The following is a 114,872-nucleotide window of genomic DNA, read 5'->3' as shown; positions in this document are numbered from 1 at the left end:
AACTAGAAAAACCAAACCAAATCAAAGCGCAGGGTTTAAATAGATACTTCAAGATTTTCACATTTGTTTTGTTTTCTTTTGTTTTTCTTTCTTTTTTTTATCAAGAGCCATGTTTACAGAGCTGTGATCTTGGAGAAAGAGTAAACACATAAAGTGATATTGATATTTCTTTTGTTAATATGACATTAACAATACCAGAGAAAGGATAAGGTGAGTTGTACGTTGGCCAAACACTATCATAATGTAAAGATCATTATTATCCTTCAAATTATTTTAATTCTATGACTGAGTTACTTATTAATACAGAAATGCTCATTTTATTATTTGCAGGAAATATAAAATAACCATAAATTATGAAGACAAAAAGACATTCACCATCCACAACTATCAGGTCATCAACTATTCTACTATAAGAATTGTACACTTTTTACAATTCCAAGAAGCATGAACATCAGTATTTGGTATGAGAAACTTAAATGTTTCACTGGCTTAAGCCAAGCTTTCTTGTTTCTTTACATGGTCTTCGGGAATGGTTCTGCAGGTTTTTTGAAGGGCATTCAAAGCTCTTCTTTGGATGTTTCTGCCTTTTGTTCTATTCTCTGTCAAGTTGATTCCACACTGCTTCAGTAAAGTCAAAGTCCAGGTTCTGGGGAGTCTAATCCATGGCTGACAGTGTTCCACTTTGTGCTTTTCTATCCAGGTATGCCTTTAGTTCACTGGCGGTGTGTTTAGGATCATTGGGAAACTGATAAATGAAGATATTGCCAATCAGATGCTTTCCAGGTGGTACTGCATAATGAATGAAAACCCCACTGGCTGAAATGCACCACCATTTCTTATGGATGACTGCAGACACTCACTGTTTACCTCTCTCCTGACTTCCTCTGTCTATATTGAGGATGGTCAAAGGAGTTTGCAAAGAAAAGCGTCTGGACTTCTTTAAGTTGCTTGAAAACATTTCACCTCTCATCCGAGAAGCTTCTTCAGTTCTAAGGTCAAATGGCCGAGAGTCCCAGATTTAAACCCAGTGGGAGAATCCCCCCAAGGAGGGGTAAAGGACCCCCTGGTGATCCTATGTAGCCGGTGTATCAGAGAAACTCAGGAGAGTTTTCTCCAAGCACGACATCCCAGTGTACTTCAGACCCAGCAATACACTCAGACACAAACTGGTTCACCCGAAAGACAAAACTCCGAAACACAGACTTAACAACGTGGTGTATGCTGTACAGTGCAGCGAGGAATGCCCGGACCTCTACATTGGAGAGACCAAACAGCCACTTCACAAGCGTATGGCACAACATAGAAGAGCCACCTCCACAGGACAAGACTCAGCAGTCCATCTGCATCTAAAGGATAAAGGACACTCTTTCGAGGATGCCAATGTTCACATATTGGACAGAGAGGACAGATGGTTTGAAAGAGGAGTGAAAGAGGCCATCTATGTCCACTGTGAGCGACCATCTTTGAACAGAGGCGGTGGTTTCACGACACCAACTGTCTGCCATCTATAATCCAGTTTTGAGTTCCCTCCCCAGACGCCTTAACGCCCACTCACATCCTGGGCCATCTGACCTCAGGAAATCACATGACAAGGTGGGGCCAGGTTTCACAATGAGCTCACCCGAAACCCTGGCTGATTAGGTCCCACACCGCTTTCACACCTTGGCGCATGTGATTAGAGGATCACCAGGGGTCCTTTGTCCCTCCTTGGGGGATTCTCCCACTGGGTTTAAATCTGGGACTCTCGGCCATTTGACCTTAGAACTGAAGAAGCTTCTCGGATGAGAGGTGAAACGTCTTCAAGCAACTTAAAGAAGTCCAGACGCTTTTCTTTGCAAACTCCTTTGACTACGATGACCTGGATGACTGAGAACCTTCACAGATATATTGAGGATGATTTAAATGAAGATTTCAAATTTGGATTCATGACTCCATCAGACTTGTTCCCACTGATATCAGTGACATTTGGTCCTTAGATGGACTGCTTAATCTTGTCTCAGCTTATTGAATTGACAAGAAATAGGAAACAGTAAATTTGGATTTTAGGTTATCTATGTCATGTGGCAATCACAGATATGCTGAAGAATGTTTCCGTTCCAGAATGTTTTCAGTTTTTGATGCTGAAATGACCATCTCCATCTTGTTGCAAATTTTCTTTCTAAAATCTGTTTGTTGTATTCAGAGCACCGCTTATTTGGTGTTTGTGGGCAGCGTTGTCCTGGTTTCATGCTTCATCCAAAAGAAATTTTCAACCCAATTTCAGTATGGTATTAACCCTCATGTTGTGTTCATTTCACATTAAACAGTTTTGTGTTCCCAGTCAAAAATTACCATGCCATTAAGACTCACCATAAACACTAAAAATACACTACAAACTAAACTAATATGTAAGACTGCTTTCTTCCATTTGCGCAATATCTCTAAAGTTAGAAATATCCTGTCTCTTAGTGACGCTGAAAAACTAGTTCATGCATTTATTACTTCCAGGCTGGACTACTGTAATTCATTATTATCAGGATGTCCTAAAAACTCGCTGAAAAGCCTTCAGCTAATCCAAAATGCTGCAGCAAGGGTACTGACAGGGACTAGAAAGAGGGAGCATATTTCTCCTGTTTTGGCTTCCCTTCATTGGCTTCCTGTTAAATCCAGAATTGAATTCAAAATCCTGCTCCTCACATACAAGGTCTTAAATATCCATCTTATCTTAATGACCTTGTAGTACCATATCACCCTATTAGAGCACTTCGCTCTCGCACTGCAGGCTTACTTGTTGTTCTTAGAGTATTTAAAAGTAGAATGGGAGGCAGAGCCTTCAGTTTTCAGGCCCCTCTTCTGTGGAACCAGCTTCCAGTTTGGATTCGGGAGACAGACACTATCTCTACTTTCAAGATTAGGCTTCAAACTTTCCTTTTTGCTAAAGTATATAGTTAGGGCTGGACCAGGTGACCCTGAATCCTCCCTTAGTTATGCTGCAATAGGCATAGGGAGTTTTTCCTTTCCAGTCACCTTTCTCACTCACTATGTGTTAACAGACCTCTCTGCATCGAATCATATCTGTTATTAATCTCTGTCTCTCTTCCACAGCATGTCTTTATCCTGTCTTCCTTCTCTCACCCCAACCGTCGCAGCAGATGGCCCCGCCCTCCCTGAGCCTGGTTCTGCCGGAGGTTTCTTCCTGTTAAAAGGGAGTTTTTCCTTCCCACTGTCGCCAAAGTGCTTGCTCGTAGGGGGTCATATGATTGTTGGGTTTTTTCTCTGTATGTATTATAGTAGGGTCTACCTTACAATATAAAACGCCTTGAGGCGACTGTTGTTGTGATTTGGCGCTATATAAATAAAATTGAATTGAATTGAATTGAATAATAGATATATTTCACTAATTGTTGTGTTTGATGTTTTTATCAAATGAAGCTCTTGTGAACATGACAATTGTTGAACTTCTGTTTGTTATTTATGGTCTGTATGTGTCATTGGTCTGAGTTTGGATTATTTTGACTACAAGAATTAATCAGATGAAACATAGTATACTTTTTTTTACAAACTACTTTGGGTCAAAGTTGCTAAAGTTACTATAGAGGCTCTAGTAGGCAAAAGTTTCCATAGTAGTTGCCAGGGAATTAAAGGTGTGTGTGTGTGTGTGTGTGTGTGTGTGTGTGTGTGTGTGTGTGTGTGTTTGTGCGTGTGTGTATGTATGTTTGTGTATATATGTTTATGTGTGAGGCCACAAGCATGCATGATTGCATGCGAGCGTATGTCCATCTGACAAAAGGTGATGTGCCTAAACTGAGTTATTTCTTTTTTTTCTAAAACCAGGTTTCCTGTTTTCTATTTGATGTAATCAGAGGTCTACCCATTTGGTGGTTGTGGGCAGCATTTTCTGGTTTCTTGTTTTGTGCTAAAAAGAACTTCAACACAATTCCAATATCAACTGAAACTTTAAATCCTTAAAGTGTGGGTCATGCACAGTAGCTATCTTGAGCCACTGATGGTTGAGTGTAGCTACACATTGGGATAGGTCCTTTGTGAAGGCAGTCTTAAATTTCACCATGTAGTTTGAGTCATCATCGGAGACCTCCATGGCGTGATGCAGGTGGCAGGAAGCAGGAAAACCACTGAACATGAGAGATATGTCTCACCTCCAAGAAGCTCAGTCACAAATCTGTAGTAGACAGTTCAAGAAAGGAATTATTAATCTACACAATAACTTTCAACTATAGAGCTTTTTGAAGAAACAGTAAAATTGTTTTATTTACCTGCACGGCTAAAGGACAGTTGCCAGCTTTTGGAGTTTTACCAGCTCTGATGGAGTTAAAATGACTTGCTTGTGCTTTTGTTTGTCTAAAGCAGCAAAAACAGCTCCTTCTGTTGCCCCAGTCTTGTTTGCTCTTGGTGTGGTTCCTCCATATTAGCAGGGCTGACTGTAATGCATCTAATTTTGCTTGCTTTTCAGTGTCATAAAGCTGAATTTTACTTGAAATAGTCTTTCGGCACAGCAGTTGGAAAGCTGAATCACCTGACTCTAACTGTAGCAGATTTTCTAACCCCCTATCTTCTACCAGTGATAGTGGTCTACAGTCCAGAGCAATCCATTTTTCACGAGAATTTGTAAGTTTGTCCAATGTTGACTTACAAATTTCCCTCTCTCCCCTGCGGCCGGTTTATCCTCCAAGCTCGGGTCCTCTACCAGAGGCCTGGGAGCTTGAGGGTCCTGCGCAGTATCTTAGCTGTTCCTAGGACTGCGCTTTTCTGGACAGAGATCTCCGATGTTGTTCCCGGGATCTGCTGGAGCCACTCGTCTAGCTTAGGAGTCACCGCACCTAGTGGTCCGATTACCACGGGGACCACTGTTACCTTCACCCTCCACATCTTCTCCAGCTCTTCTCTGAGCCCTTGGTATTTCTCCAGCTTCTCGTGTTCCTTCTTTCTGATGTTGCTGTCATTTGGAACCTCTACATCGATCACTACGGCCGTCTTCTTCTGTTTGTCTACCACCACTATGTCCGGTTGGTTAGCCACCACCATTTTGTCCGTCTGTATCTGGAAGTCCCACAGGATCTTAGCTCGGTCATTCTCCACCACCCTTGGGGGCGTCTCCCATTTTGACCTCAGGACTTCCAGGTTATACTCGGCACAGATGTTCCTGTACACTATGCCGGCCACTTGGTTATGGCGTTCCATGTATGCCCTGCCTGCTAGCATTTTGCACCCTGCTGTTATGTGCTGGATTGTCTCAGGGGCATCTTTACACAGCCTGCACCTGGGGTCTTGCCTGGTGTGATAGACCCCAGCCTCTATGGATCTTGTGCTCAGAGCTTGTTCCTGTGCTGCCATGATTAGTGCCTCTGTGCTGTCTTTCAGTCCAGCTTTGTCCAACCACTGGTAGGATTTCTGGATGTCAGCCACCTCCTCTATCTGCCGGTGGTACATACCGTGCAGGAGCCTGTCCTTCCTTCCTTTCTTCTCTTTCTTGGGTTTGTGCTGACTGGTCGGTTGGGCCATCTTCCTGATGTATTCATGGATGTTGCCTCACACGCTGCTACTCTCTTTTATTCAATTGCACAATGCTATGTCACTTCACCTGCACTAGTGTGACCAACCGTCCTCTTTTCCCCGGACATGTCCACTTTTCATGTTCTGTCCGGGGCGTCCGGGGGGATTTTCGAGATTGATAAAAATGTCCGGGTTTTCCTATATTCCGACAGAGGACCCGTGTGTGTGACGTCATCCCCGAACTGCAGCTTTGTGAGCGCTTGTTCTGCGCTCACAGACAGGACAGACAGCACGCAGCAACGCACCTAATGATGTTTAAAAGATCTCAAAGCGCAAGTGCATCTTTTCAGGTGAACTCCAAAAGAAATTTCCCTACGTACTGACCATAGCTGGACAGGCCATCGGGCAAACCGGGCATTTGCCCGGCGGGCCGATGGTGATTTTTCATTTTTACAGGCCGATGGTTTTGTTGTTGTTGTTTTTGTAACGGTATAAACAATGAAAGGTGGTGGAGGATTGGCCAGATGCTGGCCGATGTGTAAAAATAACTCAGTTGTTTGGTGCTGGCTATGGCGGACCTTCCACAGAGGCCAGCAGGTGAATGAGGGAAAGGGGAGGCAGGAGGAGGAGAGACCCGAGGCGGCCGCCGGTCCGAGTGTCAGGTGAACTGAACTTCAGGTAAGAAGTTATGACCTTTGGAAAGACAAACCCCCACGTATCAGCTTAAAAACATTACAAAGGACCAAGGATAAAGGAGGATTAGATCTGCCTAACTTTAATCACTATTTTTTAGCCAACAGGCTTCAGTTCATCTCTAGATGGTTTAAACACAGCTTCTTAGATGAGCCCTGGCTAGATGTAGAACAGGCACTATGTAATAATCTAGAAATTTCAGACCTACTATTTATCAGCTCAAACATCAAAAGACATGAATGCTTTAAAAGCATCAACATCAGCTCTTCTCTGACAGCATGGTGGGAGTTTCTAAAAATGACAGCGTCCTCATTAATCCCATGCAAGCGTACACCTATCTGGAATAACCCTGACATATCACAAAACAATAATATGATTAATTTTCCAGAATGGAGTTGTAAAGGAATTAAATACTTAGAACATATATTAGAGGGAACAGAATTTATTCCATTTGACAGACTAGTTACACAATATGGGATCAACAAGAAAAGATTTTTAGAATATCAACAAATTAAATCCATAGTAAAAAGAGATTTAACCTCAGTCAAGCTGAATTACAAACACCACCAAGTGCGGTACACTTTCTTACTCTTAAATCCCCAAATTATTATCTAAAATATACAGAACACTTTCTAAAATAGATGAATCAATATCCCTTCCTATTGCAAAGTGGGAAGCAGATTTATCAGTAAGCTTAGACCAAAACTTCTGGTCTCAGGTATGCTTAAAAACCTTTAAATTGATTAAAAATCCCAGTCTGCAATTAATACAATACAAAATACTACATAGAGTGCACTATACAGGTCATCGGATGTTCAAGATGGGCTTTACATCTTCCAACAACTGCTCACACTGTCAAGGCAATACACCAGACAATTACATCCACGCCCTTTAGTTCTGTCCACCAGTGCAGAAGTTTTGGCGTGAGATATGTGAACTTATCAAAGTGTCTGAAATGTAACATTCCAGCCTCCCCTTTAGTATGCTTGCTGAGCAACTTGGATGAGGTCACTGCAGAAATAAACACAGCCCACATTGTTTTTACAGCCCTATGCATTGCCAAGAAAACGGTCCTCCTTAACTGGAAAAATAAAAATAATCTTAATTCTAATCAATATAAAAACCATCTAATAGATCACATTAGTCTTGATACAGCCTCTGCCACCACATTTGATCAATCCCTTTGGGCTCCTTTGATCGGCTTCATCACCTAGTGGGGTGGGGGTCATGGTTTGGTCCTGCCTTCGCTATTGTGGTTGATGTGGAGGTTGGGATGGGCTTAGGGCGCCAGGAGAACCCCTAGAGACGTTATCCCTGGAGGCACAACCCGGGGTTGTGGTCATAACCTGGTGAGTGGCTCTGGTCGCTCTTAGAGGGTGTTCTCCTCGTGGCTGCGTGCAGCGGGCTGGGGATGGTCTGTACTGGCGGACGTGGGTTACTGGCCTGGTAGCCTGGCTGCCCCTGAGTGGATCCGGGGCAGGCGGGGGCTTGGGGTTCGGGGTGCTTGTCTCCGTGATGGGGCTCTGGCTGGGCCTTGGGGGCTTCGGTCCTCGTCGGTGTGTCGCCGAGGTTGTGGGCGGTGGGTGCAGGGGCTCAGCCCTGGCGCAGGGGCCTCTGGTGCATCGACCTAACTGGGGACTCTTCAACTGGCAGGAGGTTGTTCCATCCTTGCAGAAGTCCACTCTGCAGGTGGGGAGAGACACAGGAGAGGTGGAGAATAAACCTAACCTGGGTGTCTGTTGTCTTGTGTAGTCTGGAGATGATTGAATGTTGGGGTGGGTATAGTTTCCTCTGCGGTGGGGTGGGGTGGGCTTCCCAGGTCCTGTGGGGCTTAGCGGTGCTGCTGCCATGGGCCCCGATCGGGATGGGCCTGGGCTCCCTTGCCTTGGTGGGTACTAGAGGACGGGGGTGCCTACTGGGGTCAGCCGGGAGCTGGCCCTAAGGAGGGCATCTTGCCCCTCCCTTCTTTCCTCCCCATCCCGGCTGCCTCCCTCTTCCCGCTCCACCACACCCACCCACACAGGTAGGGCCTTGGGGTGCGGGTGTGTCACCAGGGTGCAGGGAGGCATTCCCCCCCTCTGTCCCCTTCTGGCCACCTGTGCCTCAATTTTATTTCACAACTTAGACATCCACATTATTCACACTCTCATAACACACACACATATATATATATATATATATATATATATATATATATATATATATATATATATGTAGGGCCTTGAGGGTGATCACGTTAACGGCGTCCAGAGGGCGGTCTGTGTATTCAACCCTACCTCTGGCGCCGGTACCCACCTCTCAATTTCAAATCCATGTAGACATTGAGGGTTCTCGGGAGGGGCAGTGCTAACACCTGCTGCTCTCTGGCAGCAGCACCATGCCCTCCCTTGTTTTAAATGCACTTTAGAACAACACGCAGCAACACTACACATGAGCGGGAGGAGGGAGGTATGGGGTCTTCACACACCCCGTTCTCTACTAGCCATCGGGCGGGGGCTGGGAGGAGGTGTTGGCTGTCCGATTGGCCTCCCTGCTGCTGCGGAGCCTGGGCGGTCTGCTTGCCTCCACCCGGGGAAAGGGTCACATCTCTTGGGTCTGGTGCCGTTTCCCCTCTGGGGCGAGGGTACCTGGACCCAGGGCATAGAGTATGTTTGGGGAGTATGATTGTGTGTACATGTCTATATATGTCTATCCCTACGTTGGGTGAGTGCTGAGTGTTTGTATATGTGTGCATGAGGGTGGGAAAGCATGTTTATGTCTGTATGTGCCTGTTTGTCTGTGTCTATATGTCAGGTCTGGTCTTAGACTCCACCTCCTGGGTACTCCCAGGCCCTCCAAGTGTGGAGGCTATCTCCCCTCACCACACTCCCTGCTGGTAGCTGATGCCCTCAGGGGTTGGTGCATTGGTGGTTCTTGGTGTCCGGGGCTGGGCGCTCAGGTATGCACCGGCTCACTCCCGGTGGCTACTTGGCGGGGCCCGATGCCTGTCGCTCGGTCAGGCCTCTTCCGGGGCAAAGGGGGCCCTCGGGCCTCCGGCCTCGGGGCCTGCAACTCGGTTCACTCTGGCACAGCTGGCTGCCGGCAGAGCCGGCGGGCACGCCCGGTGCAGCCCCTCTGGCTTCTGCTCCGTGGCTACTGGGTGACCCCTCGTCTGGGGATCTCCTCAGCCCTTCCCAGGAAGGTGGCACGGATGCCCCTCCGGTGGTACTCCTTGGGCTCTCGCACTCTGGGTCCTCTGGATGTCTGGAGCCTGGATCTCCTCCATGCCTGCTTCATGCCCTGGGGGACGGGGCTATGGGCCTCCACACCCTCTAGCAGACCGTTACATGGGAAAACCTTTTGTATACAAGCGTTGATCCACACAGGTGTGCACACGGGTGTTCACTGTTCGTGAGACATAAACTACACCTTTCTTAGCTGCTACTTCAAAGCACATTGTGCGCTGTCTGTCCTGCGTGCTGCACAACAACTTTCAATATTTAGTATTTACTGCTGTTCACACTCAGCTAGATTAACGTGATGGTGTTGTGTTTAGTATGTTGCTTTGTTTTTGTTTGGTTTTTTTTGCTTGTCTTCTCTTTTTTTTCTCTCAACAGGTGATCCAGGAGATTTTTTTTTTTTTCTTTCTCTTTGTCTTTGTAAGTGCCCTTTCTCACTGTCCCTTTTCCTTCTGTTTTCTTTTCCTTCCTCTCTTTCTTTCTCCCTTTCCTATCCCCCAGTCATGTCTGTCCCATCTGTAACAACTGAAAATAAAATAAATAATAACAACAAAGTTTGATCAAATGGACCAATACGGCAATGCCATGATGATCCATTTGGCAAAATAAATCCATTTGGTATCCTTGTTGGTCTTCAGACAACAATTCTGACTAAAAGAACCAAATGGGACAGACACAAAAAAAAAAAAAAAAAAAAGAAGTTATGACCTGCAGTCTATCTGGGTCAGATATAAACCAAGTTTAGGTGGAGTTTATTTTCGTTGTGCTGACATTTTACAGTCAGTTACATTAACTCGTACTGCGTACTAGCTAGCATGACGGACTTTCTATACAGCTGGGTGGGTGCTATGAAGTTACTGATATTGATATGATATCGGTTTGGATGTGTGGTGAGAGGGAAACATGAAGATGCAACCAGGAGATGTCCTTACTGAATCATCAGAGCTGAACAGGTGATGGAGAAACAGGGTTACCTTTAAGGTGGCATGAATGAGTTGAAAGGAAGTTATGAACTGTTTCTGAGAGACAAATAACACCAGGATCCTTTTCTATGTAGCTAACAGCTGGTTACTGTGCAGGGGCGGGTCTAGCAAAGTTCTGCCAGGGGGCCAGGTAGGGCATTAACAGGGAAAGGGGGGCACAAAGAAATATTTTTCTTTCTTATTGTCATTTAAAATATCTAGCTTTAATAAATGATTATCTGAATCTTACAACCAAAGTTTTCATCTGATCTAAAATGTATAGAAATCATACATATACCAATAAGACAGTGTACATCACTGTCACAAGAGCATTTGTTTTCATTCAAAGGCTTTATGGCTTTTCCTATAATACCTGGTGGGACGGTCTCTAGTCAAAATGCCCTGGTCAATTTTTTGTGCCAGTCCAGCCTTCATACCGACCCAGTACTGGTAATTTTTTTTTTTTATGCAGATGAGGCATTATTTCTGTACCATTATTTAATTCCAGAGGTTTTTAAGTTTTGGGGTTTTTTTGCACTTGTTGACTTGTAAAAGCCTATATGACATATTTTATTTCACAATTCATTAACCGCACAGAGAAGGCATCATTTAAATATGTTTCTTTAAGCAAGTTCTTCATGACTGAGCTAAGTGTCCTCTTTTTTGGAAATCAAAATATGGTCACCCTACCTGCACTGCTAGTCATAGGCCTTCTTCTAATCAATCCAGGGAGTGCACAGGTTGGCCACCCTAGCCTTGCAGTCTCAAGCAACTGCTTGGCCTACCAGTAGCTGGTGTTTTGCTCCTCTGGTATTCTTGCCAATTCCTTTTTGTGTCCTGCTCATGTATTGAGCCATGTGCCTAATTATCTTAGCCGCTTTGATGCCCGACAGGAGCTTCCATGTGGTACTGAGGCAGTTTTTGGCCGGTAGTTGGATGTGACCGGTCCCTTCTGGGGTCCACTAGCCACCAAGCGTTGCTGTTATGGATTGTGTCCTTCTCCCACATGCTCTTCCAGTATTGCTCCGTCTCCAGCCTTGGTGGTGCTGTTCTCATATTGTTCCTTTGCCACTGAGAGTACACCTTTGCTGGTTCTGTGAAGAACAGCTGGTTAATTCTCCTCCTGCCTCCTCTACCTCTTCAAGCGGCTGGCCAAGGCTGTGAGTCTTTGCTTTGCAGTTTCCAGGCCTCAGGTATGGACAGATTGCTGTACTTCTTAGGCACCTTCTCCATTGCACCTTTCTGCAGCTCCAATAGTTGGCTAATCTGCCTCCGTGCATGGAGGGTACTGCTCCTTGTGGCAGTTCAACTTGTAGCCAAGCATCTCACTGATCACACTTTTTTGCTTACTACATCATTCAATATGTGTTCAGTCATAGTGATACCTTCCATGAGAATCTACAAAATAAGTAAATAAAGTATATAAATAGTAAATAAATAGTAAATAAAGCAAATAAAAGTAAATAAAGAGTTACCATTAAATAGGAGGGTGTGTCCAATCTATTGACTTTTGGTAGTGTATATATTTGTTTGTGTGTGTGTGTGTGTGTGTGTGTGTGTGTGTGTGTGTGTGTGTGTGTGTGTTCTTATTTCCCCTTCTAGATATCACAATACAAAGGCACCTCAAAAGCTGATATATCCTTCTCTCAGCTTTCACCTTCCTGCTCTGATGTTTGGCCTTCTCATTACAGCGGGATGCAAAAGTTTGGGCAACCTTGTTAAAAGTCATTATTTCCCTGTATAAATCGTTGGTTGTTACAATAAAAAATGTCAGTTAAATATATCATATAGGAGACACACACAGTGATATTTGAGAAGTGAAATGAAGTTTATTGGATTTACAGAAACTGTGCAATAATTGTTTAAACAAAATCAGGCAGGTGCATAAATTTGGGCACCACAAAAAAAGAAATGAAATCAATATTTAGTAGATCCGCCTTTTGCAGAAATTACAGCCTCTAAATGCTTCCTGTAGCTTCCAATGAGAGTCTGGATTGTGGTTGAAGGTATTTTGGACCATTCCTCTTTACAAAACATCTCTAGTTCATTCAGGTTTGATGACTTCCGAGCATGGACAGCTCTCTTTAACTCACACCACAGATTTTCAATAATATTCAGGTCTGGAGACTGAGATGGCCATTCCAGAACGTTGTACTTGTTCCTCTGCATGAATGCCTTAGTGGATTTTGAGCAGTGTTTCGGGTCGTTGTCTTGTTGAAAGATCCAGCCCCGGCGCAGCTTTAGCTTTGTCACTGATTCCTGGACATTGGTCTCCAGAATCTGCTGATACTGAGTGGAATCCATGTGTCCCTCAACTTTGACAAGATTCCCAGTCTCTGCACTGGCCACACAGCCCCACAGCATGATGGAACCACCACCATATTTTACTGTAGGTAGCAGGTGTTTTTCTTGGAATACTGTGTTCTTTTTCCTCCATGCATAACGCCCCTTGTTATGCCCAAATAACTCAATTTTAGTTTCATCAATCCACGGCACCTTATTCCAGAATGAAGCTGGCTTGTCCAAATGTGCTTTAGCGGCTCTGTTTGTGCTGTGGGCGGAGAAAAACTTCCTTTGCATCACTCTACGCATACAGCATCTCCTTGTGTAAAGTGCGCCCGAATGGTTGAACGATGCACAGTGACTCCATCTGCTGCAAGATGATGTTGTAGGTCTTTGGTGCTGGTCTGTGGGTTGACTCTGACTGTTCTCAACATTCGTCGCTTCTGTCTATCCGAGATTTTTCTTGGTCTGCCACTTCGAGCCTTAACTTGAACTGAGCCTGTGGTCTTCCATTGTCTCAATATGTTCCTAACTGTGGAAACAGACAGCTTAAACCTCTGAGACACCTTTCTGTATCCTTCCCCTAAACCAGGGGTGGCCAACCCGCGGCTCTCGAGCCGCATGCGGCTCTTTGCCTGGTTTCATGCAGCTCTTACGCTCATATCAAAGTTTGTGTTTGTGTTTTGGGTTTTTTTGTGTTGTTGTTTTAAAATTTATGCGTTAAGCTTCGCTTGAGTTCAATACGGTATTTTCATCAAATGCGCATGTGTGTGAGATGAAAATACATAAAGTTTCCCAGTAGGAGCAAGTTCGCCCTTAAAATGGCAGGGAAAATGCACAGCAAAAAAAAAAATATGAAGATGAACACAGGACGTTTTTAACAGAGTGGGAGAGTTATATTTTTTGTTGAACGCAATGGCAAGCCATTCTGCCTTATATGTCAGACGTCATTAGCGCATTTCAAAGCTTCAAATCTTCAGCGCCACTTCAGCTCACTCCATGCTAACATCGACCACGAATTTCCAAAAGGGACTGAACTTCGCAAGCACGAGTTGGCCACTTTGAAAAGTCAGGCAGAAAAGCAGACACAGTTTTTCCAAAAATTTATGAAGCGGTCAGAGACCATAACGCTCGCATCCTATCAGCTGGCTTGGAACATTGCACGGGCTAAAAAGCCATACAATGAAGGGGAGTTCGTTAAAAAATGCCTCAGTGACGTTGTTCAAATCTTGTCTCCTGAAAACGACAAATTAAATCGCATGGTATCAGACGTCCAACTGTCCCGCCACACTGTTGAACACAGAATATCGGACATTAACACGGCTATTGAATCACAGTTGCACTCTGACCTTCAAGCATGTGAGTATTTTAGTGTCGCATTGGATGAGAGACAAGCCTCAGATGGCAATATTTGCACGGTCTGTGTCAAACGATTGTGTGATCAAAGAAGAACTCCTGGATATTGTGCCATTAAAAGACAGAACCCGTGGCATAGATGTGAAAGAAACCATGATGGCTGCATTTGAAAAAGCAAATCTGCCCATAACGAAATTAACTGCAATAGCCACGGATGGAGCACCAGCCATGATGGGATCTGTGAACGGGCTTGTGGGGCTGTGCAAAGCTGACCAAACTATTCCTGACTTTTGGAATTTCCACTGCATCATCCACATGGAGCAACTCGTGTCTAAATCATTGAATTTAGATAACGTCATGAAGCCTGTGATGGAAATCGTCAACTATATCCGCACACATGCGCTTAACCACAGGCTGGACCAAGGGCTTCTAGGTGACCTGCCGCTGCACTGCACTGTGAAGTGGCTGTCAAAAGGCCAGGTACTCTCTCGCTTCTTTGAGCTTTTGGATGCCGTGAAACTGTTTATGGAAGAGAAGGACAAGGACTATCCCGAGCTCTCGGACCTCAAGTGGATTATGGATCTGGCCTTTTTGGTCGACATCCTGTGACAGACTGAACCTGACCCTGCGATCTGTTCTGACTGACACTCATGTGAAAGAATTGCTTCGAGTGGCAACAACGGAATACAAACCAGATTTGAAGAGGATTGTTCAAGGCAAGGAATGCCAGAAGTCCCACTAAACAACATGGTAAATGGCCTGTATTTATATATAGCGCTTTTACTAGTCCCTAAGGACCCCAAAGCGCTTTACAGGGTAAAGTGTCTTGCCCAAGGACACAACGACCGAGACTGTCCAAGCCGGGGCTCGAACCGGCAACCTTCCGATTACAAGGCGAACTCCCAACTCTTGAGCCACGATCGCCCTATACATGCATTGCAAAAGAAAAATGCTATTGTAGATTATTATATTTTTGTTTGTGGACTTGGTTGAACTGAGGGTTTGTGTGTGTGAGACAGTGCACACAATGTTCATTGTTGAAAATGACTGGCCTGTGGTTTTAGTACTGTAGGAGTCCATTTCTGTCATTATCATGTTGGTGTGTGACATTTACAATAAATCTGGCTGAGCAGAGATGTGTATATTTTTTTTGTGTGTGTGTGTGAGAGAGAGAGAGAGGGAGGAAAGGATGGGTGATGTTCATGTGTGCCCATGCGTATGATGTGGCTCTTTGCGGTAACACAGTAAAAAAAAAGTGGCTCTTGGTCTCTGACTGGTTGGCCACCCCTGCCCTAAACCATGATGGTGAACAATCTTTGTCTTCAGGTCATTTGAGAGTTGTTTTGAGACACCCATGTTGCTACTCTTCAGAGAATATTAAAAGAGGAGGGAAACTTACAATTGACCCCCTTAAATACTCTTTCTCATTATTGGATTCACCTGTGTATGTAGGTCAGGGGTCACTGAGCTTACCAAGCCAATTTGAGTTCCAATAATTAGTTCTAAAGGTTTTGGAATCAATAAAATGACAACAGTGCCCAAATTTATGCACCTGTCTGATTTTGTTTAAACAATTATTGCACACTTTCTGTAAATCCAATAAACTTCATTTCACTTCTCAAATATCACTGTGTGTGTCTCCTATATGATATATTTAATTGGAGATTATGTATCGGAATTTCAGGAGCAGGACCACGCCTCCAAACACGCTCATTCCGGCTGTCATCTATATAGGGTCCCCTAGTTCTGCAAGCTGATCATTCTCGTTTATGTGCCCCACCCTCCCTCCCTCCTTCTTCTCCATTTTTCAACTTCTTCACTTCTATTTAGTACATGGGGCTCTGCCAGGCCCGGGACCATCACCAGTCCCCTTCGAGGCCTTCCCCAAACCGCAGCTCAATTCACGTCAAAGCATTCACTTTTACCTACTAAAACGCTGTCAAACTTAAATGAGGACGTGGGCCGAGCGAGTGAACTGACATTTTTTATTGTAACAACCAACGATTTATACAGGGAAATAATGACTATTAACAAGGTTGCCCAAACTTTTGCATCCCACTGTACAGCAGACTGACTTCCCTAATCCAACAAAATAAAAGTTAAGAGTCTCAAATTGTTTTTTTTTGTTGTTGTTTTGTTTTTGTTTGTTTGTTTGTTTTTTAAATTATGTATTCATTTTTCAGTTCTGTTATGGAAGTTTAAAATGAAATAAAAAATTGTTGATGACAAAAGAGTCTCAAATTAAAGAGAAAATGTGTTTCTCTTTTGAGTTTAAGCGCCAGAATTGCAATTTGTAGAATTTCTGAGAATTGAGGTTGCCTCGAAGCACTTTATATTGTAAGGTAGACCCTACAATAATATATATATAGAAAAACCCAACAATCATGGGACTCCATATGAGCAAGCACTTTGGCGACGATTGGAAGGAAAAACTCCCTTTTAACAGTAACAAACCTCCAGCAGAACCAGACTCAGGGAGGGCCAGCTATCCTCAATGACTGGCTGGTGTGAGGGGAGGAAGACATGACAAAGACCAGCCGTGGAAGAGAGCCAGAGATTAATAACAAGTGATGATTCAATGCAAAATGGTGTTTAAACATATAGTGAGTGAGAAAGGTGACTGAAGAAGAAAAACTCAGTGCATCATGGGAATCCCCCAGCAGCCTACACCTATTGCAGCATAACTAAAGGAGGATTCAGGGTCACCTGATCCAGCCCTAACTATATGCTTTAGCAAAAAGGAAAGTTTGAAGCCTAATCTTAAAAGTAGAGTCTGTCTGTGTCTGTCTGAATACAAATTGGAAGCTGGTTATTATTGTAGGGTCTACCTTACAATATAAAGTGCCTTGAGATGACTGTTGATGTGACTTGTTGCTGTTTAAATAAAATATAATTGAATTGAACTGGTTCCATAGAAGAGGGGCCTGAAAGTTGAAGACTTCCTCCCATTGAAGAACTTGTTGTTCTTAAATACTTTAAGAACAACAAGTAAGCCCGCAGGTTGAGAGCGAAGTGCTCTAATAGGGTGATATGGTACTACAAGGTCATTAAGATAAGATGGGGCCTGATTATTTAAGACCTTGTATGTGAGGAGCAGGATTTTGAATTCAATTCTGGATTTAACAGGAAGCCAATGAAGGGAAGCCAAAACAGGAGAAATCTGCTCTCTCTTTCTAGTCCCTGTCAGGACTCTTGCTGCAGCATTTTGGATTAACTGAAGACTTTTCAGCGAGTTTTTAGGACATCCTGATAATAATGAATTACAGTAGTCCAGCCTAGAAGTAATAAATGCATGAACTAGTTTTTCAGCGTCACTCTGAGACAGGATATTTCTAACTTTAGAGATGTTACGCAAATGGAAAAAAGCATATTTCTTTAATATGTGCATCGAAGGACATATCCTCGTCAGAAATGTCATCCAGAGTAAGAATCTGGTTAGATACCATATTTCTAAGATTTTTAGAGACGATTACAATAACCTCAGTTTTATCTGAATTTAAAAGCAGAAAATTAGAGGTCATCCAGGCTGTTATATATTTAAGACATTTCTGCAGTTTAACCAATTGGTGTGCGTTACCTGGCTTCATGCGTAGATAAAGTTGGGTGTCATCTGCATAGCAGTAAAATTGTATGCTAAGCTTGAAGGCCTGTGGTACATAGCCGATTATTAGAGATAGGTTGATCAAGACTAAAGCATTAATTAATGGCAGGACTCCTTTGAGCAGTCTTGTAGGAATGGGGTCTAAAAGAAAGTAAAGAGAAAGTAATTACTGAAGTTTACTCAGAAAGATCAAAAAAGACTAAATAAAATAAATAATGGTACTGCTATTCGCTGTAAATAATGTTACATCTGTGTGATGATTATGAGTAATTTTTTCTCTAATGGTTAAAATGGTTAAAAAAAACCATTTCAAAACTGATTTCTCATGATTACTTAACTTTCACTCCACAAATCTTCCACAATAATGATCACAGTTGTTCTGCACTGATGCTATATAATATGATACTATATAACCATATTTTGTTTTCTGTGTCCATTTCCCCACCTATCATTTTACTTTTGAGTGCTAAAGGCATGCTAGGGCAACACATTCATATGATGCAACATACCACTGTGAGTTTAATGTAGTTTAAACAGTTTGCTTGCTCAATAGCTATTAATTTTATGCTGAGTATTATATAAAATAAGTTACACGTAATTTTAACTTACTGTGGTTTGAATTTCAGACTTTCGCTAATTTTCAGAAGCGATGTCAGATTGTTTTCCTGTTAAATTTAGTCATCGTTCGTAGACCACAAGCAGCAACATCCGTCAGCCTTATCACCAGATCACCACATCCTAGATATATTGATATTTGCTTGACTCTTAATCTCTTCCTGGTTTGTCTATCTTTCTGTGCTAGGGTCTGTGACCACATTCTCTAGTGCATTTCTTTAGTCTATATGCAGATAGTAATATCTACTTTTCTTTGCTGATAGATAATATTTAGATAAATCAAATGAATGTAAGGTGAAAGTCAAATTGGTCATAGTTACCAAATATTTTAGAAAATTGTAGGATGCAATGCAGTAACTTTGTCTTTAACTTGTAATCTGTGATTTTTACTCATATTAGCTTCTTAACAAAGAAGAAGATGAAGATTCTCACATACACATTTACACATACAGCCTCAAGTTGATGAGTGTTTTAAACTGATAAATCATCAGCTTTGTGATCAGCACTTTCAAGTTTGTAATAAAACTGGTCATAAAGATAACAGATACATTCCCGTTACTAGTGCTTCATAAATTCTGTATAGGAGAAAATTAAAAAAAAACAAAAGAAAGAAAGAAAGAAAAGAGATTGATGACTTGACTGCTGTTATCTATTGCACTGCTAATTGCTGCCTGTCTAGTAGAACTGTTAAATGAAAGCTGTTTCTTTTAAGTCAGTGTGAATAAAGTTTTGCTTTTACCCCTCACAACCACTGTGGATGCACTGAGGCACAGATAAATTAGAACAGATGTAGGTGATAAACTAGGTGGGTGAGACATTCAAAGTAAAGTAAAATTTTTATTTAAGTAGCACCTATCAAGATAAATATCACAAATGCTTCACAACCAAAATGTTAAAACATTCAAACTAGTGCTGGCAGTGTTAATCTCGTTAAATTACGTTAACGCCATAACCGCATTAACGCGGCAAATCTCCGTTAGCGAGTTACTGCGGATCGCCCGGTGCGTGGGGCTGCACGGCGTCAACGCGTTAGCCCGGTAGCTCTTCAACAAGCAAATCGTTCAAACAAATAGTTACTAAAAGCAAGTTTTAAAAGAGGCGTTTTTAGCTGCTTTTTGAAAGAGACCACCAATTTCACAGATCTCAGGCGCAGAGACAGAGACTTCCAGAGTCTCTGTCTCCTTTAGTTTTCAGCCAGCAGGCCCTGATTACATGACCTCAGGGACCTGCTGTGGTCAGATGGATGTAAAGGTTCTTCGATGTAAGCTGCTTCTTCTCCATGCAGAGCTCTAAAAGTTAAAACTAGACTAGACAGGTTAGACACACATTAGATAACTGTGGCCAGTTTTCTGGTCCCACCTTTGATTCATCAGCATGCTATTCTGAACTCATTTGAAATCATATAGCAAATTTAAAGCTAATTTATACAGGTGAATGCCTCTCTATTATTTTAAACCCACCATGTATTAGTGTTGCTCTGCCACCAACACAAGGCTCTCATTGCTGTAACCCGGAGTTACATTTGTCATATCTGATGGATTTTGTGGTATCGCTCATTTTTGACAAATACTATATCAGATTTGAAATTGAAAATATAAAACTAAACTATTTTTGATCAAAGCTTTTTAAAAAGAACTGTTTATTTTCTGAACTTTTTTGGATCTCTCTCTCTGGCTATAGTTAAACCACAGGAACCACAGTTTCCAGTGTTCTCACAGTCACAGTGAAATGAATGTTTTACTATTTTTTTTTTCTTAATTTAAAACATTAAACGCCCAAGGATTTAACAGACATTTGTCATATTCTGTCCACCACACATGAAAAAGAGACTTTTGGTCTAACAGGATCAGTCCATCCATCCATTTTCTTTACTGCGTATGCAAGCAGGGTTTCAGCAGCCTGGAGCATTTCTCACATAATATTGTGTGAGAGGCAGAGGTACACCCTCAACAGGCTGCCAGTGCATCAAAACATGATGTGTTTCTGTGGTGTAGGGTCTGTAACTTACAATATAAAGGGTCTTGAGGCAACTGTTGTTGTAATTTGGTGCTGTGTGAATAAAATTTAATTGAACTGAATTGAATGATGCACTGGTAACCAGTGAAAAGTCTCTCACAGAGGTAAAACAGGGAGACCACAAGCCACATGAGAGTGGCCAGTTTACAGTCACAAATTACTCGACGTGCATGTCTTAAAATTAAAAGTAGGTGAAATAAAACTTAGCACAGAAAAGCCCCAGAAGATTCTCACGGTGACATGACTATGTTAACCACTGCAGCACCGGCTCACAGGACATTTCTGTGCAAACCAAACATCAGATATGAATGTGCTACAAAAACAAGTTGGGTTTTTTATCACTAAAAAACATCAGTGAAACCAAACTAACTGAAAAAATGACACATGATTTGAAAGTAGCTTCAATATTTTTTACTTCTAATTTAAGAGCAAGCAGGAATATCTTTGCAATACAGGAGAGATATCTGAAGCTATTTTACATTTATCCTGCAGTTCACATACAGTATTATAATGCCAGATATTGCAGATTGCACATTGTTACAGTGTATACTTAGCATTGCTTTTTATTCAGAATGTTTTTGATCCAGGAAAGGTGCTTTGATATATCTGTATAGACGTTGGGCCAATTTGGGTATTTACAGTTTCCATTTATGTTGAAAGACACAACACCGACTGCTGTTCCATTGCACACCAGAGGGCCACCAGAATCACCCTGTAAGGGAGAAGAAGCTTGTTTTATTTATCTTTTATTTAATACTAGAAGTGAAGTGATACTTTCTTCAAAAGAACTGAGGACATACCTGGCAGAATCCATTCTTTGTGTCAGATCCTCCTGCACACACAACACCTTTTGGAAGAGTAACTTTGGCTTTCAGTTTTCTCTTACAGACATTAAGGTCAATAAGAGGCACATCTACCCATCTCAGCACATCAACAGCTTTGCCATTGGTTTCTGTGAAACCCCATCCAGCCACCTGACACTTTACATTGTCTTTTGCTTTAATCTCCTTCCTTGCCAGTTGTATCGGTTTCACTTTCTTGTCCAGTTGAAGTTTCCTCGAGAGCTAGAAGAAGCAAAAAAGGAAAAAAATAAAAGGACTGATAGAAACCAACTCTGTACATTTCTGATCTTATATCAAGTCTTTGGTGAAGTACGAAGTGGAGTTGTTGAAAGCAGTGATGCAGTTGATCTGTTTTTGATTGTGACTGTAATGATTCACATTCAAAGATATTTACTTACTTTGAGGAGCATGATGTCATTACCAGACTCAGCTTTGTCATATCGTGGGTGCTTGCATGTCTTTACACTGTATCTCATTTTGTTGTTATTAACCTTCTTCAGATTGTGGGTTCCAATTACAACCTCCATAGGAGAACTGAGCGAGTGAATATTAAGTAGGTGTTAGCTGGGGTTTTGAGAAAACAAATAAAAGTACACAGCTTGTTCACTTACTTTTTGTAACAATGTGCAGCCGTGAGCACAAAGTCTTCACTGACAAGAAATCCTCCACATTCGTGTTTTCCATCGATCTGCACAGAGGCCATATACTGCATTGAGTTCTGTGGGACATTTTTGCCATTTATGATTTCACTTCCATGCCCTGCAAGAGTGAGAGGAAAAAAGTTAATGTGGGATTTTTTCAATAGATAAGTAATTACATTTTGCAATCTTACCATTTTGTCCAAGACATGTTAGAAGATAGACAAACATAAGATCGTGCACAGCATGCATCATCTTTTCAGCCTGTCGTCTTTGAGGTGTTGAGTCAGACCCTTATATTCAGACTGTGGTTTTCATCTGCTTGCCCTTGACTTCTTACTTATATCGTTTCTGCATGAGTGCAACCTTTAAAAGGATCGCTATGATGAGCCTGTGCGGTCAGTCAAACTGTGAGGTATCACAGACCATACCAATGTTTCAGTAAATACAACGCCTGTGGTTGTGCTACCTGGAAAGAGCATGTTATGAGGCGCTTGTGACATTTTTTTCCTCCTGCATCTATTGAGTGTTTTTTGTTTAAATGCCTCTCCAGGCTTTCAAAATGAAAAACTTACATTTTTAGCCTGTTTGTGAGATGCTGATAAACCCAATGCTAGATGAGTAGATGATGAGTAAGAAAAACCACACATACAAGCTTTAGGTTTGACTCTTTGTCCTCTTGCTGTTTCTTGCAGCTTCTGTTATGATAAAACGCTTAAAGTCATTGAATCAGTCAACAATATAAACAAACAGCAATGCTTATTTATTTCAGTAAGTAATCTGCATGTTGAAAAGTGGAATGAGGCAGTGATCTTATTGGCTGTTGGTTCGAAGACTTTCTTGTTTATGAAATGTGAAAATGAAGTCGGGTATTTGTAAATAATTTTCAGATAATAAGAACACATAAGGAAGTTGGAATACTGTGGAATAGAGTAATATATGATGCATGAAAGTAGCATTTACCAAAATAATTGCAAAAGAATTGCAGTCAAACGTTCTTAACCAGTCTGTTATTAATATGTACATTTGGACATTTTTTATGTTTATAGGGATTTTTTAAAATCAGTGTAACTATCTACATGTTCAATAAGCTCATTTGTCTTTTAAAGCAATGTAAAAAAGAAAAAATCTGCAATGGTCTTTTGTTTTTTGTTTTTGCATGCTTTTTGGACAAAACATGGGAAACAAAAGCTAAATTAATAAGGGTGTAACTGGAAACATTACAAAAGGTGAGAGCAGCATTTAAAATGAAACTCTGAACAAACACGTGGTTGTGCCACAAAATGACTCAGCATGATCATAATCAGATCACAATCTGATTGGTGTCTTCTGATAAGTGAGGCTGTGGAAATAAGAACTTTTGCTGTCAAAGGGGGTGGGCATGTAGAGGTTTTGCTGTTGACGGTTCTCTCTTGTTTTCTCTGTTCATGCATACCAGATATGTAGCCACATCAAATGAATTTAAGGTGGCTGTGAAGGATGTTTAAAAAAAACAGAACAAAGAAATGTTCTTTGGTGCAGAGCGCCGTGATGCAACACTTAAACCAAATCTAAACCACAGTTTCCAGCAGCAGAGTTAAGGGTTTGTCATGAGCATGCCTGTATCCTCTCAACACAGCCTGGAGCTTGTCAAGCTTAGAGTCTAACATTTTTTAGGGGTTTTGCACAGATGCATTGTGGAAACACCTCTGGCCTGATGAAAAACTAACAGGAAACCATGGTGCTAAACACAGACAGCATTAAAAGCAGATGTAACTATCACAAGTTTCTGAAATCTTGTTTTGACATTTCAAGATTATACTGTCAGAAAAAAATAGGTCTGCTCAACTTGTCAGTCACAAGTCCTTAGCCAATGAGCTTAACACTGACAATCCTCCTTTCTTAAACATCGCATGACGAAATTTATAAAATAAACTTAATGTTTTATTCAGTGTGACCACAGAGAAGTGACCGAGCCTATCAGCTCAACAGGAAAGTGTCAGGTACATCTGTGTGGCAGGCACAGGAGGACCCAAGGCATTAACTAAAGGACTGAGCTTTATGGCTCAAAAATCGATCCAGGATGCTCACCTGCAGAGGCCAACAGTGAGATCAAGTAATCCGGAAGCTAACCAGCTTGCCAGTGACTGAAATAGAGGAACTCTGGAGGCTGGCGTTGGGAGAAGAAACAGGACTCTTCTGGAGACTGGCGAAGAAGTGGGAGGAGACAATGGTTTGACAGAGGGCTGGCATCAGCAGTAACGGTGACCTTCTGGAGGCAAGCTGGAGGTGAACGAAGCCTCACAGGTGGCAGGATGCGACACCAGCCGTGGTGACAGTGACTGAATCACTCTGGAGAGACAAACTGACAGGGTTGGCCAGCAACTAAGCAGAAGGCCGGCAACGTTGGGGGTTGGGGCAACCTCCTGGAAGTCAGCAGCAACAGCAAAATCGATGGGACTTAATTTTTTTCCAGCCTGTTAGCTGCTTAGATCATAATAAGCTATGTTTAGCTTACAAACTGTTACAGATGTTTTATTTATTCTATCTGTGAGGCCAGAGGGCTGAACAAGATGCCGCTGGTTCTGCCTCACTGCTTTGAAATCAGTTAAAATCTGGGCATTTGTGGAAACAGAGCTAGCATTAGCAAGTATCCAAGTAACCTTATGTAACTTCTGTGATCATGTTAACAAATAAGGTTTTTCTTACCAACCACTTTGGCCAAAATGTGTGACACAGAGGAGTTAGAGTGGCATATGAAAAGGTCAGCTGGTCGTCCTGTGCTTCCTTTTCTCTTTCTTCTCATCTCTCAGCTGCCCACAGTAAATGGTTGGCCCTCCCTGATCCAGGATCTGCTGCAGGTTTCTTCTTGTTCCCACTGTCACCAGGTGCTTGCTGACAGAGGATTGTTTCATTGTTTTGGTGTCTTTTCTTATAAGGGTTCAGGGCTTTTATGTTCCAATATCCTGTTTTTGTGATTTGGTACTACATAAAAAGTGAATGGAAATGAATTCCAGGCTCCACTATTTTCAGGTTAATATCTATGAGAAAACCTGGTTGACCAAACATACAAACTTTACCCAGTTGTTCTGCCAACTCGCCACGTTAATTTTTCCATTGATATTTTAATTTCACTTTCAGATACTACAAACCTTTTTCTGTGAATTTTTTCTTCATGTAGTATTTCTGCTTTCACAAAAGGTGCAGTTCCAAAAACATTCCTCCAGCACTGCTGACTGTCTGCTAATAGTATATACTTTGATAATAAGTACTGATGTAATAATGTTATAGAGGTCCTCAGCCAGGAAGTTTCGCAGCAAGGTGAAGATGCCCATGCAGGGTGCAGCAAGATGCATGAGGCTACCATCCTTTCTGCTTGTCTTTCTGTAAAAGTCACCACGTGTCGCTTATACTGAGCAGGTTTAGAAGACCACAGAACACAGCAATGTACTTCAGTGTTGCTCTATGTTCCAACCGATGACCTCTTTCTATGTCTGAAATGTGACTTGACAAACCACTGACACCACAGTTTCAACAGCCGAGTTAACGTTCCCACCAGTTATGAAACTAGAACAAACAGCTGTCTAAATTATTTTCAATAAATCTCATAATTGACCCAAATTATATATTTCATTTGAAGTAGTAAGTCAAAGAAGAAAACTACATTAGACATCAACACTTTAACACGTACAACTGACAACATTAGCAATGTTCGGGCCACTGAAACTATAGAAACACCAACATGTTCTCAGGTCAGTTAACCTTCCCGAGGCAATAAAGTGAGAAAAAAAAAGGAGGAAAACTGACACAAAAACAAGAAGATTGACATTTGGTCTTCAGTGTATCACATCAGCAAAAATGGAAGTTCACACTTTGTCCCAAGTCTCCACTTTAGATTGTTAAAATGCTGTAAACTAAGAGTTTTTTGGCCTAAAATTGTAAACACTGGATATATTACACCACAGCTCTGTTAAGTCCCTGCTTCTCCCCTCCTCTTCTGACTCCACCCTGAGGAGGTTTAAATGGTCATGAGACACCTGAGACACCTTACTGTGTGCAGACATCCTGCACTCACCTGTTTCACTTCTCTTTCTGCTTCTGTTGTCCATTTTCTGCTCAGTCCAATTCAAATTTCATCATCTCTCTCTGCCATCTCCTGCCAATCCAATCATTTATCAGCTGTTTTTCATCTAATCCTCCATCTCGCTTCATCATGAGTCTGAGTCGTACCAAGCGAATTAGCTCCAGTAACTCAGTTCGGAGCAGCAGCGGCTCGAGGAGGCTGAGTGGTTTCGGTCCGGTTCAGGGAGGTTTCAGTGGCATCTCCCTCAGCAGCAGTTCTCTGTATGCGGGCACCAACGGGCATCACCACGGCCTGGGGGCTCCGCTGGCATCCCTGTCCGTCAACAAGAGCCTGCTGGCTCCTCTCAACCTGGAGATCGATCCAAACCTGTCCATGAGTCGAGCCCACGAGAAGGAGCAGATCAAGAGTCTCAACAACCGCTTTGCAACCTTCATAGATAAGGTAAAGGGACCACTGCTGAGGCTGGTTCAGAAATTATTACTAAGTATTTTGATAGTTTATGAGTAAAATATACATTATAGTTTTCAAAGCTTTATCATTCCTCTTATCTAAACATCACACAAAAATGAAAAAATGCATCTTTAGGTTTAGATTACTTCAGAGTGGTACTACTACAGGTACTAAAAAGCTCGAGCAGCTTCAGCTGTAACTTCTTCAGTTCGAATGAAAAACTGAATCAATGTAAAAGGAAATTAAGCTGCTGTTTTCTTACAATTTCAAACTAATTATCTACACCAAGTTCAGTTTACGCTTGTTTTTCATGCAGCAGAGGAACATAACACTTTCCAGCTCAAAGAACTGTTATAAAGGTATAAAGTGTTCAGCCAGGTTCCACATTAGTTGTGTATATTTTAAAATTTTACATTTCATTCAAGTTTTTAAATGACATTTATTTTTCATATTGTGTATTTGTGACTCATCCCTTTTCTCACCATCAATATTGTGCATTTATTTCCATTCATTTGTAGTATTAGAATTTTTTTAAGCCTTTTTTTATTTATTGTGTTCAATCTAAAGTCAGATCAGTCTCTGACTGAACATTTATAGGAGATGGTTAAACATTATTGGGCTGGCAGCAGTAATCACTTACACATTTTAAAAAAAAAATACATTTGTGGAAAAGCTGTTTTCTTTCAATATTTTTATTGCTTTTTGCAACAGCATACAAAGGTTTGTTTTCCCCGTAATATGCTGCAGTAATAGAAACCCTTTCCCCCACCCTCACCTCCCACCCTGCTCTCTACCAAACCTACATCAAACAAAAAAAAGAAAAAAAAGAAAAAAAAAAAAGCACATAGAATATATATACATTTGTACAATATGTGGTATTTATACAACTTCAAGACATGAACAATAAAAAAAAAATAGATAGCATATACTAAACCATTTTCTCCTCATCCACATTCCTGCAGGAGTTGTCCGATGTTTACTTCTTTTATAAAGTTTTTAAATGGCTTCCAAATTTCATCGAAATATGTTAACTTGTCTTTTAGAAAATACGTTATCCTTTCCATTGCCATACACTGTGCCAAAGAATTTATCCAAGCACCAATAGCAGGAGGATCTAATTTTTTCCAATTTAATGCAATCATACGTTTTGCCTGTAATATACAATAATCCATAAATACAATTTGATGGGTTCTTAGTTTAAGATTTTTAGAATACACATGTAATAACAACATTTCTACATCTAAAACAATCCTTTTATTCAAAATTTGGTTTATTTTGTTCATCACCTCCTGCCAAAATGCACGGACAATTCTGCATTCCCATATACAGTGAAAGAATGTTCCACGGGCTTCTCCACATTTAAAACATGTATCTGGAATTCTATTATTATATTTGTTCAATTTCACCGGTGTTATATATAATTGCATGATCCAATTGTATTGTAATAACTTTAAGTTACTATTAATCGATAGTTTTTGTGATTTTAAGCAAATTAACTTCCATGTCTCCTCAGAAATATTGATATTTAGGTCCTTTCTCCAAGCTACCAACTTAGAAACTGATGTTTCTAGAGAGGCAGATACAATCCAGTTGTAGAATGTTGAAATTAAACCTTTATTACCACCTTTTTTCACCATTAACTCCTCTAACTTACTTAACTGGGGAATGTTGAGAGACTGATTTTGCATGGAAGAAATGAAGCTTCTAATTTGTAAATACTTAAAAAAAGTGTTTTTGGGGAATTTGAAATTTAGAAACTAAATCCTCAAATGAAACCATTACTCCATCACAAAAAAGATCACCCACTTTCTTAACACCTTTTTCTGCCCAACCCTGGAACCCTACGTCCAGGTTTCCTGGTACAAATAAGGCATTTCCCCAAATAGGACTAAACTGAGAGAGATTATTCTTAATATTCATCATTTCTTTTATTGTAAACCAAACTTCAATCATATTTTGGACTATAGGATTATTTGTTTCTTTCTTTAACTGTTTTGGCTGTGCAGAGTATAAATACAAATTTAATGGCATTTTAAGAGAATTTGCTTCCATCCCCACCCAAGACGGGGTATTTTGGGATGAAAAATAAAACATTATTGTCCTTAGTTGAATAGCCAGATAGTACCAGTGAAAATTGGGACATTTCAACCCCCCTGAATCAAAGGGTGTTTTAAAGTTGCATCATCGTGGCTATTGCAGCTATTTTTAAACCTCTTGTTTATGAACAATGCAGATGAACTTCGACATGCCCAGGATATCAAGATTGTGCATTTATGATTCTGTGGATTTATTAGACATGTTATGAAAAAGCTGCAGCCTTGTTGGCTAATTGAAGGTATTCTAAGTGTTATGAAAAAGCAAATAGGGGAGTAAATGTGAATGAGAAGATGCCTTGTTGAAGTTCCTGAAGGACACAGTCTGCACACATTTCCCACCGAAGGAGCAATCGGCCCTGAGATAACACTGGACATCGATACCCTACTTAGGGAACATCTCTGCTTTCTCACGGAGCAGGTAACACTTTCACAATAGAGGCTTTGTTGGCTTCTCACATCAGCGGAGATTCACTTCAGGTATACAGAAACAGAGAGCTGAGCTGGACGGAAGCCCGTTTGTCCAAATGTGCAAATTAAACCTCCTGTTTTTTTAAGCTATGAGAATGCTGACATAGTTTCCCAAAGATAATGTTTATCAGAAAGTTTGTTAAAGATCTTTGATATTCTCTGATGTCCTGTACCTCTATTACTTTTGTGCACATTTAAAGAAATGTACGCAGAACTTTATGCCAAAAAATATGCAAATATTTTTGTGAAAATTCAATTAGTAAATAAAACATATTAATAATAAGAATTTTTACTCAGTTCATTGAAGACATCAATAACAATGACATCAATAACAATGCTAAGGTAATGATTTAATATCTCTTGAAGCAGCTAAAAGTGTATAAATTGTAGCTAAAAAACTAAAAGATCACCAAAACATCTTCATTTTAAATGCTTTTGGGGTTTATTTGATATTTTGTGTGTGCAGCTCTGCAGAGCTGTAAAATAAAACCAGACAGTCTATTTACCGAATAAGACAAAATATTGTGAATGTTCATAGAAAACATTTGGAAACACTGTCCATTTGTCTCCGTAAATGAGATGGCTTATGTGACTTCCCCCACACAAAGAGTCCTTGTCCTTAGAGACCTTCAGATGCAGAAACTCATGAGAGTCAACCTGGCTTTTAAAAAATGTCTAGCCCAGTTTTCCCCCTCTTTGTTCATTTATCCAAGATTGGATTTCTGCTTAACCTGGGATTAAAATCTGGAGGCCTAAAAATGACCCCCTTACTGATTATGACAATTACTAAAATGCAAAGTTGAGTGAATTGATAAATAAACTGACCTTGCAGTTACGACTATAATCCAATCCTACTTGGGAGGAACTCTTTAAATTAAACATTAGCGAGCTGCTTCTTTCATGCAGAGAAGTAATTAGTGAAATGCATCAGGAAGACAACGTTTCACTTGTTGTAAGACGATGACTCCAGTTAAAGCTGCACGTCAGTGAACATCAAAGTTGGAGTTAAACATCTGGGATTAAATGGTCATTTACTGCATGAGTGTATGGCACTGGGATGCTGGATATTCAAGCTATCTGTCCCATTTCCGTCCCATTGAGTTCAATCTGTAACCTGATAGATCAGGCTAGACACGGTATGGTTGTGTCTCAGAGGGAGGTTATTCTGTCATGAACAGAACACAGGCTTTGTGTTGGAAGGTATAATAGGCGCTGGATGTACCTGGCTGCAGGCAGGAAACACGAGCCGGGCAAGTACAGGGCTGGAATATATTCAGGTGTTGACACTGAGCTCGAGCTGGTTATCTGCTGGAGTGATGGCATTCCTCTGTGCATTATTCTGGAGCTGCTGCTGATGATTGCAGTCTTTATTGGTTAAACTGCTGGTTATTTTTTTTAATAACAATAAGCAGTTAGTTGAAAATCTAAAGAGATTCAATGTAGAAGCAGAAATTATTTAAGAAAAAAGCAATAACTCTATTTATTAACTGAAAGCATTTTCCTGAAGATTGTGAAAAACAAGGTTGAGAATTAACTGTCAGCAACAACAACAGTGTCGTAATACAGCAGGGAGGCAATACATTACAAAAGAGCAATGACCCATACAATCCACCTCTGTGCTGTAATAGCCATTTTCCAAATGTTAAGAAACACTGGGGGTAATAGTGCCTTAATTCATTCCGCAGAATGATCAGTGCAGAGTTCTGCTATCTATGAAGAAAGGTGGCTTACGTATGAACATAGAAGTTGTAGCAGTTGTAGCTTGGCCAATGCACCAAAATTAACTAGACTAAAAGTTGTCTAAGGAGCTTGAAGGAGTGAAACCTAGCCCCACCCTATCATGTGAGTGGGGGTGGGGCTAGGTTTCACAGTGGTTTTCACAGGTTTCACAATGAGCTCACCCGAAACCCTGGCTGATTGTGACCCACACCTGTTTTCACACCTTGGCTCATGTGATTAGGTAGAGGATCATCAGGGGGTCCTTTTGTCCCTCTTTGGGGGGTTACTCCCACGGGGTTTAAATCTGGGACGCTCCACCATGTGACCCTAAAACTGAAGAAGCTTCTCGGATGAGAGGTGAAGCATCTTCAAGCAACTTAAAGAAGTCCAGACGCTTTTCTTTCCAAGCTCCTTAGACTACGATGACCTGGATGACTGTGAACCTTCGCAGACATACACTAAAAGTTGGATTTTGGAGGAGAAGCAACCAATGTTTTCTGGACTGTTGGCTGCTGCCATGCTGTTTTGTTTTTTGTTTGGGGGGGGGGGGGATGACCCAAACTGGTCGAGAGGGTGGAGTGCTAATGGTCTATTTAACCAAAAGGAATCAATGGCACAGACATAGTGTAGGTCCAGTTCAGAGACTGTAATGAGAGGGGGGATAGCTGGTGCCCGTGTTGGAATAATGAAAGCTCCACTAATAAGATGCCCACTGGAAGACCTGACTGTATCGTCCCAAATGACATAGCTCTAGACTTTCCAAGAGTTGTTATGTTGATAAACATCTTATAATAGAGTCACTATTGTTTTCTAGCTGTTCCTTCAATCCTGATGATCAGAAACGAAAAGTGATTCTGACAAACCTTCATTGTGTGTTTAGAAAATCCTAAATGATCTGTGTCCTCTTCCCTCACCAGGTACGGTATCTGGAGCAGCAGAATAAGATGCTTGAGACAAAACTGGAGCTGCTGCAGGGTCAGGGGGTCAGCCGATCTAATGTGGAACCCCTGTTTGAGGCCTACATGGCAGGTCTGAGGCGCCAGATGGACCTGGTCAACAATGACAAGACTAAGCTGGATGGGGAGCTGAGAAACATGCAGGGTCTGGTAGAGGACTACAAGCACAAGTAAAAAATGACACTTTAGAGTTTTCAACTACCCAGGTGTATGACCTGCATGGCTGAGAACCTACACAGACATACACAGGTGTATGTTTTATTGTAATAAAATACCCCGTTCTCTCCCTGTCACAGATATGAAGATGAAATTAACAAGAGAAACAACCTGGAGAACGACTTTGTTATCTTAAAAAAGGTTGGCATATAGACACATCCATTCATGTTTATTCATACAGGTGTGGCGAGTAATACAAGCCCCTCTATTGTCCTTTTTCATTGTCCAGATTTTCTCCCCTGTATTCTCACATGCAGAATCCATGAATAATTTTGCAACTTTCCCGTGAAGCTGTGCGAGCAGCATCTTGTGTCATTTCTTAGACATTACAGTAATCTCAGCAAAGATTTCTGACTGCATACTATAAGTTTCCAAACTTCTCTGGCTCCAACTTTGGGTCTCAAATTGCTCTTTAAAAGAAGTCAAATATGTTATTTTGGTGTCTGCACACCAGTTTTCTTAATCTGAATAAACAAAATCCTGCTCATTGTTCTTCCTGATGACTCAAACAGGAGTATTTCCTCCAAGTGCAGACGATTTTTGAACACAAAAATCAGTGTCTTCTAATCAGTTGTTTGTTTCCCTGTGTGTTTTTAGGATGTAGATTCAGCCTATTTGGTCAAGGCTGATCTGGAGGATAAGGTCGGAGCTTTGACTGATGAAATAAACTTCCTGCGTAACGTGTATGAGGAGGTAAACAAAGGTCCTCATGCTTCGCGTATTTCTGTATTTGCACAATCTTCCTTGCACAATCTTCCTCCTGCCACAAGTGCAGGAAGATGCATGAGACAATAGTTGATCTTGCGGGTTTTTATACTGTCATTGACTGCTTCCCTTTGATTTCCCTCAACTTGACCAGGAGCTGCGTGAGCTGCAGGCGAGCATTAAAGATACCTCAGTTGTGGTGCAGATGGACAACAGCCGCAGTCTGAACATGGAGCAGATTGTAGCTGAGGTCAAATCTCAGTATGAGGAGATTGCAGCCCGCAGTCGAGAGGAAGCAGAGGCCTGGTACAAGAATAAGGTAAAGGAGAGAAAACAAGATGAGCCCTGGACCAAAGGAGCGACGCTAACAACACAAACTTTTTACAGTCACTTATTTAAGCGGTTGTAAGAGTTCCCCTGCATAAACATGTGTCCTGTTACGCTCTAGTTCTAGATTTTGAACTTTACAAGAGTAGCTTTTGCAGGATTCAAAGTAACTGTTTTAGCTCTTCTCCCTTTAAGACAATTTTCTCCTGACTGGCTGCCCCACACAAAGCTTCTGTGTCTGAGATGAAAACATCAGGAGCATTTGCTCACTGACATCCTGCAGAACCGATGGTTGAAAATAGTCTGAAACTAAGTGTTTAGAGCAGTCTGTAGTCCATCCATCGATGTATCCAATTCAAGGTGGAAAGGTGGGGTACACCCAGAGAGGTCATCAGTCTATTGCGGGCTAACACAAAAAAAGAGACAATTCACACCTGTGGCCAGATAACCAAAATTGCATATCATTGGACTGTGAGGTGATTTCAAGTACCTGGACAGAACCCACACACGCAGAGGGAAAACAGGCAAACTTCACACAGACAGGTCCCAGGCATAATCTTCAGTGCTAACACTGCACGTCCACGATTCCCTCCTTTACATAAAATAATTTTCTTTTGTGGTCCTCGTACCATTCACAGCTATTCTGTTTGCAGTTTGACCAAATGTCAGTCCAGGCCAGCCAGTTTGGGGACGAGCTCCGCATCGTGAAGGGAGAGATCGCCGAGATCAACCGACTGATCAGCCGCCTGCAGAGCGAGATAGAAGCGGTCAAAGCACAGGTACACATAGAAGCAACATTAAACTCAGAAAAATGCACTTCAGGTCCTTCATGGATGATCTCTTGTTCCCTTCCTCTCTTCAGCGTGCCAGTCTGGAGAACCAGCTGGCTGAGGCGGAGGAGCGTGGAGAGCTTGCTGTGAAAGAAGCCAAAGCTCGGATCAGAGACCTGGAGGAAGCTCTGCAGAGATCCAAACAGGATATGGCTCGACAGCTCCGGGAGTATCAGGTGAGTCAGGAGAAGACATGGATGGAAAATATAAAATAAGTAGAAACAAAGGATAGACAAGAAAACATAGAACATACGTGAAGTGAAATTACGTGAAGTGAAACTGATTCTGTCTTCACCTGCAGGACCTGATGAACTTGAAACTGGCTCTGGACATTGAGATCGCCACCTACAGGAAGCTGCTGGAAGGAGAGGAGGACAGGTGGTTATGGTTATTCCATTCAGACTCTACCACTGCAGAGAGTTCACCAGAATGTACATCCTTCCAAACCAATAAGAATAAATTGCGAGGGGCTTATCTACAATATTACTTGCATAATCTTATGTTTGCTGACTCTGACTAAAAGTAAACTACTTCATAAACCATTTCTTTATTTATGTATACTCATGGATGTGTGTATACAGGAGCCTGACTTTCACCATTATGACCATCATTAGGGTAATTTTAGTTTGATGTTTGATTTACTGGAATGAGATTGGTAGTGAAATACCGGCACTGAGACTAAGAGTGATTAAATTAAAAATTGATATTATGGATAAAAATATTCATATGATAATTTTGTAAATTAAAAAGCTTCGCAAAAATGTGACGTTGCTGTAGATGAGTGAATGAAGCAGCGGAGCTAAATTCTTTTTGGATTTTTTATATACTCTGTTTTTGTTCCTGCACCCAAATTTCCCCTCAGAAAACCTCTGAATGCAAAGAAAATGTTGCAATAAATAACATTTTTTAATTTGTCGGTGTGCCACAATAATAATAATGTAGTTTAAATCTTAAATTAATAGTTAGAAACAGTGGAACCAGACAAGGATCTGATTCCAATGGAAAGGTTTTTTGTATTGCTAACTCCTAGTTCCTGTTTCTCTTTATTGTGTGAATGCCATAAGGTTCAGGTCTTTCTGCTAATGCCAGATAAACATTTGTGGTGCTCATGACTTTTATACTTTTTGCTGATAAGCCATTTTGCAGCTCTTTGTTTCCCAGATGAAGCCAGAGATTTATCATGATTTATTCATCCACCCATTTTCTTCTGCGTATCTAATTCAAGGTCAACGGGGCTATCATACCCCATGGAGCGATAATAGAGACATCAGTGAGAACTACACCAGGCTGAAATGAAACAGAATTTGGGTAATGTTAGGGTAGAGTGCCCTCTACAGGTGGGAATGTGACACCACATGGTTACAGCCCAGGATGGAACAGAAGAGTTAAAGAGTCCACAAAAGTGAAATATAAATAACCTCTTTTTCTTTTCTTTTTTTCTCTTTTGCCTCTGCAGACTTGGACAACAGTCTATCCTCAACATCCAGCCCATCTCCAACTACAGTAAGTGTCAAACACTAAGGCAGTTTAGTGTATGAATATGAATGTGTCATGGCTACTGGACGGACTCACGCGCAGACAGTTCTTTCTTTGAGAACAAAAGGAGATTATTTATTTACAACAGGGATCACCTCAGTGCTATATATATGTACAGTGAGTTGGGAGAGGGGGGGGTCCAGGGCTCTGGGGAGAGAAGGGGGGGGGATCCACACACGCTTCCTCCTCCACACACACGCACTCCTCTTCAGCCGCACTCGCTCCGAAACTCCACACACGCTGCCACACCCGGGCAGGTCCCGTGATTTGGTCCAGAAGAGGGATATCTACACACAGAATTCAACGTTAGTTCCACAGCAAAATTCACATAGAGGATTCTTTTGACAATGCCAAGAGCACAAACTCAGGAGGTTCAACGTTCCAGCGGTGAGCTGCTCTGTGCCACTGCCTTAAATAGCAGCCGGGGAAATCAGCCAGATCAGCAGCAGGTGGAGACAATCACACAGGTGCGTGGGCCAAGAGCGAGAGCCCGTAACGAGCTCCACCCAGGCAGAGAGGAGGAGGAGAGACAAAGAAAACAAAAACAAAAAACAACAACAAAACCTGTAGCCAGCGTGAGCCAGCCAGAGAGACACGGGGACAGTGACAGAATGTTTTTATATGACTAAGCCCTTGATGCTCTGGACTGAGAGGTTACATTAATAACGACAGAGAATTTGTATTTTGTGAAATTTTGTCTTACACATCTTCCTGTATTTTTCTTCAGGTTTCTCTTCAAGTACTAAAAGCACTAATGGCTACCAAAGTGCCTCCAGCTCTCCTGCCCCGAAGCTGCTGATAAAGACAATTGAGACCAGAGATAACAGCAGATACAGCATTCACTGAGAGCACACTCACTGGTCCGCTGTGATTTTCTAAAAGCTGTCTCTAAATGTGTGAGGGGCTCCACGGGGCATTTCATTACTTTACTTAGAATAATGGAAACACAAATGATGTAAATGACAAAACCGAGTGGGAGTAGTCCTGGGGTTTGTTGTTAGTTCCTAATACTGTTAAGGATTTTAATGTGTTTCGTTTAGTGTGCTGAGTAGTCTAGCTTTAATCATATGGGGTTTTGATACACACTGTGGTAGAGTGCTGTGTTATTTACTGTCTAATCTGTACTGAGATTACACGGTCATACGACTATTGGAGTTTAGAGTTTAGGATAGCTGGTTATAAAGAGATTTTTTTATGCTACTATAAAGAACATTAACTTTCTTTAGCTACAGAAGTAGTTTAGTTTGAGGGGGCTAAGTTACTTTTTAGTTGCTTTCAAAAATAAAGTGATCATAAACAAAAATGTTCTTGAGTTTTTATTCTTTCCTGTTTCTGAAACTTCTGTAAAAGCAAAAAAAATCCAAAGTATAAAAAACTCCATGCTAATCATACGTCACATTTGATTTATTTATATTGATGTCTCTGTCGCGTTGCTACACACAGACTCAGCATTTCAGAGGACCCACTAAAATGTGCTATTTTTATACAGTCAGCCCCATGTTCCCCTTTTTTAATGTGATTAAGCATCACTGTTACAAAAGACCAAACAATATTACAGCATGAGCATGCACTAGCAGTTAAAATTAATATACCCAGAGTTAACAGTATACAGTATCTGAAAATACCAGAGGCCCTGCTGAGGTTAGAGGTTTGTCCCATGGCAATGTAAAACAAACAGCTAAATACCTTTCAATCCATCCATGCATCCATCCAACCACAGAGCTTCATCCAGTTTAGGGTCGCTACTTCTGGAAGTTAAAAGTTTGATTCAAAGTTCTAGAAGGAAGTTCTGCCACAATACGTATTTTAAACACACCTGTAGACGTTACTATTTTATTACTATGTAAATTGAATTTAATATAAATGTTTAACATAAATATAAATTAAAAATGCATGGTTAGAATCACAAAAAAGCCACCCATAAGTCAAAATTTCCGGTTATTACAAGTGCTACCTTTTTTACTGTTTTACAATCTTTCCAGTATTTTAAATTTAGGATCCTTTCAGTCCTCTACATTAAACTTCCGGGGGCGGGGAAAGGAACGCATTCGTAGGCCATCTTAAAATTGACACAGTTAACAGTTAATAAAAACGTTTTCTATTTTCTATTCCGTATTTAATAGCTTTGCTCGTGTTCAATTAAATACCAATAATCAATTTAAAATAAATTAATTGAACATGTTTTCGGTCGCGCGCTTCGAACGTGGTTGCCTGGTAACAGCTGAAAGCAAAGAGCCAGAGCGTCGGCTGAGCACGAGCTTTCAGCTTGTGGCAGGGGGTTGGGCGAACAGCTCGGGACCGACGCTCCCCTCGCCTCTTATTGGTCCGGGTCGTGAAGTTTTCGCGCCAACGCGCTGCATTGTGGGGGACTGATAACGGAAGTTGTTGTGTCCTGAACAAGTTGGTGGGCTGTGTTATTTGGCAGTGGGAAAGAGGGGCGCTGTGTTTTGTTTTTTAGATTTGAACTCAGGTTGAAATTATACCTGTCGCTGGTGCGGATGCGGGGCGAAGAGTCTTCAGATTCGGAGTCGAGCAGGATGGAGGAGAGCTCGGTGCGGAGGAGTTTGGAGACGTTGTGTCAGGAGCTGAACATGGACGAACAGACGGCCACAGAAGCCATGGACAACTTTACTGCCATATGGAATACATATACTCTGGAGGTGAATAATGTCCTCTAAATAGTCAGTAGCTGTTTAACGTGTCAGACTCCTGCTAAGCTCATTACTGTAGATTAATTTTCATGCGTAGTGAATGCTTCACCCGGACACGAACACAGCAGTTAAAGGGCTCTGTTTTTACTTTCCACGCTGGAGTTGCACCGGTTAGTCGATCGCCACTGTGTATCAACTAAACATATTGCCAGTAAAATGATCGTGCTGATTTATTCTTGTGTCAGAGTCACCCCTGGTTTCGGCCTCTCCAATACAAAAATACTTAATTTCCAAGTGAAGCGTTAATGTTACAGCAGGTATCAGCTGGATTAAGCTAAATATATACAATAAAATAAACTAAAAATAGATTAGAGACTAAAGACAGCGTATATAGATTTATTTGGGATTTATTTTGTTGAGCTGTTGTTGTCATATGTTGTTTATTGTTTGGGTTGCTGTGATGGCGTGAGTTTCTGATAAAGTAGACACTAGAGTAATCATAATATTTTATTTATTGAATGTAACTACTGTCCAGAACCACAGTCTTTGTTCACATCAGGGTTTGGACTGAATAACAAAAAGGGGGAAAACGTATTGTTACCCCAGACCTTGGTCATGATTTTTTTTTTCATAAACATACATACATAAAGACGCTTGACTTAAATTATATCAAGCCTGTTTTTGTATACTAGTGTGGGTGGGTGAAGCTGTGCAGTAATTTAAAGAGTGCTTGCGGTATAGGGATCCACTACTGATGAAATTTTTAGGTCAGTATTGATGTTTGAAATATCAGTCTGGCCAATAGATGACATTAGTAGTTTTTCTTCTGTAGTTAGTTTTGTGTTGTTGTTTCGTCCTCCTTCAATTAAATAAATGGTCATTATAAAAAAAACTCTTAAACTCATATCTTTATTTGAATAGGGCTGATTTCAATGAATAAATATTTTTTTATTCACTTAAATGCATAAAATTCATGGCAACGTTGTTTATTGAAAATTAAAATGAAAAACAATAAATGGGAATTATTTGAAACCATGAGTCATGCAAAGATAGATAACCTACTCTGTTTAACTACTCCATGCTCTTAAACTTTGTTTTATTATTGTGTTCATTTCCTGTTTTTATGCTTGTCTTATTTGTTCTGTAAACTGTCCTCGAGTGTTTTGAAAGGCACTTTTAAATAAAATGTATTATCAATATTGTCATTATTGTTATTATTATTATTATTTAAGCTTAAGTAGAATCCAAAAATAAAAACATGGATAAAAACAGGAAAGGTTTCTTTTAAAAAAAACACAGACACACGCTTATAAGTATAATGTTGATTCCTAATTTACATTTACGAAGCTGTGACAGCAAAATGTTTTCTGATCAGTTTGATGTTTCTTGACTAAAAAGATGAATATAGTAAATGGCCTGTATTTGTATAGCGCTTTGCTAGTCCCTAAGGACCCCAAAGCGCTTTACACATCCAGTCATCCACACATTCACACACACATTCACACACTGGTGATGGCAGCTACATGTAGCCACAGCCACCCTGGGGCGCACTGACAGAGGCGAGGCTGCCGAACACTGGCGCCACCAGGCCCTCTGGCCACCACCAGTAGGCAACGGGTGAAGTGTCTTGCCCAAGGACACAACAACCGAGACTGTCCAAGCCAGGGCTCAAACCGGCAACCTTCCGATTACAAGGCGAACTCCCAACTTTTTGAATATGATTGTGCATCATGCAGCTGTTTGATCACAAAGCTTTATGTTTATGTTATGTATCGAAGACAAATGTGTAAATGTTGTGTTGCTGTTTCTCTGCAGGGAGATGTTGTACACTGGCTGGCATGTTCACTGTATGCAGCCTGCAGGAAGGGGTCCACTCCCACAGTGGGCAAAGGGCTGATGGAGGGAAACTGTGTCTCACTGACCAGGATTCTTCGCTCCTCGAAACTCAGGTGAATCTCTGTCAGCTCTGCGGGACCTGACTGTGCAGTTTAAGAAAAATGTAGCAACTGATAAAGCAATAAAAACATCAGTGTGCCGAATAAATTATGAGGTGGTAACTTACCTGGTTTTAGATGACTGATGGTGAAGAAAAGACTCAGATTCAGTGTCTTCTTTACAGATAACACAGAAGGTGAAATAATTTTCTGTATTATCTGTAGAAAAATTTGACCATAAACAATGAATGTTTACAAACTGAAATCCTTTAAAAAGTGTGTTACAAAATTTCCGGTTATGGTTTTAATGGGAGCCTATCCTCCATTGTTTTGTGTTTGAACATGTACACTTCTGCTTGTTCTGTCCCTTCCTCAGTCTGATCCAGTTCTTCTCCAAGATGAGGAAGTGGGCCGACATGTCCAAGCTCTCACAGGACTTCAGGCTCCGAATGGAGCGCCTGGAACGCAACTTTGAGGTCTCCACGGTGATTTTCCGCAAGTTTGAACCCATCTTCATGGACATGTTTCAAAATCCGCAGGGAACCGACCCGCCACGGCAACCACGCAGCAGGAAGCACAGGTAACACTAACACACACAGAGCTGCTTGTCTAACCCTTGGTTAACATTCTTGTAAAGTTCTATATCTAAAGTATTAAGATCTACTTTGAAAGTGTTTGCTTTAAATCCCTTTGATGTTGGACTTTGTAGTGCAAATTATATTAAAGTACATTCAATTTTCAACACTGCTTAGCTATAAATTTGCTTACTATAGATTTAATTTTGTAGTGAATGTATTTTAGAGATTCATGTAAAAAAGCACCTGAGCAATAATAATAAAGGGATTCTCACTTTATTTAAATACGTAGTTTCATGCTAAACATGGACTGTCTTTAGCAGAAGCTTCTATGAATTTCACAAATTCACTTTATTGGTGACTTTAAGCACAGACAGGACGTCTTATTTGGTCCTAAATTTCACAAATGCTGTAATTGGTTAATTCATGTAGCCGTATGAACATCACAGAGGACAAATTCTCTGAAAAGCTCTCCTGTTTATCAGAGGCATACTTTCCTCCTGTCAACAGCAGGTCATACCAGAAAGATAGAACACATTTGATTTTGTACATAGGGTCCTTTTTTGTTTTGTTTTTTGTGATCTTGTCTCATACCATCTTTGCCTCTGGTTAGTTACTCTGACCACACACTTAGTCACCAGCCGTCAGTCGGTAAACGCAGAGATTTTATTCTCGTTGTCACATTTAGTCAATACACACAGCATGACCGTGTCCTCCCTCTGAGTCTGCAGGCGGTTGCCCTGTCACATCAGTGATGTCTTCAAGTTCTGCTGGACTCTGTTTGTCTACACTAAAGGTACCCGCAACTAAGCTTGAAAGGACACTTTACATTTTCAAATAACTGATTTCACCAATAATTATGTGTTGAATTTTTTCCTCAGTTTTAGTTTCTTTAAATACAGCTACTAAAATAAAACGAAAACATTGTAATTATTCATTACGGCCTTTATACATGATGTGACTGTGTGTTTCTATTTGTGAAGGAAACTTCCGTATGATTGGGGATGACCTGGTGAACTCGTACCACCTGCTTCTCTGCTGTCTGGACTTGGTGTTTGGAAATGCTCTCCTCTGTGCCAACAGGAAAGACCTCATCAACCCGACGTTCAGAGGTGGGGGACCTGTGTGGTTGTCTCAAAGCGTTTTCAGACTAATTGCAAGGCAGATTTTTAAAACTTTCAGTTATGCATTATCTTTTCCAGAATGCATTCCCAGAAAGCTCTGTGTTGATTAACTCCTGAGTTTTTTGTTTCCTAAACAGCTGATCATTGTTTACACTTGTACAGCTGTGATCAGAAATGTTACATCAGGGCGATTGATCACAACATGACATATTCCTTTTAATTTGATCAGTGTTTTATGTATGTAGAGTGAGATACTGATTAGCTTCTCGGGAAATTCAGAGTTTGGGGAATAAACTCTGCCAATGAGCAGCTGAGGATCACAAAATCTAAAATCAGGTTTTATCAAGCAGAAAACGTAATCTTAGGATCGAGTAGCTCAGAGTTTTCACTAATCCTGCTTTTTGGAACAGGCTCTTGTTGTTCCAGTACCTGCACAGTATATTGGTTTATTTGTGTGTCTGTTGCAGGTCTGCCTGCTGCGTACCGCGCTGACGGCCATATTTCCTCTGATGAGCCTCCTCCATGCGTGTTGGAGAGATTGTGCGAGCTCCACGACGGGCTGGTGGTGGAGGCGAAAGGCATCAAGCAGCACTACTTCAAACCTTACATACAGAAGCTGTTTCAGAAACAGGTGCATTCACTTTATCCTAAATGCATACATACATGTGTTTAATCATTACAGTTCTTTTCCAGCTTTTCTTCATTATTTATTTTTAATTTTTTTCAAGCAGTAACTCTGTTTTCCTCCAATCTGCTGCTATCTCACATTTCTCACTGATCAGATCCTGAAAGGCCACGACGAGCTTTTGACTGAACTCTTGGATCCTCAGAACTTCATCGATAACAAGTGAGCAACAAGAGAACAGAAAACAGTTTGTGCTCTTCCCTGTTCTTTCTCTTTTAGAAATGTAGACACATTTCCGTGTGTCTGTGTTTGCAGTAAAGCCATAAACAGGGAGTATGAGGAGTATGTGCTGACGGTGGGAGACTTCGATGAGCGAGTGTTTCTGGGAGCCGATGCCGACGAGGAGATCGGAACTCCAAGGAAGATCGTTCAGGAACCACCTGCCAGCCAACAGCTGCAGCAACATGTGGAGAAGGTAAACACACACACACACACACACACACACCGTTATCAACACACACAGAAGGTGTAGTCACCAAGAAAAGATTAGAAACACCTGCCAGAAAATACCAGGTCAGGAGTGAATCAAACACTAGACTGAGGAGAAAAAGTGATTTTCGATTTAAATAATCGAGATTTTCATAATAAAATGCGAGGTGAATGCAAAATCTATTTAATAAAGTTTGTATCAAAGCAACAATTATTGACCAATGTTTGTAAATGAGTAAGAAAATAAAAGGAATAAGAGGAAAGCCATTGCTTTTACTTTTAATGTAGTTTAAATAAATAATAAATGAGTCCAGCCCAGGATGAACTATTTTGTCCTTAAGAACAGATTTAAAAGCAGCCAATAAAGGAGTAGATCTGATATGAAGCAGTGTTCTAAAGCTCAACTACAAAAAGCATGACCCTTCTTTGATTCAAACCTGGATCAGTGAACTCAATAAAAAGTCACAGAGATGGGAAAAAAAAAACCCACTGGTTTAATTACTTAAAGGAAATTTACTCTCTCCCTCTCTGTATGCAGTCTGCCTCTCTCGCCCCCTCCACCCCTCTGACCGGACGAGTGTACCTGAAGGAGAAGGACCTGCTTGTCACTCCCGTCTCCTCGGCGACACAGAGTGTCAGCAGGCTGCAGAGCATGGTGGCCGGTTTAAGGACGGCCCCCAGTGACCATCTGATGCAGATCTTCAAGTCAGTCTTTTTTTTTTTTTTCTTCTTCTTTTTTTTGTCTTTGCAGAACTACAGCACCAGTGAAAGGGCGTCCAAACTTTAGACTCGTACTGTACTTAGACAATGTTGAGCATGAAAATGGTGAAATGAATATATTTAAATTAGAGAAGAAAGACTGTATACTGTAGATTTAACAGTGTGGGTAAAGAGTAGAGGAAAAATGAGAAAAAGTGATTCAATCATGATCATTAGTCTGTGGTTTTATGAGTAAGTCATTTTAAATTTTTCTGTCAGGGTGTTTTGAGCAGGACTCTTTGGCTACGTTCACACTGCAGGTCTTAATGCTCAATTCCGATTTTTTTGATCAAATCCGATTTTTTTTGTCTGCTTGTTCACACTACAAATAAAATGTGACAGCAAACGTGCTCTAGTGTGAACGCTCAAAGCGGCCCGCATGCACAAAAGAAGGCGTCACACAACGCGCTCTGTTTAGACCCAGAGCAAACAATATTGTTTGACTGATGGCTTCGGACTTTACGTTGCACAGTTTTTGCTTTAAATTATTCTGTTATTTACATAATAATGTAAATAACCTAATAATGATCCTTATTGCAGTTTTAGACAGGAGTGGTGCTTCAAAGGATAGCTGCAGATTTCTGTCAGAATCCGCAGATTATACAGTACAAATAAAATGTTCACGTTGTCTTCCCAACAGTTTCACTAACATCTACGATGAATGGCCAGGAAGCGTTTGCGATGTCTTCTCGGGCGCTTCTCCGGCGCTGATAATTGGCGTCTGTCTTGTGTCAGTGACGTAAAAGACGGATTTAATGCAACATGACCGTTCAAACAGCAGTCCCTTTCTAAAACATCGGATATGTATCGGATTCAGTACCACATACGAAAGTGACCCAGATCGGATTTGAAAATATCGGATTTGTGCCGTTCACACTGTCATACCATGATCGGATATGGGTCGCATAGGGTCAAAAAAGTCGGATTTGATGCGCTTTCGCCTGCAGTGTGAACGTAGCCTTTGTTCCCCGCCTCCTCTTGTCTGTAGAGTCTTTGAACCTTGCGGTGGGAGGGGTCAGAGCAATGTGGGGCATGTGCATGTAGTAGGTTGCACATCCAGTGTTTCTTAAATTGTTTATGAAATGCTACCATATGTAAGTCTCACCAGCAGCCTGTTCCTCTCTACCATCTTGGACTCCAGTTACTAACTAATGAACTCAGTGTAGCAGGAAATGAACCAGTTTGTTTTGGTGTGGTTGTGCCAGTAGGATTAGGATATCTGTTATCAGCTGCAGTGTAAGACACTGAAGCTGCGGTCGATTGTACTACAGGATGAAGAGTGTCATTAGTCAACTGAATGATACTGTAGATCACTACAACATCACCCTGACTAGCAAGCCTGCTGGTAGGGAAATGTAAGCTGAGAAAAACCTTGACTTGAATTCTCAGACAGATTTTTTTTAAAATGCTAATAGTGGTATTAATATTATTATTATGTAGTAGTATTAATATTGTTATTAAGTATTTAATATTTAGTGGCAATTCATGTATCATTTAAGAAAAGTAAAAAAACAAGAGTCTGAAAAACTCTTATAGACTGAAATTTACATTTGTTTATTTAACATTTAGGTTTTAGATGTAAGAAATCTTAACAGATGTCTCTTTTTTTTTTTTTGTTAATATTTTGTCTTTATATGATAAAAGAAACCGCTTTGACACATGAGTATTTGAATATTTGTGAAATGGACTGTAAGCATTCAGTTACCATGGATCTATTTTCATATATTTCTGAATTATTCAAAATCCTCTGAACATTTCTTTTGAGTCACAGTTACATCCTCCAGTAGATGAAAACATGACTCATAACCAAGAATAACATAAGAGTTTACAGAAACAGATGTTTCAATAATGTGCTTTTCATAAGACGCATGATCCTGAAACCAGTATCACTTAGCCCTTTTGTGGTATTTTCTATAATGTAAAAACATTCATTTTGCCTCTGTTCTTATTGAAGGTCCTGCTCCAGAGATCCCACAGAGTCCATACTGACCCGAGTGAAGACACTGGGACAAACCTTCAAAGAACATTACACCAATGACTCGGAGGACACGCCTGGCTCTCATATAGGTAGAACACACACACACACACACACACACACACACACGAGTGGTTTGAGGAGAGGTGTCTTCAGTTTTTAACAGACGAGAGGTTTTTGGTGATGACTAATGGAATCTTACTGTTGTGCACTTTTCTACTCCAATCACTGAATCATTTTTCTGCAGTATTAATTAAAATAGTATTAGTATTAATTAAACTATGCTGGCTGTCAGACTCACCAAAATCCCCATAAAGCATAAATGCACGTGTGTCTTTTGTTCCAGACTTTGCAGAGAACCGTTTAAAGCTGGCTGAGATCCTCTACTACAAGATCCTGGAGAACGTCATGGTCCAGGAGACCAAACGGCTGCCTGGCAGAGACATGAGCGTAAGCAGCAGTCACAGCGTGTTTCATACATGAGCCACTCACACACTAAAAAGTCATTTTTACTATCCTACCTTAACGTAGATTGTTCTCCACACAACACTGACATCATTCCTCATCTGATGAGGCCTGTGTGTATCTCACTCATATGTCAGTCACAAAAATGATTATGCAGTTGTCAACTACTGGATGAGATGCACAGATTGAAGACGCAGCTAATTTATATCGAGCACCCCCAAAACCCGGGCAGCAAGCCAGACTGTAGTGAAAACACAGAAGAATGCTAAAATGAGGCTCTTGCTTTCATTTCCTTCATCCTTGCCACAGATGTCTGTAGAGTCTCTGGCTCAAGTTTAAAGGTGTGTTTGTGTTGTCAGGTTTTGCTGGAGCAGGATATCTTCCACTGTTCCCTGATGGCGTGCTGTCTGGAGGTGGTGTTGTTCGCCTACAGCTCCCAGAGGACCTTTCCCTGGATCATCAGTGTCTTCAAGCTGGCTCCTTTCTACTTCTTTAAGGTAATAGACGCTTAGACACACACACACAGGAAAACCTTGGCTGAATAAAGGGTTAGAAAAAATTTCTATATCACTAAAATCAATATCCACAGATCTAATCTGCTTAAAGTCAGTAAACCAGATGCAGTACAGATGTTTAAACGAACAGCTCCTGTTTCAGAATTGATTCGTAAATAAAACCCGTCCTTTCCCAAAGCAGTTTGTTTTGGTTTTTTCGCCACTCTGGATTCATTAAGTGTGTGTTTGTGTGCACAGGTGATCGAGGTGTTTATCCGCTCAGAGGAGGGCCTGTCCAGAGACATGGTGAAACATCTGAACTCCATCGAGGAGCAGGTTCTGGAGAGCAGGGCGTGGACCGCAGACTCTGCCCTGTGGAGTGCCTTGCAGGCTGCAGGGAACAAGGTTCCCACAGTGGAGGAGGTCAGAGGAACACACATAATCCATAATACTGATAAAAACCTGCAAACTGTCTGGAAATACAAGCTCTCTCAAGGTGATTTGCATAGTTTGTCTCTAAAGGCTCAAATAGAAATTTTAATAAACATAAAATGTCTCAAAAGTCTAATTTTTCATCATAAAGAGCATCAGTCCCATAAACACGATACTGGTGATGATGGGATGAGAACTATGAGCCTGAGAGGCAGGTGAAGAAAGATTTACATAGGAAATCACTGAAGTGGGAGCTATTAGACTAATTTCCAGCTTCATAATTTTATCTTTGGACTCTACTGGAGCAGCTTTGCATGATTCACATGTGCAAACCTGGGGACATGGTGCAGCTCCTGAGTTCATCAATTATATGGGGGGAAAATGCTACTTTTTCTGTAACTGTCAACTTTCTGAATAGCACAAATGGAAGGTTTTGACGGCAGGTGGGCGGGGCTTGTGTGTCACTCTAATTGATATAAAGAGCCAAGAGTAGGAAAGGAAAACATGTAAAACTCTGTTTAGAGAAGTCTTCACTAAACACTAAACCTCATCTCTTTCTGCAGGTGAATTTTTCCTCCAGTCTTGACACAGGTTCTGCTTCTGCTTCTGGGTCTTGTTCTGTCAGTGGAGGTCAGTCCCACCTGCCCATGGTGGCCCTCTCACCCATCATCCATCCCCGCATCAGGGAGTTCAGGTCCGGCCTGGGAAGCGCCCGTAAAGGTGGGTCTCTAAGCCGGGCAGGTCTTCAGGTTGTTTTTGTAATTTAATGCTAAATTTTTTGTTTTCTCTTCACCTCTTCCAGATGTGCCTCCTTCTCCACTGTCCGTACACGACAGGTACAGCTCTCCTGCAGCTGGCAGCGCGAAACGGCGTCTCTTCGGTGACGACCCTCCAGCTCCGTCGCCGGGCCTGAACGCCGGCTTAAGCCCAATGTCCTCTCCAGCAAAGAGGCTGACCTTTGGCACAAGCAGCACCCTGAAGATCGGAGGACAGGGGACACAGACCACTGTCCTGAGTATCCCACTGCCAGGTGCTTACACCTTACACCTTTCCTGTTTCACTGTTGTCATGGTTGCATCATCAGCCAAAACAGGATAGAATTACATATTTTTTATTTATTTTTTTTAAAACCTCCCTGGCACTGAATAAGCTGAACTACCACCAAAAAGAGAGACTTGGAGCACTCGCATTTGCATTTCTTTACACAGAGTATTCAGGCTCCATACAGAAGAAGGGCAAACCCTCAAACTGAGACAGTATTAGTACCTTGCTTTGATGCTGGACATGGATTTAAGCCTCTATCCCTGACATGCAGATAGTTTTCTTTGTTAAAATAAGCCCACATAAATGTTCAGGCTGTTGGTTTTTGCTGCTAATCATCTGTTTGTGGGAATATCTGCAGGTACAAATAACACTGACCGCACCATCACGCTGATCCCGGTCCAGCCGTGTGATTCCTCCGCTCCCGTCACGGCTCAGTTCCTGCTGACCGCCTCACCGAGCCGGCCCACCGCCGTTGCCACGACCTCTGATACCCAAGCAGGAAATGGACGACCAAGACGCACCGGATCACTCGCACTCTTCTTCAGGAAGGTACGGACTGTGAAAGGAGTCTGACATTTTAAGACAGGCTGGTTTCATAAACATCTCTTTAGTTATAAATTAAAGCATTTATAATATTTTTATGTTTGTATAACCTGATCACTCTAGAATCTTGTCTGGGAAAGAAACATGTTAATAAATAAACCTTAAAATGTGCAGAACATAATACAGGTTTCAGTTTAGATGATAAACGTCCCACTAGAGCTACAACCAACAATTCAGATCTAATCTCGACTTCTTTTCCCTCCTTCCCACCCCCCTTTTTTAATTTGTATTTTTGTCCACATAAACTTTCTCTTTCAGATCTTTGATCAGTCGTATGTTGTGCATTTCACTGGTGGTTAGAGTAATACAGTTTCATTCCCTCTGAATATGAAAATAAGTACATTTCAGTTTTAAGATATTTACTCGAGTAACATGAGCTGCATTAGCCACTGCCCTCCATACATACATTTATCTTTGACATTTTATTTTTCTACTTGTACAACAGCTGGAAACGACATATAAATCTCGTCCTTCTGCCCTTGCAGGTGTATCACCTGGCTAGCGTACGTCTGAGGGATTTGTGTGTGAAGCTGGACATCTCGTCGGATCTGCGAGGGAAAATCTGGACGTGTTTCGAGCACTCTCTGGTCCACTGTACCGATTTGATGAAGGACCGGCACCTCGACCAGCTGCTGCTGTGCAGCATTTACATCATTTCCAAAGTGAGAACACGGAGAAAAGCTTCACATTTAATTAAGAGGAACGTATGGCAGCTGTTTTTAAACCGCCTGAGGCTGCTGCACTGGCTTGCTGGGAAATGTCTTTCTGGCATTTTAACAATGTTTTCTAATTTCTCAATCATGATTTTTCTCCTCGGAGGGAAATGTGTTTCTGACAGCTGCTGTGACCAGCGATCTATGCAGGAAAACGAGGCTGAGCCAGCCAGAGAAAAGCAGACAGTTTATTCACAAAATGTTATCCTTTAGCTTTCATCTGTAAGTAAATGTTTAGCATTCAGAACAGACAGCAGATCAGATTATACACTTAAACAGAAACATGAAATATTTATGTTGTGTCTGCAGTGAAAGGAAAGTTTTTCCGTCGCTGTCATAGCAGCTGGTGAAGCCCTCATACACTACATGTAGCTTCCAAGTGTGCCTTATACCTGCCATCTTCTGAACAACCAACATGATTTATGACCACAGAAAACACTTTGCTGCTGACTTTCAGCATCATGGTCCCATTAATTCAAAGATGATGATACAGCTGCTTTACGTTGTGATTGAAAGTGTTCTTACCTGGTCAAATCAGCATGTTAGAGTTTTGCTTTAAAATTGTCTGGCATGTCCGTGTTTTCACCGATTCTATTATTTACAGCGTGTTTTAATAGCAGTATAGTTTCTCTGATGGAGAATACATTTGAATATGCAGGCTGTTATTAACCTTGCAAATGAAGCCCAGCTGAAAGTTTGAGCAGCACCAACTGTGTGTCACATCATTGCAGTAGTGTGTATGTGTCCTGTGCATTTGTTGACGCAGAAGTTGTTTTTATAATTGAGCCCAAGTCTCTTTTCCACTGCTGGAAATTCAACTACTAGAACAAAAAACCACGTGCCGGGAGTAGAGGTCAGGATTCCTGACTTTAGAATCACCTGTGCACTAACGTGATATTTCTCCAGAACAACTTACCTGAAGGAACAGGGCATCTAGTTTAAGAAATCAATTTTGTTTGTACATCTTTTGACTCCTTCCTTCCTTCCTTCCTTATAGATCACCAAAGAGACTCACACCTTCCAGGACATCATGAAGTGTTACCGCAGCCAGCCGCAGGCCAACAGCCATGTGAGAAACCCCTTTAACACAAGCTACTGATTCTCTTAATCAGTAATGTTATGTTTGTAGAGGCTCCACTCTTACACTCTGTGTTTATACATGTAGGTGTACCGCAGCGTCTTACTGCGTCGCACTCCCAGAGAGCAGGTGGCTGATGAAAACATGGAGGTGGATCCTGTTTCGGGTGGAGAATGTAAGCTCTCACAGACATATGTTTCATAATGACTTCCTTTAATGTAGCATCAAAGCAGCAGTGTTTATTGGCAGCCGTATTTCATGAACATTTTTAACCAGTTGTTGCATTTAAAGACTGGCAGCATCTTCTGAACAGCAGTTTTTGAGAATCTGAATTTAACCTCTTAAGATGTTTGAGGTTAGTCAGGGATTCTCTCTTTATTATTTATTTATAGATTTTTACATGCTGAAAGCTTCAGGTAAACTTGTGACTTTTTACAGATGGCGCTCTGAGGGCTGACACGTTTTCCATCTTTTTTCATGTTTTTCATCAGACATATAGTCTATAGTGTTGTCTTCATGGGACTAAAAAATATACATTTATTAGCTGAGAACATCCATCTGTGTGTATTCTACCACCTCCATCTCCCCCAGCAGCCGACACTCATGCTGTACAACCATAAAACACTTTACCTGCAGTAGATAAATCTGACTAAGACCTAGAAACATCTTAGTCAGATTCTCAAACTGTCTTAACTAGTTGATATGGAGGAGGAGCAGCAGTGCCTCCTAAATAGCTCCTCCTCCCAGACACCATCAATAGGAAGTGTATTGGTGACCTTAATTTTGGTCACTGCCCACAGCTGCAGACCATAGCTCTCTGGCTTCACTCTTCCCTCACTCATGAACAATACCCAGGTAGACTTCATCTCCTCTACCTAAAGCACCTACTCCTTCCTCCCCACCTGGATCGAGCAGTTCACCCTTTTCCAGCTGAGAACCTACAGCCTTAGATTAACTGAGAGAAATGCTAATTAGCTTTAACAGTATTTCATTTATGGTCCCATATTAGGACTCATCAGAGGGCAGTTGACCAACAGGTTAGGAACAGCAGAACTCCAGGTCTAATTCTGGGGCACAAGTGCTTTGAAAATATGCACGAAAATGTCCCAATAAAGAAAGAAATAGAGAAATGACAAACTTGTTTTAATACATGAGGAAAAACACGACATCGAGTATGATTAGACCGAAGGAGGAGATACTAGAGCTTGTGTTATGTCACCCAAAGTAAAAAATTGATTAAACCCACTGTTTAGTTATATGACAGGAAGAGAAAACAGTGGAGGGAAATTAAAGATGTAATTAGGTGATAGAAAAGCAGGACTTTTAAGCAGCTGGCTAAAAAACTTTTGATATGAGGAAGCAAACAGTGGAGCTCGATATTTGATAAATTACTCAAAACTGTTGATTTGTTTTTCTGTTCAGCTGCAGAGAAAACCAATCAGCACTCGGGAGACTTAAACTGCAGCCAATCAGGAGGGGAGGAGGAGCGTGGTGACCTCATCCAGTTTTACAACACTGTGTACGTCCTGAAGATGAAGAGCTTTGCTCTGCGATACGCCACCAGCGATAACCGGGTATGCTCCTGTTGTCACCTGTCTCCCCGGTAACGAAATTATTGCGTGGGTGAATGTTTGTTTTTGTTTGACGTGGCTGTGTCGGTTCCTCCAGGCGGACGCTCCTCCCCTCTCTCCGTTTCCGTCGGTCCGGGCTCAGCCTCTGTCTCCTCGCCGGATCTCTCAGAGACACTCGCTCTACGTCTCCCCTCACAAGAACTCAGCAGGCTGTCTCACGCCAAACTCCTACACCTACAGGATAAACAGCAGCCCGTCTAAGGCAAGAACACACTGTCACTCACACACATGGCGCCAAAGAGTGTCTGTAACAGGACCGGGCTGTATCTGCGATAAAACACAATCTGCTGTTAGTTCTATAAGGTTGTAAAGGACGGCACATCTGTCGAAGACTGAGTCAAATGGATGAAACAGTTCGGTGCTTTATAGCTGTTGTATCACTCTGGCCTGGTTGGGACACAGAAATGTATTGTTTTACACTTTTCTCTAAAGTGTCTGTGGTTCAATGTTGTTTAACTTCCCAAAACTTTTTAGTCATCTTTTTCGATTCACTTTGTAGTGGTGCGCTTCTTATATTCTTGTGACCACTGAATTTATAGTTGGGGGGTCTCTCCCCTTTCAAAATAAGTGCCCAAAAGCATTTCAAAGATGGCTGCAGAGTGGTGGGATTTGCTTCTAAAAGACTTCTGTATTTAACCGTTTCAGCTGAGTAAGGTCCTTCTGTTAATAATTTTAATCTAATTTAAATCTTGGTCCTTGGTCTCATCAGTGTGATCAGTCATCATCTAAAACAAAGTCTTAAAAAGATTTTGGGTCAGTGAAAAGTGTTGATGGCCTGTAGAAACAGCCTCACAGTTTATTTAAAAGTGTTTTAAACACTCTGCTCAGGACACATTAAAGGTTTTGTACCAGTTTGTTGTCGTTGTCAATAGCTGTTGGTGTGTTGGGATGATGTTAAGAGCTCTTACGTACAGCTGGGACATAAACCCAGATTTATAAAAATCCTTCCAGGAAAATATCCTTTACAGATTACATTTAAAAATATATATATATCATTCATATCATTAACAAATTTGAATTTGTCTGAATCAGACCCTGAAATTTCTCTCTTCTTTTTTTATTTTTATTTTTTATTTTTTTTTTAAATCTGAAAGTGTTAGATAATACAGTATTAGATAAGAGCACAGTGCAGTTAAAACTCATAACTTACATTAATGCACTGTAGAAATAAAATAGCATCAATGCCTCAGTGTGTCCTTTCCTCTATGCAGGAGCTGTCAGACATCAACCGGATGATCCGGCAGGGCTGCGTAAGCAGGAAGAGAGCCTTCAACATGGAGGGGGACGTCATGATGTCGTCGGCATGCGACTCCCCGAGTAAGAGGGCGTGTCCAGAGAACGGCAGCAGCCCAGATGTGCTGCTGAAGCGCCTCCAGGATGTCGTGTCGGAGCGGCAGAGTCACTGATGGGCCGAAAGACTGACAGAAACTCAAACCTGAAACTCTGCCAGGAAAGTAATGAAGCATTAACATTAACGGCTCCTCAGGTTCAAAAAGAAAACTCCAGCTACACTGAGACATGTTTGATTTCAGGAAACTTAAAGCTAAGGTGCCTTTTTTATGTCTCACATTTGATTTTAATCCGAGGGCAAAAGACACCGAACGCACAGCGGTAATGATGCTTTTCTTGTTTTATCCACAGCAAGTTGTAGTTCTGCTTCCTGTCTGTCAATCACATTGTTTGATCCACATGATGAAACAAAACGCACTGAAGAGGGGAAACGCTCACTGAGATTTGCATTACGTCCTTGCACAGAGGTGTTTGTTTTATACATGTTCAATCCTCGGTGTGACTCATGTTCAGCGCCTTTCAGTTTTAATCCCGCCCCCGTTTAATTTAATCAACCAGTCCCCTTGAAACAGGGGTCCCGTTTTTGATCTTTGAACTTTTAATCGTGCTGTTGCCTCCTCTCAGACTTACTGCCAGTTTGTCCTAGTGGCCACCTGTGGTATTGCAACTGAAATTCCACAGGAAAAGGGTTTTTGCTTTCCCCCAAACCTCTGCTAAAAAAACCAAAAGATGTGTAATGAGGCCGGTTTTAATTGTTCTGGTTTTAAATTTTATTCATGGAGGGATTCATGTTTCTAAAGTCTTCCTAGCAGCTGAAAAATCTGCGTTATTCTGTGTTAAAATCTGTGTTATTATACTAAACAGCAACGTTTTTTCAGCTCTTTGACCTTCCAAAGAAACAGATGCTAAATCAAAACACCGATTATATATTTCTTTTTTTTCTTTTTTTTCTTTTTTTGGTAAACAGATTTTACTGTTTGAGAAACATGTTTGATTAGATAACAATAAATAATCCTTCCTCTAATCTGGCTTTTTGTTTAAATCGGTGTCCTGGCATTATAATAAGCTAATGTTGGTTTATGTCAGGAAGGATAAACACCTTTTATAATACTATTATGAAAGGTGCATTATGAAAGCTGTGCTAGAAGTCTTATTATGACATATAAAAGATGTTGACAGTTGGCTCGTCAGCTGTGATCATCCCAAATTACCCGATCGAGCGTTAAAGAGTTAAATATGTAGCTGGATTGTGGCTACATAAAGATGCTGACCTGCACTGTGTTGTTCATATAACTGCTGATTTGTGTGCAGATTCCTAAAAGATAAAGTTAGAAGACTATCGTGGACTCCAGCTATTCAGACTGAATCACTCATCTGCAGCTTTCATGTAAAGTCTTTGACAGGAGGATAAACTGGATTAAATGATGGAGAAGTCCCACTTTTATATTTAACATCAAAACAGAGCAGAAAATAATCAGCTATGATTCTAAAATTTGGTAAACCTAATCAAGCGTTTGTAACTGCTTGAAAATCAGTTGAAAATTCAGTGACTTCTGATGATTTTTAATTATGCATAGGTCTCTTCCTCCACAGACGTAAAGCATTAGAAGCCCAGAGCCTCCTGAACAATATGGTGGCCTTGTTCTTGCATTGCTTCACTCAGTAACAGCGATCAGTGTAGCATCTGTGTCAATGGACTCTGTAAGCTAAGCGGTAACATGTCATTCTCAGGCGAGCGTGAGGCATCTCCTCAGTATATCCATGGAGTCGTTCACAGTTGCAGTTTCCACCTACAAACAGACAAACTGTGGACTCTGCCTGTAAACTGAGCCGTAAGCTGATGGTGATCGTCTCATTTTATTACAGATTCCAGCTGAGAGTCACATGTAGCCAGCTTGATGACATGTCTGGGGTCAGACGTTGGTCTTTAAGCAGCTGTAGTAGCAGACTTTGGTTTTTCAGTGTGGCGACAGCTGTTGGTGTGTTTGTGACACAGCACTTTAAAACTCTCCTTTCATACTGCAGGAATTAATTTCTTTTTAACAGACTCAAAGAATATCTGATGTTTGGAGTCATCCCCACCTCTCATACATGATTTCAAGAACAAACAAAAAATAAACACCTTCTCTTCTTTCAGAGAAATCTGATGTAAACACTTTTTGATTCAGAGAGCCTTTATACACATATTTTTCTGGAGTTTTCAGGGTCAGACCTCTCAGCATGTCTGTGTGGGTGCCTTTTTTGTACATATGCAAATAACAGTATTAAGGAAAAATAAGTGGAGAAAAGAAAACACAGAAGTATCTGAAACCTTTTTCAGATGTCTGAAATAGTTGAAGTCTAAACCGTGTATCGTCTCCTCTGAGATGATGTCTTTCACTACACTTCCTGCAGATGTCTCCTCTTTGTTTGGAGACTCGATTTCTGTGGAGAAAACGTCTTTTATTAGTTTTAATGTTTCTTTTTATTTTGTGGTTTTGAACTATGTCGTGCTGTAATTACAGGTGTTATGCTCGGCTGAAGCAGCATTTTTCTACGCAGGTGTGTAGTATCTACACTCAATTTTATTCTATGACGTGTTAGAAATCAGTCTCTCAGCTTCTACCTACCACGGCTTTTTCATAACTGCTTAAAAAAAGTTTTGTAAAATAAAGATTTAAAAGGTGTTGAGTTGTTTTATGGAAGGCCTTAAAAACACTGATTGATGGGCGTCGCCCGTCAACTTCAGTGATATTAAATAGTCAAGTTCTGTATAATAAAACTCTTCATTGTGAAATTTAGCTTTCATGTGTCCTCCTTATTTCATTTCTTTTAATTTTCTTTGTTGAAAATATTTTTAAAAATATACATGAGGTTAAAAGTGAATTCTCGACTTTACACATCACTGGGGGGTGGGGTGGGGGTGGGGGGGAGGTGAGGTGAGGTGAGGTGAGGTGATCAGCACCATTAATGTCCTGGCTGAGTGGCCACCACGCGGCCGAGGCCTTTCCGTGTGGGGTCTCCCTGCACCGCTGTGGTTTTTCTCTGGCTTCTCCCACAGTCCAGACCTGATGTTAGGTTAACTGGTCCGAGGACAGCTGGGATAGGCTCCAGCCTTCCTGTGACCCTAAATCGAATAAGTAGAAAAGAGGGATGGATGACTGGATAATGTAACTCGAGGCTCCTGAAAACCACTAAATGGCCCTTGTGGTGAGGTTCCACTGGTCAGGAAGTGACCGCACTTCAACTGTTATTTGGTAGATTCAGTTTTATTTCTGTAATGTAAGACCCTACTTCACTTGTTCACTTTTTCTGTTTTCATAGATTCATTGTGATTTTCTAATGATTTGCAGAGCTGCGCAGCATTTTTCTTCTTCGTCCCCCGGGCTCGCATGCTGAGACAATGTCCGACATTTTGATCGGGTCTAAAGTGAACACCGCAGGCCGGGCACTTTAGGTAAAAGCCAGACTTTACAAATGCCTGTGAAAGCAGAGAAGACTGTCGTCATAGGTTAAGTGCTGGCTGCCCACTCTTTTCTGAACAGGGAAAATTTTGAGTCAACACCAAACCGCACGCTGTGCAGGTTTCAGCAAAGCTCAAAGAAACTACTGCAAAGAAAAGGAAAGACAGGGGAGAATGTAGTTCTTATGGAGTGAAGCTGGCGGGGGGTCTTTTTTTGTGCAGAGGAGAATATAATAACATGACTCACTTTGAGTCTCAAAGGGAAAAAAGTGTATATATTTCCATGAGATGAACCAGTTTATCAAAGGATGACTACCAAACAGAAAAGCAGCTGAAATAACAGTTCAGGCTCTTGTTCTTGAGGTTAACAGTGCTTTCTTTGCATTTTGTTTTTAATTCTCTATATTTCCTTCATGATGGTGTCTCTTTGACAGACCTTGACAATCATAAATCTATCGTCTCTCCAAATTCCTGACTGGGTTAAATGTTGCCAAGTTTGTTTTTGGTTGCAAATATTTTGTTAAGCCCTTTGAATAAGAGATGAAAGTCTGCACTTCAATCACATCTTAATCGTTTGATTTAAAAATCCACCGTGGTGGTGTACAGAGGCAAAACTACAAAGACTGACTGTATCTTCTTGGCTGTGCCCTGAAATTCTGAGAAAGGGCAGCTGTGTATTTAAGTAAGTTACTCTAATGGTATTCAGAGAAAACTGCAGCTTTTCTCTAGGAACTCAAACACTGTGAGGAAAAGAAGAAAATCTTAATTCTCCTTATCCTCATGAATACAATCGTTTCTTATCCTGTTAAACTGAACACAAAGGCCTGATCTAAAATTAGCCCGGCTCAGTATTTAGGCCACCTCTGTGAGGAGCTGCCTGAGAGTCATCCTCTCTGTGGTTTGTCTGTGCAGCGACTCTGACGGGCCACATGTCCCCCGACCTTACGTCTCCACAAGGTGAGTGCTGATAATCTGCCCGAGGCTGCAGTGAAACGCATCCCAGTCGTCGTGACATGAGATTATTCACCGTCTCACACCCTGCCGGCTCTTTGTTCATGGATGACTTCACACCGGCAGCCAGTGTTTCTTCACTGAGACCGAGATCGAGCAGGGGGCTCAGTATCTGTTAGACGAAACCTGTGATGTTTAACATTTTACCTGCCACTGCTGTTCCTTTATGAGGTTATTTTCACAGTCATTACGCCTGATCTAAATCACCGCTGTAGGTTCACTACCATGGCTGGCAGCCGTTTATCCAAGATCCAAAAGTCAGGTATACAGTGTTTACCTTGGTGTCATCAGGTCTACAGAGCTGTTAAACAAGGCACAGACACAGACTGTATTTATCAGATGGACACAGCATATGCGTGTGAAAGAGTCACTGTGGGAGTGCCTTAAACCTGCATTCTCTGTAATGACCAGCAGGGGCCGACTGCTCTGACGGTATGGAACTCTATGAGAAAACAGCTCTACTGCTCCCGTGATTTCTGACGTTGACATAACTTTACTGATGAATTTATGTTGTCATCTAAAATTTTCAAGCCTTACTGAAAGACCCAATGCTGATTTTAAAACTCTGTGGTCTCCATTAGTGTACAGAAGAAGGATGAAACAGGACGCAGTGCCCTTAGTTTCTTAGAAAAAAACATTCAGCTTGTGACCAAAGAACTCCCACTCTGGACTTCCAGCTTCATAAGGGGCTCTTGAGAGACTGTCTACAGTAAATAAGGGTTCTATCGGGCTGCAGGCCAGAAATTACATTTTGGATGAATTTTTCTTTTGGAAATTTTGAGCGTCATTTTGGTAGAAATGGCTGACATAATAGACACACTTCCCTTTTTTCTCTACAATTTAATACATTTTCCTACACAATATGTCTTTTGTGGTAAACACACCTATCCTCAGAAGTACAAGGATTCAGAGAAAATGCAGGAGGAAGTCCAATATTGGGGCATATTTTTTTCCTAAAAAAAAAAAAAAAAAAAAAAAGCCAACCAAGCAAGTTGTGATCCAAAAGTTTTCCAGGTTTTCCAGGTTTAGTGTTTTCGCTCGTTTTGTGACTAACTGTCATATAATGTTGTCTTTTCTTCTTTTCAGTCAGCCTCAATAAACGAGTTTAGCTGTGCTTGACTGGTAAAAATCCTCCCAAAACACAGAAATGCGTGACATCTTTTGAATGTGTAGAAGGTTTTAAACATCTCTGCGATATTAAAGTTCACAGGACTATGAATTATTCATGGCCGGGCGACGCATGCACGTTTAAGCAGGTTACTTTCACAAAAGATGAGCCAGATATCTGTCTGAATTGCATCTCATTACATTCTGACTTTCCCATCTGGAGCCAGGGAAACAGAATCCCATCTAATATGGGTGTGTTGCCTCAGCAGAGATAATACTAAATGAGAAAGAAAAAAAGCAATATTTGTTCAACTGATGCGAGATTTTTGTCGTTTCTTTACTTAAAAAAATTCTGCCATAAACGGATTTGGTAAAGACATAAATTTGACACCAAAGTGAAGAAACTTAGATATCCGATGTTCGAAAATTCTTTAACACTAAATATACTCAGCTAAGAATATTTTCTGCCAGGGTTTCTGCCGGTTTCAGGTAAAATCACTCCCTGATTTCCTGATTTTGGAGAAGAATCAGATCTGTCAGATCACAAACGCCTCAATTAACAGGCTGCAGTTTGGTTTGGGGGCGCTGTTGCCTCATTAAATTAGGGAAAATGTCGTGAAGTGATGTAGGTCAAAAGGCGCAGAGTGGAGAGGTTCCTGTGACTCCACCACCACCAGCTCAGCACAGCAGACACCAGCAGGGAAAGCCACGAGCTGGTTTTGCGCATGGTCAGTTTCACCTCAGTCATTTTTCCCCTCTCTCTCTCCCTCTCTCTCTCCGTCCTCTTCACTCATCATCATCCAGCAGCATCCATCTCTCCGGATGGCCACAGCCGTCGGATTCCTGTCTGGTCGCGCCCTGGGCACCAGGTAAGACCCCGCTGTCATTCCCATCACTGCCCGCTCTCAGTGCTCCGGTCCTCTCATCGGTGCCCCTGCAGGTGATCGATGCTTTTTTTTTCTTTTTTCTTTTTTTTTTTCTCGGTTTACTGGGATGCAGCGCGGGGTGTATGCTGCCTCCCTGGCTGCCTGGATACTGACTCGTTTCCCGGTGTTTCCCTCCAGAGAAATCCGCACTTGAGTCGCTGCCTGGTTGCATAATTTACCTCTGAATGCGATCATCGCAGACTCGGACTCTCCTTCCTCGTTTGGTCCGTGTTATCAGCCGTCTGCTCGGGGTAATGAAAAGCGTGTCAGTCAGTGTGGTGCTTATCTGCCCTGGTTCATCCTGATATCATCTCCACACACACACGTACACACACAGGCAGAGTGCACTGGTTCAGGTTTTGGCAGTTTGGCGCATCGCAAGGTCACGGTGGTGCTGGAGCACAGCCACAGGGTGAAATGACGGGTTGCTCATGGGCACTCGGGCTCCCAGATGTGATCCATCGAGGCGGGCTCTGATGATAAACGAGAACTGTGTCAGTGGGCTACTTTAGCCCGGAGCTCCCCGGAGATTACAGACGAGTAATGCGCTGCTTTTGTGGAGGAGAAATCACAGCTTGGTAAAAAGCCTGTGCTGTGTTCGAGCAGCCCTGTCTAACATGTGGCCTGCTGTTGGGAAGTCATTCATAATGATGAATAATTGTCAATAAGTTGCTTTGCTGTTCTACAAAGAAGTAATATTTTGCTCATTCGGTTACAAAACACTCCGCATGGAGATGTTTTCTGCCTTTAAAGAGCCGCTGTGAATATCCCTGCGCCTGTAATGTCAGAAGAACAACAGTCAGACTTCATGTTTACGTTGCATTTATTTTAGAGCAGGGGCGTGCCCAGAGCAGGACAATTATACTAGAAGAAAATGGATACAAGCAGTGGTGAATTGTAACTTAGTACATTTATTCAAGTACTTTACTAAAGAATCATTTTAATGTACCTTGCTCCTTTCTATTTACTCCACTGTATTTTGGATGTCAGTATTTTAGTACTTTTTACTTCATACCATTTATTGTAAAGCATTAATTACTTCATATATTACATATCTAAGAATATCAATATGAATGTGTTATTCTGTGTTAGGGACTGAGCACTGTGTAGGGGAAATTAAATTCTTGTGTTTGGGATGTTGAAAATGATGCCGTTGCCAATCAGATGCCTTTGCATCAGTTTTGGCAAGACCACTGGTTCTTTGCTGAGCTGCCTGGAGACACAACACTGGTCCCATTTTTATGCTTGAATGATTCATAGGTCAGTGTTAAGTGGCTGAGCAAAAAAGGTTTTTTAAAGCAGCCAAGGTCTAAAGAAAAACTTTGAAAGACTTTCAGAAAGTCTGGATCCTTGGAAGCAAAATCTAAAGAAATAAGGGACGGTTTAAGTATGATTGTAACAGCTGATTATAGCTTTTACTTAAGGAGAAATACTTGTTTCACCACTTTGGAAAACATTATTAAACATTGTTTAACATGAAACACTGTTTTCTACGCTTGTGGGGCCATTTTTTTCTGTAATGTTTTTTACGCTACACTTTATTTTTAATCAAACGCTCTGATTTCCTGTAGGGTCTCTGCCTTGTTTTGTGCCACACAATTTTAAAAAATCATTAAACAAAAGACTTCAATAGACTGTTTAATAGCTTTTATTATCCAGTCATTTTAACTCTCCTGCCCACTTGAGATCAGTTTATCAAATTGGGCTGATTTTGACTATGAACTAAAAGCGGTTTGATACTCCCAGATTGGATCTTCAGACTTCAGCTATCGAGCCTCTTTAATATTCACACCAGCTTGTGCTTGATAAAGATCACACCCGGGGCTCTGAGGTGTTAACCAGCACAGGCAGCCAGTTTCTTCTCTGTGAAATAACATGTTGAAAAAAATGAATAACTCAGTACAATTTCAAAGCAATTGTCTCACTTTGTTTAAATTGCTCCCTGCTGTTAACACGTTCTTATGCACATATATCAGTTTTCACCTTGACCTGGTTTAAAGAGCTTACAATGAACTGAAATCAGCTGCAAACATCTCTCTCTCTTCCTTTGCTTTAGGATTTAGCTGGTTTTAACTCTCCATCACCGGGAGAAGTGTCAGCGCGACAGTGATGACAGGAAGAAGAAATGGGGATGAATAACCATGAAGGTGAGACGCATGTGATTAAATGTGTGATGGATTCCTGTCTGCAGGTGGTGTGGAGACAGCAGGCCTGCAGGATAAATCCCCTCTCAGGTGTGACAAATAGTGCACGATTCTCCTGGTTTCACTGAGGCGGAAGAAGAAGCGAGACGTTTATTTCACTTGAGCAAATGTGAAAACAGTCGAGTAAAAATTTGCATTTGAAAGTAAAAACATTATTTTAATGCATTTGTGAGACAGACCCATTAAAAAGTGATCAAATTATCATATATCAGTGGAATTAGTTTTGATTAAGCTATATTTGAGTGTTCTCATGTACACGGGGGGGTGTCTCTACCTTTGGTACATTTTGAGCATTCTGGATAATTCTTCTGCACTGATTTGTACTTGTTCTCAGTCACTTTATGGTATAAATGTCTTAAAAAATATGCAAACTCATTGCCTCAGAATAAAATTAAGTAATACCAGGGATGAGTTTTAACTAACTTGTTTATTTTGAGTCTGCAGCACTTCAAAGAGCTCAGTTACACAAACTGCCTGGTCAAAAAAAAAAAATGTCAGCAGTAATTATCCAGTGTTTAATTACTGCAGTGATTAATATGTTTCAGCTGCCAGCAGGTTATGCAATCCTAACTGCTACTCATTTCTTAAACAACCACGTAGGTAGACAGCCTATAGTGGAAAATGTCTTACTCTGTTTCATGAGGATCAAATTATTGACCTGCATCAAGCAAAGAAAACAACCAAAGAGTAACAACTGAAACACTAACGCAACTACAGCTGGTTAGGAAGTGTTCAATGTGTTATTAAAACCTGGAAAGTGGCAAACCATCATCTCTGAAGAAGAAATGCAGTCGAATAAAAAGCATTTCTACATGTGCAATCTGAAAAGAGCTCAACCTTAAGAAAACCACCGATCACTGTGGTGAATCAAGAAAAAGGGAGCATAAACACTGGACGAAGGTCGTGTGTTCTGATGAGTCCAGATTCACCCTGTTGCCCTGTTTTTAGTTTGCAGTTGTATAAAATGGACACCGAGCCACGCAGTCTGCCTCCACAAACATTTGTGAAAGAATGGGTCGTTCTGAAGAGTGCACTCAATTCAAGTGTGGCTCTCTAACAGGATACGACTGTTGCAGAAAGTCAGTTCATGAAATTTCTTCCTTCAAAGATGTTCCATAATCAGCTGTAAGTTGTATTATTGCAAAGTGGATGGATTCAGGAACCACAGCGGGGATCGGCCAGTACGTACTGACCAAGAACTGCAGTCCCAAACTTCCTCTGACATCATCATCAGCACAAAAACTGCACTGCTGGGTTTCCACAGCACAGCAGCTCCTGTAGGTGTGAGGTGTTCGAGGCCCAGTGCGTTTCTTCATTTAGTAGAACGAAGTAGAAGACGTATGCTTAATATTAAAGTAAACAGGAAGTCAGATTCTTCTTTGAACATTAAAAGTTTAACCAGTTGGATTATATAACTCCTTTCGTATGTGTCATGAATCATATAATATTTAATCTATTCATTCAGTGAGGATGAAGCCGAGTGGAGGTCCAATGAAGACATGAGCACATATCGATGGAGTCCTCTTTCAACACCGTAGAGCTCCGGGAGCTGCGAGGGAGTGGAGCCCGGCAAGGCCCATCTCCGACACCGACTTCAGCACCCTGGACAGCAGCAACGCTGGGCTGCTCCGCCCGGGGCTTTGAGAACGCCTCCTACGAGCAGGATGAGGATCAGGACCTCCGTCAGCAGGAGCAACAGCCAACCACAAGTTATCCGCCTTCCACATCAGGAAACAGTAAGGTGAGCACGGTGGGGTTTAGTGGTTGTGGCAGACGTTTGTTTTGGATGTTTTTAAAGCAGTAGCTCAAAGCAGTCCTTATGTGACCTCAGCAGATTCGGGTTACAGAGCGAACCACCTAGCCAAAAGTGATGTAACCATCCAAATCTAACCTGAGCCAGAAATCCAGCTTCACAGTCATCTCTTTGGAAGATGAACCCTGTGAGAAGAGACAAACACACGCTGGCGTACAGCTGCGGGCTTGAAGAAAGAACTTGTCCAGGGTTTTCTGGCATGTTTGTCTTCAGGAAACACAAACAGATTTAAGCTTCCTTCACAATTGGAAAATGACTTTGTATTGATTGCTGTTTGAAATGCCTTTGGGATGACATCACTCTCCCGCCCTGGCTTTTATTTTGTATATATGTGCTGTTTGAGTGCTGAGACACTGATCTGTATCACGGCACAGCAGCATCCGCTCTCAGTGAAACCACAGCTCAGACTTTCAGCTGATGTTCGTTTTCTGTTAGACTGTCACGGAGCTCACCTGTATCTGTACAGCTTTTACTGACACATGTTGGTGACATTCGTCAGTAACAGGTCGTCACGCCGATGCATTTTCTCCTCTTTGGATGTGATCTCACTGCTTTCTGTGACTGCTGACCTCAGAGCTGTGCTCTGGCTTGTTTATCTCATCCTTCTTTCTTTCTTTTCTTGTTTTTTCTTCTTCTAATTTTTTGCTCCCTCTCTACTTCATTTCTTGCTTTTCTTCTTCCCATTTTTTTACTGTCCTTTTCTTTCTTTCTCAAATTCTCTTTCTTTTGTCACATCTTTCCTTTCTTTTATCTTCATATTCCTTCTTTTCTTTACTCTTTCTGTTGTTTCCTCCTTTCCCTACTTCCTTTTTCATTTGACCCTTTTTTCTTTCATTTTTCTTTTTGTCTTCTCCTGTCTGTTGTTCCTACCTTCCTTTTTTCCCTTCCTTCTTTCCTCCCTCTCCCTCTCTCCCTTTATTCCTTCCTTCTTTTGGTTCCTGCTCCCTTTCCCTCGTTTCTTTAATTCATCCTTAATCTTTGGTCTGTTTCTTCACTTCATTCCCTCCTTCTTTCCTTGTGCTGTTTAAAATGATTTTGTCTGTTCTGTCTTTTCCTTAACACCTTGCATTCCCCCTTTTTCCTGTTCTTATTTCTATATTTTTCTTTCCTCTCTCTTCTTTCCTTGTTTCCTTCCTCCCTTTCTCACTCGCAGCATCATCAGGAGATCTCGCCGCAGTCGTATGATGAGGAGGAAGGAGGCGGTGGAGCAGGTGGAGGTCAGGAGGACGGTCAGGACTTCACTGAATTTCGCCCCGTTGATGACCACTCGGCAGACTATGGCTTCATCTTGGCGCTGGTGTTCCTCGTGAGTGGGATCGTCCTCGTGGTCATCGCCTACACTATCCCGCGGGAGCCCAAAGTCGACCCGGACTCAGTTTCGGCGCGGCAGATGGAGAAGCTGGAGATGTACTACGCCCAGCTTGGCTCCCACCTGGATAAGTGCATCATCGCGGGCCTGGGCCTGCTGACCCTGGGAGGGATGTTCCTGTCCGTGCTGCTCATGGTGTCCATCTGCCGGGGTGAGATGTACCGACGCAGGGCGGCATTCGTTCGACCCAAGAGGACTTATGGCTCCATCAACCTGAGGATGAAGCAGCTGGCGACTGGAGAGGCGGGCTTAGGTGACGGCGGGGATGGAGGCGAGGAGTTTTTGGTGGAATGCGCAGAGACGCGGAATAACGTACAGCCAGAGCCGAGCCAGGACTCCAAATCAGAACCAGGACCAAGCAAAAACCCTCCTACTTCTCTTCCTGCTGCTTCTTCTTCTGCTGCTGCACGTGGAGTCAACTAGCTCCACCCTCTGCCTTTCTCTGCGTGATCCCCCAGGTGCATTATGGGGATGCAGGTTGCCCTTTTGTGCCGAGGGGAGAACCACATCTTAAGCAAGAGGCTTCCCGCCGGAGCTGTTACCCGGCATGTAGGGATGAGCTGAGCTTAAAGGATATTTATTCTGACCAATCACAAGGGATGTATGACTTTACAAAAGAGGGCTCAACTGGGTGGAAGACGAGAGGTAAGCCTGTGGCAATGTGGATAAGAGCACATGTGGACATGAACGGATGCATATCAAAGATTAAAATGAAGATTTTGAATCCTAGTATGTTAATCAGAGTCATACAATATAAAGCACATTATGATATAAAGCACCGCAGAAAGTAAGATTAACATTTATTGTGAAAATTCTTTACTGATGCTGAAAGGAAGTTCAGTAATTAAATCTAGCCATATTTTAAGCCCTAACCAGCAGGTTTACCTTAACACACTCACACTAAATACTTGGCTTGTAATGCTGCTGTGAATAGCACTATAACAGACTTCAGAGTAAATTATTGTAAAAGAAAGAGCAACTCGCTGTCATACAAAAAACAGAGGCAACAGTTTTGAAAGCTTGGCGACGTTCACCTCCAGCCATTAACACAGAAGATTAACCACAGAAAACCCTAAAAAAAGCTTAAAATGTTCAGTTTAAACCTGCATTAAGCAAAATAAGTGATTGATTAAAAAGATGGAACAGAGCTCGTTTGGCTCCTTTTAGCTGCTTGATTTGGTTTTCTGGCCGCACAGACAGATGTGGTTTAATGTTGGGAGGTGGATTCAAGCCGGAAAGGTTCTCATTTCGTTCCATCTGATATTTCTGTGACTTATAATTGACAAATTATAATTGACTTTTTTGTAGTAAAACTGTCTTTGCTTACTTGTAACATAAAATTAATATAAAAATCATATAATTGCTGATTTTTGTGCCCACATGATTAATGGCACCTGTTGGAGTTTGTTTTTGATCTTTTTTAGTTGCTAAAAGCTCCACCGTGTTCCCACTTCATCCCGTTTGATGTTTGCCTTTTTTTCTCTATGATACCAGCCTGCTGGGGCTGATCAGAGTTGTAGAGTAACATTATGATTCATTTCTGCTTGTGTTTATGATTATTTTTTTCCTTCATTATTCCTTCTCTTTATCTTAGTACCTTGTTCTTTTGCTGCTCATCACTGCTCTGTGGTCACCAGCTCACCTCTGGCTTTGTCTATCAGGGTTTTGACACCAACCTAAACAAGAAGAAATCTTTTACAAAGCTCAGAAAATCTAAGAGGAGCTGCAGATTTAGCTGATAATGGGTCTGACGCTGCAAGCTTTCTTAAATTTCCAGTTAATTTATTGTAATTGTAAAGGTGTTGGGTGAAATGCTCATGTTCAGATGATAAAAAGAAAGTTTTTCTTAAAATCACAGATTCATCACAGCTGTTTGTGTCTTTGTTGATATTCTGTCAGCAGATTTTTACTAGAGGCAGAAAAAAAACCTCCACGGGGAACTTATAAGCCATCAAATATTGATTCTCTTATTGGCCTCAAACGTCCAGAATCCATCTGTCTATAACCACACAGCACATGCTGCTGCTTCTGTCACTGTAAGTACAGAAAATGGCAGCCCAGTGAGAAACACTCCTCTGTGCATTGTCTGTCTTTAACTCACCAGCTTAAAAGCTGATTATGCCCCCTTGTGGTTAGAAATTGCTTAATGCAGCTTTAACGTTTGGCTGGATGCAGCGAGATACATATTACCCAGAAAGCATTGCACCAGGCGTCAAAGAGCACAGTCGTCTGTAATGATTTCTTTTATTTTCTTATTTTTCTCTTTGACAAACAGTTTCTGAGTGGATCTTGGTTGGAAATCACAGCAGACACTAGATGAAGGGAAAACAATTAGTTTGTTGTTATTTTGTTATTGTTTTGTTTGTTTGTTTGTTTGTTTTATCACAGAAGCATTTCAAAATCAAAATTTTAAGCCACAATGATGAGTAATTTAACAGGGGTCACATTCATTTTTGCAAACAACAGAACCAAAAAAGAAAATGTGTAAAAATCGACTTCTCCAACAAGCCTGTTTTACATAAAAAGTGTCAGTGAATGCAGCATCAACAATAAGTATCGTGTCACATATCCGGTGTCTCGTGCTGCATCATCCAAAACTGTTGCCTCATGCTTACTGATCAGCATTTTCTGTGAGCATCACCTTCCACAGCAGAGACTCCATCAGAGAGTGAAACTTCATCTATAAGCAGCAGCTGATTCTCCAGAACTTGAAGTCATATTTATATAAAACTACCCTGTGCTACACACTAGACTTACATAGACTTTATGGTTTCTATAATTTGAAAGTGCGCATGAACTTTTTTAGACTGAGCAGTTTTTATGATCAGTGGTGGACAAACACTTCAGATCTTTACTTAAGTAAAAGTACTAAACACAAGAAAAAAGTCCTGCGTTGACTCGAAGGGGACCTGTTGTGTAAATCCTTATTTTCTGTCATATATCCTGTTACAATGATGGAAAGTCACAATACTCAGCTTTGGTCTGTATGAAGTCACAAAGAAAGGATATCCTTCATATGGTCATTTCATTCAGAGAGCACAGAAGCCCCGCCCACCTGCCTTTAAATATATTCTATTTTTAAGGCAACGGCGAGTTTAAAATAAGTAAGGATTATTTTGAACTTTAAATCATGCAAAGCTATTTTGGTAGAGAACAAAAATATGAAGCATGGTGTGAGCAGAATTGGCTCCCTTGATAGTAATTGTGCACATTTTGCAAACTTCACGATGATTACAAAGCACAGATCCATTGTTTGGTTTGTATACATTTAGAAAACCGAGAGTAATGTTGGTGTTAAAGAGAGTGAGTGTTTATTTTATCGAATAATAAACTGTAGCAGAAAAAATGGTAATAAAACAATTTAAAGGACATGGGACAAAAATAATTAACTTCTATAACTTAATGTGTGAGCTCCACTTGTGTTTAATTTATAATGATCCCTATAAACAGATTCTGTGTGAGTATGCAAACATTTTTGGGACAGGAAGCCTTTTGGTTTCTGTTTGTAGTCCAGATTTTGGATAGATGCAGGTAAACAGTTCATGTAGAGAGAAAATGCAGGATTACATTTGTCAAAGTATATTAGATAACCATTGTGTAGTATCTTATGACAGTTAGTTTTTTATTAACTATAAAAAAATTAAAAATGGAAATCGTGGCCTGGCTGGTACCACAAAATTAGCCATTATCCCCAGTGGCTAAGTTATCAGACATCCCAGTGGGTTCCCAGATATTATTACTAGTGCCTACACAACATCCATCCATCCATCCATCCATCCATCCATCCATCCCCTTATCCAATTCAGGGGCACAGGGGAGCTGGAGCCTAACCCAGCTGTCACAGCGCAAAAGCCCGGGTACACCCTGGACAGGTCACCAGACTGTTGCTTTATTTTGGTGTTTATCATAATGATAAAAATAATCATAAAAGTAACTTCAGCTGCCAAAAAATACAGTGCAGAAAAACTAAAGTAAGCTCCACTGAAGGTAAAGTACCTCAGAGTTGTACTGAATTAACTGTATTTAGTTACACTCCACCACTGATTATAATCCGAACGTCTATGAAAGAGTCAAAGCCTAAAAAAAGCTGATTTCATTTTAAAGAAGAAACATTAAAGTGACTTGAGGATGTTTTTGAGTGGATTGAACCTTTAATGACACCACTTATTTGTATTATATGTACACTGATGTTATTTATGTCATGTAAGGATACGATATGCCTTAACAAGTAAACACCGGCACTGTACATTGTGTATACACTGATATTATTATGCTAACGTATTACGGTCTGTATAGTGAGCCAGTTAGCCAAGGGTAATGTAGCCACACACACACACACACGCACACATTATTGAGTCCAGCTTACAGTGGCGCACACACTGATACTAATCTCAGCTGTTTTTTGACGTTTTACAGTTTTCTTTTACAAATACTGTAAATATAACCTGCAGACATGCAGGATGTGGAGGACCTTCAGAAACTTCTGCTCCAAAAACACAACGCAGGTATGCAAAATTATAAAAAAAAAACAAGTCACAGCGAACCAAGTTCTTTCTGTCAGCAGCCACTTCATAAACATCACACAAACTGCTGAGTAACCCTGCGAGGCCTAAACCATCACAGGATCAGAGGTTTGATCGAACCCTAACAGCAAAAATGGCTTTTGGGTGGGTTCTCTGTTATTGTCAGGTCTTTATCTTATAACATAAAGCTCCTTGAGGCAATTATTGTTGTGATTTGTCGCGATATAAATAAAATTGAAATGGAATTGGAAATGTAACTAGTTCGCAAAGTGTATTAGCAGAATTATTCATCTTTTCATTCGACTGTGAAGATATCAGAGAACAATTTTAAAGAGCTGAAAGTCCCATTGTTGATGGCATAGAGTTAGGGGTAATTATTAGTGATGATGACTTTAGACGTCACAGACAAACAGTCTTATGGCCGATCAGCTGGTGTGATGGTCATTTGAGCCTTAAAATGTCAGAAAAACTAAAATTGATTTTTTTTCTCCCACGGACAATAAAAAATATTCCAGACATATATTTATCACTCTTAAATATCCCTACTACGATCACACTTTGGAAAAAAAGAATTTGAGGACATCAACAATGAATATAAATTACTTTATTGTCATTTAACTAACGATAAAATATTTTCTCCTTTCAATGAGTCTCCTGATTATTTTAGCAATGAAACATTTAACATAAGAAAAAAATGCTAATAAATATACATAAGCATGAGCCTCAAATATATTGAATCTATCAATACTAATGTAATTGTAAACATTGATAGTGTAAGTAATGATTAAAAAGTAAAACAAAGACATAAAGAAATATTTTAACTTTACATGAATCATTATATTTATTAATTACAAACAGTAAATGTTTGGTGACACAAATATTCTAACCTGTTAAAAATATTAAAATAATTTTATTTGGTAAAAATGGTAAATGGCCTGTATTTGTATAGCGCTTTACACATCCAGTCATCCACCCATTCACACACTGGTGATGGCAGCTACATGTAGCCACAGCCACCCTGGGGCGCACTGACAGAGGCGAGGCTGCCGGACACTGGCGCCACCGGGCCCTCTGACCACCACCAGTAGGCAACGGGTGAAGTGTCTTGCCCAAGGACACAACGACCGAGACTGTCCAAGCCGGGGCTCGAACTGGCAACCTTCCGATTACATGGCGAACACCCAACTCTTGAGCCACTCTTATAGTGTTATTGTTATTTTGTCGGGAGCTGCCTGAGACCAGGCTAACGATGAGCAGTGTGTAACCTCATTCGCTGCAGGTTAACATTTATAAACAGAGGGTCACGGATAGCCCCCCCCGGCCGCTGAAGTGTCCTTGAGTAAAACAAAACCTGAGATCTTTGCCGCCTTTATGTGACAGAGCTTCATGGTTAACATCGGGACACGCGTGAGGGAACAATTCCCGTGTTTTCAGCAGCTGCTGAAAGCTGCCCTGCTTCCTTCTCACCTCCGCAGTCAGGGTGTGATCACACCAAGCTCACTGTGACAGAGGAGAACTGGAGGCTCACTCAAACTTTACAGGCACGCTTTTAGCAAAACGTGTCTCTGCTGGATTAGTCATGCTGGCCGTGATGGAGGTTCAGAACAAATCTGAGTCATGATGCACCGATCCGACCGACACAGCTGATGCTGTCTGGTGTTGAGAGCAGTAGTTCATTAAAAACTGCTCCTTCAACAGTAATTTTCTCACTTTCCCAAAGAAATGGGAGAGTGTTAATTAAACAGCTGCAAACATGTTGGCTGCGAGCACAACCAAAGACACAAAAGGCTGACATAGCCCTGAAAAATATGAGGTGTGAACATAAAGTTCCAGTAACTGTAAAAGTCAGAAACACCTTTCTCGGGCACCTCTGGACCATTTTCAGCATCTGCTATTTTTAGATCACACTCCAGAAGTCCTGAACACTTTTCCCTCAGCCAAAAGCAGGTTTTGAAAATTTGGAGACGCTCTGTGGGATATATAGGTTCATGATAGTTTGATCACTTACTTACTGCAATAAAAGAAAACATGAAAATTAAATGACAAATCAAACTTCTTCTCAAGTTCCTCTGCAATCATCCACGGAGCACTGCAGCATCCCCAGGAGCTGAATCCTTTAGCCTCATCGACATTAACAAGAGACATTAATTTAAAAATAAACCCTTAAAAAAGACAGAAGAAGCAGAAGTGCAAAAATGTCAAAGTCATTCCAGGTTTTCAGACTCTTTCCTGTTGCACTGGGTTCAGAAACAGTAGAAATGCCAAAATGGAGATAAAGTTTCAGGCCGAGATGCTTTAGCGCCATACAAGCAGAAGTGATGATTGCAAAGGTCAAAGTGTCACTTCATTGTCATCGTGCCGCTTTGGAAGCAGGCTGAAGCTTTCCTTTTCATGTGTGGATGAAGTAGAGTAGAGTGAAGGAGGGGAGGAGATGTGGGCGAGGCGGTGGGATGCAGCCGCGTCGCCGGGTGACGTGAGGTGATTCTTGAAGAGGCGGATTTTCAGCTTAGCGGGGAAGATGAGGAGTGACTCTGCATGAATACTTTGAATGACACGTTGATGTTTCCCCGCTGGCCTCTAGGCAGCCAGAAATAAAAAGACAAGGCTTAAGGTTTTAACAAGGTTGGGAAAAAAAAGTCTGAACCTGGTTCTCTTTGGGGGAGAAACAGATTAGGTCTGTGGACCCTGCAGGTCCTTGTTAGTGGGGAGAAACAACATCACAGAAGGAACGATTGTTAGTGCTCGGTCGCTTCACACAGGTTGGATGCACAGAGCTGGAAGAAAAAGGGCTTGAAAGGGTCTTTAGTTCAGTTATGTGGATGGATGCAGTCAGGTGAGGAGGACAGAGAAAGAATGAGGATTACACTTCAAAAAGCTCATTCAGATGGGAGGTGGGGGGCATGCATGAGAGTAGTTTTTCAAAACTTCTGAGTCTTAGAGCTCATATTGGTTTGAATTTGATCAACTACATGTGAAAATGTGTGAAAATGGAAGAAAACCAGCAGGAATTCAGAAATGTAATCATCACTGAGCTGCATTCTCAGTGTGTTTGCAATGTCAGACGCAGGTTGCACAGAATTCAGAGTCCAAATAAGACGTTTGATACACGAGACAAAGAAAAGACTGCTGTGGATTTTTGTTCTGCCAGATTTTGGTAACCAAACAAACGCTCAGTTTCCTGAGCTCATCAGGAAACTGTCTGCATTGTTTAAAGATCAAGTGAGAAGTAGGGTCATTTTCCTCACAGGTTTCTGTGCAATCAAAGTATAGAGGACGTTGCCCCTGCTGGTCATTAGCAGGAATACAGCTTTGAGGCACTTCCACACCAGCTTCATTATTCAGACATGAAAGCAGGGATTATGAAGTCTGTGATGAGGACGTAGGTGAGCTGTTTGTGAATATGCAGATGGAATCAGGAAAGAAGAGTCATGAGTGAGAAACACTCACTGTCTTCGTTTGCTAAAGTGACTCATTGGTCTGCATATATTTATTAGGTGCACTCCTGCCCTGACGGCATTACTACAGCATCGCTGCACTCACAAAGGGTGACGAGTGAGGTCACAATTAAATGCACAAATGGATTTAATAATTAAGCAGATGTAAACAGATGGAGGATGTGAGCGTTTGAAAAGTGTGAAACTATGTTTCTGTGTTTCACTCCCTCTGTGACATCCTTGAATGTCAAGACCTAACACGAGCACTTTGACCGAAGACACGAGAGAAAATCAATCTTTATTCCGCGGGCACCGCCATGACTCGGTTGCCATAGAAATAGTCTATTTATATCAAAGGACTGTTGGTAGAGCAGCTCTCGGATGTCATGAAAAGTCCTTGTGAGGACATGATAGAGGAGACAGTGTCTCAGAGTCTCCTGAAACCTCTGGCTAGGACGAGATGCACACTCAGCCTTTGTGGGAATAAATAAATTACACATTTTTTAACATTTTCCAAGAATCAGAGCGTTAATTCACTCCAGGCTAAGAGGAGAGTTTAGCTGAGTAGTCAGAACTTTAAATGCACGAGGATAAAACAGACAAAAAACTCTGCTGGGCTAATGAATAAAACATCAGCAGCTAGACTTTCTTAAATTTCCTTTTCTTGGCATATGAGACATACTCATTAGATTCTAAAAAATGAATAAAAATGCAATACTCCTTGCACAACAGAGAAAATATGATGATATTAAGTCTCTTTGTCTTGTTTTGTGGGATATAAACAGAAGGTATAATGTTTCCCTGATTCACTGAGTGCAACTTGAGATATTTTTGCAAAGTTAATAGTTTTGTTTACATATTGGCGAACCAGCACCATGAAATATTTGCAGAATAAGCTGTTAGCTTTTAGTTTTTTGTTTTGTTCTCATTGATGTAAAGACAAGTACTGAATAAACGCGCAACTGCAGAAATGATACCCTAATTTCATTTCATGGAAGAGAAGGGTTTACCAGCTTGTTTCTGGATTTTACAAAATTGAGCGTGAGCAGTTTGCCCATCATCATGTTGGATGAGCTGTACCACGCATCATAATATTTGTCTGATAATTGCACTAAAATGCTCCAAGACGAAGCAACCGCACCAACAAGGTGTAGAGGTCCAGTTCAGTGACTTAAATTTGAGAAGGTGAAGCCAGCAGACAGCTAACAGCTGCAGGTGTAAGCAGTCAAAGCAGCCACAATATGAATGAAGAAAAACATCCACAGAGGCCAAAACAATTTTAGTATCAGGCTGTAAACATGTTTATTTCTGCTGTAACGTCTGATATTTTAACATGTGAGTCTTTCGGGACTGACTTACGTTCGTAGTCAGCCTCAAATGGACATTCAGAAGAACGGCAGGTTGTTTGTTTGTTTACACATTTGCATTGGTTTCATTTTTCAGCTGCTAGATTGAAAATCGAGATGATTATGTACAGAAACATTCATGTGTGTTTTTAGAAGTCGCTGCCAATCGACCCACTTTAGTTTTTAACCAGAAGAATGTGTTAAATTTATTTTCTAATCTCACCTTTTATAGGCTTGAATCAGGAAATGTAAATGAACTTTGTTCAGTCGGGGTCATTCACTATATTTATCAGCATGGCTCTGTTCCACAGAACAGAGAAGGCATCGTTGGTGGAGGGGGAAGGTTAAAGCAGCCTGAACAGCCCGCCCTTTCTGTGATTTGCTAATTTGCTGTTCAGAAGGGTATCTTCAAATCAATTCCAAATTAAAGTCTCACCCCTCTGCAATCATCATGAAATGCTTTGGCAGTTATTTTGGGGCATTTCCTAAAATAGCTGTAATTTCAATGCTCTATGGGACACAAAAAAGGTTCAAACTTTCCCTGGAAGTTGAACTTGTACCATCAGAGTTCTCTCAGAGAGCTCAGGACTCTTTGGTGCTGGGTGTTTCTCTTTGATAATGTCCCTGGTATCAGCTTAAATATGATGAGGTGTATGCTAGTGGACAGTTTTTATCAGGCACAGTTTGACTTTGCTCTGCTCTATGTTTTTGAAAATATCTGCATGCATCTTTATGCCGTCTTTTCCACCTCACTTTTGAAGTGCAGGAGACTCAGGTTGTGTAGTTTAAAGCAGAAATATCAGAGCTAAAATGAACAATAACAATCTGGTTGCACAAAAAGAGAAAAAATGTCCTCACCCTCCCTCGTTTCTCCACACTGAGTGGTCAGAGGTCAAAGTTCAGACACAGCACAGCATTCTCGCAGCTGTTTGGGATTCAGAACGATGCTCAAGGACACTTCAGCAGCACACAGGGTTGTGACCCCGATTTGATTCTCATTAATCACAACACGTCCCGGCGCCTCCGAAAAAATCCACCGCAGGTCGCTGTGACAACAAGCTCCTGGTTAAAATAGAAATGTAAGCGTTCTGAAAGGTCCCTCCTTCTGCAGGCTGCGGCTCGACGTTTCCCTTTATGTACAAATGTGACAAACAACAGTAGCATTTCACTCTAAGACTCAATGAATGTACAAACTAATACTGTAACGCTGGAGCTGGTGCATCGCGGCAGCGTCGCCCAATCTCATGATCTCTGTCGCTCACACGTGAGCCAGTTTGGTGTAAACAGTCACATGACTTCAGTATAAAGTACATTTTGTTTCTTCTTGTCTGAAACATGCAGAGGTAATAGATGTGTATTTAATTAGATAAAGTGATATTTCACACCGGTGGAAAGTTTTTTGGATGAACTTCAGTGTCAGTCAGCTTCCATGAAGGAGTCAAAAACTTTAATGGTTTCCTAATTCACAGCATACAATTTCAAAATTCCTGGATTTATATTGTTTTTGCCTGATTTGATGGATCTTTGCCTGAGATATATACACACAGGCTTCAAAGTCAGAGAACTCCAAGGCATTGTCCTTTAAGTAACTAATGAAATGCCTTTATGCTCACGGCATGATCATGTTTATTCTAAAGAAAGTTCCTATCATGACCAAACCATGAGAATAAAAACATTTTAAAAGAGAGTTTAATTTTGGAGCCTTAAAACAGGGATGTCAAACGTACCAAACAACGAGAGCCAGAATTGGCCCGTCAAAGGTCCAGCCCGGCGTGCTTTGCAGAGAAAGGCGGCTTAAATTTAACTTTTCATTAAGTAAGAATCACAAGACTCCAAACTGTTAATGTCTCCTGGGCCTGAGGTCCTACTGACAAAGGCTTTATCCTCAGGCTGCCACATCCCAATAAAAGTAACAGATAAAGCACTAAATAACAGAAAAGTTTGTTTTGTCTTTATAGATGAACCATACCAAATATCATTTGTAATGTCAGTACTTTTTTGTGATTTTATGGATCCATTTCTTATAGTGTGGTTTAAATCCTGAGCAGACATGCTGATGGGTTTCTTTGAGTTATCACTGCACTTTTCTCTGAGTTGATTACATTTGAAGAAAAGGAACAGTTTGAAGACTTTTTGGTCCGAGCCTCCTGCGTTAAACTAAAATGAGTTTGACTTTCCTGCTTTAAAAGAAGTAAACATGGAAACCATCTGAGGTCACGTTGCCTCAAACGTCTCACGTGTCAGCAGCAACATTTTCAGACGTTACATAAAAAGCAGAAATAAAAGAGTGAGCGACGCCCCCGAGGCGGCCTCTGTTTACAGCTGACTGTTCAGTAATTTAAATAAAAAAATAAACATTTCTGTCCAAGTGAAATATCGCTTTATGAAAGCAGAATGAAGTGATGCATATTAAGGTCTAAGAAGTGTACAAAAACTATGAAAAATATTATGTGGCCTGAAAAAAGGAGTTTTGTGTTTGTCTGTGAGTCTTTTGCAATGAATATATGACAATGAAAGTAAAGTTTAGTACAAAATATGGCCAAAAAAATGAATTTAAAGGGATATATCACTTTGATTTTAAGGTGGAATTTTAGTTATGTTATATTATAAATTAATGGAAAAGTTTGTAGATTACAGATTATTATAAGTAGCAGAAAGTAAAATAAAATAATTTTCTGTTATTGTTTGATCTAAAGTCTTATAATGATTGTATTACTTGAGAAAAGTGACATAACCCTTTAACCTGAGCGAAAACCAGGGTTACAGAGACTGTTACAGAGCAGGCGGCATGCGAGATAATACTGGTTTATTACTCCAAGTTTAAAATAGTCACATTTATTGTTTTATTCATGAATTTAAGAGAACTACATTTATCTCTTCACTCTTGGTGCTAAGTTGCAAATATCGTTGTAAAAATCATCTTAAAGCCGTTTACTTGTTACAAAAGAAGAACAGAGCTCTGTTTTCATGAAAACGTGGTCAAATAAATCTTGAAGTTACTCGATTCAGTAGCACCTCCTGTATTTTCTGTGAACTTTACTTATCAGAAGGCCAGATGCATAAAAGTTGCACATGCAGACTGTTCTGGATTGAGTGCTCTGCTTTCTTTGAGCAAACTTGGCAGCACTACCATTTCTTTTCTCTTATCTTTCAGAGTTGATGGTCTCATTACAGTTTTCATTAGATTTTTCTTAGTGAGATCACCAAATTGCTGTTCTTCATTGGTGTTTTTTTACCTGCCAAAATAACTCGAGAATTTACAGAGAATTTAAATGCAAATGTTGAATTAAGGAAGCGTCTACAGTTAAAGACAAGAGTGCAAATTATGCTTGTGTACATGCATGCAATTTCACAGTAATTAAGACTTTAGAGAGCGGGACCATGCATGCACACAGAGCTTTATAAGCTGTGTATAGACACAATTTTTGTCGTATCTACACAGACTTTTAGGAATCTGTTTGCTGTTTTCCTTTTCTAAAGTCTCACTGTGGTGCCAGTTTGTGGAAATTCAGAAACAGCAGGAAATCATCCTTTTATGATGCTTTTTTCCTTTTAACTTCAACCAGCGGTCATTAAGAGGGAGCCATTCGAATTACAGGGTAGTAATGATGCTTTAGTTACCCCCAAAACAGGCCTGAGCTCCTGATCACCATCTTCAACAAGATCAGGATAATTAAAGGCTGGTTTTATTTGTAACAGCATTCATGTGATGTATTCTGTGTGAATCTGGTGTCTCACAAATGTTTCTCAGTGTTTCCTTTTTAACTTTAGTCCTACATAAAATGCTGCTAACCTCTGTATGTTTTTCCAACTTTGAATCCTTGCAAGGATCATTGCTGCAGGTAATTACTGTAGAGGATTCAGATGCTCTTTAAAATATACATCAGCTTCTTTCTGTCTAAAGAGGAAGTTTCAAGGACTTTGTATGATTTTTACAAGAAACCAAACCTCAGTCCCACAAAGAGTGAAGAGGATTTTCTTACGTTTTTTTTTTTTCAAATTTCATCCAATAATAAATATTAGATTGCATATTTGCTGATATTATTGTCCCGCCTAAGAACAATCTAAATTGCTTGAGCTGCACAGACACCTGGTTTGCTCAGTGATGTATTTAATGAAGAGCACAGAGGATTTTGTACAGTCTCAAACCGAGTTATGTTGGTAAAGCTCTACCATGACCAGTGTTTATTAGTGAGAGTTTTTCATTACCATTTTATAAATCTTTAAAATTCTGAAATCCTGATTCACGACTTTCTGTGAATGAGTTTGAATGTAACAGTTTCAAATGTAACTGATTTCAGTAAATATATTCTCACTCCAGCGATAACTACAAATATATCTGCCATCTCCTGTTTTTGGTCTTCACTTGGTTTTAAAAGACGCTGCGTTGTGCGCTTCAGGAGGCCAGTGAATCTGCATGTTATTAATGTGTGACGCTCTAAAGGTCCGATGCCTTGTTCCTGTACATACTGAAGAGCCATGTCCTGTATGTAACGACGATGCTGGTTTTTAAGTCTGATTTTGTTAACGTGACCAATAAAATTGCTGTTGTTTTTAATGCAGGGTGCTGCTCTCTGTGTTTATTTAGCAGTTCAACTTCTGCTGGACCTCATTTGCATTTCATCAGGTTCAGAGGTGAGAAAACATCCTGCAGATTACGCTCCCACACTGGTGTTACTGCACAATCAGAGGGAGACTTCCTCTATCTCCTGGTTAAACTTAGAAAAACTCTTTCCAACTTCAATTCAACTTATTTAAATCAAACATAACAACAACCTTAAACAGTGGTGAGTATCAGACATAGACTGTGAAAGATGGACGAAGCCACCATGACGCAACCACACGGTTTGTGAAGTCACATCTTGGATGTTTTGTCAGTTACTATCACATAGTTCTGAAATCAGACCTGATGAGGGCTTGAGCTGTCCCTGAGTAAGGGTAAACCCCACTTTCTACTCGTTTTTCACTTTAAGACCATGATTTGCTAAATTTGCATGACTGTATTCAATAGGATAGGACAGATGAAACAATAGGAAAATCTGAAAACCCCCTGCTGACCATTAGAAAGAATCCCAGTTTAAGGCAGCTATGCACTGGCTTCACTTTTCTGACCTGGAAGCTGTGGCCAAGGCACCGGCATGTTGTTAAATAGTCACAGATTAATAAAATTCCCAAATTTTACTGACTAAAACTGGAGTAAGGCCTTCTTGCACCAAAACTATAAGCACAGCAAAGAGGTCCACTTCAGTAACTTGAATAAGCTGAGGTGAAGCCTGGCAGACAGCTACCAGCTACAGCTGCCTGTGTGAGCATGTGCAGTGCAAACGTTCAAGTCCTTATAAAATTCAAATGGGTGGCTCCTGTTAAGAACGTTAAGATAAAATGAAAATAATTGTGACTCATACAGTTGTCAGGTAGTTAGAAAATAGCTATAGACACTAAAGCTGTAGGGTTCGATGTTTTAACATGGGAGTCTGTGGAGACTGACCTGCTTTTACAGCCAGCCTCCAGTGGCCTCCTCTGCAGTTTCTGTTACTCCATCTTGGCTTAACTTTACACCTTTGAAGGTTGCAGCTTTTTAAAGACCCACACATCATCATCATCATAGTGTAAATGGTATCCCAAATGGTGTAGGCTTCACATCAGCTCTCTGGGAAAAACGGCAAAAAATATTTCTTGTTAATCATTCATCTCACAAAAGGATATGATATCATGCAGATAAAACCTGGCTGTGTAAAAACAAAATAGAAGGCCTTATAGAAGGGAACCAGTTTAAACTCTAATTGTGTTCATTGTTGTAAAGCGATGCAATTAACATCTACACTGTAATGGTAAGTACGCAATAGGAGCTTAAGTGAAACGCCTGCAGATCTAACCACTGCAGTGGTTTTCATATTTAAACTCCGCCCTTCAAGTGTCCGAGTGTCCCGGCTGAGCTGGTTGTGACTTATTTTTAGATTTTTAAAAACTGACTTTGCTCTTTAGCATTAAATTCTATTTACTAGTCTGTCTCCAGCACTGTCTCATTGTTATTACTGTCCGTCTTTAAACTGGGTTCCTTTTTGTTTAAAGCTGCATGATGTCTTGTTTTGTCTCCTCTTGTTTTTGTTTCTTGTCCTTTTTATTATTTCTCTGTTTGTTAAGTGTTACTGCTCTGGAGTCAGATGAATCCCCAGTCAGCATGACTCATAAATGTCACAGATTATTGTTTTCCACAAGACAAAATAAGAACCTTGCCTATCTTTCTACCCACACAGGAGCATTAGTAAAGACCCCCTGATGATCTAAAGGTAAGTATGCCTCACGCAGAACCTCTCATTAAATTTAATAGGAGAAACATCAGATGAATCTGACTGAGCTGTGAGTTTTGATTTTCAGACACTGATTTATGTCCCTGTCACTCCCACTCACTCTTTTTTTACTGTCCTCTTCTGGCTGCCATTTACATCCCAACAAAGCAAAACATAAAGGCTGTTTATGTGGTGTTAAACTAAAACTATGACTTTTAAAATATCCTGAAATAAATGGAAACAGACATCAAGGAGAAAGCAGCTCTGTTCATTTTATGAATTTTAAAGAGGAGGAAGTCAAAGCATGGAGGAAACTGTGTGCTGACAACACAGTTAGGGGCAGTTAAGAGAGAGCACAGACAACATCTTAGAGCGTCATACCTCACAGTCCAAACTCTAATGAGCTCAAATGGGTAAACTCAGTTTTTTATTTTATAAGAACACCATGCAGCCATTCCTGTGTGGTTTAACTGTTTTCCACTTTTGGGCTTTTGAAGGGAGTATCTGCCATCAAACAGTTCAGTGCTGAGCTAGTTAATTACACACGGTTATCCGTGTCATTTCTGTTTCGCACAAACAACATGGATACAATGCACACACCCGCAGTAGATGAGGTCTGCTATCAAACACGGCTTATTTCTCGGCTTAAAAACCGCTGATGAATGAGTGCTGCACAAATCACAGGCTGCTGAGTCAAATGATCGCTTCGTGAAAAAATTCAGTTCAGGGACTCCAAGCAGTGAACTTGAGGACACACAGACCCCTAATTTAAAAACCTAAATAAAATGTAATACACCTCACATTTGTTTTGAAAAGAGAAACAATCCTTAGATCTCAAAAATTATTTTTGTAAACAACAACAACAACAACAACAACAAGGGCTGCTGCTGTGAATTTGGATATTTAAACACGGAAATGACTCACTTTTAGTGACAGCCTCAAGTGGTCATTAGAGGAGCTGCAGTTTGTTTGAGCAAGTTTTGGTCCACAAAAATCTGCCTGCAGGTAGAAAAATGGGCTCATAGAAACATTGGGCCTCATAATGATTATTATGTTCTCTACTTATGAACCAGAGAAAACCCTAATACTCCATGGAGTCCCCCAAAGAGCAATCCTTGAGCCTCTGTTGTCTTTGCATGCTACCTTGAAAGGAAAATCATTCAAGAATACAAGGCCACTTATCATAGCTATGCTAATGACACCCAGATTTATTTGGCTGTCTCACAAACGACTTTGATCCTGCCTTGAAACACTAGAAGTCTGGATGCAACACAATTTCCTTCAATTAAAAAGAGACATGTTTAAAACAAAGATGCACAGTTGCAACTTAGTTCACACTTTGAATCTACAGCCTGAATCCATGTGATAAATGTTAGTGTGATCACTACCTTAGTTTCACTGACGATATCAGGGCTGTAACATTTTTGTCATCTCAGACAGATACACGTTCCAGTGCAATCTCAGCAGGAAGCTTATTCGTGCCTTTACTTATTAAAAAAACACGACCATTGGATAGTTAGTTAGTTCAAAATACTGCTACAAGAATTTTAAGTAAAACCAGGAATGACATCACTGTGATTCTCTGCTCCCTGTGTTTGTTTCCAGAATTGAATAAAAAATATTGCTTATTGCCAGAATTATTTAGAATAAATACAAAATATCTAAAATATTAATCAGTTCATCCAGGGCTGCTGGGCAAAAGGCAGGGTACACCATGCACAGGTGACCTGTCTATCACATAGAGACACAGTGAGCCACGGGGGATGAGAAATGAGCCTCGTGGTTCTAGAGCCACTGATCTTCACCAGCTTTTCACCTTATATTTTAGCCATGAATCGTTTTCTTTACATGACTTTTCTTCTCTTCAAGAAACCAGCGTGGTAAGAAAAAGTTGGTCCACAAACTTCCTCTTTAGCTATGTATTGTTCATTAGTTTCAGCTCAACAAGCTGTTATTTCCCCTGCAGACAGGCGACAAACAGCCATCTCCAGTCCTCCTTTATCTGCCCAGGGAATGCTGAGAGGTAAATATAGCACAGGAAGCTGATGCTCTGGTCACAGCAGTGCTCCATCTCAGGTGCTCGTTAGAAGATAAACAAAAAAAAGCACACAGTGTGAGACAGAAAAGGCCTGAAAACACAGAGTTTATAACAAGCTGTTTAAACTCCGCAATCTGATGCTGAAGAAAAACATCATCTCAGTCTGCAACCACGGTGACAGAGCCTCTGTTAAACTGAATGATAATGTCAGTATGCTAATACTGATGTTTGACAGCTCAGAGGTTGGAAATTAAGTGTCAGTGCCACAACTGCAGTTCCTCTGCTGGCCACTTGAGGCTGCCTCCAACAGTGAGTCAGCATCAATGACTGGCAGCATCCACGGTCTCCCACGTGAAAGTGTCCAACCTTACAGCTAAAATAAACTGTTTTACAGCCTGACGTTGAAACTGTTTTAGACTCCATGAATGCAGTTTACCTTCTTAAAAACTTTGAGATGTGAACTCATTATTTTTAAAATTATTAAAACTTTAAAAATTTTAGGCGTGTGGCTGCTTTGGTCGAGTCGGGAGACACGGATCTCGACCTTAAGATCCCGATCATGCTGTTGGTGCCTCTGAGAACATTTTATTACCAATAATATGATTTGCTGTATAGTTAGTTGTACTGAGTAGTTAGGTGAGTAATTTTACACTATGAGTCAGATTGTGTTTGTCTGTGAATGCACCTGTACAGTTTTAGCTGGCCAAGCCAGCTCGCACTAATTGATAAATAAAAGAAAATATGACCAAAACCCAAATTCCTGATTACTGTCCAGTACCAACACAGTAGCTACTGTAGAGGATGCAACAGTGAGTATGTCCATCTTTGATGTGCAGTTTATAAAAAAAATTCAGCAACAAAAACCAGAGCATCTAGTCAAATGGTTTTTATTCAGTATATATTTTACTGAGATAATTAAATAGACTTGATCAATTGACAACAATCCAAACACAAATAAAGAACCATGTTTCAGTTTTCTTTAATATTTTCACATCAAAAATGAAAAAGAAGAAGCACTCTTTTATTAATAAACTGGTAGATGGAGTTTGATGGGATCTATTATTTAGGAAGCAAAGGGTAGGGAGAGGGGTTTTCACTCGTACGTGTTTTCAGATTTAAGCATCTCGGTGGTTCTGCTTCTCTGACGGCAGCTTTGTTGATCAAAGCTGAGATTTTTCATTTATGCAGTAATCTCCAGACTCGCAGATCTCGCCCTGCAGCCAAATGTCACCTCATTACTTCACAAAATAATACTGCTCAGCAATGTTTAGATGTCAGTATGAAAGACAAAATATGAGTTTATTATGCATAATGGCATAAACCTTCATCTGTCTGGCATTGTTCTTTTAGGGGCTCTTTTACATTGAAGCAACTTTTTTATTTCAAAGTCATGGATATTTGAGACAGCAGTAACTGGGTTTCTGTTATGTGAATTTGCATCCAAAAGATTTAATTCATATGAAATGAGCAATCAGAAAACAAACCCTCCTTCTCAAAAAGAGAAAAATGAAAATCTTCAGGCCACAAACACGGATGAAACCAAACCCTCAGAGAGGAGAAGGGGGCTGCTATCGGCCGCAGGAAAAGATGCTGATGTAAGTAATAAACAGGAAGTAGAAAAACTTGAAACAATCCAGGGTACTACATGAACATGTCATCGTAGCCAGGAGGGGGCATGTGGTCTGGATCCGGCCTAAAAAACAAAAAACAAGAGAAACACACAGAGCTGTTGTTACTGTAGCCAGTGGAAGGTGGGTGGTTCGATCCCTGACTCCTGCTGTGCACACGTCTTAAATCTACTTGGGCAAGGATCGAGTGTGAATGTGTCAGAGTGTGAGTGGGAATGTGAGTCCAGAGATTGGACACAGATAAAGGCACTGTATGAATGTGTGTGTGATTTAGTGAATGAGGAGTAACCAAGTGCTCAACTGAGTAAAAAGGTGCTGGCCCATTCACCATTTACTGTCATATTGTCACATTTTGTCATATTTTTATTTTGACTCCTGGTGTTCAGGCTGAGGCCTGCAGGGCAGGGTTAGGTAATGGAGCAAATACAATGGCTGCCGATTGGAGTCCACTGCCTGCTGTTGGACTGATTTTTGCTATTTTATTTGGAAAAGTTTTTGCTGTGTCTCCTTTATAATTCAAGTTAATGCACAGTCAACCTCAAAAGCACAAATGTTCTTGTTGCACTGATTTCAGTTGTTCACAACACACAGCAGAGGCTCCAAGGACAATTAAACAGTCTTTAGTGCTTTCTGCCCTTTGTTTGGGCCTGAAAAGCAGATTAAATTCATAACAGAAGCAGATTAAAAAACTGTGTGTATGCACTTCTGCACACTCATCATTTCACAGCACTTAAGACTGCAAACAGAGGCATCCTTCATCTGATTATTTTCCTTATGGTTGTTTCATTTGTCAGTTTCATCTACATCAGTTTGGAGCTAAATAAATGCCAAGCAGGTGATTTTGCTTTGCTTCATTGCATTTGCTGAAAATGCTGCTGGGGACTCCTCTGTCTCTCCCGCAGGAACTTGAGCTGGACGGTCACGGCTGTTGGACTGACACCGAGCGACTGGAACACACAATCTTACTACAGAACTTGGATGTTTTTTTTCTTTTCCAGGACAAGAGGCAACCTTTACTTGTTTATTAAGTCTAGTTTATTAGTCTATTTAGTTACAGAGTCACTAAAATCTGTGTCTATAAATGAGGCACAGGGGGCACTTTTTTTTCTTCAAAGCTGCTTTCAATTTTCTCGTTTGTTCTGTGAAGAATATATCTTTCAGAGGAGTAAATTATATAGATCTAAGATGTTGTAACCATTATAAGCCAAGAGTCAAGAGCTGCCTCCGTTATGTAAGGTGGCTCCTCAAAACTCTTTAAATTGCTAAAATGGAGAGGCCATCTGGTATTACTGAGATTAAAATGGGTGCAGCTTTGTTGTGTTGCATTTCTGCTGCACTAAATCTGGTGGAGCTGCAGCTGGGAATTTACAAAAAAAGCTTTAATAAGATCACTGACTGATTTAATGCTGCTCTTGGATTTTTGATCAAGTCAAAAGATAACAATTTTATTTTATGTCAGAAATTTAAAGTGTCTTTGACCCTTTGAGAGGTTCAGCGGAGCCTCACAGCTGAGGAGCTGTTACAGCCTGAATTAGTGCAGACAGATGGAGGCGCGCATGTGCGTGTGCGCGTGTGTGTGTGTGTGTGTGTCTCACCCTGGTCTGTGACGTCCGATGGGTCCAAACGGATCGAAGCGAGCTCCTGGGGGAACGGCTCCAGGAGGCAGAATGTCTGGTATCCCACTAGACGGGTCAAAGCCAGAGCGAGGATAACCTGACCTCAAGGGGTCGACTATCATCCCACCACCTCCGCGAGACCTGAGGAGGGGAGGCAGAGTTCAGAGATTCAAGAGAAGGACACGTGTCAGCTGGTTTTGTTCACTTTATTCTAAAATCCAACTGAAGTGTCAAAGATAAACAGGCTACAGGTTTTATCTGAAAGTGTTTAAAAATAAGTCACTAGTTAAGTAACAGTAATGCTATTATGACATAAAAAAAAAAAATCCTAAACAAGTTGTACTTTCATGATTGTAATGGATGATGACGGGGCTAAAAACCACCCACCGCGGAGCGGTGATTTCCAAAGTATTATCCAGCTTACACCACGCTCGACATCTAAACAAGACTTTCAAAAACAGACGTCATAAAGAGCTCTAATGGCCAGAAGGAGACGACTCCTGGTGGTCATAAAGACGTCTGTGGGAAAACGGCACTGGGCTGTTGGTCCTCACTCTGAGACCTCATTAAACACTTTCCAGTAGATTTCATGGGCTGAGTCGCTGTTTCAGGTCATACTGAATAAAACAGGGAGATCATTTTGTAAATTATGGTCACTTTTAAAGAACAATAGGACTGTCCAGCGTTCACCCATTACCTTCAGATTTGTCTGTTACTCTCATTAACCTTGCTAGTCACATCTGGTTACACAACACCAAGTGGTGACAGCAAAAATACTTAGGGTGAGGTTTTAAGAGTGGGTGATGTCACATCAACTATGTCCATCTTTTATAACATCTATACTGTAAAAATACACAATGTGCCATCAGCCGCCTTCTGGACGGGCTAAATTTAGTCTCTAAAAACAATGAAGCACAAACATAAGCACAGCAAAGCAAGACAAGCATGGAGCAACTAAGACTGCAGGTCTGTTTTAACCAGATTTTTAGTTTACATGGAAGCAAAGAGTCCCTGAATCATATATAGTGAGACTTGTAGAGATCTTTTAAAATTTTAATATCGTTTTCTGACTAAAATATGTTTGATTTTGAACGCTGTATGCCAAGCAATAGCCCTCTATATGAGATTTATACTGCTGCCACTACCCAGACTTATTGTAGATGTGTAATGTCTGCATACTCCTGGGGTAAAAATAGCAGTCATTAAAGGGCAGCGCTCAACAAAAACTTGGGTTTGATTATTTTGCTTTACTTACACATTACGGATATTTTAACAAGCTGATACTTAAAGCTACACATGGGGAAACAAGGGGTTCAGATTAACCTTCAGTGATTTAAAAAGTGTCCTGGTGGAAGGTACTTCAATACAAAGCTTGTGTTAGCACAATAGAAAAGCTCGAGCTGATAAAAAATTAATGTTAAAACTAAACTTAGATTCTGAGTCTGTAGCTGCTTTTTCTTTGTCATCTTTTCTGCGACTCTCTGACATCTGAGCTTAAAGCTTCGCTTTCAGATGGACACGCGCCAGTAATCCAGAGCTGTCCGCTGCTGTGAGGGCCGACTGTTCATCCCCAAATCCCAGATTAGGGAAAACCCAGGAGAACGCTTAAATGTATATCTGAGATTGATTTCCATAAACAGATTTAAAGGATTTAAACATGACAGGAAGAGACAGACTCACCCAAAGGGATCCAGATCTGCTCCTCCAGCAGCAAACGGAGGAACCATGGGGCCGGGCCTGAAACACGCACACACACACACACACACACACACACACACACATCTGTAAACTTCAAAACCAGTTAAATACAGGATCAGTCTAACATCGTTTCACAATGGAAAACAAACTACAACAGCTACAAATAAGTGTCAAATACGTGAAACACAACTAACGATCTTCTTCACCAACATCTAATAAAAATAAATACTTTATTTATGCTCAAAATTCACCATTGCAGGAGCGAAAACATTAAAAACACCTTACAATAAAAGTAAAATTATAAAAATGTAAAAATCGTATATCATACAATGAGCAGCTTAAATGTAAAACCAATGTGTTATGAGGTGGCAAAGACTTTTTCTGAGGAGATAAAAGAGTGAGAAAAATGAGTTCAGCTGCATGTCTGCCAAGTGGTGCAGAGGATGGTCTATTAATTATCCATAGCCATTTACCACACACAGCCACGGTCATTTGGAGGCCCTTCGTCAGTTGAGACATCTCAAGTGTGGTGATTCAAACTGAATTCAATGCTATGACTCTCAGGCATGTTAATGCATTCCACCAGCATGCACTTTACTATTCACGCCACTGAAATGCTCCTTCGCAGCAGCGTGTTCGAGATGAGACTACTTTTCAATCACAACTAGTGCAATCCCTCCACATTTCTGGTCGCTGCCATGACAACATCTGCAAGGAGCACATCAAACCCCACTAACGGTGTTCCCTCTGAGTCTTAATCAGCTCACTGAGCTCGTCCATATTACTAAGTGCCTCACATTCCCCACGATAATCAGTGGGACAGTTCCTGCACTGAAACCCCGGCATTGGTCCTCTGGGATAATAGTAGGACTTCCTTCAGGCAGTCAAACTGTCAGGACAACCAGAAGGTGAAGATTCTCAGAGTGAAACGTGAAGAAAAGTCTCTGGTGGACTTGATAAGTCTTGATTTTGTAAGACTTGCAAAAAGAGCTCCTTGATGAATGCTCAATCATCCAGGTAAGTAAATCCCCAAAAGTTGATTCCGTTCATCTGGACGAAGCTTTTTCAGTGGGAGAAACATTTCATCACTCATCCAAGTGACTTCTTCATTCTCAGCTGACTGCAGGTTCCACAATCTTATAAACAGTACACTTGCATTTGCATTTGGGAGGTCAGTTCCTTGATCATTAATATGCAAATTCTCAAGGAGGGGGCCTAAGGGTACATCTGTCACCATCTTACAATGCTGTGATTGCAGCCATTCCCCAACTCTCTGTGAATGGTACTCATGGCCATTGATCATTGGCTTTGATCAGTGGTTGTTGATCAATGGTCATGAGAATTTACATATTAATGATCAATTAACGGACCTCCCAGCTAATTATTCGAAACGAAACATTTCTCCCACTGAAAACGCTACGTCCAGATGAACAGAATCAACTTTTGGGGACTTGCAAAAAGAGCTGTGCGAGATGACCATATTAGGGAAATTTTCTCTTAGTGACATCATTTAGAGCAAAGAGTAGAAAAAACAGATTAGTTGTCATTTAGAGTGGTCTGAAGGCTGTACTTAGTTGTACATACACTGACCTCATATAATTCGAACATTCCCTTTCGAGGCTTGTTTGAGAGGACTGAATCTGGTTCTTTTTAGAATTTAAAAATGCTCCGACGTTTCACTCAACTTCGATAGTTGATGTAGAATAAATTTAGTTTTATTGCATTTTGAATGCAGGATATTGATGTCCATTCGACAATCGCTAGCTGGTTTATTATTTTACACAAATAATTTCATTATTGATTATTAAAGTATTCTGATTCTGGTATATTTAAAAGAATGCAAAAAACTTAAAAACATTATTTTTTAAAGGCTTCCCAAATGTGAAAACTTTACTTCAGCTTATGGGAGACTGAAGCACTGAGGAGACACAGTAAAGGAGTTGTTAGCACTGTCACCTCACAACAGCAAGGTTTCTGGTTCAAATCCCAGCTGGACTTTAAAGGGCGTTGAGTGGTCAGTAAAAAGCAACACATTTTAAGAATCTGTGACTTTAACTTTTGAAAACTAATTCCGATTCTCTAACATTTCATAGATGTTTGGGGGGTAACAGTTTCCATCTTAACAAAAACATGTTATCTATTGATTTTCTCATTTTTTTATTTATCCTACAATCATTATTTCACTTTAACTGGATCCTGCAGCTTAAAATCATCAATGACTAACGCCACTTATAAAAGACAGTTGCTCTAAGAGTAACTTTAAAAGAAAAGAAAAAACAAAACAAAACACAGGCATGCTTGATTCAGCTTCTAGTAAGACTGGTGGAGAGTCCCACATCTGATACTTCCAACCTTCAGGTGTTCAGGTTCATTTCTGTCGTCTCTGCCCCCTCCTTTGTCTTTCCTCTTTCTACTCGCTTTTAACTCAGTTTTTGCTTTGCCATCATTCTGCTTGTTTCTCTGTATCTTTGTCGTTTTCTTACTTTCTCTCTATTATCTTGGTCTGTTCTCCCCCCGTACTCTCCTCTTAACTTTTACTTTCTCCCCATCTCCGTCACCGTTTCTCATCCTCATCTCCCTCCCCCTCTGTCTGCCCCTCTCTCGGGACAAGGAGGCGACAGCAGCGAGGTCGATAAAGTGCTGACATCATCTCGCAACTCATCTGAGCGGGTCATGGCTAAGAGGACGGGGGAGGAAGAGGAGGAGGAGGGAGATGAGATGAGGAGTGAAAGTCAGAGTGATTCTGTCTTGCAGCTCTCGCTCACACACATGTGCTCATGTTTCCATCACTTCAGACGACGTTACACTGACTTCATTTCCAGGACGGCCCACATAACCACATTTAACATTACCATACAAAATGCGCATTTTTATCTAAAATGCTGCCATAATTTAAATTTCAAGTCACTTTTAGTGCATGTTAAAGATTTTCATGTTTACTATAAATAAACAATGAACAAATAAAAAAAACAAAACAACCCTTCTCTCTTCAGCTTTTGAATAGTGCTATCAGACATCACCCATTAAAACACCAGTATGTGCCAATGCACTGGTGTTTCTTAAAGTTAACTAGTTTAGCTTAGCGGGCTAGTGAACTACCTCTGCAGAGATGGACTAAAGTGAAATTCATATAAGGGACTGTTTGGTTTATTCTTACTTTATTCTGACTAATGGTTTCCTGCTAACATGGATAAATTGCACTCCATCTTATTTCACAAAATACATTTTTTTAAAAAGAGATAGCTAATTTGTCCAAACTAACTTTGCTTATTTGCTACATCTACCTGCCATTTTTCTATTACTACACTATAACATTGATTGTTACACACTAACCAGATTTTTGCAGAGGAGCTAAATTCAGTTAGCATCATCTAACCACCCTGTGTTGGCTTTGCTTTGTGTCACACTGAATGATTAAAATAAATACTGTTCTAGACAGAAGAAGCTGATGCCAAAACAATCTTTTCCACCAAAGAAAAAAAAACAAAAACAGGAGCACTTTGTTAAAAAATATTTTTAAACACTTTTAAATGGAGTTTAATTCATTTTTAAGTAGTTTTTAGTTTTTCAAACACGTAGAATTATCAGGAAAATGCCTAGACATCTGTTAAATGAGGTAGACTCCCTGCCTTAACTATATGCTGAGTAATCATGCTTACTTACAGTCACCCCCAAAGGTCCATTTTTTAGTAAGGAAAAAACTCAAAGACATGGTGACAGCCCTGACCTCAGCAAACACTTTCTGGTACCTCAATCAGCAGTTTCAGGTCAAACTGATTAAAACATGAATTTATTTGGTAATTTGTTATGGAAATTCAAATTTTCAGAATTGATGATTATCCAGGTTATGTTCACTAGGTAATGACAGGTTGTTAACCTGTGAGACGACGATATCCCTGGCTTATAAGTCAGATACACTCCTGCCTTATCACGTCTGTTTCAAAATACAGAGATGGTGATGGCAAAAATCCTTAACTCAAGGCCTCATAAAGAGACTTCACAAACCAGAGAGTGGCTCCATCCATCTTTGATACTGTCTATAGCCAGTACCATGGATCATCTTATTTAATGTAATTTGGCAAGCTACATAAAATAGTGCAGCGTAATAGTCCAGGACAGGTGCAGTATATCATCCCTGCTTTGGCTAATGGCCGCTTGCTTGCGGACTGTGAACAAATATAAGAAGGAGAGTGATGACTACAGTGTTTCACTAGGAGCCTTCAAACCTTTTTTCTTTACAACACTGTGTCTGTACTTACTGCTCTCTGACTTGCCTCACCCTAACCTTACTCAACCCTTCTCCTTAGCCCACCCTTACACCAAGTGTTCAGCCCAAAATTTAATAATTTACATTATGGCGACTTTTTGTTTGTCCCTGAAACGAAGCAAAGTCTCCACAAGGTGACTGCGAAGTCTACGTCCCAAAAACACAAGAACACACAAAGACACACAAAGACACACACATTTTATTTTTCAGCTCAACGTCTGTTACTTTTTCTCCCTGCTGTAAATATTGTATAGAGGATACTACAAAGACAAAGACTCACACACACACACACACACACACACACACTTCAGAGTATATTACACTCACATTCATTCCCTGGACATTTACCAGAACGTTAAACTAAGTCTTTCCTCTAAAATTAAATAATTACTTTATGGGAACTTACTTTGTGTCCCCAGAAGGGAATGTGTAAACAGATTTAGGTCCCTGAACATGAGTAATACACACACACACACACACACACACACACACACACACACACACACACACACACACACACACACACACACACACTGCCTGAGCTCTGTCCTCATTTACCAACAGATGCTCTGTCTAGACTTATTACAAGCCACAATCTCAGCACATCCAGAGGTGTGTGTGTGTGTGTGTGTGTGTGTGTGTGTGTGTGTGTGTGTGTGTGTCAAATGCCAAAATGTCAGTCATAAATATTAATAACACGAGGCTCTGATGCCATGAAAATGTTAAGGATTACAACTTGTTGGTTGTTCATTGATTTTCTGTCATGTAGTTCTTTCCAAGTCTGCAAAGTGCAAACAAATCTAAAAACGTTCAAGGTTAAACTGGACTTTTAGACTGTTCTAATTTATTAAGTGAGTGGGCCATGCACATTAATGCACACAAAACAGGAAAATCTGAACAGTCCAGACTGCCAATGAATAGACTAAACTATATTCAGTCTGAGTAACACTAGAAATACCACAAATATAAGGTTAAAACTTCATGAATGTACATAAGATTAATTACTTGATCCTATGCTGGTGGGAGAACCTCATTAATGAGCACAAGTAGGTGGATATAGAAAAATTAGCAAGTAAGGCATTCTTTATTATCTCTATTTGACTCGTAGTTTCAGGCAGTATCCTCTTTTTTCCACAAATGCAAAAGAGAGAGAAACCAGGAAAATTACAAATATGTAACTGCGTGTCACACGTGACAATATTTGCCTCTAAAATGTACATATTTAATGATAAGTTTATGAATAAATCTGAGTTTTGTGGTAAAGTTTTGCATGCACAGTTTATATCATCACCAACCAGTGAGGGTGTGTCCCCTGGCGAGGATTCCTGCTGGGAATGCGGAGGGGGTCACTGTCCTCTCCTCTTCTTCTCTGCTCCTCTTCTTCCTCATCCCGCCGACTCTTCCTCTCTGCTCTCTGTCCTGTCGGTCTGTCCTGGGGGGGCAGCAGCTGAGTCTTCACCTTCTCTGACAAACTGTCTGCATCTTTGAACACACTGCAGAGAAGAGAGATGACTTTATTTATTTTCCAGCTCTATATTTTTATTTTCTGACTACCAGAGTAGCTCAGCATGATTCACAATGCAAAATAATCTTTAGTTATCAAACAAACTGCCCTTCAAGGCCAAACTCCCTTTCAGACAACCTTTTTATAATAGGCTTTCTCCAACAAATAAAAGATTTGAACAACAAGTCGGTGGGGTCAATCTGAGACAACCGTATAAGGCAGGCTGAGGACAAGGCATATTTTATTATTATTTATACAGGATCCAAAATAGTAACACAACAATTAAAATAATCATAACAACATAAGTCAATAGAATAAAACCTTAATAAAGTAGAGCAGCTCAATAAAATAACCTGTCAAATGTGTGTAGCTGGTCAGTGTTCACGTGGTCGTTGATGTTCACCGTTAAGTCTGACACCTGCTGCGTGCTGGAGTTCTACACACACACACACACACACACACACACACACACACACACACACACACACGATCCATTAAAAGGATAGATTAACATGTAGAATAATATCTCAACAAACCAGCAAATAATAAACTCAACCTAAATCATATTTTCTTAGTTTACACAACTGTGTGTCAGATCTTTGCATAGATCTACATTTCTCCAGTCTTACGGTGCAGTAATACGACCTGTATATGAATGACAAAAACTAAAACTAGCACTGAACTAAACACTAAACTAATCTAAACATTTTAATCGATACAAACTCGACTGGACCGAAAAAAAAATACAAATTTAAAAGTAAAGTGTTTGCGACCTCACCCCTGGCTGCAGTGATGTCTGCTCTGAACAGTAAGATTCAAATTTAGAAAATCAGACTTGATCCCTTTTAAGGCTTTTCATGGATCCCTACATCAGGACTGAAATGCAGGATAAACTGCACGGTCTATGTCAGTTCTCCAATGAAAAAATAATCCAGAGGAAAAATTCTTCTTCTTAAGGGGAGTTATGCAAAGTTTCAGGTTTCTGTTGTCATTAATAGAGAGAAAACCCCCACACACTACCAACATTTTTAAGGCACTATTTTAAATTGCCATTATCTAGAAAACTAATGAGACCAGTCCTACAAATGTTTATGTGCTTACCATCAGATTGAAGATCAAGGTGGAATCAACAGTGATTGCCTTGAGGAGCATTTGGGTGTCACTGTTGTTGGCTTTGTATCGCAGACTGTATAGCTCTTTGTTGTTACTCCAGTCAGCAGGCAGCAGCTCGGACTTCTTATCACTGCTGCGGGCCTGGAGGAAGAAGGTCACAGACGCCGTGAAGACAGATAAAAACCTAAAAGCAGCAGCAGAAACCTGCTTTTTCTTTTCACAATATTTGTTATCAGTATTTGGCCAGTTCACTGCAAATAACAAAACAATACTTAAAATATACAGCAAGAAATATGTGCTATTATTAGATATGACATATACTAATCTCATCACAAAGGTAAGATTGTTGTAAAAAATTGTAAATAAACTGCAGATTCTTGTGTTGCTGCAGTAAAACAGACAAAAACTAGCTAACATAAACAAGATCAACTCTATAATTAAAATGTGACAAAACAAAATTGGTCAATAACGTAAAAATTACACATAATAAAATAAAAAACTAATGTGGAAAAAGTAAATATAACAACAATAATGATACACATAAAAATCCAGTAGAGTGAGTTCATTTTTTAGGTGCATAACAATTTGTCATTATTTATATCTAAAGAAAAAAAACACCTTTTCACCAAATCATCATGTTCAAAATAAAGAAAAATGTTTCATTTTATAAGTGGGTCACTTACTCTTCCTGTTTACTAAATGGCAGGTGTCATTCCAGAGTGATTTTATATAAAACAATCACAGAGAGATGCCGAACGCTTCCCTTTTCACGTTAAATCCCATTATAAATGCTTCATTTAAAAAAAAAATACTACTGATTACCTGTTGATTTCTGTAAAATGAACATGGGGAGAGGATGGAGGATAGCAAGGCTGCACACTAACACGAATCTGTGTCATAAACTCCCGTGGTGTTTCAGGATGACTGCCCCCAGTGGGTTAGCCAGCTAAAGATGACATGACAGTTTTGGTAAATTGTCGCTCTTAAACCAGATGCCGTCAAACTGAATATCAGCCATGACAGCTGGATTAAAGAAACCTAAAACGCATTTTTCACACTTTTAAATTCTTCGCGTTAACGTCGGCTTCACACAGGAGGTGATGCTTGTTTATGAAGCTATAGCTAATCTACGTTGAATATTACATACAGAACTCCACTGCAAAAACCGACATTTTAAGCATTTACTGGACATTACGGTCCGAAAAACATCGAAAACCACATATAGAGAATCTTTTTGCTAATATTTAATTTGCATTTCTCAATTTGGCGTAAGAATGATGAAAAAAGAAAATATTATCTTCTCCATTATGTGGGATAATTTAACACAAGATTTAGCTAAAATAAGCGAACTCACCTCGTCTCCTGAGCCGATGCACCTGTATCCGTTCTTTACCAGCTCCCAGTGAACAAAACACACAACGGCGTCCTGCGGGCAGGTTATCTTACCTGCGACACAGGTGTACAACACCTCCAAGCCAGCCATGTTTTCCTTCAATCTGCCAACATCGGTACAGTTTCAGGCAAAAGAAATGAAAACGAAAGTCTGGCCAGCAGCTTCACTGAGTCAAGCTGCAGTTCGGTGCCAAGCAACAGGAACCATTTCCGCTTCCCGGCTTTTCAGTTTAAAAGCACCAGAGAGCTGACCAAACGGTACCTATCTGCAAATAAAAATATCCAGTGATATTATGTGAGGTATTAACTTTTTTCATTGCTCTTTATTTCTATTTCATTTATTATTTCTAGCTTCAATTACGTTTCATTTTGATTCGCTCTCAGATTAGGTTTTCTTATTCAGTTTAGTTTTTCTTAGTTTCTGGGTTAGTTTGACTATAATGTGGGGGTATTTGTAAGAGGGAAATTTAGCCGAAGTAATAAAATACACACTCAACACTTCATGTCATGTAGACATGAAGTGTTGCGTTTCTCAGCCTTACAAAACATGTGCACCAATGCACCAAACTAAAATATTTTTCTCGTACCTGGGTTTATTTTTTATTTTGTTTGGGTTAACTGTAATAATGTTGAAATCTTCCCTACTTTAATTCATTACATCTTAATAGAGCCTATACCTCTGTATAACTGTTAATCTAAAGTAGGATTTCTCAAACCCGCGGGCCGGGGGCCACTTGTGACCCACGTCACATCTACTTGGGGCCCATATGTTGACATGAAGAATTATAATGCAATTTGGCCCTTGAACGTATTTATTTATATATATTTATATATTTAAAATGATTTAATATGAAGGCAACATGAACAGAGAGTACAAACATGTTGAGGGATTGGTTTTGTTGGTTTAGTGAGAGAGTTATTTAACAATTTTCACTAGCAGTCAAAAACCAATGTGTACACTGATGTCTGCATTTTTATTTTGTCAAATATGAACAAAATTATGGCAGAAGTGCTGCCATGTGTCTGGCCAGAAAGAGAGTACCAATTTGTTTATTTGGTAGTTCAATGAAAGGCTTCAGTTAATGAAGAGTGAGGGAAAAAATACATTCACGTTTGCAGTTTTGCCTTTTTATACAATATTTGAAATAAAAAAAACCAAACGAACAAATTAACACTACATTTTCTAAGATATTTGTGGGTGTTTTCTTGTTTGTTAGTTTTTGTACCACTTGAAAACTAAAGTGGCCCTCGGATGAGATGACAGTGCCAGCAGTGGCCCACAGCTTGAGACCTTTGACCCCAAAATGTCAGTTGATGAATTTTCAGATGGCATTTTTATGCTTGCTATTGTATTCTTTGTGTGAAGCTATTTTAATGAACCCTAACCTGATCAGAAAAAAGTAAATTTATGTTTTTTAACAGAGTCAATTTTGTTTTTGAAATAACCGCACGGTTAGCGGAAGCGCAGTGGTTCACTGTGTACGGCTTTTTGTTTTGATCCAACACAAATAGTCTCCGGATGAAAACAAGTATAGGACAACAATTGTTCCGCTTTGTGTGTTTGTCCTGTCTGTCAGAGTGTGTTTCACATGTAAAATGAATCCTCAGCTGACATCAAGCAAACATGTAAAAAGATAACACATGCACCCATTATCTGTATGTCTATTTTTTTGATATTCATATTTCTATATAAATTTTTCTTTAATTTCCAGCATTTGCTTTAGAGTACATTTATTTATTTATTTATTTATTTATCTGGACTTGTGGTTCCTTCTCTCCTTCCTACACATTTGGAGACTTCATTTCCCGTCGTGCACCTCGCAGGGCGGACAGCGCTTCCTTGTCAAGATGGCGGCTCCCTTGACTCTGCTGTTGATTGTGGCCGTTACGATCCGTGCCGCTCTGTTCCGGTCCAGTTTGGCGGAGCTGATTGCAGAGAGGGTGGAGGTGGTGTCGCCGATAACCGCCTGGAAGAGAGGTAAGCGCGGGTCCAGCGGCGGTTTGGAGCCGCTGCGGTCGGTTCACGTCCGGGTCCCCTCACCTCCCTCTCATCGGTGCTGTTATCCGGTAACTCGGTCAAACCGGTTCAGCTGCGAAAATCAGCAGCTGAGATTCAAATTCAGAAAGCTTGATGATGTTTTACTGACATTAAGCTAACAGCGGATACTTTTTACTTTCTGTAGGGGAAGATTTAAACAAGTGTTTCTTTGTTATTTCCAATGAATGGAGCTCAGTGGTTGTTTCTCTGTCAAACATCCATCGACCACTAGTAGTAATGACGACCAGAGTCTCTGCCAGCGGCTGAACAAAGATCTGCACAGTCTATAGTATTTGTGGACCCCTTTAAATCCTCCTGTGATCCACATTAGTTTCCACGGGGTCATTTGCGCATAGTAACGTAGACGTTACACCTGTAAAACATCTGGCTGACGTGTGTATAATGTTACATCAGCAAGTGTTTAAAAATTCATTTTCACAGCTACAGCCAATTTAAAATCACCACTTAGCCTAACAGGCACATGGCCCCTGCCTTCATGACCTTCTTGCTGTGAGGCGATAGTGCTAACAGTTGCACCATTGTGCAGACACCCTAATTTGGACAAAAGTATACAAACAGGCTAAAATATATATATACACCCCGATGAATAATTGGTTAATTGACCCTTAGCAACTGACTACCTCTTCTGTAATCGTTGAGTTATGAGGGCTCAAAGTGATGGAGAAAATGCACATACCCCCACCCCATGTGCTTCGATGGCCAGTAAATATCTGAAAATAATTAATGTACAAAAAAAAATCAACTGGTTCACAGTGGGAGGCACTCGCTGATTTGACTTTATTATTTGACATATTTATATCAGCTTTCCATTAGTTACCACAGACAAAGGTTTTGTTTTAGATGAATTTGTGAAATGTTAGTGGACAGTGTTTAAGTTTCCATTTAGCAGATGATGACACAGTACCTGACAGGAGCCTGAGGTGCAGGTTTGCAGTCAATCTGAGGTTTTTCTGTACAACAGAAAACATGACCAACATGCTGTGAGACTCACACAGAAACACTTCATGCAATTTTCATTAGGCAGTTGTAACTGGAAGCTGTGGAACTGCTACTTTCAAGAGGAGGCATTCAAAGATAACAGCCCAGTGCTGGTAAAAAATAATAAAAGTTGGAGATTTTAACATCATTTATGATTTTGGCTTCTAACGATAGTGGAATAGAGTGAAAATGGTTTAAAATGTAGCTTCACTCTCGAAATGTCAGACCAAATTCACCAAGTTGAAGTTCCATAAATGCAAAAATAAACATTTTCCATAGTTACCAAAATAATTGTGGTTGTGATTTTTATTGTAATCAAGCAGTCTTAATAAAACTGTTTCTCTGTTTGCTGTTTCTCTGCAGTTGTTGAAGGTTTGGCTCTGCTTGATTTGGGAGTTTCACCATATTCTGGAGATGTTTTCCATGAGGTGAATCCCTCTCTCTCACTCACACACACACACACACACACACACACACACACACACACACACCTATTACAAAGTGTGTGTGAACATTGAAGGTTATATTTGTTACATGAACCTGAAAATAATCAGAAAATTAGTAGGAGATGGTTTGGAAAACAAAGACGAAACATTCCAGATTCTGCTCATTTCGTGGTGAACCATCACAGTGGAAGGGAACTTTAACTTCTTTCTACAAAACGTCAGATTTCCATTGAAGCAGCATTCAGGTAACACCCAGGTGAAAACTTTGCTTACTGAGCAGCATTGTAATAGTGAGAACTGCATCATCAGAACAAAGTGAAAGTGTCAGAGTCAGATCTTCTGAGGGAGGAGGGGCTTCCTCAGAGTCGGGCCATGGCTGGACCGAAGATTTCTAAGAGGGGAGGGCACGATACTCTAAAACATCCAGAGCGAGATCGGGGTGCCCAAAAGTCAACGCATCAAACTTTGTTCACAGAGATAGAAAATTAACTTTAACAAACACAAAATGTATTAAATAAAGAACACAAGAGTCAATCAGCAAAAGAAGGCTGCCCGTTGGTAGACTCGGAGGATGAGTAGCATCTGTAAACCACCTCTCGAATGTCACATTTCACCAACAAGGTGCCGGTGCTCAGTCTAAAACTAGTTCCATGCATTTCCACCAAAAAGACCTTTAGCTGTTTCTCAGAAAGCACTGAAGTTGCTCTGCTCGGGTGCCGTGTTGGTGGAAAACGGACAATAAATGTCTTATTTAATTATTTAGACATGCTCGGATGTTTCAGTTGCTCCTGGTTCTTGATTTTTCCATTACATGCTTGGACCTCATAGATGGTGTATTTCTACAACTGAGATCTGAGTCAGCAGAAAATCCACAAATGAGGCATGTTGATGTTTAGATGTTCATGTTGAATTCTCCTTCTGCTCTGATCCTTTCAGACTCCTCTCATCATCTACATGTTTCACTTTTTGGTGGACTACGCAGAGATCACATTTATGGTGAGTCTGAATAAAAACGTCATTTTGAAGCATTTTGTAGTGGAGGCAGTCTCATTACTGGAGAGGGACGGCTCAGGTGGAGCGGACTTGTGCAGAGGATGGATAGGGAATATGCGTGTTGGACAAGAGCTGCCAGGCCACAGAGAAGATTCATAGATGTAGTGAAGGAGGATGTTAGGGATCTGGTGACATGGAGGCAGATGATTGTGACAACCCCTAAAGAAGAAGGTGGTTAAAATCTGAAATGTGATCAAATTGATTGTAAAGCCTCCCACAAACCTTGTTGAGGCAGATGTTGATGAGAGCTGGTTCTCCGAGTACAACCCAGAACCTGAACGGCAGGTTTCAGTCTCAGTCCACAGTTTTGAAGTCCAAAGGCATCAGCAGAGACACCAGGAGCGTGCTTGTCCTCTCATGTTCGATGCCCACAGGATTATACAGGAATTCATAAACCAGGATTCATCGTTAATGTGATTCCCAGTAACATATGAGAGACCAGATTCAGCCCTGAATAGAGTGTCTCCAGCTTCATGGCCACACTAATACGATCTTCACTTATCATGAACCGTGTTCACCACATTAACATTCTCGCTACTTTCCATAAAATAGAGATTTTTGGGTGGAGGGCACAGTGGAGGACACCCAGCTCTTATCACAGAGGACCAGGTACAGGGTCAGAACAGATTTCCCTCAGAGCTTCTTAAAAATAGCAGACATCAGAGAAGGAGTGAGACCACCTTGAAGTGGAAATGCAGCAAATGTTAAATCAGGCATATCTCATTTTACCGTTTCTGTCTCGTCAGCTGGCCGACGTGATCACCGCTGTGGCTCTTTACATGGCAGTGAAGGAGTACAACAAACAAGTGGTAAGAACACATCACAATACACAGTTTAAATACTTAAAAATGTGTAGAGAAGTAAGGTTGGCCTAAATTCCCAAACCCCGTCTCTAATAATGAACAGGAGTAACTTCAGCTCACGTATTCTGTGTGAGACCTTTGTGTTTGGGGCTTTGTGTGTCTGCATCTCTTTGTTTTTGATATATTTGACTTGTCTTTGATGCTGTTTCAGTTCAGAAAGCAGAAGTTTGCTTTGGAGGCCGACCGCTACCCCATGGACTCTCTGGAGCTCATCAGAAGCCCCAAAGAAATGTACTACATCCCTCTGAAAGTAGCCATGTTGTAAGTACCATCACTCATACTGCATTCTCTCCTGCCAGATTCAGCTTCTTAAATTTCATCTTCTTACCCTGAATAACACAAAGGTGTCACCACTCAGGCTCTTCCAGCTGCTTAGTTTATTATTTATTCTTGAGGCGACTGTTGTTGTGATTTGATGCTGTATAAATAAAATTGAACTGAATTCTGGGTCTAAAATGAATTCATATAGAATTAATGACCATATTATAAAATAATGATCATTTCCGGTTGATAAGAATTAAGTTTTAGCTTCTCAACGTCAACATTCACAACTTTAAAACTTTAAAATAGCTGTGAAGAAAAGCTTCATCCAGACGACTGGTAAAATTTCACTATCACTTTGTGGAGGAGAACGCGTCGCCTTCTCCGTGACGCTCTGAGGTGAAGTTTGAGAAAATCCAGAGAAAACGGACAACACACTGTATCTCCTGAAAATTCTCCTTTTTGTTTTCAGTTTGTTTTATTTACTTATTTAATTACTAATAATTGTTCTTCTTTTCTCACAGTTACCTGCTGAACCCGTTCACCATCTTATCCTGTGTCGCCAAGTCGACCTGTGGCCTGAACAACGCCGTCCTCGCCCTCTTCTTCCTCTCCACAATAAAAGGTACGCTTCAGATCTTCGTCTCATATTTGTGTCCGAGCAGGAAGTGACTGTTTCCCGTTGATCTCATTCGTTGGCTCTGCTGAAGCTTTTTTTTTAATTACATCAGAGGAACATGAATCACTTTGTTTTTATTTAAATGTCGTTTTTAACAAGTTTGCTGTGGTTTCATCAGATTCTAAAAAAAAATTGCCTTCTCTTTGTTTTTTCAGGAAATGTCTTACTGAGTGCCATATTCCTTTGCTTGGCCACGTATCAGTCCATCTATCCCATCACCCTGTGTGCTCCTGCCATGCTGTATTTTATGCAGGTTTGTCGTCTATGAATGGAAGCAGATATTTCATTTTTTTAAACGTTTTACTTTCTCTCTGCTCTCATTTTTCTTTTATCTTTTCCTTTGTTTGATTGTTTCTGTTCTTTCGAGCATCATTGCTGGGATTTATGACTTTTTTGAGTCCTTGTCCACGTCTCTGTCTCTGCTCTTCCAGCGTCAGTACATCCCAGTGAATTTCCGTCGGGTCAGCTTCTGGTGGTTCATCGTGCAGTATCTCTTCATGTACCTCGGCAGCTTGTTTGTCCTCATCTGTCTCTCCTTTTTCCTGCTCGGCTCCTGGGACTACCTGCCCTCCGTCTACGGCTTCATGTGAGTAAAGAAAAGAAACGGCGCGGCTGAGGACCATTGTCTTCATGTAGTTTCTCTCAGGCACACGTTGCCGAGTTTGTGGCAACAGTGCTGATGATAAGAAAGTTAAAAATGAGTCAGTTTGGCCTCACTCGGGATTATTCATGTCTCAGACAGCCAATCGTAGACTGTGGTAAAATCTCAAGCCTCAGCTGCCCTTTAAGCCATCCGAGACTCTTTGATGTTTCTCGCACGCTTGAAATGACAAAATCAAAGCTGCTCTTCAAAGTTGAGCACTTTGACCCAAAGCAGCAGTAAGAACCATCCAAGAGAGCAGGAGAGGAGCTGGAAGCCATAAATTGGCATAAAATGAAGGCACCGTGGCTTTGATTTAATTCAATGTCTCTGCTGTATTGAAATAAATTCTCATGTGAGGTTTTAAGATTTGATCAGTTCATTGGTTTGTTGATTTGAGGATTTCTGGCATTTGTCAGCAAAATTTTAGGTGAATGAAGTTATTATATTTTTCACAGTAAATTAGAAATGGCAACCGTGGAAAACAGCCATGTTCCTGCAGCCATGCAGGAACTCAAGAGTGCCGCGGCCCACGGGGCTCATCTTAAATCTTCACTCTAAACAAATTGTTAGAGAAAGTCATGTTTCCGCAAAAATTTTACTGCAAAAACATAAAGCACACACGCTGTTGGCTTTAAATTGTTAATGCTACCCAGTCGTGTGCAAAGTGTTAAGGCCGGTGTGTGACCCACCTGCCACTGGGTCACACACTTCAGTACAAGAGCAGTACATTTAGGTCAGAGTAACGAGTAATATCACAAACTAACCACCTCCTATGACCAGTTTTGATTCACTTTTTATATAAATATATTTTTATAAATATATAGATGACATGCATACTTGTACATACAAACTGAATTTCTGTTACTGTGGTCCAGCTGCAGTACCTTAGCGGCCCACAAGGGGTACCCGGCCCACACTTTAGGAACCACTCCTCTAAAGTATATCTAGCCTAATTTAGTAGATAAACTCTCTCCAGCTGCCTGGATAGACTGCAGGAGGCAGCACAGGATAACCACTGTTAGCAATGCGATATAATGAACTGCACTGCTTGCACATAAGCATTGCATCAGACACGCACCTGTGTCAGCACCTCTGAGCTGCCATGCATAAGAGAAAATATCTTATGGTGTTGCATCAGCAGGAGGAAGAAACTGTCCATATTTGCGCGAAACTTCCAACTTTTTCATTGCACAATTTCTCCACCAGAGGGCGCCGTGAAGCTTATTTATTTTTAGTGTTCAGTTCCTCTGAGTGCGTGTCATGTTTGAAGACAGAATAAACTCTGTGTAACTATGTCTGCATCTCTAATGTGACTGTTTTCTCTCCCTCCAGTCTCTCGGTTCCTGACCTCACTCCGAACATCGGCCTCTTCTGGTATTTCTTTGCCGAGATGTTTGAACATTTCCGCCTCTTCTTCCTCTGCGTCTTCCAGATTAATGTTTTCTTCTACACCATCCCTCTGTCCATCAAACTCAAGTAAGTCCAGCACCTCATTCTCACGTTACCTGTCCTCCCAAGTTGACACAGTCCTGTTTTTTTTCTTGTTTAATAACCTAAACCTGAGTAAAACCACACCATGATGTATCATCTGTGTTCGTGTGTGTGCTGCAGGGAGCATCCCGTCTTCCTGATGTTCATGCAGTTAGCTGTGATCTCCATCTTTAAGTCGTACCCCACTGTGGGAGACGTTGCACTCTACCTGGCCTTTCTTCCTGTTTGGAGTCACCTGCACAGATGTGAGTGGGGAACCCCCCCCCCCACAACATTTCCACTCAGAGTCTGTGTTCTTACAGTTCTTACAGATCCTGGTTAAAGTATCATCACATGAAAAAAAATGTTTTGAATATTTACCTTAAATTGACACCGTCTGGGGTCAGAAGCACTGCTGATCAGTGAGAGTAAAAAATCCTACAAACAATTAGCTCAAAGTCTCTGAAACACTGTAGATCTGAGCCCTGAATTTACTTACAGTGTTCAGTGTTAATTAGCCCTGATTTCTCTCTTGTAGCAGCTTAAAGCTTCATTATTCATGTTCTTTATTTGATTTAGGAGTAATTATATGTCTTTGTTCCTGTTCAGTCCTGAGGAACATCTTCCTGGTGTCCTGTGTCTTGCTGGCCTGTTCGGTTCTGTTCCCGGTTCTCTGGCACCTCTGGATCTACGCCGGCAGCGCCAACTCCAACTTCTACTACGCCATAACTCTGCTCTTCAACGTGGCGCAGGTAGGATGGTGTGCATGGGAGCCAGCGGGCACAGTTAATGCTGTTTATTTATGTAGTTAGTTTTAAAGATAAATGCAATAACACTGTTAAATGAAGTTTCATCCATTTTTAGACTTTGGCTTTTTTTGTTTCAATATCAAGTCTTCTTTCAGAGGTGGTAAAGGAAATCTTGGTGTAAGAAGAATACAACCCCCCTTTAGTCCTCGTCATAAGAGTAGTAAACATATATAACTAGTTTTTTAAGTTGTGGTTTCATTAACTTGAGCAGAAAATACACAGATGTCTATGAGGTAAATATATGTATGCAGTCATGTTTGCACGTGTAGTCAAATCAAAAAGTCCCCATTTGAGCCAAGAAGCACCCTCAGATTTGTGTATACTTGGTCTTCAGGTTTTACCGCTGCATTGGTGTCCTGATAGAAATATATGTCCCCTTCAGATCCTGCTGGTGTCAGATTATTTCTACGCCTTCTTGAGGAGAGAGCACCACCTCACCAATGGGCTGTACCTGAAGAGGAAGGACGGCTCTGAGGCGACGCTGATTCTCAAATAAAACGCACCCGTGTTTCCTCTGATGGGAGGAATAAACTCGTCTTCTTTTTATCCTCAGAGGGAACAAACAAAAACTGAAGGAGGGTAAAAGACGTTCAGACCTCCCGTGGTCCTCAAACAGATCAAAACGGCACACGCAGAACGTGAGCACGGTACAGCGTCACATGCAAACAACAGCACTTCAACATACAACATGACAGACGTGTGGGATGTCGACATGTGGCTTATTCTGAGGCCTCACCTCCACCTGTAACCTCCACCTGTGGTTTCTTCCTGTAAGCCACTCTGGAAAAGTTTATTTTTTGATGCTTTGTTGTTCTTGCAGCTCCAGATTTTATTTTAAAGCACCAACTGTTGTGCTGAAGGAAAAACCTCTTTTATTTGATCATTCTCGCCCACGTGCACGCTTTTGTGTTGTTTTGTGTTTTCCTAATTGCCTTTTTGTTAAAAGTGGCGTCTGTCGTGGTCAGAGGAGAAAGTAAAAACTATTTTTAAGAGCTTAGAAACCTTTTGTTTCTCACCAGTTTAACAGTGTTTGCCTTTTACAGTCTGCTCTTCAGTTCTCGCTTATCTAAAGTCACCTGAGATTTTTATCAGAAACTGGAAAGTTTTTCTGACAAGAAGCTGCGTTTGTCAAACATCAGATAATAACAACTACCGAGCGGGAAACGAAGCCTGCAGTGAATGTGTTGACAACTGAGTTGCTTGAGTTTGACATGTTTGGAGAGCAGAAACAGATAATCATCATTAAGCTTTGGTGGAGGGTTGGAGACCGGTCCCAGGAAGAACACATATAATAATGGATCCAAATATTTCTGATGGTTTTGGTTGTGGATTTAAATATCGAAGAGGAGTCTGAAATGTAAAGGGCCTTTCTTCTTGTTGTTGTTTTGGACCAAGTTAAAGCGCTGCAGTGAGCTCGTGTTTTCCACTTTAATATTTAACCCCAAATAATTCACCAAATGAATCCCTGCTTTACTCGTATTTCTGCATGTCATCAAGGTTATTTATTTAGATCAAATTTGTAATGAACATTAAAAAATGAACTCGGATGTCTGTTTGGTGAATATAAAGGTACAGACAGGCAAAAAAGTGTCAAATGGATAATTAGTTATATTTAAAAATTAAAACCAGCTGTTTATTTTCAATCTTTGTCCTTTATATTTACTGTATTGACGTGTGAGTGGAATCAATCTGAACGTCTTAGCAGATAAGCGTGCATGCAGTCGTCCTTTTCATTAGACAGTGTCTCAAATCCACTCTACACACTAATTCTGTAACAGTATTTGTTACATACATACTAACTCCATAAAAACAGAATTACTATTTTATACTTACAGGAAATTATACAGCAATTCAGATCCAATGTTTGTTTTGCATCACATATCATAGAAGTGCCAAAACCTGCAGTTCCTCTAATGTCCACTAGAGTCTGGCTGTAATGAGTCAGTCCCCATAGGCTCCCATGTTAAAATGCTTACAGACAAGTACATACATGGTTTTGGCTAACTAGTTTCCTCCATAAAGGTGTTTTTAGTTTTAATCACTCGTCTGTTTAATTTTTGTTTGGCTTAAAGTTTTGATGCTGTTGCTGCTTTCACTCCCAGGCGGGTAGAGTTACAGGCGTCACCTCTGCTAACTGAGTCTGAACAGGACCTTTTGACTGTGTTTGTGCTGTTGGTGCCTTGTGGAGCATTTTTAATTTTGGTATCTGACCTGCTTTGGTACAGACCATCCAAAAAGTGTGCTTCAGTGTTGGTGAATGAAATACTAATATCTGCCCGTACTAAGCACTAATTAGCAGGTACGAGTGTCTGAGAAACTGCACTCAGTTTATGAATGAATATGTTTTTTTTGTTCAAAGGTTTTCTTCAAACAGCAGCCAGATTCAACCACAGCGAGACTTTAAACACTGATTCAGTCACTTTGCTGGTGTGACTTCACTACAAACTCAGACTCAGCTCACATGTATGATGGAATTGAGACATGAAATCAAAGTTTTGTTCTGTTTTCTGCTCATTGATGATTTCCCGTTGTAACATGAAATAATTTTATCGGCACCTGTGAACAACCATGTTTGCTTTCAGTAGATGTCGGGACACATGCAGTTACATTAAAAATGAAAAACACATCCTGTGTTTGTATCTGAACTGTACCCACTCACTGCCCAGTTACATGACAACAGTCTGTTTGTTTTGGGCAAATAGCAACTGTTTTAATGCCAATGATTCATTTTTGGTGTATTTATTTGCTGCACTGAAACCTTTGCTAAGAGATTTTGTTTTGTGAAAAAGGAGCTCTTGTGTTGTTTTGACACTGCGCGTATGTACGAGTTCAAGTTTGATTAAAGTTCAGGGTTTATAAGGGCCGATGTTACGTTTAATCCGTGATTGTCATAAATGTTGATTAATAAACTCCGGGTGCTGGTTTAGACTCGTCTGCTTCTATTTCTCAATGCTGGTGTTTTAATGAGGTGTTTTCTCACACTGATTTGGTGCCAGATTACTAAATTTGAAAAACAAAAGTCATACAAATGAATCCTCCTCCACCCAAAAGTCACGTTGGACTAAAATAAATACTGACAGCTTATATTCAAAGTTCAACCAATAAACCAGTTAAGGAATCTACAATGAGACTTTGGGTTTCCCCAAAGCAGAGAGAACACTTCAGGCGACTCCAGTGTAAGTTTTACAATAATCTGTGGATTCTTGGTACCCAGCAGAAAACTGCAGCCACTTTATCTGGTGCTTTCTAATCTTTTGGCTTCAGTTCAGTGTCCTGATCTCATGCGGCTCTAGAGATAAATGAGCAGGAAATAGGCAGGTGCCTGAGAAACACTCGGAAGTCATTCACCTCATTGGAGAGCAGAGTCCTTAGATTTGAGTTAGGATTAGTTCGGATCTTTCCGATAGAAATCAAAAATCCTACAGAAAAACATCCCCAAACATGATTCTGCAGCCGTGTCTGACTGTAGCGATGTTAAAGAGATTATCCTCAGTGTGTGAACTGTGGTTCAATCCTGTTTTCCTTCTTATAATCTTTGGTCTAACCTTTGAATTCATACATATTTCTTTTCATCCCAGTGACCATTGAAATTATAGTTATAGATGCCTGTTCATTCATTTAGATATGAAGACGGGAGTTCCAAATTAACTGAGAGGTGAGATCTTGTTTCTCAGTGAAATCCATTAGATGAAGTGGACTTCAGATGTATCCTAAGGAGCACAGATAACAGTAGAATGTACAAAAGTTCCATGTTATGAATATTTAGATTTATTTTTATATTTATCACCCCAAAAACCTACCTTTGCATTGCTATTGTGGTCTACTTATGAAAATTAATGAGAAGAAATAATAAAATAATAATAATAATCATACCAGGGCCTCACAGAGGGTAGCAGGCAACTGGGGATGCTGAAGATCTGAAAGTTAGACTTCAGACTTCAGAGTTCAGTTTGCTTAGTACAATTAACCAGAGGAGACGTGAGTTTTCCCATTTTTTCCAGGTGAACCAGAGAATAAAACAAACACAAGGGGAAATGTAACATCAGTACAAGCTCTTATATCTGAGTTAGGATTGTGGAGGGGCAGGAACCATCACTGCTGACATAAACACACAGTCTCACATCCAAACCTACAACCTGTTTAGAATCACCAGTTAATCTATCTGTATATAGAGAGAGATATAGATAGATAGATATTATATTAATGGGAAGGAGGATTTGTATGAAGGAAATGAAACACTGTTGAACCATGTGTGAAATAAATAAATAAATGAAATGAAATGAAATAGTTAGCTCACTGTCTCTGCATGCTCTCTTTCAAAATACCTACCTATATGACAAATGTTGATCAGTTTGAGACAAAAGACCGGCTCTGTAGCAATCGTCAGATGCAGATAACGCAGTAATGTGCGGAATGCTCTGCATGAAACAAGCAACCTGTGAAATGTATTTTCCTCATTCTTTGACCATATAGGCATCAGATAACATGCTGCATAAGTCAAAGTTAGACTTCAGACTTCAGAGTTCAGTTTGCTTTGTACAATTAACCAGAGGAGACGTGAGTTTTCCCATTTTTTCCAGGTGGACCAGAGAATAAAACAAACACAAGGGGAAATGTAACATCAGTACAAGTTCTTATATCTGAGTTAGGATTGTGGAGGGGCAGGAACCATCACTGCTGACATAAACACACAGTCTCACATCCAAACCTACAACCTGTTTAGAATCACCAGTTAATCTAAGAAGAACATCACTGAGGAGGAGAGAGCCGGAGTACTCAGAGGAAACCTGACATATAACAGTGCAAACAAATATATTATACATCCATCTATCTATCTATCTATCTATCTATCTATCTATCTATCTATCTATCTATCTATCTATCTATCTATCTATCTATCTATCTATCTATCTATCTATCTATCTATCTATCTATCTATCTATCTATCTATCTATCTATAGAGAGAGATATAAATAGATAGATATTATATTAATGGGAAGGAGGATTTGTATGAAGGAAATGAAACACTGTTGAACCATGTGTGAAATAAATAAATAAATGAAATGAAATGAAATAGTTAGCTCACTGTCTCTGCATGCTCTCTTTCAAAATACCTACCTATATGACAAATGTTGATCAGTTTGAGACAAAAGACCGGCTCTGTAGCAATCGTCAGATGCAGATAACGCAGTAATGTGCGGAATGCTCTGCATGAAACAAGCAACCTGTGAAATGTATTTTCCTCATTCTTTGACCACATAGGCATCAGATAACATGCTGCATAAGTCAAAGTTAGACTTCCGACTTTAGAGTTCAGTTTGCTTAGTACAATTAACCAGAGGAGACGTGAGTTTTCCCAATACAGCAGAAAGATCACACACGGACGGACACTGGAGTGCTGCTAAACCTGCCATGGAGGAGAATTATGGAAAACCCCCGAATGTGAAGCGCAGTATTTCTATTTTACGGCCACCTGCGGTTTCGCTTCCATTCCAGGGCAAACTGGCTGCACAATCTGAGTCTGAAAAGGAACTCATCTGTTCAATCTGCCACGACATCTTCAGAGACCCGGTCATCCTCTCATGCAGCCACAGCTTCTGCAAAGACTGTCTGAATCTGTGGTGGAAGGAGAAGGACACCCAAACCTGCCCACTCTGCATGAAGATACCTTCATCAACTGACCCACCAGTTAGTTTAGTGCTAAGGAACCTGTGTAAGACTGCTCTAGAGGAGAGAGCTGAGAGAGGAGAGACACCAATAGCAGCATCTGAGGCTCTCTGCAATCTGCACGCTGAGAAACTCAAACTCTTCTGTTTGGACCACGAGGAGCCCGTGTGTCTCGTATGTCGAGACTCAAAAACACACAACAACCACAGATTCAGACCCATTGAAGAAGCTGCACAGGACCAAAGAGAGAAGCTCCAGACATTTCTCGAGCGTTTACAGGATAAACTGAAGCTCTTTGAATACGTGAAAGCAAATAGTGACCTCACAGTAGAACACAACATAATGCAGTCTCGGCACATAGAGAGCCAGATTAGGGAGCAGTTTAAGAAGCTTCATCACTTTCTGTTTGAGGAGGAAGAGGCAAGGATCACTGCTCTGAAGACAGAAGAGGAGCAGAAGACTCGGATGATGCAGGAGAAGATTGAGGCTTTGACCAAAAAGATAGCAGCTCTTTCTGAGACCATCAGTGCCACACAGGAGGAGCTGAGAGCTGATGACTCTTTGTTTCTCTATAACTACAAGGATGCAGCAGAAAGAGTCCAACAGCGGCCCCTACTGGAGGATCCACAGGTGGTCTCGGGAGCTCTGATCGATGTGGCCAAGCACCTGGGCAACCTGGCCTACAACATCTGGAACAGAATGAAGGAGACAGTCTCCTACACTCCTGTGATTCTGGATCCAAACACAGCTGAAGGACATCTCTTCATCTCCGAAGATCTTACCAGTGTGAGACAAGGAAGCAAACAGAAGCTTCCTGAAAACCCAGAAAGGTTTGACAGCTATTCGATCATCATGGGCTCCGAGGGCTACGACGCAGGGAGTCACAGCTGGGACATTGAGGTTAGAAATGATGGAGTCTGGTGTCTCGGTGTGCTACAGGAGTCAATTAAGAGAAAGGGACAATTAAAGACTGGATTCTGGGAATTAAGACACCACGATGGGAAATACACAGCAGTTGCTCCACCACTTCCACACAAAGTCCTCGCAGTGAAGACGCTCCAGAGGATCAGAGTTCGCCTGCACTGCCACAAAAGGAAGCTCTCGTTCTTTGATATTGATACCAACACACTCATACACACCTTCAAAGTCACTATCACTGAGAAGCTGTTTCCTTACATGGAGACCAAGACTCTTCCACTGACCATACTACCAGCAACCATCTGTGTAACACTGGAAGAGCAGCCACGTTTAAAGGGATCTAAAGAGTATATGGTCCATATCCAATCTAGTTAAGCACATTTAGATGCTAGTCAATAATGGGCTTAGAAATAATCACGGACTTAAATCAAACATTTCTATTATACGAAAGAAATGTGGGTGTCAGAGTATCAGAATCACTTCCACTGATAGCCAATAACAGGTGTGTCCAACAAGGAAATGTATGGCATTGGTGATGGATACTCCCATGGTGCCCATCACCATCGGATACGAACATTGACCAGAACAATGGTGGAATATAACTTATTCGCATACTTTAGAATGAACTAGTAAAGTATAGAAATATCTCTGTTATGCAACTTTGTTACTTGACTCCACTTGTAGATGAAAATATATATATTCCATTTATTTTTAGCTTTATTATGCTAGAGATTTTAAAATGCAAAGGCATAATAAATATTATGCTATATTCCAATACCCTGCAGTATATTAGTAATTAAAAAAAATCTCTAGCTGCAACATTAAAGTGACATTATGACATTAAAATCTTTATGGCATTTTTTGACATGGTTTCCAGTGATTGTGTGTAAAAGTTTAGCTATGAACAGAACGCCACCACTGAGACCCCTGCTGTGATTAACGTGTCCTGTTCAGGGTTGTTGTTCAAATGTTGCACTCAGTGTACCAGTATGTGTGGTGTACTGGGGACTGACTCAAATCTCAGTATCTTTACACAAAAATGTAAATGTATTCTCATCAAATGCCATTAAAATAAAGACAAAAAAAAAAACAAAGGCAGTTCTTTCACCTTGGTCTAAAATATTAAGTCAGTTTAAATTGGCCCTTTGAAGTTGGTGTAAATGGAGTTTTTGTCAGGGAGTGTGAGCTCATGTGTCACAGATAAAAAGTGAGTCAACTCGTGCTGTGTGACTCATGTCATCATCAGTTCCTTCTTCCTTCTTCTCTTGCACGCCTGTGGATCTGACAGTAACCGATAACATCAGTGTGATAACAAGAGAAGTGCACATTCTGAGCTTCTGATGTAGATGCTGAAGCAGAGATTGCACAAATTTCTACATGTAATAGGATTGTATTATATATAAAATAATAATATCTATGATGTGTATGAGTATTTTTGGATTACTCATTTTGTGGTGAGTTTACTTTGTTGTATGTTTTAGTATTTTTTTTCCATTTAAATGAGTCTGTAGAAGATTTTGTTTTCATTCTTTTCTTTGTTTGTGCAGCAAAATCAAATCAAATCAATAGTTTGTTTGTTTTTCCTTCTAAGCACCCTGGGCTTAATGTGAAAGTTTGTTTTGATTTTGCTGTCATTGAAATGGTGTTGGGGGTGGTGGTGTATGTAGATATTTTTACTTTTTTAAAACTTAAAGTTTTTACGCCAAAATCAATGTAACAGTGTCTGGTTTAAATGCAAAACTGACAGTTTTATGTTCATTTAAATTCATGTCAGTCACAGTGGATCAGTCCCTGATCTTTGCTGACTGTGACCAGGCCGGCACGCTGATTCACATCATTTATATTCTTGTTCTCTTGTTCACTTAAGTGTCAAATGTGACAATAATATTATATAGAAAAGGGGGAAAACAAGCTTTTTGTGGTTTTAGTAAGTATAACTAGTAAGTATTTAAATACCTTTTTACTAAAACACAGAAGTGGTTCCAATATTTTAATATTTCATGTTTGAAAAAACAAACAACACATTCACATTTTGCCTCCAACAATGCTTTAATTTATTTGAATATGATAAATTATCCCATTTACAACTTTAAGTAATTAAATCTATGAAAGTGAATGTTTCTGGGCTCCTCTGGTTAGTTACTTGTAATTTTTTATATGTTTCCTGTTTTAGTTTGACAGTGTGTCACCTCGTCTTGTTAGTTAGATTCTGTTCACCTGTCCCTCTTTCCCCACCTTTTTCCACAGGACTTGCTTTATTTTTGTATTAAGTTTGTAAGTTTAATAAAACTGCTTTTAGTTTACCCCTCATGTTTTTGAGTCCTCAGTTTGGGTCCTGCCTGCTACATAGCTAGACGTGACATATGTGGGCAATCTGAGCTAAAACATCTAGAACAAGATGAAGGAGGTGGTCTCATGCACTCCTATTAGTGCATCCAAACTCTACTCATCTCACACTTACTGAGGATCTGACCAGTTTGATGCATAGAAATAAACACCAGCTTCCCTAAAGCTCAAAGGTTTGATAATCATCCAGATGTTCTGGGCTTTGAGGACTTAGGGAATCACTGTTGGAATGTTGAGGTTAAAAATGATGAATTCAGTGTAGTAAAGGAGTCTTTTAAGTGAAAAAGACAAATATTGACTGGGTACTGGGAACTATATCTCCAGGATGGGAAATACAGAGCAGCATCCTCATCACTTCCCCACAAAGTTGGAGAAGAAGCTCCACAGGGGTCGGAGTTCTGTGACAGAGGAAAATCACATGCACAAACACACGATCATCGAAGAACTATTTTTGTGTATTTCCACAAAGAAAGAACCACTGAAGATATTACCAGTGACTGTGAGAGTGGAACAGCATGTGGACCCTTTATCCACATGTGTTTCATCTCCTCTTGTTTTGGTCCGTACCTGAGTGTGATTACTGTGTGCACACTGCACAAACAAACCACGCCAAGGGGGAGTTCAATTTAAACCGACTAAACACTGCAGGTGTGAAAACACCCTTAACCCTTTACTGCATGAATTGTGACAACCTCAGTCGGGATTTTTTTCTTAAGTATTTTTTATTCATCTTTAGGCATGAAAAAAAGATTTTTGAACTTCATTTTTTTTAAACGTACTTTTCAAAGAGTCTTTTGAAAGTACATGTTTGCAACCCACTGGTGGCAGGGTATGAAGTGACACATCAGTGTCCAATGTAGTGGTTTATGTGCAACTATACACTCAACACTGACACAAATACAAGAAAACAGCCTTCGAATAGCTGTCCACTGTAACGACCACTATCTGTGAAAGGGTTCATCCAGAGTCAGCACATTATCAGACTGCACAGATGTAA

The 114,872-nt window shown here is 40.7% G+C and overlaps 7 protein-coding genes and 1 long non-coding RNA gene across 9 annotated transcripts; 5 read left to right on the top strand and 3 right to left on the bottom strand.

The window, feature by feature from the left end:
- Window positions 1–20,638: 20,638 nt before the first annotated feature.
- Window positions 20,639–22,118, bottom strand: LOC116310445 (mast cell protease 1A-like). The gene is made up of 5 exons (XM_039612514.1): window positions 21,909–22,118; window positions 21,688–21,835; window positions 21,475–21,610; window positions 21,035–21,298; window positions 20,639–20,946 (listed from the first exon to the last, which is right to left on the bottom strand). Exons 1-5 carry the CDS (start codon window positions 21,967–21,969, stop codon window positions 20,785–20,787), a joined length of 771 nt encoding a protein of 256 aa, XP_039468448.1. The 5' UTR covers window positions 21,970–22,118; the 3' UTR covers window positions 20,639–20,784.
- Window positions 22,119–25,897: 3,779 nt separating this feature from the next.
- LOC116310444 (keratin, type II cytoskeletal 8-like) lies at window positions 25,898–36,755 on the top strand. Its single transcript, XM_039611869.1, has 10 exons — window positions 25,898–26,218; window positions 31,428–31,636; window positions 31,763–31,823; window positions 32,280–32,375; window positions 32,542–32,706; window positions 33,368–33,493; window positions 33,577–33,720; window positions 33,846–33,922; window positions 35,001–35,047; window positions 35,808–36,755. The coding sequence occupies exons 1-10, from the start codon at window positions 25,907–25,909 to the stop codon at window positions 35,924–35,926; spliced, it is 1,356 nt and encodes a 451-aa protein (XP_039467803.1). The 5' UTR covers window positions 25,898–25,906; the 3' UTR covers window positions 35,927–36,755.
- Window positions 35,124–37,277, bottom strand: LOC120440136. Of its 2 annotated transcripts, XR_005613001.1 has the most exons (5): window positions 37,035–37,277; window positions 36,767–36,828; window positions 35,784–35,875; window positions 35,445–35,644; window positions 35,124–35,367 (listed from the first exon to the last, which is right to left on the bottom strand). It is a non-coding gene; the product is annotated as an uncharacterized LOC120440136 (long non-coding RNA). The 2 variants fall into 2 exon arrangements; XR_005613000.1 differs by having other exon boundaries at window positions 35,445–35,875.
- A 163-nt stretch (window positions 37,278–37,440) lies between these two features.
- Window positions 37,441–53,986, top strand: rbl1 (retinoblastoma-like 1 (p107)). Its single transcript, XM_031727224.2, has 22 exons — window positions 37,441–37,740; window positions 39,547–39,680; window positions 40,042–40,245; window positions 40,972–41,036; window positions 41,224–41,352; window positions 41,832–41,995; window positions 42,147–42,211; window positions 42,305–42,464; window positions 43,017–43,183; window positions 45,192–45,304; window positions 45,559–45,662; window positions 46,037–46,174; window positions 46,430–46,594; window positions 47,167–47,323; window positions 47,406–47,633; window positions 48,006–48,196; window positions 48,736–48,912; window positions 49,961–50,032; window positions 50,129–50,216; window positions 51,464–51,615; window positions 51,710–51,874; window positions 52,884–53,986. The coding sequence occupies exons 1-22, from the start codon at window positions 37,579–37,581 to the stop codon at window positions 53,076–53,078; spliced, it is 3,195 nt and encodes a 1,064-aa protein (XP_031583084.2). The 5' UTR covers window positions 37,441–37,578; the 3' UTR covers window positions 53,079–53,986.
- A 5,122-nt stretch (window positions 53,987–59,108) lies between these two features.
- Window positions 59,109–66,645, top strand: tmem74b (transmembrane protein 74B). The gene is made up of 4 exons (XM_039612004.1): window positions 59,109–59,250; window positions 61,505–61,595; window positions 63,118–63,393; window positions 64,619–66,645. The coding sequence occupies exons 3-4, from the start codon at window positions 63,166–63,168 to the stop codon at window positions 65,255–65,257; spliced, it is 867 nt and encodes a 288-aa protein (XP_039467938.1). The 5' UTR covers window positions 59,109–59,250; window positions 61,505–61,595; window positions 63,118–63,165; the 3' UTR covers window positions 65,258–66,645.
- A 16,691-nt stretch (window positions 66,646–83,336) lies between these two features.
- psmf1 (proteasome inhibitor subunit 1) lies at window positions 83,337–95,889 on the bottom strand. The gene is made up of 7 exons (XM_031727223.2): window positions 95,646–95,889; window positions 94,280–94,432; window positions 93,532–93,614; window positions 92,970–93,167; window positions 87,390–87,446; window positions 85,689–85,850; window positions 83,337–84,158 (listed from the first exon to the last, which is right to left on the bottom strand). The coding sequence occupies exons 1-7, from the start codon at window positions 95,772–95,774 to the stop codon at window positions 84,107–84,109; spliced, it is 834 nt and encodes a 277-aa protein (XP_031583083.1). The 5' UTR covers window positions 95,775–95,889; the 3' UTR covers window positions 83,337–84,106.
- A 1,602-nt stretch (window positions 95,890–97,491) lies between these two features.
- pigu (phosphatidylinositol glycan anchor biosynthesis, class U) lies at window positions 97,492–107,872 on the top strand. Its single transcript, XM_031727222.2, has 12 exons — window positions 97,492–97,661; window positions 99,084–99,148; window positions 100,103–100,162; window positions 100,966–101,028; window positions 101,234–101,343; window positions 101,868–101,968; window positions 102,178–102,275; window positions 102,454–102,608; window positions 103,998–104,141; window positions 104,277–104,401; window positions 104,745–104,887; window positions 105,327–107,872. The coding sequence occupies exons 1-12, from the start codon at window positions 97,532–97,534 to the stop codon at window positions 105,438–105,440; spliced, it is 1,308 nt and encodes a 435-aa protein (XP_031583082.1). The 5' UTR covers window positions 97,492–97,531; the 3' UTR covers window positions 105,441–107,872.
- A 2,484-nt stretch (window positions 107,873–110,356) lies between these two features.
- LOC116310442 (tripartite motif-containing protein 35-like) lies at window positions 110,357–111,904 on the top strand. The gene has a single exon (XM_031727216.1). It carries the CDS (start codon window positions 110,357–110,359, stop codon window positions 111,902–111,904), a length of 1,548 nt encoding a protein of 515 aa, XP_031583076.1.
- Window positions 111,905–114,872: the final 2,968 nt, after the last annotated feature.

Source organism: Oreochromis aureus, linkage group 5, assembly GCF_013358895.1.
Source record: "Oreochromis aureus strain Israel breed Guangdong linkage group 5, ZZ_aureus, whole genome shotgun sequence".
In the NCBI taxonomy this organism is placed as follows: Eukaryota; Metazoa; Chordata; class Actinopteri; order Cichliformes; family Cichlidae; genus Oreochromis; species Oreochromis aureus.
Note: the sequence above shows the minus strand (reverse complement) of the source record. Positions and strands in the feature narration are given on the sequence as shown.

Excerpts from the sequence above, each read along its gene's own strand:
- LOC116310445 (XM_039612514.1), bottom strand. The coding sequence starts at position 21,969 with ATGATGCATGCTGTGCACGATCTTATGTTTGTCTATCTTCTAACATGT. Across the intron at positions 21,836-21,908 it reads AACATGTCTTGGACAAAATG|GGCATGGAAGTGAAATCATA; the intron begins GTAAGATTGCAA and ends TCACTCTTGCAG. Across the intron at positions 21,611-21,687 it reads GCTGCACATTGTTACAAAAA|TTCTCCTATGGAGGTTGTAA; the intron begins GTAAGTGAACAA and ends TCACTCGCTCAG.
- LOC116310444 (XM_039611869.1), top strand. The coding sequence starts at position 25,907 with ATGAGTCTGAGTCGTACCAAGCGAATTAGCTCCAGTAACTCAGTTCGG. Across the intron at positions 32,707-33,367 it reads AGGCCTGGTACAAGAATAAG|TTTGACCAAATGTCAGTCCA; the intron begins GTAAAGGAGAGA and ends TTCTGTTTGCAG. Across the intron at positions 33,721-33,845 it reads GACAGCTCCGGGAGTATCAG|GACCTGATGAACTTGAAACT; the intron begins GTGAGTCAGGAG and ends CTTCACCTGCAG.
- rbl1 (XM_031727224.2), top strand. The coding sequence starts at position 37,579 with ATGCGGGGCGAAGAGTCTTCAGATTCGGAGTCGAGCAGGATGGAGGAG. Across the intron at positions 41,353-41,831 it reads CATCAACCCGACGTTCAGAG|GTCTGCCTGCTGCGTACCGC; the intron begins GTGGGGGACCTG and ends TGTCTGTTGCAG. Across the intron at positions 51,875-52,883 it reads TAAACAGCAGCCCGTCTAAG|GAGCTGTCAGACATCAACCG; the intron begins GCAAGAACACAC and ends TCCTCTATGCAG.
- LOC116310442 (XM_031727216.1), top strand. The coding sequence starts at position 110,357 with ATGGAGGAGAATTATGGAAAACCCCCGAATGTGAAGCGCAGTATTTCT.
- pigu (XM_031727222.2), top strand. The coding sequence starts at position 97,532 with ATGGCGGCTCCCTTGACTCTGCTGTTGATTGTGGCCGTTACGATCCGT. Across the intron at positions 104,142-104,276 it reads CCTCTGTCCATCAAACTCAA|GGAGCATCCCGTCTTCCTGA; the intron begins GTAAGTCCAGCA and ends TGTGTGCTGCAG. Across the intron at positions 104,402-104,744 it reads TTGGAGTCACCTGCACAGAT|TCCTGAGGAACATCTTCCTG; the intron begins GTGAGTGGGGAA and ends GTTCCTGTTCAG.
- psmf1 (XM_031727223.2), bottom strand. The coding sequence starts at position 95,774 with ATGGCTGGCTTGGAGGTGTTGTACACCTGTGTCGCAGGTAAGATAACC. Across the intron at positions 94,433-95,645 it reads GCATCGGCTCAGGAGACGAG|GCCCGCAGCAGTGATAAGAA; the intron begins GTGAGTTCGCTT and ends TTCTTCCTCCAG. Across the intron at positions 93,615-94,279 it reads CCTTGATCTTCAATCTGATG|AACTCCAGCACGCAGCAGGT; the intron begins GTAAGCACATAA and ends GTGTGTGTGTAG.
- tmem74b (XM_039612004.1), top strand. The coding sequence starts at position 63,166 with ATGGAGTCCTCTTTCAACACCGTAGAGCTCCGGGAGCTGCGAGGGAGT. Across the intron at positions 63,394-64,618 it reads CCACATCAGGAAACAGTAAG|CATCATCAGGAGATCTCGCC; the intron begins GTGAGCACGGTG and ends TCTCACTCGCAG.